Genomic DNA, 140,142 nt, shown 5'->3' with positions numbered 1-140,142 from the left:
AATAGATCCATATTTTCAAGTAGAAACTGGCCTATATGTAACCTCAAATTAAATTATTTTACTAATTCAGTGATCCAATGCTGATATGCCATTGAGCTGGTAACAGGTAAAACGGGCAATATGTGTAAGTCGCCAATCAGCTGATTTCACAACGCTGGCTTGATGTGTGAACGCACACATCATGTGTGATCTGCCTCTGTCTGGCATTCGTGATTTACCAAGGAGAAACAGCACTGGGTTAAAGAGGTCGTTGTTTTTTTCACCACAATCGAACACCTGTTAACCTTACCGCTGTTTTGGACCACAGACACGCATGAAAAAAACAGCTTTAACCTTACAGTGAAAGTTAAAACGCCGACTTTGTCTGTCTGCGATTTGGGCTGGACACCAGCCATATTTTGCTAAAATAAGTTGAATACACAAACTTTGCAGAACAGAAAAAACAGAAAGATGGTAGTAAAAAAAATAAAAATAAAAAAAAGCAATTCAAACTTACTTGTTGGTCCAGTCTTTGCATGTCCTCGGTCATTTCTTTTTTGTCCTTTTTCTTACGGAAAATCTCTTCCAACTAAGACAGAAAACATGTATCAAGGACGATGGAACAGATCAAATGCATTTAGTTATATCTGATAATCAAGACGAGGTTCATACCACCAAGAACTCCCTTTTGTCCACCATTTCGTTCCCATCCGCATCAAACATGTTGAAAGCAATCTGAAAGCCTGCTTGGGGCTCTGAAATCCAACATAAAATGGTCGCTTTAGAAAAGTGTCTTTTAAACATCAAAGTATTTGGAAGATAGTTCAGTTTAATTTAGTTGAAATGTATGCTAACTTGTTAAAATGCAGAGCAGGAAGAGGTATTCTGTGTAACTGATGACACCTGGAACAAAGAAAAAAAAGTCAAGGCAAGAAACAAAAACCAAAATGTTCCCGTTCACACTCAAAATGGCATCAAATAGCATTAACCCGTTAGCTCAGGGTGTTTACAGATGTTCAAAGTCGTGCTGTCGAGATGAATAAGCCGTCCAAAGGAACAGGGCACACCTCCAGACGTAAGTAATCTTCTCGTGCTCACTGATAACATCTTAAAAGGTGCCTTTTTACTTCATGCTTGGTGTTCCCCTCACACAAACACAAGCTTTACAACCGAGCTGACCTATCTGGACACAAACCCAAACAAATTTAAGGCCTATGGCTTCTGATCGTGCTTGGGTAACAAGGTGTAATACATTCTCAAGTGATCTGTCACTGTTTTGAGAATGGCCGATTCAGGTTTTGTGTGGCGTCCTTCAGCTCCCTTTGTTGTGTGACACAGAGAAGGGAAGAGTAAGTGTCAGGAGACATCTCAGCGACTCAGGAGGCTTCTCCCTCCTGCCTCTGAAAGCATTCCCAAGCTTTTGTTTGCTCGGGAAGATAGAGAATCGAGCACAGATAGTTCTGGGTGACTGCTCTGGGTGTTATGGGAAAAGAACTCAGGTACAGGGTTTGCTGCAGGGAGATATTTCCAGAGAGAAGAACACCCAAGGGAGGAAACAAGACTTTTAACTCTGTTTTTCTCGAGAAGTTTGAGTTATGCTGCTAGTACGGTGGTACGTGGTAGCGGAGTACATGTGCAAACTTTGGTGTGAAGATAATTAGAGGTGCATGCCATGCAGCGAAGTTCATCTAAAACTTTTCCATGACAGACAGCTCCATCGTCTCTCAGCTTGGCATGTACGGCCCTATAATGACAAAAGATCTTTACCTTCAAAGCCTTTAAAGCCTAAATGGTTTGAAGAGAGAAAAAAATCTTTTAAGATTCCTGCCATGTCTCACCAATACCACACACCTTCACTCCTGGAGGGAGCTCCCCTCCTCCTCCCTGCAGCTCAGCCTCTGAGCTCAAGTAGATGTTGTTAGACAATACAAAGAATTCCACAGAAACACTTCATACAGAGTGGCAGTCCCGGAGATGTAATCCAATGCTATTCTCTGGCTTCATAATGTCCGTGGTGATCAGGGGGGTGGCCAGTGGGACATGTCTCGACATAGCAGGGTTCAAACAGCTCCCTCATTCTCTAAAGCAACGCTTTGTTCGCAGATCAATCCAGTTCTTTTTTTCCCTGACAAAGCTGCAGCGTTTAACAGCAGGATTAAAAGCCCCATATCCCAGCATTGGCACTTAACTAAAGCAACAGAGGAGAGAGCAGAACAGTGAGACCTGATGCTCCGATGGCTCGTCTGACCCACTGAGCAGGGGGCACACTGAAGCGTTTCACTCATACTCACAACCATGAGCAGAACTCTGCCGTAAACTCACGAACAAAACCAGATTCTCTCCTTTGAGACGCATCTGTGCCCAGCTTAATAACTTAGCTCAAGATCAAGCTCGAGGAGTTGTCATGGTGAATGCTGCTAAACACAGACAGCAGGATGGGAAGTCCAGAAGTCCTGTTGATTCCCCACCACAGCAGAGAGGCTTCAACTGAGCGTTAAAACTTTCAGATCAGATGATCGGTTTATTTGGAAAAAAATTTGGAAAAAAATACAGCATTAACTTTCAAAAGTGGCCAAAAATCAAGCATTCAATCCATTTGTTTCAAGAAAAACTCTCAATTTACTTTGCGTATGCTATGGAAAAGTGTTTCAGGACAAGATTGGGAAGGGCTTTAAAGCAATGTCCAAAGGTTTTTCTCAAGACGTGAAAAAAAAAAAATAAAATAAACTCTGTTATGTGTTCATGGAATGTCAGCTGATTGTGCAACTGTAGACTAGAGAGGGCTTGAAAGGGATTATTGCAATTCTTTGTATGTGGGTATACATCAGTCGGTAGAAAACACAACCACTCGTCTTATAACAGAAGCAAGAAAGAGTGATCATGGCCTTTCTTCGCTGGCTGCCTCTTAGTTACAGGACTGATGTTAAGATTTGACTGCTGGTTTTGAAGGCTCTTAATGGTCTGACCCCAGCTTATCTAGAGGAACTTTTGCATCATCCACCCAGAACAGTGAGGTTGACCAGCCCAATTATTTTAGGAGTTTAAAAATCTAAATACAAAAACATTTTTTTTTTACTCTTCATGTTGAGTTTTTTGTGGATTTATTTTTTTTAAACTACTTTCATGTAATGTGTTTTACTGTTATTTTTTTTTGGATGTTATTTTATTGCTCTAGGTTTGTTCAATTTTTGCTGTCCAGCACTTCGGTGCAGTATCTGTTCATTTAACACTGATAAAATTTCTGGTAATCCATTCCCGAGTGCGACTGTTTTCTCTTTATTTAGACAAAATTTATTATTTATCCCATCGCCAGGTCAAAAAATTATCAATACATTTTTTTGGGGGTAAGTTAATTTGCTTAATTAATACTTACCGGGAAAGAAAATAATTCATCTAACCTGGCAAAAAGAACCCAAATCTAACTTGAATAAAACATGCTGGATAAACTTATCTCGAGAAATGGTCTTTTTGACTCTCTGGGCTTCCCTGAAGGGCTTACAGTAAACATTCCAAATGTAAATGAATGACTCATCATTTGTTTATTGGGATTCTAAATGATCATATCTTTTCAGGACAGTTTTAACTAAAAATAAGTTGCTATGAACCTGAAAGTTCAAGGATTTTTTTCTGTTTGTTTGTTTCTTTAAATCAGAGAGAAAAAGCGAAAGATGTTCTCTAGAAATAAAATAAACCAATCTTTCCTGCAGAGGTTACCTTGGAAAAAAAATCTGCAACATGTTACCAGACTGACTGATTGATAAGATAGCATTTACAGGCCACACCCTCTGCTATGGATCAGGCGTACCACACGCACAACAGAGTACGCTCAGAATGAAACATGGGGCGGACTTACTATGACAGCTTTGTTTAAAAAAAACGTGCAGGGAAAGGGAATCACGACCACTCAAGGGGTTTGTGTGCAAGGAATAAAGCCGGGTCTTTACCTCGTTCTCGAAGATTTCTAAACAAATTAGATGATCCTTTCCAAGCAGGTGGGGTATCAGACAGCATCTTGTCTAATTCCTGGCAAAATAGAAGAAAATCCCAAATCACAAAGTCCTGAGTAATCCAAACATAATGCAGTGTTTACAGGCATTACAGTAATTACTGCGGTTACACAGCCGAGGAGGAGATTCTGCAAAACGGCAACAAGCGCTTCAGAGAAAACTCACCTTTTTTGTGAGGGACTTCCATCCCCTCTTGCCTGAAAGAAACAAGGCTAAAAGTTAAGAGTTTGACTAAAACATTATGTTGTCATGATGGATTCTGTGTCAGAGCAACAGAGCTGGGAAGCAAAAGTGAAAACAGGTGTTTATGAGGACAGAAACATAAGCTGTGAATTCCCATGGACACATTCCGATGGCCTATAAAGCAGAAGATAAGAGGGACGTGTCGTAAAAAAAAAGAACCTGGGTGGGAAATCACATTGATAACAGTGACAACAACCCTCCGCTGACACATTTTAAAGCCTGTGTCTGGGTTCTGATTGCCATGTGATGGTTCACTTTCCACTTAGGAGAGGGAAATTACCATCAGTGCGGGCATGCATGTGATGCTTTCATTGAAAGACCTGCACATCTAATGGATTATTTATGAATATGAATAATTTAGGTGCTTCGATGTTTCACTTCTGAGTGGCCATCACGCCACCAGTCCCTTCCCCTTACAATATATCTGACAATAAAGTATAACTGGATGATTGGCCTCCAAAGAAACTCTCAGGAACATCATAACACATCTCCTTTTATAACCACAATATAACCATAAAAACACCATAAGGACCATTTTGCAACAAATTAGTAATTACAAACTAGAGGATAATGAGAGTCAATGTGTTAATGTGTCTTGTTGAGGCCACATCCAACACATTTCAGCTGCCTATGCACCTCACATCACAATCAAGACGTTCTTATCGTGACATTTACGGCACCCACCAAAGTAATTCGGTGTCTGTGGGTCCCTGTAAGTTTGTTGCAACATAAATGAGCCATAAAAGTAGGGTTGCTGGTAAAGATGTCTATCTTTATGCAGGTGTTATGACTGAAGCACTTCAAGCCGTGACTTATTGTTGGATGACACTTCACAGGCCCGGAGCAACAAAAATATTCCAGGAAGCAACACCAGGACTGTTTTTTTTTTTCCTAAACTGTTATTAAACTGTTGCGTAACTGAGTAATTTGAGGATGAAGGAGTGGAGATTTATCTGATGACTTGACGGACATGTAATTAATCTAATGGCAGCTGATAAAAGTGGAGAATTCATGCAAAAGTGGAGCAAGGTCAGTCTAGCATCTGCAGTGCAGCAATGTTTTTGGTTTGAACTAAGGAGACGGCGAGCCAATTCCTCCTCAACTGATGAAAAATATGTTTAATACATCTACATTCGGGTTGTTGTAGGTTTTCAGTATTGATTTCTCAGTCACAGGCGTCATCATCCACTGAGAAATTACAGCTCTTGACACAACAAGGCAAAGGTTTGTATTTTTGAGAGGGTTTTTTTTTTGTGTGGATGTGATGGATGCGACTTGTGAGGGAGAATCTCCTTTTTTTTCCTAAATAACCATGCTTGTGTGTATTAGGCCTTGGACTTTCCATGTCAACCATTCCTGGTTGAGTTTTTGCTTGTTGCTCCAACAGACACCCAGAGTTCCTGGAACTATACGGTCAAAAAAGGGCAAAGACAGACATCAGTCGGGAATGTAAGTGATGAAAGTTTGCATTATGACTTATTACACTGGTCATTTTGAGGTTTCATAAAAAAAAAAACTCAAAGGGAAACAAATGTGATTAATGGTCCCTGTGGGGTCATTTTTGAATAACATGTCAGTGCAGGAAACACAGGAAACAAGCATATCAAAACATTTTAGATGTTTGACTATTAAATAAAGATGTGGATTTTTGGCAGTGAACTAGTTCTTGGCTTGTTCCTGATACCCCAAAAATCACTGACGGTTTCTTCCTCTAATCTTTAATAAAGTGTGGATGAGCTGAGCGTTAGAGGCCAACTCACTCCTGGGTTCATTCAGAGTGACGGACTCGATGAAGTTCATTGGAGTCATGTAGAGCTGGCCCTCGCACTCCAGTGAGCTGAACAGCCGGAATCTGTTTTCATAGGACGACATGTACACGTCCCCGTCGTCCAGACCATAGCCCCTCTTCTGGAAGCACACACAAAAACACGCAGAAACACCAAATCATCAGTGATAAATGCCATTTTTATGAAATCCGCTGAAGCCTTTTCTTGTCACGAAAAGCCTCGCTCACATGGCACGACAAAGAGGCCCATGCTTTAATTCAGTAATGGGGTACATGTTATGTCAGTCCTATTTTTCATCCCACGCACAGCAGATAATGTCCCTACAACTGCTCAAACCCAGCCAGATCAGAAGGCTGGATTGGTGAGGACAGAGTGGATCTCTCTGTCAGGTGGCACACTGCCAGGTTTACTGGGCACACAGCAAACACCCAGGGAATGTCTTCCCCTCCTCTGCTTAACCATTAAACCCCCTCTAACCACCCCCTCCCCTCATCAAATATCAGCTCCTCCGCCAAGCCCCAAGTGTCCAGTTTCCTGTGTCCCTGGATAGCTCAGGTGTGGAGGACACCAGTCAAGCTTATCTCCCAGATATCAAACAAGACATATTTCCTTGGAGGGTAATTAAGTGTACGCACCAGTCGTTCCCCGGTCTGTGTACATCGTCCTTGGATTGACAACATGTGTCTGAGCTACTCAGGACTGCTTCTTTGGTACAAGAGGGCAACGTGGAAGGGGCAAACTAGCATTAACACCTAAAACAGTGGAAACAGTTCCAACGTTGCTGCTGAATCCTTTGTGAAGCTTATAAAAACAGCTGAAACAATTAGCTATCAAATAAAACATTTGACCATCAATCTGCCTTTTTTAATGAACAGCTAGTTTTTAAAACATTGTTGCATTGCTAACGTTACTTTTTTGAACGTGTAACTAGTTTTGCAACAGGTTAGATGAATTCTGACTACTTCGACCGTGTCTATGCTTGGGAAACACTGATTTGAAAGCCCTACTTTGTTTTCAACGGCCAAAAGCCCAGAACCACCACAAAGTTTTAAGTAAGAGAAAATGAGCAAATCCTCACATTCAAGCAGCTGTAAATGCAGAAAGTATAGCTTTTTTTTTTTTTTTAAATAACTACCAATTTGTCTGTAAACCAACTAACTGATTCAACTGTTGTTTTACGTTCATCTTCGAGGATTCCTTGCTGCCTGCTTCTTCTTTATCTATTTTAGATCAATTAAAGACAAATATATTTGAGTTTGGGACATTTATCCAATACGAAAAATAAATTTAAAATGTCTTTTTGTCCACTGGTACAAAGTAAAATCAGTTGGACCAAACACTTTTTAGACCGATTGAAATTTTAACCAGTCACCCTAACAGACATGGAAGTCACCCCTTGCTGCAGCTCCACTTATTATAGGTTTGTTTCAGCATTTTATAAAATGAAATTAAGTCGTCCTTGTAGCAACACTTTGTTCACCACTGTATATATCTAAAGTATACAGAGAAGAAGAGATATTCAAAATTATTTTATTATAACCATTTAAGACCGGAGTCATTTCAGTAAAAAGACATAACGTGGCAAACGAAATATAGGTCAATGCGACCACCACTTTTGAGTCAGCAGAGTATCGGGTTACATTTGGTGGTCATATATTTTCACTCTCCAAAATAATATAAATACAGCAAGGAATACTGAAAACATAAGCAGCGTTCAGTCAACTGGTCGTCACACATGCATCGAAAGCAAACAACTCTGTTATGGCCGCTCTTTAGTCATGTGACCCAAGACGCCTTTAACCATTTTGCCATTTCAGCACCAAAGGTCGCGGATAGCTCCCAATAGTAACGCAATAAAGGCTATTTATAACTGTAACTTCACGCGCGTTAACGGTATAATCAGCCTGTTTCTTGAAACTGTCCGAAGTCGCTCGTGTACCGTTTTTGACGACTGCGGCCGTCTCACTCTCACCGTTTTATGAGCTGACCGTTTTCACTAAAGCCCCGCGGCTTGACGAATGTCGCACTGTACCTGGTCGGTGGCAGAGACTGACGGCAGCGCCAGATGCACGAGCCGAGCCTCAACATGGCTCTTCAGTCCGGGTCGCCGACCCGCAAACGAGCAGCAGTAATAAGCGGCACCGGCCGCGGCGGTGACGCACGCTCCAGCTGCGAGCACCTTCAGCGTTTTTGTCGCTTTCGAGGATGTTTGCCGCCTCCCTGCCACGAACGTTCCCGTTTTGGAGGTATTGGTGAGCGAAGGGATAAGCCTGCGCAGTGCGGCCATGGCTGTTTACACTTGTGTCGTAACCGATAACAGCACGAGCCGCCTGCTGCACCGAGCTCGCGAGAAATGCCGTGGGTATATATTCAAGTCGCTGTGGGATTAGATGGCGTCAAATAAGTCAAAGTTAAGAAAAGCTTTTCAAAAATGAACGTACATGTCGGAGTTATAAATCACCACAGAGCCAATCTCATCTCTCATGAGCAGTCAGGTTGCTACATGGATTTATAAGCCTAAATATTTTTACAGGCTTTATTTAAATTTCAAGAAATTGCTCTATATAAGCCCCATCAACTTATATTATTTGCCTCAGGTCAAAGAAAAAAACAATCCCTGCCAGGGCACGTCTCAACTGTGACAGCCCCGCCCATTACTAGTCCTGTGGTTTTGCACCTGCCTCACCACCCCTGCCACTTTTGGCTCAAAGCTTCAGAAGCTGCTTCACCTGCACTGCAGCGTTTACGGATCCCTTACTACGGCTGAATCCCCCTTCTTCAGCGCCTGCACCTCCGCTCCGCTGAAGCATCCCCGCTCGCTGTGAACAGGTATGCAGCATGAGTGCCGTGTAGGCAGAAGCTGCGGCACACCTCCAACTGATGAAGAGGAAGCGGTGAACGGGCAGAAATCGGTGCACCCAAGCTGCTCGGATTTGGCCAAAGTTTCGTGCCAGGGAGAGAGAAACCTGCGCGTTCGCGTGTCCTTGCACCACGGGGACATGTGTTAAGTGGGAGGACGGGGACGTAAGCATGCAATAAGTGACAGCGGCAACCAGGTAGCCAACTACGCAAGAGCGCTCCCACCGGACCTCCTTACTGAACTTTACCCGCTGAGCTTTGACGCGATGGCTGCTGCTGCTGCTACTACTCTTGGGGAAGTTGGAAGCGTCCTGCACGGCATCGACGGTGTTGCTCACGTCGGGTCCCATTTCTTCCTCAGCCCTCCGGGGGACGGTCCGACTCTGCTGGGGGAGCCCTTCGTACCTGGGGACAGGCTCTGGAGCACCACGGCGGATTTAACGCACCTAAAGGGGATTCTGAGGAGGAGGCAGTTGTACTGCAGAACTGGATTTCATCTAGAAATACTTCCGGATGGCACGGTGCAGGGGACGAGGAAGGACCACAGTCGTTTTGGTAAATACTCAGATTCTAAAACATGAAGCATGATGAAGTGAAAACAGAGCAGATAGGAAGAATGAGGAAATGTTTATGAAAAACTACTTTCTGCTGACATGGTCGACTGTGAGCTTCTTTGATTTTGCTCTTTCATCTTTGTCGAGGTCTGCCCAGAACAACTGTGTTATTCTTCTGCAGGTATTTTGGAATTCATAAGCCTTGCTGTTGGATTGATAAGCATTCGAGGGGTGGACAGTGGACTTTACCTGGGGATGAATGACAAAGGAGAGTTGTATGGCTCTGTAAGTATCACATTTTCTCATGCATGTTGTCCAATTCTTCATTTTAGCCCCTGTAACATATATGAAAGATGACATTACTTTGAAAATTAAACTGACAGGGGGGGGGGGGGGAAGCATGTATTTTTTCCACATGCTAAGCTAAGACTTGTGCTTTGCTTTTTTTTTGTTTTTTAGAAAAAGCTCACAGCTGAATGTGTCTTCAGGGAGCAGTTTGAGGAGAACTGGTACAACACATACTCGTCCAACCTCTACAAACACGGGGACAAAGGGACGCGTTACTTTGTGGCGTTAAATAAAGATGGGACACCAAGGGACGGGACTAAATCAAGGAGGCACCAGAAATTCACGCACTTCTTGCCAAGGCCCGTGGACCCAGACCGTGTGCCGGAGCTGTACAGGGACATCCTGGGACACAGCTGAGACGCGGAGGGCCTGGCGGTCCAGATCAGGAATAGCTGCTTAACGCCCTGGCAGGCAGGGAGCAGAAAGAGAGAAGAGGGACCCACGCGGGCAGGGATGAGGCCGGTGCAGGCTGGTGGACGGCAGCCCGACCGGCAGGGATAAAGGTACCGGGGGCCTCTTGCAGGAATGCACGGGGGGCCATCTCTCAGCAGCAAAGAAGACAGGCTAGAATGTCTCGGCATGAGGGGCTCGTTTGTTCCAGGGGCCGAGCGACCCTACGAGTATCTGAGTGGAATAGGAGACAAATCGGAAACGGAGCTGCGCGGTGGTGGAACATCTCCTCTGTTGTCTGCTGGACAGAGACGTCAGCCGGCTGTGAAGTCTGTGGGAATCTGTAATATCACCAGACTTTACTTGGGTGCTGTGTCAAAGAGCTGTAGTTTGTTCAGAAGGACTTTGAAGGAATTCTTTTTTTTTTTTTTTCGTTCCTCTTACCTGTGTTTGAAAAGAGCAAAGTGTAAAAGTTTATTTATTCATTTTAGATACACATATTTATGCTATATATTTATTTATTTGGGAATATATTTTTACAGGTAGAATCATGCAATATAGGCAAACCCCTAGAGACTGTATCAACTATATAATGACTTAAACACTGTACTATTATGCCCTTTATACTGAAAAGCCAGTGATTTAGTGTAATGTGACCTAAAATCTAAGATATATTGGCAAATATTTGAAAAGATTTCCACATCCGATGTGCTCTATCGCAATGTGGCAACTGTGAATCACACTGTAATTCTTTCTGATACGACAATTCTGACCAAACTACTGTTACATGTCTTCTGAAAAAAATAATCTGAAGTCAACAAACTGGCAAAAACAAACAATAAATTTATTTAAATTTCATCAAAATGCCTTTTTCTTTTGGACGCTCCATAGGATCAGAGATGAAGGTTTTTTTTTTTTGTTAATCTCTCACCGGTGATGCAAATTCCTGTCAGCAGAGCAAACTTTTAACTTTTAACAGACTCGGAAAAAGATGTGTACTTTGGTGGTTGACTTTGCCTTTCAGAGTTTAAACATATAAACCCGCTTACGAGATTGGTGTTGTCTTTTTTTATGGACGCCATTACACGGACAGGCGAACCGTTGACTTGATGCACGCATAAAACTTCAAAGCCTCCCTCCTTAGCTCTGCGAGCGAAGAGGCCAAGCAACAACACGATCAGGGCCAAATAAAATCTGACCTTTAGCTGAGGCCCCGCGACTGTGGCAGATGTATAAAACTGGAGGTCAGAGTGATAAGGTTTAAGTAACCCCTGCAGACAATTTGAGGACAGTTGTTGACATGTCCCATTAAACAATGGAAGTCAAGGCAGTCAAGACGGGGGTCAAGTAGGCCTCGTTTGCCTTTTTATGCTAATATATAAAGATCATTTTTCTTTAATTCTCCTCGGTTTTTTTAGTAATAAAAGAAGAAATAGTAAAAATCGCTTTATTGCAATTAGGTGCAAAAATATTTTGATTTATCTTTTAGAAGCCACTATCTAATGTCTCTGCACAGTTTCCTCCACGGATGGGAGCAGATCTATGTTGAAGCATGGAAGCTCAGTGTGTGTTCTGAGCGTGTCTGCGTGCGTGTGTGTGTGTGTGTGTGTGTGTGTGTGTGTGTGTGTGTGTGTGTGTGTGCGTGCGTGTGTGTGTGTGAGGGTGTGTGTGTGAGGGTGTGCCAGTGGGGGTGTCTCGATATGGATAGTCGACCCTGCTGCCAACTCTCTCCTGTGAGCAGCACGACACTGTGGGACTTTCCCACCTGCACACCTTGAACATCAACGCGCTCCTGCCGTCGATTAATGACAGCATCCCAGAGTGTTTTATAACCTGCGCACACGTGGACACCCCCCCCCACCACCACCACCCCCCCTCCCAGTCCACCGAGTAAACAGGCCTATTGCAGCATGTAAAAGGCTTCTGGGGCTCGTTTCTGGAAAGATGCCGTCACCGCTTGCCTGCGTTTAGCTTCTTGGAAAAGGAGCAGAAAAGGTCTTGCATTGCCTTAATGCCAACTTTTTTTTTTTCCTACTTCTTCTTCTTCTTGCGCTAAACTTTCAGTGGTAGCCATGAAAAGCAGACTTTCTCCAAGTTCTTCTAGATTTTGAGGGTCACCTCTCTGGACATGCTGGAAATCCTGACTTGTGATACCTGATGCCCAGAAGTGCTCATTGGGCATCTGTTTAAATGATATTTTAGGAGTAGTTCCTGGCCCTGAGACAGATGTTCCGGCCACCCCTGCTCCTGCAGGTGGTCTGCGGCTTCTCACTGAAAACACTTAAATCCCCTCAACCGCGCCCACTCTGGAGGGTCGTCTCACGGGCTTAATGGACGCTCTCTAACTTTCAGCACCTCCTCAGCAGCGGTCTTAGAGGCCTCTGGAGGAAACCACATCAAGTGTGTTGTATATACAGAGGTATATATATTCATACATATATATAGTGATGTGTGTGTGTGTGTGTGTGTGTGTGTGTGTATGGCATGGGTCCAGGGGCAGGTGTGGAGGCCAGAGATCTTCCTTGTCTATCTTCACAGTCTGGTCAGACAGCGCAGGTGTTCTCTCAGCACTCAAGATCTCACACTCTGATCTCAGCCCTGCTGTTTGTCAGCTGGGGATATAACTTGGCAGTAGAGGGTGGAGGAGGAGGGTGGAAATATAGCTGGCTTTGTAGTCTGCCCCCAATTATCAGAGAGCATAATTTCTATATTTAGAAGACTGTGCTGGGAAAGACAGGGGAGGTGCCGCGAAGCTCACCTGTTGCTTTAAAGCTGTGGCCACTTCTAAGAGTGTGTTTGCGCAGGGATGGTGTCTGCAGCTTTGTGTCACTGCGATCCTGCAACTATTGATTTCAGGCTCCTTGTTGTTTGTTTATTCCTTAGTAAATTGCTGTGCGCACAAATTATTAGCTGCATGCGTGTTTATGGGGATTACAGCAGAAGTGTAAGTATAGCGTTATCCACTTGATACTTTTGGGATTTTATCCGAGTCCAGAGAGAAGCGTCCCGGACAAGTCGACAACCGGCGCCGCCAAATAGCATCTGTTTTTTTTCCAAACCTTTACATTTTATGGGCCGAACTAAATCTCTCGCACCTCCTGCATCGCACTTGGCTGGAGTTCAATCACTTTCAGCGTCATAGCTAAGAGGATTTTGTGGTCTGCCGTTCGCAAGCGGCAATCAGACCAACACACCTGATTTACTGACACTCCACGTCACAAGCTGTCAGCTCCAGTGGAAAATATGCTCCTCTGTTTGCATCTCCATGGAGACCTTACTAGAAAACAGTGATGTCTAGGTGTTCAGAACAAAAAAGAAGAAGATGCAGAGGCAGTGTCATTAATGCAGACACTAGACTCTCAGTGAACAAGACACCCACAGTGAACGAGGCTGGGCTGCGTTTGCAGTCGCTGCTATTGACAGACAGTGTTTTGTTTAACTGAAGGGATCCGAGCAAACTGTACCTGGAGGAAGCTGAAGACTATGAGCAGGCATAACAAACACCGAGCTGCCTGTGGAAACTAATGCAGCACACGCTTAAAAAGATGGGAGGTAAATGAGATATAGCTGTAGTCATACGACGTACACACATATGATTTACTATAACAGCCAATTACCCTGCGATTACAGGGTTTTGAGAGGGTGTTGTTTAACTAACGAGATTTGAACACCGGTCAGGTTGATTTAATGTTAAACACTTTCTCATTCTGTTTCTGTAATATCAGATTTAACATGATATTCACCCCAGGAAGACTGTAGCAGATACTAAACGCCAAATTTTAAACAGGGTTGCAAAATTCTGGCAATTTTCAAAGTGGGAAACTTTCCATGGGAATTTATAGGAATCAACAGGAATAAACTGGAACTTTTCAAAAGTGAAGGTTGGGAATTTAAATATTGTTGGTAAAAAAAAAAAAAAGTTTAAAAATGTTGCGTAATCTTGGCTAAAACAATTGGATTTGATGCAAATACCGTTGAGTATCTGTGCTATTCCTCCATCACAGGCACAGATGATCTCTAGAATTCTGAAATACCAAACCTACTCTTTTGAGCCCACAGCACAGATACAGACTGTTGAAGCCAAGCATGAGTAGCCTATGTTTTGATGATAATATGACGTACATATATTTGATCTTTAGTGTTTATGTTTAACAACTAATTATCAAAATTAAACCAAAATGTATTTCTACAGTAGCTAGCTTACTGGTAAAACAGATATGCTAAACATAAGCTAGCTAGCACCATTTCATTCTTATCATGGTGTTAGCTAGCTCAAATATGATGCTGTGTCTTAGAAATATTAGAAAGTTAGAAGATGGCTCATGCAGTGCAGTGATTAAAAGTTAGGACAGTCACGTGTCTTCTACCTACAAACTTTCATGCAGTGCTTTGCTTCTACTGCATTTTAAATGGAATTTAATCTGTTGGTAATGCACAATATTGGTAAATAGCCTACAATGTTAACCCATTACGTTTTTATATCCCAAGACTTTTAACATGATTTACACTTAAAGTAGACATATTATGCACTATTTTCACAAGCTAACATAATTTCCTACAATCTAAAGGAACACCATGAATTTACACCACTATTCAAACGTACCTGTTTTTAGGGAGAGGACCACCACCACCATTTCCCTCCACAAGGTCTGCATCTTCTGAGATTGGTAGTACTCAACAACCCTGGAAACATATAATATGGCAGAGCAAACAAAAAAAGCCTGAGAACTAATAATGGCAAAAAACAACAAACCTAGGTCAGACTGCCACCCGTAAAACTGATAGAGAGCAGTTTTATTCTCAAATACTCACATTTCCCTTATCAGTTCGTACTGACAGGCGCACTCTGTGTCATCCGATATGTTGAACTGGTCCAGGTTATGAAAACACCATACAGCAAAACCTAACGGCCAACCAGAAAGTTTATACTCCATTCAAAACTCACACTATAATTCCTGCGTGACATATCTGCTCCAATAAACCCAGGGCTACAATACAGGCCCATACCTCTGGGTTCTGTTTGTATTTTTGGGGACAAACGTTAAGACGATAAACAAGTAGCCTAGCGGAGGACGCTGATGGTGCATTACGTTAAGTGAACTACATAGCTGCTGATAAGAGTTTGCTGTTAACAGCAAAGCAAAAAGCAAGAACAAAAGACTTTCACACATCACTTCCAAGGTACAAGTGATGTAGTATGTGTTGAACTTGAAGTTAGCAGGAGCAAGATGTTTCCACTCTAAGCTAGAAATGTGGTGAAGAAATCCACTGAAAATCTAATATATATATATATATATATATATATATATATATATATACATATATGCGTGTGTATCAGTGTGTATCAGCCTACCAGCCTATTGCTCTGACCCCATCCAACACATCTGCTGACCAAACCAATATTTGAGCCCCTCTGGAGCCAGCATGTCACCCCGTCCTCTGGCCTATGTGTCCAGAGGACAGAGTCACAAATTAGGTCTTGACATTTAGAAGTGATAATTGCCCCCCAAAAAGCATCAGGCATCAATTAGGTTCTCAGCCCAATAAAAGGTCATCCCTACAGGACATAATCATCATACCGGACAGCTCAGCTGAACGGTCCCACCAGGGCACACTCGAGCACACAGACTCTCAACTATACACAGATTACTTAAACATTTTGGTTTCAGTCATTCTCAATGAGATTAACAGATATTCTTTAAATGATAGCTGCGTGACAAAGACTTGTGTGAAATCCAGGTTTTGGGGGAGTGGCAGTCTGAGGGTGCCGCTGCACTAAATGCTAGCATAGATCCCTTTTATTTCCTGACTCTGGTGCTGCCTGAAAGTTTTTACTCCCACAGGGTGTGGAGATCTTAAGGGTCAGATTAAAGGTCAATTGGTTCATTTCCATAGCTTCCAGTTTTGGCATTCTTTTAGACTTTGGAAGCAACTCAATCAGCAGTGAAAACACAGGCAAGCAGTTCGGAATGAGCAGCAGTTGGTAAAAATGCAGCAAAGTCAAAAACAAGACGGATAAATCCCACAAAGAAGAAATAAAGCATAAACTATGAGCAGCTCTGACTAATTTTCAGATAAGTATTTTTTTAGTAATGAAATGAATAGAGAAAAAATGATATACTGGCTTTAAAAGATTACATATAGTCACATTAATCAATCTGCTGAAACAAATGTTTATGAGTGATCTGATTAAATATTTAACCTAATCTTACATTTTATTCATCTTTTAAGTCGATGCAAAAAAAAATGTTCTTAAGGGGGTCCCCACAAAGACACAAACTCACATATACTGTAGTAGTCACATACTAATTTAGATTAGATCATGCAATTGATGCCCTGAGGAAAAAAACAAGCGTCTGCAGCCAGAAGCTCCACGGGGTTGTATTATATTCACATACTCGCTGTTTACAATGACAGTGTTACCACAATCACTGTAAGATTTATCAGCATCAACCTTGAAAGCTTGGCAAAATTTCTGACAATTCAAGGCACCAAAGAGAAACACCAGGAGTAGTCTTAAAATTCTGATGCAAGAAAAACAAGCCTTCCCCTCTTCATCAACAGATGACCTTACTGTGTGAAGTAAGGTTTTCACATAAGCATGTTTGTCTTGATACAGCACACCAAGTGTAATTGTCTATTTGGACCGTATGAGCGCCAAAAGCCAAAGTAAAGAGCCCTGCTATGTGAAAAACGCTCCCTGCCTGGTTAAAGTGCATTTAAGAGGGAGACTGTACTCTCGCGCAGCCTACCAGCAAAAGTGGAAATGTGCTTTGTTGCCCCTCAGTCAGGCGGAAAATTGCAAACCCATTTGTCATTGTATGCCAAGATGCAGAGGTCAGTCAATGGATTCCTTCATGACAAGCTTACGGAATCAAATGTTTTTCCACGGCCTCACCCTTTCACACCTGCACCTCCAGGTAAAATAACAAAACAAGGGGAGAAGCAGAGAAAAGAGGGCTTAGAGGAGCGACTTAAAGACAGGGGAGAGAAAAACGATACGCAACAAGAATTCACCATGAAACCCTGCACTTCTATTGGCCATTTCCGTTAATTTGAACCCTGTATACATTTAGCGCACAGTGGCAGATGAAATGCCAGTTTTTTGGACAAAGTCCAAATCTGGAGAATACCACTAATTATTGCTGCGTGTGACCGCAGAACCTTCTTACAGGCTCAAAAAGATGATGTTTTCCTCACCCTGAAAACAGCCACTGCTTGATCTGAGATAATAACAGCAACACTTGAAACTTTTTCCACTGCTTGTTTGACTGCTTACTCCTACAAAGACTCAGAGCTGCCGCAGTTTCCCACAGCACTTCTTTTAGCAATTTGATTATGTCTAAGTGCATGCAGCAAACAAAGACCGATGGCCTGCCCTTTGCAAGCAATATTCAGCCAACATTTCTTGGCTTCTGGTGGAGCCAGCTGAAATCCTGATACATGATATCTGATCAGGCTTTCTGTTCAGTACACTGGTCACTGTTTGAATGCACATAGATTTTTGGAAAATGACCTAAAGCTGAATTGTCATCAGATGATTGTCAGTGGTTCGGAGACAGAGTTTTGGTCAAAGCATTCTGCCTCTTTTGCTCTTCACACTGCATGCAACCAAAGTGAATTCAAACTGGATTTATCAGTACTACTCAGACCACGGAAAGAAACCAGAAATCTTGAACCTTGCAATATACAATATACAGATATTTATGGCAGGTATGATAAACTGATGATGTGTTTTTTGTAGTGTCCTTGCATGAGACAAAGATAAATGGATAGTCAGATCATGTTAAACTTAAACAGTTTCACCCAGGTCTCACCAGAAATGTGTCCACATATCCAATACATAGTAGTTTCACAATCCAGGATTCAAAATTGTAAGATGATGACGATGTTAGATCATTTAGAAACAAAGAAACTTTCTTCTAAAAGGCTCAAACTCCAGTTGCAACGTATAAACGTACAATGTATGCATGCGTGAGGGGAAAAAACGTAGCAGTGCAAAATGTAGCAGGAGTTTTTAAATTCTTCACTACGATAAAAAACAAAACAATGTTTGTAGAAAGTTATTTGATTATTACTTTAGTTTTTATCATTCAGTGTAGTTTTAGCTCAGTTATAGGTATTTTCTTACATGGACGCAATGTGCTAACGCTCAATAGTTGGTGGGCTTTTGACATCAAGCAGACAGATACAGTAAATAACATCACAGTTAACATGAATCATAGACGTAGCCTTCTAGTCAAGCCAATCGCCACCGCCAGTGTTAGCTGATAACTTAGCACTTCCGCCTCTTCTGGCTCAAAATGGTGACACCCAAATGAAAAAAAAAAAAAAAAAAAAAAACAGGATTTCAAAGAACCTGTCAATTAGCCAATGGGTGAAATCATAGTGGCTACAGCCATTTTGTTGATTAACATGCTAACATGTTCATAAATGCGACAAGCTTATGTTAAGCAGGTACCATTAGTTTAGTGTGTATCACATTATTTTTGCCAATTAGTACTGAATAAACTACACATTCAAACAATCATACAAGTGACACCTGAAGCCAAGACAAATTAGTTTTCAGGTGTACTTAACCAAAGCGTTTGGTACTATGGTTGAGCTTGGATCCCCAACGAAGAGGCAGTAGGAATATTGGGAGGGCAATATAATTTGTTTCTACACGACATGGCCGCAGGAACCACTCTAGCACCTCTCTACCCAGCTCTCAGACTATAGGGCAGACAGAGACTGCAGACAGAAGGCTTGTCAACAACTGATTGTGTAAGCCATAATTTACTAAATTAGGCCCTATTGGAAAAAAAACTTTAAACTAGTGATTTAGACGACTCGAAAAATATACTTTGAATAAACTCGGAAATATTTACTGAGATGAGAAGGGAAGACTTCTACACTTTTTAGTTAATTTTGCATCCAGAAGAGATGCCCCCTACTGGTCATTAGATAGAAGGCCAGTTTAAGACACCTCCACATTAGCTCACTCATAGTCAGACTAAATATATCTTTAAGATACAGTCTATGATTTTCATCAATTTTGGCTGAATATTTCTGTAATTCTCAGAAAGAAATGCGCTCTGTGCATGACATCTGCAGATCAAACTACCCAAATGGCAGGGTCTGCTGAAGAGCCAAATAAACCTAATATATAATAATATATTGCTCCTACATTGTATGAATCGTATGGGGATAAACATGAACAAGCCCAAGCGAGTCACGAGACTCTGAAAGTGCGCCTTGAGTCCCTGTGTTGTTGGAGAATAGAGAGAACTCTGAACCAGAAGGAATCAAAGTGAATTAAAAGACTTCTTCTAATCTTTTGCACAACAAAATGCTACATTCAGTGCTTTACTATGTCCCGTATGCATAGTGCATGTATGTGTAATATCAAAGCTCAGTGAAAGTGGATTAAAACAGTTTGCTGAACTGTCGGGATGATTGTAGCCTCCGATCAAATTAAGTGTTTGACACTTGAAAACGGAAGATACCCTGACTGTTTGGTGTGTGAGCTCACTGCTGCTTTGGCTGCTCTCCCTGTGATCTCTGGGAGTGCAAAATGTGATGGGGAACTTCAAACAGGCGTTGCAGCAGAGCTCAGATCCTCCTCCACAGTAATAACTTTAAGTGCTTCTGGAAGAAGGAAATCCCCTGGCCAAGAAAGACACATCACTCCACTACAGAGGCAACTAGCCGGGTGGTTTAACACAGCCAACCAGAAGACCCCACCTTTAAACCTCAACTCACAAGACTAGTGAACCGTATTAAATCACTGTTGCAATGACAAAATCAGTGCAAACTCACATAGATTTCTTCACAATCAAATATCACTAAATGTCAAACTGAAGTGCATTTCATTGAAGGAAAACAGCAGCCAATCTTAGCTTTGAATTGTGTTTAAAGGATGAGAAAGCACTGCCTTATAATCAGGTTTGTAAATGAAGTAGATTTTGCTTTAAACTGTTTAGAAATCTAAAGTATGTCACAGCATGCAACAGCAATGTCAGATATGTCCTAACACCTCAATGTAGATTAGGAAAGCCAATAATAGAGAGGAAAAAGTAAAAGGCAAAAGAACTGGAAGAATGATTTATACATAATAAGACAACATGAACAAGTAAAGATAGATAACATATCATTAAAATGAATAAAAGAGGTAAAAAAAATAAAGAATAGCATGTTTGTTTCCCAAATTTCATGTCTAACAGAAACTCAAAACTGAATGAAAGATTTGAATCCACCCCAGCACACTGCTTATGATTGCTGATTTCTCTAGCTGATCACAGATTCAGAGGTCAATCAGCAGAGCCCCGAGTAAGCCTTTATTTTTCCCAAGTCTGCGTTTCCTCCAGAATCAAAGGAACCATGAAACATCAGAGTAAGAAGCTGTGGGAACTGTGAGAGTTGTTGCAGCTGTGACATTTTTCATAAGATATTTTTATAAAGACTTAACCACTGTCTTTCAGCAAATATAAAGCACACAATTAAAAACATAAACCAGACGAAGAGTTAGCTATGAAGCTCTAAAACTGGAGGCACAGTGAGGTTTTGATCTGGATGCCAAGTCAACCTTCGTACTATATCATAATGTTAACATGCGTTTGTGCATAAGCACTAAATGTCATCAATGTCATGAGGAAAAATGCATGCATCCATTTACTATAACTGCTCAATCCAGTTCAGTGTCGCAGACAAACTACCAAGCACGCTCATACTCACTCCCAGGGTCAATTCAGAGACACCGATTAACCTAACATGCCTGTTTCTGGATGGTGGGAGGAAGCCGGAGTACCTGGAGAGAACCACACATACAGAGCAAGACTGGACAATCATCCTCAATAAAACATTACGACGTCACCAAAGTTTAGTCTAAGCCTGCCCACAGAATTTCCAGATCTACAGAAATAAATGTGAAGGATAAACAAATTCAAATAATCAGAATATCTTAATGAAATATCCAAATTCATTGAACAACACAAGCAAAAAATGGTTTTATTTAAGCATGTGGAAGCTACTTGCACATGTCTGATGGCAATTTAAGTCACTCTTGCATTTCTCTGTTCAAGCTCTGAAGTCCTTTCAATAATAGCGGCTCCCAACGGGATTATATACGATTTTAGTCAGGTCTCATGTTGTAGAACACAACATCTTTTCCTTTTCATCCATTCCTATGTGCTGTTGGATGTGTGCTGGAGAACTGTCCTCTTGAAACACCCAACACCTTCACCTTAAACCTAGTTTTCTGACACTGGACAATCTTCTGATTTCAGAAATGATATGACACTTTCAGTGCATCCAGTCCCATGCACGTTTTTGCAAACATTATTCTTGTCTTTTGCTGCCATTCATTCAATAGTAATGTTCTCCTTGGGGATCCCCAGTGGTGCCCTTTGTTCTGTGCATATTGTACGAACTGAAACCACCACTCCAGATTTCTCCAACTCAAGGTCTTTGGCTTTGGGATGGTTGTGTCTTTGCCAATGTAAAAGAGGAACTAAAAACAATTAGCCTCTCCTCTATGCAGTAAAACCATCGTTCTTTGGTTGGGTTAGGTCATATGAACACTGATTATTAAGCACAGGTGTATATATATGCTTTATCTTTGTTTATAGAACTCATTTGAATGAATCAAAGTGGGCCAAAAACTGTGTCAAGTACACACTTGCATACATACATACCTATTCGATTAAAAAACTTTTTAAGTTGTTTTTGATAGCTTCTGAAATTTTACTGATAAATCATGATTCCAGGATATTGTGACTATATAACTTTGTTGACTTGCATGTATTTCTTAAAACATTCTGTGCTTATAATCCTTAGCCTACAGTACTGACCAAGACTATGTTACAATATGTCCACAAATTTAACACCTGAACCCACTTTTATGTCAATCCATCCAATAAACCACAATTGTCAAGCAGATATATTAAGGTTTAATGCAGAGTGAGAGTAAAGCATCCCTGCTGAGAGCCTTTCACAGCTCAGTGACTTGTATAACAAGAACACGTAGATTAGCAGTTGTTGGACACAGAGGGGTTTTGATGAGGCCTTGGCCTCTTCCTCCTTTTCCTCCTGCTCATACGGCATGCATACCTCTTCACGTCCCAGTAACTAATCATCATACAGATCTGGCCTAGAAGAGAGTTGCTGAACACACAGGAAATATCATATGCAAGCTTTCTGGAGCTTCATTTGTGCTTCTCGAGATCATTTCCCGGGACTTGACCAAGAAGATATGAGCATAGCCATCTGCAGTTGGCAGAAATTAGACTTTAAAAGCTTTGAGTCACTAATGTCACTAGTAGGGAGAGATCTTCAAATGTTCCGGTGTTAATGTTCAACTTATTTTTGCACCTTTTCTTATACTGTTTTATTGCGTTTGCAGGAACGGATTGATGTAGCTTACTTTATTCTGTTTGGTAGGTACTGGTCCTTTACGAACCCAGGTGTGCTCTTATTGGATTCAGGCTTATCAGAGAGGTGATCAGAAACCTGTTGCCAATAAGGCGGGTGCACCTCTATGTGTTATCTGTCTGATTGTGAAAGGAGGCAAAAAGCCACCTGGTGCTTATGAGGCTGAATTCAGACAGAAAATTAGTATCAAACGTCCCAGTTTTAGTCTCAGTCCTGGTTTAAGGAAAGTGAAAAATTAACTGAATTTACCATTAAGAGAAATGAGCCACGAAGGGCTGTAACCCGTCTCTCAGATAGTTGACACCCACCTGCTCGGAAGGATCAAAGAGCTTCTCCTTTGCACATTAGGAAAATACAGGGGACTCGTTTCAAGCGCTCAAAGTGCCACACAGATGCTTAGCCACACATTCCCGCTGTCAAAGGCAAACAAAGACAGTTTTCTGTAAGGAGGAAGGCATGCCGTTAGCCTAACATGCCCCACCTGTGGTGACCAATCACATCAGCAGTTACAATCCTGGGCCCTGAAGGAAGATAGGTGAGGGTTTATGTTGTCACTGGTGGATGTTTTACAATCGGGTGTAATACATTGCGCAGTTAATGTTTATTTTCACAGGGACTACCTTGTTCCTTTGGTCTGACCCAGATATATGCCGAGTGTAATCATAACAGCTTTGACAGGGGCACGTTTAAATGTCTGTAGAGCGGCAGCCATCACACAGTCATTCAGCTTCTTCTGAAAAGCAATGCAAAGAGCATGATGTCACTGTGTGAATTGGAATTATTACCAGTATATTGACTTTTAGCAACACACATACAATGAACACAAACAGTAGTGGATAGCATTGTTTTTAGGATAATACAACATAAACTTATGCAGGAAGCGAGTGCGTGGTTGCAGTATTGAACTAATTGTGTTGCCTTATTTTACCAATCTTGGTCATGGTTAGGACACATAAACAGACCAGTGTTGGCATCTGTCCAGGCCAGTGGGTCAGTATGACATTACTTCACAAAAGTAAAACAAAGTGTACACAAAAAGGGTCCATTACAAGGTAATGTTCTCTGTTTTTATATACAGTATTGTCATTCAATAAAGCTGTGTTAACCTATTTTTTGACCACTTGCAGGCAGCAAAACAAGCTAAAGTAAAAGTACAGTCACTTCACTTTAAATATTCTGCTGTTGCCAATGTGTTATCAAACAGTTAGTGAGCAAATCTAGCAAGGAGTCAAATCCCCAAATGGTTGATTTCCAATACTGATTCTCTTTGGTATTATGGTCTGCTGTACAGCAGCTCCTGCTGTTTGGTTTTATACAATTTGTGATCAGTGAGTTGGATCGAAACAGCTGACTTCTCTAAAACCGAACTGAGGAGCTGGAATACAAAATCCTGACTTGTCAAAAACCTATGCGTTGTATTAAATGTCATTTAAATGTTTGAGTTCTCAGAACTGTACCATGTTGCAGTGTGGCATTAGTCATAAGTTGAACAGTCTCTCATTTGCTCTTATAAACCCCACACACAGCAGTAGCTTTATTGTTCTGTTTGCCCACTGTGTAGTTTATGAAGGATGGACGCTGCAGCTCTGACTGCCATGTTATGTTCCCTGTTTCTTTGTTTCCTCTTTGTTCATCTTGTCCTCTGGATCTTCGTGTTCTGCGTTCTGGTCTTCTTCACTACTTGTTTTTTAAACTGGTTTCCTTCTGCTCAGTTGCTAACTTTTGCTACGATCTTCTGGGTCTGCTCAGTGGGACTTCTTCTTTTGTGTGTTCTTTGTTTTTGTAGAGCTCCCGCTTCTGTGTTTTTATCTTCTTGCCATGTTGTATTTTCCATCTTTTTTGCCTTATTCCCTGTTTTATTTCGTTAGAGTTTGTTGCCTTGTGGTTCTGTTTAGTTGTACCTTCTATCTGTTACTCACCTGGTCGTAGATTACTGATTTCCATACATTTACCTTGAATTTGTCATTAGTTTCCTCAGTAATAATTCCCCTTGGTTTCCCTTGGATTCCCTGCCAGTGCAGAGTTCTCTGTTTGTTTTACAAGTTTGATAAAATACTTTTTTGTTCATCACCCCACCTCCTCTGTTCTGCATTTGAATCCTCAACCAGCCTTTACACCTGATGATTACTGCTGCAACTGTGTTTCACTCATTTTTCAGTTCTTTTCATGAAGGGGTATACTTGGTCATCAAACGTATCAAAGTGACATTCTCATGAATGGCAGGACCCAAGGCTTCCCAACAGAACATTGGCTAAAGCATCACACTGCCCTCGCCAGCATGTATTCCTCCCATAGTGCATCCTGGTTCCATGTCTGTCCCAGCTAAGCGACACACATATACTCTATCATCCACAACATGTAAAGGGAAACAGGATTCATCAGACAGGGACACCTTCTTCAACTGCTCTCTAGTTCAGTTCTGATGCCCATTGCAGACACTTTCTGCAGCAGACACAGTCAGCATGGGCACCTTTACCCGTGAGCTTCTTTGCAGACCATATGCCACAAACAGCGATAGAAGTATTCTGACACCTTTCTATTGGAAACAGCATAAACAGTAACAGCAGTTTGTGATACAGCTGTTCCTCTAGACTGGGCAGTTCCCTCCGGCCTTTGCTCCCTAGGTGCGTCAGTGAGATTTGGAGACCAGGGACCCTGTTGCCAGATCACAAGTTTTCCTTCCTTGAACCACTACTGGTACATCCTGACCACAGCAGACCGAGATCATCCTACAATAGCTGAGGTAAAATGTAAATTGTGCGCAGTACAGGGCAGTGATTTCTACCAAAACCTCATTACAGTGAAGGTAAATTTATTTAATCTGTGGTGCTTACAACAACTTGGTCTTTTCATTTAAAAAAGTTTCTGAAAAAGTAGTACTTAGAGGCTTATACAAATAAAACCAATACATATTTGCACAGGTAGATAGCAATGAGGGTAAGTGGCAAAATGTTTATGGAAACTTAAGACTTGTAATTTAGCTTAAGACAAAATGCATTCATTCAAAGGGAAAGGGATACTGAGAGGTATTATTGTGGAAAGAGCTACATGATTGTGAAAAAAAAAACATGAAACGGACCCTTTAGTCTGTCAGGGAACCATCATTGTTTTCAGCAGATAAAGTAAGATTAGCCGTCTTTGAAGAAATGCTGTTTTGAGGCCAAAAAAGGAGAGTGCAAATTAGCCAGCTGCAGTCATGGCACCACTGTTCGACTTCTCTACAACTCACAACTTGACTTTTGAACACTGGAACTTTTGAATCCATAATACAATTTTGCTGTTTACCTGATGTTTTTTTACATTGTCAGGAGAGCTGACAAATGCTGAAGAATAAACGCATTGGTATATGTTTATGCCACAGAAGAGCCAGCGATAACTGCGCAAGCAGACTTTTTCTCCCTTCATGCTTATTTAAAGCCATCATAATTTCCCTCTGAAAAGAAGTAACATGCAAAACTATTGTCTCTTCACCCTTCTGTGATGTTGTAGGACAGAGAAAAGAAGAAGAAAAAAGCTGATGACAGGGTACTTTCATGTTGCTTATCATGATGTCCTATCAGAGCGATCTAGATGGGCTAGACAAAGTACCACCAGGTCCCGTAGCTCTGAGGAGAATTTCATCTGTTTCATCATATCTCTTTGTCTTTACTCTTCAGGGGAGATGAGAGGTTGGTGGTCTACGAATTTAGACCACAGTGAAAAAGCAGAGGTAGCCTAAATGACAGATAAGCCTTGTCTTATTCAAGTGGAGGCATCTGTGTATTATGAAGAACTTTGAAATAAGAAGCGGGATGAAGACAGAGAAAGAAAAGCTCTGATAAACTCCACACACATCGTCTCACGCAACACTTCTCAGAGAGAGATAGCGTGCTCATCTCTGAGGCGTCCCTCGAGGTTTGAGAGAGTGCACGTGAGGATGCAGACAACAGGCCTAAAGAAGTGCACGTCACTACCAAAAATAAACACAGAGATAGAAAAATTAATGCTTGGCTGACTTATCAGTGTCAGTGTATGTCTGATTGTGACGTAGAGCAAACGCGACCGCTTTCATCTCAGAAAGCACAGATTTGCTCGCAGCACACTGTGTCTTCTCTGTTAGCCCTGCAGCATGTGCTCTGATGGTGTTCCAAGATGTCACCAGATGTGTATCACCCACATTTAGAGACTGTGGCTTAAAGTAAGGTTGTTGTAATGCACAGAAGAGAGTAACTTTTTTTTTTTTCTAATTTTCAAATCTGACCCCAAGGAAATTTAATCAAAAGTCTAAACTTTGGGCAAAAATTTCCATGGGAAAACCATTTAAAAAAAGAGCCACGCTGGCACCTCTGTGAGACTGCATTTAGTAGTGCTTTGTGCTAAATGCTAATGTTAACCAGCTAATATACTTACTAAAATGATGCTTGTATGCTAGTTTGTTAACAATGTTAGCTTAATATATTTCCAAACTGCTGCACAGCTCATTCACTCCGGTAAGGATGTCCATCGTACTCAAAGTCGTCGTCCACATCATCAAAATCTGATAAATATCCTTGCCATGTTGCACAAAACTAGCAGTAGCAAACTCCGTGTGAAGTTAGCCGACTGTCACAGAGCACGGAGTAAATAAGCTGTGCTGCAGGTTTTTTTAGATATTCTTCACATAGTAATCCAGAACTGTCATTGGAGAGCTCTTCGAACTGATTTGTTTCCACGTTTGTTGCTTCAACTACTCTGCCCTAAGTGTGCAAAATGCTAAGCTGCAGTTATGATTCATGCACCAACTATGAAGACTGTGACACTTTTTGCTCAGATAGAGAATGATCATGGAGGTTTGTTCATAGTTTCCACAGTGAGACTGTCCTACAAAAAAACAAGAAGGGTCATTTGCTCAAGCTAATATTATCAACGATAGCTCTGGTGTGAAGACGTGCACGTACTGTAAAATCTCTGCCTGTTGCAATGTGATGTTAATGTTTTTAAGACCAAACCATGATACTTTCCTAAGCCTAACCATTGATTTTGATTCCTGAGCCTAACCAAGTAGTTTTAGCACCTAAACCTTAACTGAAAAGTATGTTCAATAAGCTTTGCCAAGTAGATGTGATGGATAACTCTGAGAAAATAGTAAGTGAAACTGTGAGTTAAGACAAAAGAAAAGAGTTAATAGTTCCTTCTGAAATGAACAAAGTGAAAAACAGCTGTTTTATTGTGCTCTCAAATGCACGTTTCCTCCCCTTCAGCCCCCTTGCTAAGATCTTGTTACTTGTTTATCAGTAAAATGCTTTACAATAATTTACATGTTGATGTGTAGCATAATGTGTTTTAAAAGCTCAAATTATATTTCAGGGTACATACAACCAACCTTCATGGACGTTATAGGTTGGACTTGTGGTATGTGGGATGGTCTGCTTCCTGAAGGGGCGCTAAATAAGAAGACATTCCTTTCCGTCTTATTTAGTGGTATGAACTACAGAGCTATAAGGTCATATGGGTTGGAGAATTTGTTGTCTCCAACTGTTGCAGCAATCTTTCTCCACAAGTTCTGTGCCATGTGAGGTGGTATGTGTTATCAGTGGCATGTAGATTCATCTGGAGAATAACTTGCTCATAGACTCATGAGTATATATCTCCCCCAGATTGCTTTGCAGTGGGTTATAAAATTTGAGAGGTGTGTCATTGAATAAAATGAGAACAAAGGACACTGGATGCCAGCGGTCGTGTGATGTCACTTTTAAAACACAAAGGAGGCAACACCATTGACACTATAGGCCGGATCACTGAAGTGCATCATACTCACACATGAAGTTATTTATTCCAGGAATCAAAAGACTGAGGTAGTCGCTGCTCACCTTCACCTTGCATGTTAAGAGATCTCCCACTCACGCTCTGTAGCTGCATATTGAAGTTTTTAATACCAAACACACGGATCTGTTCAATCTTTTAGCAAACTTTAAAACCGTATCAAAACATTTCTGATCACTTTGACTCCACCAAACCCCTCACAGTGCTGCTAATTACAGCCACCAGTGCAGTTAATGGTGGAGGTATTTGGCACTCAAGGTGTGTCATTTCCTCTTTTTCATTGCTGGAGTACTTGTTCCTGCATGGGGGCTGCAGTGGGAATCCCCAGATCCCCAACACATAGCACCCTCTGCTCACCTGCAGCAGTACTGCCAGGTGTCTACTGGTAAAAATCAAATCAAATCAAAAGGAAATCTTTTTTTTTTATCCTGTTGTTGCATGTAGCTCTATGAATAGATTGAATGTTGTTTTGATTGCTTTGCATTCTCTCAGTTTATACTCTGTTTTTAGATAATAACTGTTTCATATTTATAGATTTGTCCTGGGGTGGTAAATTTGGAACACTTTGAACTAAACTCATCTTTTATCACATGCTCTTTATATCATTTTTGCTGTTTGCTGTTGAAAATAGAACAGCAATTGCATATTGCACCATAAAAAGCTGCACATAAATGAGGCTAATTATAGACTTTTCTCAAAATATATATATATATATCTTGTTTTTTATTGTTCAAAGAAGTAGTTTCATACACCATCATCTCCAGCAGTAGAGGTGGGTTTTTGTTTTGTCATTTCATCGAGGAGATAAGGATAGACTCCTTTATTTGTTAGTTCATGGGGCCCCCGAAGGTCCCAGAGAATCTGATGTCCACACACTCTTACTCCTGCACTCTGACATTTTCTCAGCAGTATGCGGTTACATACAAGGGAAAAGCCATCTACATCATCGAGGATGAGGCAAAACTGCCTCTCTCCTCTGTCTGGTGACATCAAAAGAAAAAGTCAAAAGTTCCCGAGTTGTTGCCTGCAAAACAAAGTATACTCTAAATGAGAATAGACAGGAGCCACTATTTTTAGGTGACCTATATGTATCATTGGCTATTTTTGTCAGCAGTTTCAGTTTGGTACGCTGACCTGTGACCTGTTAGGTTCTTGCAGAATTTTAGAAAGGGGCAAAGAGCACAAAGTGTACTGAAGTACATCCCTGGAATTACAAGCCTTCCAGGGTGAGAGTTTGTAACCTGCAGTGGCTGCAGGCAAGCTGGGTCACAGCCCACCCATGGGGGAGAGAAGGCAGGGTCACAAAGGCTGAGGAGGATCCAGGATCCCAGACGGACATGCAGAGCTCAAGCACGAATCACAGGCAGACAGCGGGAAGGCTTAGTTCTTGATACTTTTATGCAAAAAATCCCAGGCAAGGAATATTTCCTTCACTGAGTGAAAATATGGTATTAATGTGGTGAAACCAAAACATACCCAGTTTCAGATTAGATCAAGATGAAAATTCATTGAGTTTCGCAGCTGAAGATGCATATCACAATTTGAAAAACCCAGGCAACACAAATGACAATCATTCTGACATACTTGATTGCAGTGGGGTCCCTCAGGAAGAAGAGGTTATAGGATCTCTGAAAAGATGCCCATTGTTCGTCATCTCCAGCAACATGACTTTGTAAAATTGAGAGGAAGCAAAGCAAACCGCTGGACCAATGTGATAGCAGCTGCTGAAAGTGGAGAGCAGTGATGCATGAGTGAAAAGCGCCTTATGTCAAATATAATTGCCCTGCTCTGAAAAACAAGCTAGCAATGTCTGATTTGATTCCCTCCTGTTTGGCTCAAGTTACTTCCTGTCTGCTTTAAGCATGTTTGCCATGACAATGAAGCTCCAAGACAAATAATGGGATGTTCGGGATTTACTCACCAGAGAGCTCAATGTAATCAATTATCTCTTATTTCCTTTCTTTTTAAAGTTTAATTTCTAATTTTAAGCCTTTAGAAACACAACTCCAAATCTTAAAGAACTCTTCCCACAATTTGGAAAATATACTTTCTCCACTTTCTCCTCAAGAGTTGAGAAATCAATACTACTCCAATAAGACCCAGTCAGCCGTGAGTTAGCTTAGCTTATCATAAAGATGGGAAACAACAGTAAACAGCTAGCTTAGCTCTAGCCAAAAGTAGGCTGACTCTATGGGTTTCACATGTTGCTTTTAGCCTTCCAGTAGCTGTATATCTATCTATCTATATATATATATATATATATATATATATATATCACATGCTGGAAATACCAAGTTTTACCAAACTCTACTGAGTTTCCTGTGCATACTGTTATTTCTTCACCGTGCTCTCCATCATGCTATTGGATGTTTTTCTTAATGTTTCTATTCCAGCTTTGCCGGATTATTGGCTAAATTACAATAAGATTGAGTTATTAAAGGTGGGGTAGGGGTTCTTTTTCTGGAGCATTTTTTTACATATTGCTTGAAATACTCTTCACACCCCCATTGCAACCAATTAATTAAAAGTTTTGACACAAAAATGAAAAGTTTTAGTGGCCTCTAGAACAAACAATCCAGGAAAAACACTATCCAATCATACTGAACGGACTGTTAACGATGATTGGATTCTGATGCGTCTATCAAACTGCAATCTGCTCCTCCCTCCCCCTCCTTCCCCCTGTGCGCGTACCCTGCTCCGTGAACGAATTACGCGTGCCATAGACACATAAATGTAACTTGAAATGATAATCATATTCGTTAGTTAGGTTCATTATGATGTTGAAAGGTATTTTCTTACCTGTGAATCCGCCATGAGAAAAAGTTAGCCAAACCAATCGATGCTTGCTGTCAGAACAGTGCTCGTGCACCTTCGTGCTCGTGAACAAGCATTGCGCGTTCATGTACTCTAGAGGCGTGCCTTCGGGGGAAAGTGAAGAAAAGGGTTGGGACTTTTGACCTGTGTATTTTCAAAATGCAGCTTCACTGGACTCAAAATCCAGGATCTCCTACCCTACCTTTAAGTGCATGTAGACACCTTAATCAGACAAGAAATTGGATCGGGTCGGATTACTCGCGATCGGATTAAGACCCCGAGATAACTCGGTATAAAGTCAAATTAAACGTGCATGTAGACGGTGAAGCACGTGGTGAATTAGACTTTGCGTTCTGCGCGTGCTCGAGATTTTTTCCCGGGCTCGGGAACCGGAAGTCGGAAGAGACGATATTACTGTTGTTGTCGCCGCCGTCGGAAAGAAACAAACACCGCGATGGAGAATGCGCCGTTGTGCATCACGTTTGTGCAATAAGCAGCTCATCACAAACGAAATGTAGAGGGACGTAGCTTCATCTTGCTCTCCGTTCGCCATTTTTTTCAAATACCTGAGTTTGTTGTTGTTGTTGTTGGTGGTGAAGCGGTCAACCGGATGAGGCTCTATTAGTAACAGTTGAAATGGGTACAGCGCCACCTATCGTATCGGAGTATGACATGCTTTGTGCCTATGATTCGATTCATTCACCGCCATATATCCAAGGATAATTACCCTTGCTCAAATAAGGAGCAACTCAGTTTTATTGTAATTTTGCCAATAATCCGATCCTTTCAGTGCCATCTAACTCCACTGAGTGACGCTTTTCGCTGAAGGCTCACTCGCAGCTCTTACCCAACCAACTGCTCCAGAATATCAAACTTGCTAGATATTCACTCGGAGACGAGGACGACTCGGCAAGTCCCGCCTTGAGGAGTTCACACATGGCGATTGCCAATCGCTGAGGAATAAGAATAAATTTCTCGACATAAAAAACAATAGCCTACATATCTTTTATAGGAATAAATTGAAAATTAGAAAATGAAAATATAAACACATGAACAGCTAAATGGGAAAATAAATGGAAATATTCTTAATTGTTGTTTATGTATTTTCATTTCTTGAAAATACTTTTTTTTTCAGTTTATGCATGGTTTCAATCTTCTTTTTTTGGGGGGGGGGCTTTATATTTCAACATAATTCAGGTACTGCAAGGGAGGCACCCAGCAGTTTTTGTTTTTTGTTGTGTCGTTTTAGCAAAAAAGTTTAAAAAAAATTCAAATAGACCATTTTTAGGGACACTTGAGTTTTCAGGGGATTAATAACTGTTGGAGTGGCACTTTAATGCAGTTATTTTTAATTAATCTCCAGCAGTTGCTAATCCCCTAAAAACCTACAAAATTGTACATTTCCAAGTTTTGCCATGCTCTCATCACCTTAAATTGGCATACCTCTATCTTTTTCCTCATTCAGTGAATGGAAATTTATGGGCGTTTTAATCTCACTTTCACCAGCAGTGGATAGTACCTGCTTGCTCAGTCAGGACTGGTGGCTGCTAGACCCCAGCTAACTTTTCCTTGCAACTTGAAAAAGCTCCTCATTCCACATGCAAATTAGCTCTATTGACACATCTCTCGTGTCAGGATGGTTTCCTCCAGTCTTTTACACGTAACGTACAGGATGTCTAACCTCGGCTTTCTGAGATGGTGGGTGGTGCTCTGCAGATTCAAAGCAGAATGCTCCAACCATAGAATTGATGGCTGGTTTTGCTCATGATGTGTCTTGCAGCGCATAAAAAGACAACTCATGGACATAAATTTGGGGAATAATTACGTTAAAATCATACAATAGCGATCAAAATCTAAGCTAATATGCTTCATTTACACTTCAAGAATGTGATTTCGTAAAATTTGATTAAAAGTTATCTGAAAATACTAACAAGCAATCCTAAATCCTAGCTGTGGAATCAACTTTAAATTAAGATGGAGGTGGTAGATGTCTTTCTGGAACACATGTCATGCTGCGTCCTGCTTTGGTCTGCTGTCCTGAGTTATGGCTCCATGCTGAGATGTCTGCAGTGGCCCTTCGAATAGCCTTTCTTTTGCCCATTGCTGCTGGCCTGGAAGCATGTCCAGCTGTCCCATCATTCTGTCAGCGCTGCTGTCTCCCTCAGCCCCAGATTAAAAACGCCAAAGGGGCCGCCAGGAAAAGTGGCTCGCCCTCGTCTCTCAGGACTAATGTCAAAAATGTTTCAGTCCTCAGGTAATTTGCTACAGTCTGGGATCCTTTCACTATTTACTTCAAAGAACCTTGCAAAAAGGGGGAAAGAGAGAGAAATGAAAGGGAGGAAAAATTATATTTAGTTGTGGGTAGTGACAGATCTACATTCTTGCGTATTGACATGTGATCTGAGTGAGGAGTCCTCCTCCACAAGGGATGCTGACTGAGTCTGCAGCAGTCCTTAAATCGGACTGATAAAAAGCAGTGGGTCCATGGGCAGTCTTCCAAAATAGAGCTTAGTCAAACAAATTGACTCAACTCCAAAAGAATGCATGGTTACTCCTGCACAAATAGACAGCCTAATAGATAGCACACTAGACAGTTAGAGTTCAAGGTTTGGAAAACCACTAACAGATATGCTACAGTACGCCTGTCAATACTTTTTGTTTCTTCAACTTTTGTAAGAGTAAGAAAACGACTGAGAAAATCTCAAGAGAAATAAAGATCAAACAGGCTAATCGAAAAATTAAATATAAAGAGAAATAAATATAAGAAGACATTATTGAGGAAATAGTTATAACAAATTTTTATAACAAATTTTGTGATTTATTTCTGTATACTTCTAAATATTTTTTGAATACATGTCTTTATTTATCTAATGTAAATACTTTGATTTCATTCATTTGTTTTCATGTGATCCACCCCTTGCACAGAGACTTTGTTGACTGCCCTAATCGCTAAAACCCATCCACAGCTGCCAGTATAGGACTGGTCCAAACTTTTACTTTTCAGCCAGAAACCGATAGCTTTAATGGCAAGAGGTATTTTCTGTTGATAGTGATCTCTCAAATTTCAGAAGAGAGCCATGTGCTGATTTAGCATCCAAGGATCTGCTTCCCCCAAATTTCTAATTTCAACAGAGCTGATGTGGAATGTCAGGTGTTGTCTGCTCAGACTCGGTACAGCTGACCAATGAGAGCAGAATAGGCTTGGGTTTTTTTTAGCAAATATAGGTCTCTGTAGAATGTATGTGGGGAGATGTCAATAAAACTGGGTGTTTTTCAATCACGACAGGATGTCATGATACTTTCATGTGCTGCTAGCATGTTTGTAGCTAGATACCGAGACCCCCTCAACAATTTTTTTACAAAGTTCCAACAGGCGAAAAAATCAAAGGTTTTTTAGAACAAAACTTAAGCTACTTCACAGAGAAGAAAGTCACAAATATTACCTGACGAGGGAACTAGTGGTCTGCTATGTGAGCGCCCAGTGGTCAAATGAGTGAGAGCTGGCAAGCAGTCTTGCTCCCCCAGCCACAAAAAGAAAAAAGAGAAAAAGAGACAGTCCCCCACTTCTATCTGTCTCTCTCATTGATAATTTCACATGTAAATATTGCAAAAATCACAGCACATACCTGGTTTTTAACTTAAGTGAATGGTGGTTTTTATAAATTTGGCATCCTGTTAGAGCTGTGCAGCAGTCTTGAAATGCATTCATATGTCTTAGCCGGGCAATGTTCTGCATGAGTTTCAGACCATTCTCCTAATCTAACAACAATAACAGAAAAATATGTGAACGTAAGCAGTTTTGGAGGATTCGGCCGTATTGAGATGCAGTATATTCGAACATGGAGTCTGAGAGAGACAAAAGTGCTAGCTCGAAGCAGAATGCAAATGCTAAGTGATGACATAACGAATAAGCTGATAAGTGGATTACATCCTTTGGCAACATTTAGCTACTTTTTTTTTTTTTTTAGCAAACATCAGCTACATTTAATTGAAAATAGTTGGCAACATTGCACAACTGTTGTGCTGTGCTACAGCTAGCTTACTTGAGATGCTAACTGGCTGTGTCCCTATTTGTCAAAAAAAAAAAAAAAGAAATTTGAATTACACCTACAGGTAAATTTACATCCATGGTATAAAAGTTTCTTCTTTTCCTGTGAGAACCAGTTCTTTCCGAGTTGAAAAAAAAAAGGATTCTAGCCAACCACAGATTGTGATTGAAGAATGTTTATTGACTGAAAAATGTCTACATCTATTTACTCTTAAATAGTACTGTGCTGGCCATTTCATGCTAGCTTCAACACTCACCGGACCTGGTGAATCATGTTGCAGCTAAACAATCATTTGTTAGCTTTCTGTTGATAGCATGATGCTTGTGGTAGCTAACTTATTCCTGTGAAGTAGCATGAGGCTGGATACATATTCCTCAGACTGTATGCCTTATGTTATCACCCAACTGACATCTGTAACAGTGCACTTATCCCCCATTTTGTTCTACTGCTGGACCTTTTTAGGGAAAAGAGAAGATGAAGACAGCTCTTGGACCATGTGGCTAATAACTGAAGAACCTTGGTTTGTTTTATTCGTAACTTTATCAAAGCTGCTTCAAATCTGTTCATCACATTCTTTACATTTGTATCTCAAATGTTACAGATGTTCATTTCATACATGATACTAAAATAATGAAAGATACTCATTGACAATTGTTTGGTTTCTACGGAAGAGTATTAGGGCCAGGCATAAGAAAAAATAATAATATTAGGTTTCTGATTCACTGTTGTGGAAATGATTTTAAAGTAAAGAGGTTTGTGTAACTTATCAATGTTATACGCAGCTTTACTTGAAGGTACAGAAAAAGAGTATCTAACAAAGAATGATTTAGTGAATACTCAGTGGGATGGGCAAATGATCTTAAGCTAACAATATAATGCAGGACTACTTGGTAACAACTCGGTGCTATGTATAATGAATGAACATATTAAAAAATACTTTATTCATCCCAAAGGGAAATTATATTTAAAAAAATGGTTAGAATATTACTTAAACTGGTGTTTAAGTAGGTCTAATTAGTTATGAGTGAGTTGTTCCTAATTTTGTGCTGTTAACTGACTGTTTCAGAGCTAATCCAGAACTCAGATGAAGAGACAGGTCAAGTATGATAAATTTGAATATATTCATTAACTAATTATTGCATCATGATTCATTAATATAGAGTCTTCGAGTATATTATTTGGTAACTCCTAAATATCTACTTAAAGCCATAATGTGTAATATTTCACGTTGTCTATTAACGGCTGTGGCTCAGTGGTTAGAGTCGGTCGTCCAATAACCGGAAGGTTGGTGGTTCGATTCCCACTCTCGCCACTCGGAAAAAAGATTGGTGGAACTGATAGCTGGAGGGGTGTCAGTCCACCTCCTTGTCACGGCTGAGGTGCCCTTGAGCAAGGCACTGTACCCCCATACTCCCCGGGCGCCTTCTGGCTGCTTCATGTCTGCCCACCGCTCCAGGTTGGCATCTGTCTCCAATTGTGTGACCCTGTGCATGTGTGTCAAACAGGTGCCAACCTGGATGAGTTAAAAGCGGAGGACAAATTTCGTGTGTACATATGTACGCATGATAATAAATCAAGAAAAAAAAAAAAAAAAGAAAGAAAAAAAACAAATTTGAGTCTTATCATTCACAAGTATTACCTCAATCGTTATTAATTACCTCCATCACAAAAGTGCAGTGTTCTTAAATTCTTTATATTCAGCATACGAATGTACATAAGAGTGTTACACTCCAATGAATGTCTCCATGTTGCTCCGCCATTTGCTCCACATTGGAAACGGAAAATGCGAAACTGATGACATGTCCTTCTACAAATCCCGTAGTTTTAAAATGGCGGAGCGACATGGAGACACTCTCGCCACTCGGAAAAAAGATTGGTGGAACTGATAGCTGGAGGGGTGTCAGTCCACCTCCTTGTCACGGCTGAGGTGCCCTTGAGCAAGGCACTGTACCCCCATACTCCCCGGGCGCCTTCTGGCTGCTTCATGTCTGCCCACCGCTCCAGGTTGGCATCTGTCTCCAATTGTGTGACCCTGTGCATGTGTGTCAAACAGGTGCCAACCTGGATGAGTTAAAAGCGGAGGACAAATTTCGTGTGTACATATGTACGCATGATAATAAATCAAGAAAAAAAAAAAAAAAAGAAAGAAAAAAAACAAATTTGAGTCTTATCATTCACAAGTATTACCTCAATCGTTATTAATTACCTCCATCACAAAAGTGCAGTGTTCTTAAATTCTTTATATTCAGCATACGAATGTACATAAGAGTGTTACACTCCAATGAATGTCTCCATGTTGCTCCGCCATTTGCTCCACATTGGAAACGGAAAATGCGAAACTGATGACATGTCCTTCTACAAATCCCGTAGTTTTAAAATGGCGGAGCGACATGGAGACATTCATTGTCCGTGAAATATTACACATTATAGCTTTAAGGATGTAATTAATAATGATTAAAAATTATCTACTGGTCCTTGATTAGTTTATTCTTTTTGTTTGTTTCTTTGTTTGTTTTTAAGTAACTGACCTTCGTCAAATCATTAGTTTTCTAATTAATTATTCATTAACTACTGCTTAACTAATAGCCAAATTGCAGAACCATATCAACGTCCTTACGGATACACACAGATCGGTGTCATAAAGTTTTATGTCATTGTTGTCGGTAGAGGTGTCAATTCCAATTTGTTCAAAAACGTGTTTTGTCTATCACCTCAGATTTGGCGTGCAACATTTGGAAACTCTGAAGACAGTCTTAAACATCAAATTTAATTTTGTTTTGCTTTTTTTTTTTTTTTTGCTTTGTATCAGATAGGCAAACAGAATGACAACCACTCACAGGAGAGTGGCCCTCTGGCTGATCCAATCCATCACTGACAGAATTATGATTATGGCTTGAGTAATGACGATAATGTCAGATGCAACTCGTTCTTAATGAGGCATCACAACTCAAAATGCGGTCCCCTAAAAGGTTGAGAAAGTCGTGTAAATCTGCTCAAGCTGTCATGAAAATAACTGCTGAACCAGACCAAATCAGTGATATTTGTCACACTTGGTCCTGAAAAGCTTAAAGTCATGGGATAGTTATGATGAGCACCTGTGCTACTGGGCGAGAGGCCGGTAAAGGACAGCATACATGCTGTTTACTATATATATACCTTCAAGATGTACATGTACACACACGTGTGAAGAAAAGTAGCTGACACCAGCCCTGTCTCAGCATTTGGATTTTTGAAATGCACCAACATGCAGGAATTCACAGACTCTCAGTAGGCCATGACAAACCCTTGACATCCTCACAGCCTGACATCTTTAAATCAGGAATGCACGCTGGCAAACAAAAAACAGTGATTAAAGAGGGTAACAGGATCAGCTCTAATCAGCTTGTCCTGAGAAAATGCCAGGGAGTTTTCAACCACTGTCAGGTCACTCCAAGACGTGATTTCTTTCCCCATTAATTATGTGCCGCAGCCGCAGAAATTGTCCTCTCCGGCGTGAACGACCTTCTCTGCTTTCATGAGCCTGTGCAGAATGATCAAAACATGCAGCAGAGAGTCGGTGTGGAGAATCAAGCTCCCCTGTGATGTGCCAACCCCATTATTTCTCTGACAAAGAACAATGGCCACCTCAGAACTAATGGCACTCGCACAGAGAAAGTTTCTCCAGTGCAAAGAGGAGCAAAGACAGGAGAAGGAAAAAAAAAAAAAAAACGATTATCCAAAGACATGTTCTATCATGTGATAAATTCTGTTTTCTCAGGCCAAATCCTTTGGTGCCTGCCTGCTGGAAATATTCAGAGCTCGTAATGGAGATTTAATCAGCAGATAAAGAGTGAGCTGAGCACTGAGAGACAAAAGGAGAGAGGAATGATGATCACGCATCTCGGGCTTATCGCTGATGGAAAAGCTCAATGACATCCTCTATTTAGCCCATATCACAGCCCCCTTTTTATTACACCCCTTGTGATCAGGGAGGAATCGAGATCCCCTGCTCTGCCACAGAGCTGTATGCTGTGTCAATGCTGCCCTCTGTTGACCACATGTTGAACTTCTTCCAGTCCTCGAGATTGTGTTGGATTTTTTCAAATCCCACACTTGGCCGGATATCGAAATGGGATTCCTCCAAAACCACTGCCTCATTTTGCAGGTTAACCATATCTATCAAGTCCTGCTTTTGGTTGGAAACTTTTTCAGAACTTTCATATTTTGAGTCGTTGTGTAAGGCTGCTGCCACAGTGGCTCCACCTATTATCCTCGACACTTGTTCACATCGAAAGGAACCTTTGCTGCATTTTGTCACTTTTTTTACGTTTCTTTTTACAAGACGCATCTTCTGAATTCCGTCTGTCGCGCCTTATCGGATTAGTTGTCTTTTTATTTGTGCAAGATTACTGAGAAATGTTATAATATGGAGGATCTGGTGAAATGAACCTGTGCCTGAGCCAGTGAATGAAAATGATGGAAGTGATTTAGATTCCTGAAATAGTTATTTGGCTGACTAAATGTTCTTGTGGGTGTCACATGGTTCACATTTCTACATCAATGTGACCTAAATCAAATTCTCACACAGTCTTGAAAGTACATCAAGAGAACCAAGCTAAAGAAACAAGACAAAATTATACAATTTGTTCTTTATTAATTGCAGTAGATTATCCAAAGTCACCTATATACAAGCTCAAAAAATGTGTGAACATTTGCTTTCAGTATCTTGCATGATTTTGTTTTTCAGCTAAATTCACAACTAAATGTTTGCAGTAACTTCTGATCAGTCCTGCGCGTCATCTTGGAGGAATTTGAACCCATTTGGCCCATATACAGAACCTCCTCCATATCAGTCAAATCAATTCAACTCAGTTTAGTTTGATCTATATAGCGTCAGACCACAACATGCGGATGTGCTTCCACACGTCATCTGCTTATTTTAGGTTTTGTCACAGTGTTTCTATTTGGTAAATGGTAGGACTTTCACTTGGCTGCTCTAAAACATTTACTTTATACTCCTTTAACCTTTCCTTGCTGTAAGATCCATGGGATTGTTTTTTTTTTTTTGAGCAGGTGTCCTGACATTTCCCTTTAGAACTCACAGATATGCTCCATGTTGGTGAGCCATCCTGGCCAAGATTGAGCAAAAGACTTAACCAAACCCTAATATAACCACCAACGTGTTTCAGAATGGATTAGGTTCTCATGCTCAAATGCCTACCTGATCCCATGACAGAGAGTGGGATGGATTCACTGAGTCATGGGGCAAAACTTCAGTTTCACAAGAAGGGCTCAAAGATTTTACAATTACTGTGTTCTCCTTACTCTCTTCCCCACAGTCAATCTGCACATCAACTTCCAACCTCTCCCTAAACGTTCCTCTGATGTGATGATGCCCCTGTTTACATCTTGCTTACATTGTTGCTCAGTGTTCTCCTCATAATAGGCTTGTGAAGATTGACATTAGCAAAAGTTGAAGAGGTCTTCAAACTATTCCACACCATGATCATGGCGTGATCTTAGTCGGGCAACCATGCCTGGAAAGGGTGATGGTGGTTTAGATTTAGATGTATTTGTTGAGTTCAAATTCTTCAGAGCCGGTTTTGTTGCTTTTTTGCATCCCAGTGATTGAAAAACACCCGACTCTATTTGTAGTTTGTAAAGAATTCAGATGCTAAAAAAAAAAAAAGCCATCAAGGTGATATCTCTTATTAAAGTTCAAAAGTACACCTAAAGCCTGCTCATGGAGAATGTACAACAAGACAAGAGATATATGTAGAAACAGAGGGTTTATTAGCTTCAAGTTCATGATTTATTTATTAACAAGAATAATACAAAATATGGTTAATATTAATCATATATACACTGTACATTCTGGACATTCTGGACATCCCTCCCTGCAGTTCCAGTTGAATCCCACTAGTTGGCTCCGCCGTCACTTTGTCAGTCTTTGCTTCACATCAAAGCCAGGGTCTCCACGTGGTTGAGGAAGAGCTCGCTGCTGACTCCTCCCTGTGTGCTGGGTGCGGTGGGGGTCTTACTGACGTGAGAGGTGGGACGTGAAGGCTAAGAGGGCTGGTGTGAGGAAGTGTTGGTGAGAAACTAAAGAAGGAGGTGTTGGTAGATGGAGGTGACAGGCTTGGGGGGTAGGAGAAGTGACAAGCAAAGGACGGGAAAGGTGGAGAAAACCAGGGGGAGGATGGAGGGGATAGATAGTCGTGGCACGGTGAGGAGCAAGAGAGGGGCTGGAAGGGAGAGTGAGATGGAAAAAGAAACCAGGGAGACCCTTCACTGCTGTCTGATGTGCAAATGGCATCCACAGACGCTGCATCAGGCGTCTCAGCGATGCTCTGGGTGAAGTCCGGTTTCGGCTGCCAGCTCTCTGCGTGATGCTTTAGGCCTTCGATCAGGCTCGCCCTCTGTGCCGGTGTTATCTTGTGCATGTAGCTTGTGAGCTGAGCCACACACTGCTGGAACCCTGCAGTCTCAGTGATGAGGTGAGGATGAGCACTGGCTTCCGTGGGACCAAGCTGTACCAAAGGTGTAGGAATCCTCATTTGACGAGTCAAGTCTGCAAAGAGTAGAAACAAATGTGAGTGAGGGACAAAAAAAAAGAAAGAAAAAAGTGGGTGAAATGTTCCTTTTGTGTGTGTGCTTTATGTTTAGATTTAGAAACTTGAAGACAATAAACTCTTATGCTTGACTGACCATCGCTCAAGTTCTTCCTATCTGTCCACTTCTTAAGATATTCCACAGCAAAGTCCAGAATCTCAGCTTTCTCTATTTTAGGATTCTGCAGACGCTTTTGACGATAACAGTTGGAAGGGGAAGAAATACGTTTCATCATGGTGAAAATGACTTGTTGGGAAATGTTCCATGCAAAAGGTGTTCATATGGGATGGCTTTGACTTGACTCACTGCGTCTGAGGTAGAACTCAACAGCAAACTTCTCAGCTCTGCGAGACTTTGATTTATCCGATCCCTTCGCTTCTTCTCCACAACCGGCTTTAGAATCTAAAGAAGTAAATTAGCATGAAACTTATTCAATGTAATAAAAATGCAATATATTCTACATTAATTCCCATCATTGAAATAATTTATCTCAACAAAGGTTTGGGGATTCCAGGTTGTTCAAATAAAATTTAGGAAAAAAAACTATTATCAGCCATTAAACTTGAAATTGAAATTAAAACTCTCTAATAAACCATCAAGCTTACAGTAAATGTTAATCATAAATTGGTTTTGGTTCCTTGAAGATCACAGGTCTGATGGTCCTTTGAACAAATCTGCATGATGACTTCAACTTGACAACCCAAGAGCAGGCTTAAAAGTGACCTGGTAGAGCATTGCAATTATCTCTTGAAGTAAACAAGAAAATAAACAAGAAAACAGGCATAAAGTCTGGCTCCTTACAGAGTGGTCCCTTGTTATTCGGTCAAAAACAGAGGTTCTTACCCTTTTTCTACTCTTGCCATCATCAAGAGTTTGGCTTTGTAGTTTCCTGGTCATGTTGACGTGTTTTTGGTCCAAACTTCTCCGCAGAAGTTGAAAAGCCACCCCGCCGCCTCTCGGATCTTATAAGCAGCTCGGGCGCCCGCCTCTGATTGGCTGGCAGGTGTCAGTGACGACATGGAGGGGACAACGGGTTTATGATGGCAGCCCAGTTTCAAGAGAAAACTTATAAAAAAAACAGCATACATTTTGTTCACATTACCAAAAAGTGGCAGTCTCACAATAATGAAAGTTTTTTATGGCATTGTTTTTTTTTGTTTTTTTTTTACGGAGATGCCTTCAGGCGACGTGATACAAATCTGTAACATTAAAAATGTTCAAATAGCCAAAGTAAGCCTAACCATATCATACCTCACCCAAATGACCACGAACTGGAAATCGAACGTGACTGTCTCGTGCACACATTGTGTGTGTAATGTGACAGTTTAACTTTGGCTGATTCAGAACATGCCGCAATTAGCAAAGGAAATGAAGGCATGATACATTTAATATAGATAGATAGATAGATAGATAGATAGATAGATAGATAGATAGATAGATAGATAGATAGATAGATAGGCTACTTGTAAGCTAGGTCTGTTAGGCTAAAGCAGTTTTAGCCCACATAAAGTTGCTAAAGTCGAAGTTTATTATAAGTTACAGACTTGGGTCAGTGGCTACATCACTTATTTGAGCAGTCATGGCAGAACCTTCTGGTTTCTTTTAGCACTTGTGGTGGAGGATGCGGTGGTGAAGTGAGACCATGGGAAAAGCTCGTGGGAACAGAAATCAAGTGAGAAAGTGAGCAGCTCGGGGCACATTTTATGATGTGTGAGACATCAGCACTTTGCATTATGTGAATTTAGGGAAAGGGAAAAAAAAATAAGTTTTTTTTAGCGTGTTCAATGGGAGCTCAAAGGGCCTTAGCAAGTCAAGCAAAAATATTTCATGTTGAAGACAAAAAATAAAAATAAAACAAACAACAAGGTGGTTTCATGATAACAGGGATGCGGAGCAAATGGGAGAAGCTTCTTTTATGAATGGGATGAAGTGTGAGGGTGACTTGCACCTGAGTGTTAAGTGTGCGCTGACTTCAGGTCAGCCTGATGCCTCTTGTTCGGACGACCTCACACGCGCTTCCTTTAAACATAAAAAAAAAAACAGTTGTCGAGGTCACCACACGTTCCCAAAGCTGCCAGCTCCTGCTAGTGTGAGTCTCGCTTGAAACTATCTTTGTGTCAGTGTTGCTGACACGCACGAGCAGTCGCGATATTGGAAGTAAACGGTCCATCTCTCTGCGGACAAAGAACGCATTTTCTTTTAGCCAATTAGCCCATTTCCTTCTCAGGTTCGAGCTCGCGCATAACAAAAGCTTATTTGCGGGGCGGGTCCGCTTGTCTTAAAACACTTACGCTCGCGCCACAACCTACACGCAAACGCACGCGAACGAGCTGATTTCAGTTATGAATTATCATGACAAATTGAATATGCTTTCCGGTTACATTTCAGCAACATCGTCACGATGACATGCATCGCCTTTTGATAAAAGGGGTTTCCCTCCCCGCTGCCATGGCGACCAGCAGTGATCTCTGGGCCTTCACTAATCGCCCCCTCTTTAATTTCAAACGGAAGTATCATTGCCTGTGAAAAGCCACTTAATCTCCACGGGGTGTCCATGATCCGATCATCCCGGTGTTATCCCCACACTTTAGCCTATTATAGGGATCAGGGCGGCCATAAATGCAGTGCACAGAGCGCCCCTCAACCCAAAGCCCACTCACTCTTCAGCCTCTGAAATGATACATAGACCAGATACAGAAATAGTCATCCCTGCACAGAGTCCAGAGTCTTGAGGTGGTTACCCACCCACTAGAGATACATGTAACTTATTCACACAACACAAAAGCATTTAGGCGTCAATGAGACCATTTGGCGCAATATAGCACAGAAAGTGGCCCATTCTTGGAGGTATTTTTAGTTTCTATATTTTTTTTTTTATATAAATTAACCTTTTTTAAGCAATTGTACAAACTGTACAAACTGTACAAACTTTAAATGAGTTGAAATCTATTGCAGATGATATGAATATTAATCAATTCAGGTTTGTCTAGTCTTCAGGCCGCGCGCTGGTGAGTGAGTGACCGGAGGTGCATCCTGCACTGGGAGGGGGGCGTGGCCCTACTCTGGGACTTCAACAACTTGCAAAGAGTGCACAAACATTCTGCAGCCGAGCCACGAGTCAGAGCAGAGGACACGATGAAGGGTCTATCTTCACCTGAGTCCCCCAGAAAGAAGACAGTGAGAAGGGTAAGCTGCGTTCCCCAAGAAAAGAAAGTGGTTTCATGTCTTGGTAAAATATGTCAGCAAAGCGTGGTTACATTTTTTTTTTTTTTTTGTCCAACTTCAAGGTGTCCAAGCCTTTGATGGAGAAACGCAGGCGCGAGCGTATCAACCACAGTTTGGAGACGTTGCGACTTCTCATGTTGGAAAACACGCACAGTGAGGTATGTGTCATATATATGTCATATATATATGTATCATATATGATATCATATATATGATATGAATATTAATCAATATATATATGTGTGTGTGTGTGTGTGTGTGTGTGTCATGTTGTGTTGTCTGTGGTCATGGTTGACTAATCTCAGTTTTATTGGGTTTTTTGGTTGTTTTTTTCAGTTGGTTGGTTGGTCAGTTTCTGGGCCATATTTTTTCTGACATTAGCATGTTTGGCATGCTAACATTTAGTTAGTTACTTCTTTTTTATTTACATTTCCGGAATAAATTGGCGAAACTGAGAGTAACCATGTCGTCTTGTTTTAAAGTTTTACGTGTGAGCTACGTATCTGCTTTTGAATAATCCACTTTGGAATTATTTGAACCTGGTTTAGCACCACAAGCGAATACACTTATAATGGCAAATCCTTTTTAGGGATGCGATGCATTGCTGTCAGTATCAAGTTACTATTTCTGCTTTTTACACTGTTATTAAGTGATTTGCTTTCACATATTCTCAACATAGAAATTAAAGAATCCAAAGGTGGAGAAAGCCGAGATCCTGGAGAGCGTGGTGGAATTCCTTAAGACGGAAAAGGAGACAGAGATGGGTCATCAGGCCGTGAGGCCGGGCTGCCCACGCCAGCACAACTACCGTGAAGGCATGAGGTCCTGTCTGCTGAGGGTGAGCCAGTTCATAGCCAACAAGAGCCAGGAGTTAGAGGACCCCAGCGGCGATGCAGTCCAGGCCTCCTTTGCGCTAACTGAGCCTCAGATGCTACCCGCCTCCCCTGGGAGCGTCCACAAGTCGCCGGTGCCCGCTCCTGTTGGTGACCCGGCGGCTCTATCTCCTCAGCATCACCTCAGGCAGCGCGATGACCTGCACAGTGACACCAGGAAGATGCTTTCTTTCTCAGCAGACCCAACGCACCTCACTGATCCCGTATGGAGACCCTGGCCTCAGTGACAGGGATTATTGGAAATGAGCAGCGTGTTGGCAACTCTGCATACCAACCAACTGTAAATGTGTATTTCTAATTGTACAGCCAGAATTTATTTGTACAGTGAAGACATTTCATGACACCCCTCACACGGAAGATGATGTTTTTCCACTTCAGTGAGACTCTTGCAAATTTTTCTGTTTTTCCGGGAATGACTATGGGACGTTTTCAGGCGAGTGTGTCTGCACATAGCAGTTTTTTTTTTGTGTTAATGTTTATCTGGTGTTGCTGAAGACCATGTTATAAAATGCTTCCTCTACTTTGAATACCACAGGAGCGTATTTTTTCTTTGCTCTGATATGTACACAACCATGGCTTGCTGCTGAAAACTTTCTTTTCTTGTTTTTTTTAGGGGTTTTTTTGTGTTAATGTTTATCTGGTGTTGCTGAAGACCATGTTATAAAATGCTTCCTCTACTTTGAATACCACAGGAGCGCATTTTTTCTTTGCTCTGATATGTACACAATCATGGCTTGCTGCTGAAAACTTTCTTTTCTTGTTTTTTTTTGGGTTTTTTTGGTATTTGCTCCCTGAATTCTGTCCCCATTTTCAATAAAAGCACAATTTCCTGACCTTTCTGCCCGGAGTGGCCTTTTTGCTGCACGAATAGCATGTACTTGGATGACTTGCAGCTCCACTGGCTGAGAAAGGAGAACCATCTGTGGGACACTTAGCACATACTCCATCCAGGCTGGACAGCAGTTATGACACCTATTGAAATGTTGATAGGAGAGCTGTTGCTTCTATGATGTTCAGAGCAGTTTTTCACATGTAGAACAGTTAATGATTGTCGTCATTCGCACTTGTCCAGACTCCAGACTGCTTCAGGTGAGGCTGCATCCAATCTACAAAATGTGCCCTACAAGGCTAGATAAAGAATTAGTTTAAGCTAGCCTGAACTGGAAATCCGTGTGGTTAAAACATACCCATCTCTTACAATTGGTCAAATTTACTTTCATTTCAATATGCATATAAATTAGCAAGGATAAGGAGTAAAGGTCCCGTGGAACTGGGGCATTGGGATTTTTTCATGGAACATCTTGCTTCTAACTATAGCCAAAACTGTGAAGCCTGACCTAAGAAATATTATTTAACTTTATTTCAGTCATTTACTGTATTACTGCTACATGTGCAATGTTGTTGATATTCCTTTCTATTTTATTTTTATTTTATATATTACTTATTGTATTTCATTTTATTGGACAGGAACTACCTAAGCCTTTGAAAATGTGTCCTTGTAATGATGACCCATCTGTCTATTTTCTGTATGATGTACCACTGAAAGATGTTACTGAGCATGTTTCAATAAAAATTTGAATTCCAAAAAAAAAAAAAAAAATGCATATAAATTACATATGCACTGGAGACTCTTTGGTGCGTTTGTTGTAGATGATTTCTATCATGTTGCACAGAGTAGCCCTGTACGTAATATTAAGGGACTTTAATTCAAGTACTGAATGTGAGTTCATAATTTGGGCAACTGCACCCCAATTTTTTCATGATGGCACTTCACAGCATTTCTGTGCAAAAATACTGCACGTTTTACTTCTTTACAAACTGAGTTATATGGCGAAATGTATGAAGTAAGAAGATATTAAACTAATGTGCCACAGATTGAACTGTAACAAGTGGAGTGACCTAAGAATGGATCTAAGATGACTTGTTTTGGCAATTGTTTAAATGTTGTTTTATGCAACATAGATATATATAAATCAGATTCCATTTTTTCCTAATATGCAAAAGAGCTTATTTTATTTTTTATTTTATTTTTAGCTGTCATAAATGTTTTCCACCTGTGAATAATCTTTCTCACTGTAGAATGATGACATCCAATTAGTTTGAAAATGACCAGATAATCCATCCCATCTTGATGGACAGCAACAGTTAGATCTATAAGATCCTGGCTGATGTCTTTCCTCCTTGGCGTTGTGTTAACACACACCCGAATGCTCCAGACCAGCAAACTGACAAAACGTCTGCTTTAATAGAGGTGCTGTTACGGGGTAACAATAAAGTGTCCTGGAGTGAGGAAATAAAACAAGGAGAACTGATGTTTGATGTTAAAGAGTTACTTATTTGAAAGGAAAAGTGACACTTTTCAAACAAAACCTAAAAGAAAATCACGATCCTAACGGAACCTGTTGAGGAAAAACAAGAGCCTAAATGATGAACAGAACAACCCAAACCAAATTCAAACATTCACCCTCCTTCCGCTGAAAGAGTTACGCTGTCTCTCAACACCCTGCACGAGCTACTGAAGACACCACCAACAAAAGCTGACCCCACTGGCACTCAGCGTCTTCCACCTTCTTTTAAAAGTAGCCCTGCTGACCAACACACACACACACACACACACACAATATACTATTCAACCCTCGGGTCGTAAAAGGTGCTCACACTGTTTATTTGATCAGCAGCGTTAGTTGCTACGTACCCCTCTTATTCTTATTAAAGCAGTGTGTGGACTTTTTGTTTTTATACACTGCTTTTGCATTTTGACTCACTTTTTGTGAAACAGTAATTAAATACATTGTTTGTTGTTGTTAATCTGGAGTTGCATTCACCTAGTAATTACAATCTACCTAAGGATTATGTACCAGAGATTCCACAGTGTAACATTTGTGAACATACACATTTGAAAAGGTTATACTTTCTTTTTCACTGTATTCAGTACACAGTCCTGGTCACGGTGAATGTGATAGACTGTTCATGAATTTGTTACCCTGGACAATTAGTCTATCTAGCTTTTAAACACTTTCATACGTGATGATTTATTTTGATATAACTTTAGCTAAAGTGTCTGAAATACTGGGCTCCAGTTGGGGCATGCTGCAGATAGCCGTAAATGATCCAGAAATGCTCATTCAAAACTGAGGACGCAGACATATAAATGCTCTGCCTTGTTAAGCTAAAATGCACCTGCGACCGCAGATCACACTGAAAATTCCCGATGCTCATTGGTCATCTTGATGCCCTTTGGTTGGTCTTCTAGAACACATGAAAGTGGTTTGAAAACGTCTTGTATCAAAGGAGGTGTTATTCCCGCTGGGCTGACCCCTGGACAGGATGCTCCTTTGTGCGCCTTTAAGCTTTAACCCCACCAAGAAAAAGCCCACACAGGACTAAGCAAATCAATTAAAGCTGGAATCAGATTAGAGCAGCATCTGGCTAAATGCTAAAAAAAAAAAAAAAGGTCCAGTGGGAGCTTTGTCTTAAGTGTGAAATGGATACAGAACAGAGGATTAATCTCGAATGCGGATGTTTTTTTCTTTTCTTAGCTCGTTTACCCAAGACATGCAAATGGAAACAAACAACGAAAACATACGCAAATATGTCCGGGATCAAGGAGCAAATATCCTAACGTGCAGACGAACTCGTGCACACGCTGTTGAACATTTAAATCAGCAGCTGGCGATGCAAACGTGTTGGCTGTTCCCACGTCGGCACGAGCAAAAATAAAGGCAAAGTGATGAAACGCCTTTTGGCCTCATCAATAAACCATGTATGCGGTTCCCACCAAGAATCCTCATCTATTTCCACTCGAGTATATGTGTCACAATACCGTTAACAACTACAGAAGCCAAACTTTAGTTATTTCATAGTCTGTCTTGAGAAGAAGAGTTTAAAAGTGTCGTTTTTTTCTGAGCTGTAAGTGGGCTGTAGACCAGTAACAAAGTGTCGCGCTCCTATAAATCAGTTTCTAAACTAACGTACCAAACACGCTAAGCTACGGAACCCACTTCCACGAGACAACAGGTCTTCGCCAGTAACTGTAACACGTGCGGACCAAAAGGTTCAACCAATGGCCACGTGTCGACCGGCTTTACAACCCTACACTGGATGGTTTAATAACATCGCACCTCAGGGTGTTGATGGGTCTGCTGCTGCCACACGTGCGCCAAAAAGCAACGTCTGCGGCCTGTTGTGTGCCGGTGAGGCCTACGTTTCATCAAGAGTCAACATTATGCGGTAACCAACAACGGCCCTTTAATGTTTGGTGCGGTTTACGTGTCGTTTTTGGTATCTAGAACCTGGAAGACTTAAGTTTTTTTGGTTGTTCGTGCAGTTACCGGCCGCCACTGCTGTGTAGAGGGCAGCTCCTTTATGTGAACAAAGCTTCACCGCTGTGCCTTTTTTTTTTTTTTTTTTAACCCTGTGAGGTGTCAGAGACTGGACAACATCTGCTCCAGTAGCAAACCCCAGCAATTAAAGCAAATGTTCTTCCCCTCAAAAATAAAAGCAAAACAAAACTGAGTATTCATGAAAAACATGTTTATTAGTAACAAGGCAAAAGTCACAGTATGAACACTGTAAATTAATGACAGGATACAAGCAGAATTTACTCAGCCCCGTGTAGCAGGTTTACATCATATCATCAGCTTCCACTGTGTGTAAGGATGTGTTGCAGGCGATCAGGTCACTGGATCGGAGTTTTCAGCGAGCGAGGCCCTGAGCTTTCTGAAACTCCTGCTGTAAACTGGACAGGACCTCTCGATGCTTGTCAGATTTCTTCTCCATGTCTTTCAGGAGGGTATCGTATCGCTGACTGCAAAAGGACAAAAAATGAAGAATAAAGACGAGTACAACACAATCGCTCCTGTCTATACACAGGGTAGGAGAGGGAGCAAATTTAAACTCTGGTGATTTTTTTGTTTCGTTCGGATCCCCGGTTCCCAACTTTTAAAGCAATTACAAACATATGAGAATTGCAGTCTCAAGCCAACTATGTTGGACGGTGTCGCTGTTGTCTCAGAAACATGGAAAATGCAGTTTATTCAGAGAGTGTGCATCAGATTCACGTCCTACTGTAGAAATGGTCCTGGGCCTCAGACAGACGCACTTAATTCTGTCATCACTGAATGATTCTCATCACTTCAGTGGTGTGTGGGAGTCACTGTGAGCTTACTGTCGTGCCAGAGTAAATAATCATTTGTTCACCTGAAACATTTTGCCGCACCTCAAAATTGTAATTATTTTTCTCTCTGATGTTTTCCGCTCCACTCCAGCCATTCTCTTTTTGGGACTTCTATTCATTTGTACTTTGTAGCCTCTGTCCTTCGTGGTATATTTCCCGCTGTCTTCTGACATTTTCATGGACAGAACCACTTAAAGGAGTGGGAAGAGGTGACGGCTACACTTCCCGCACCAACACCACAAGACTGGTAGGGCTTAGTCAATACGGGGGTCCTATAACCCGACACGTAGGTGGACTATTCCTACATGAAGTGAGCCACAAGCCCTTTGGTCAAAGGTTTCTCACCCCCTCATTTGTCACCACACTTCTGGTGACCTTTCAACACAGGTGATGAGCTGGCCCATCTTGCATTTACAAGAAATGCCAGAATATCAACTCGTCTTAATGTACACATAGTTGAATAATGAGAAATTGGCACCAATACCACACAGCACTCACTAATACAGAACCCCCATCTTTAATGTGGATTTTCTGCTGCTACTTCTGAAGCCCCAAACATGTACACACTGTCGGTGCCTCTAAAATACACGTCTACATGTTAGTGTTTTGCTACCACAGACTCATTAATATGTGGAAAGATCTAAGGTGCTGTTTACACATACCCGGGTATTTTGAAAAACGAAGACCTTTCCCTTCGTTTGTGCCTTTCGTTTTTACACAAACGGAGTTTTTTCCTCCGAAAACGAAGCTAAAAAAAAACTCCGGCAAAAGTGGAGATTTTTTAAAAACTCCGTTTAGCGTTTGTGTGTAAACTGGTTGAAAGAGACGAAAACGGAGTTTTCAGAATGGAATGCGGAGTTGTCGTCATAGTACAGAGCCCCGCCCCTATCCGCCATATTGGCAGGATGCTAGCGTGATAACGCCATTCATTGTTTATCTGGCAAGCATGGAGGTACTAGCAGCATTTCTGTTGTTGAGAGCTATACCAGAGAGTCTGTAAAAGGGCTGTGGCTATACTCGCTTGTGTGATTTTGAAAATTACAGAAAAGGATCCGGAAGTTCTTCCTGTCAGCGGAATTATCTATTAGGCTTCTGATTGGCTTGTGTGGAATTCTCATTGTTCTAACACTGCCACCGTCAGGCTTGGCGTAATTTAACAGCTCTTGATAGCGTATTTATGCGGATCAATGAAGACGTGTTTTTTTTTTAAACGGGGCTGTGTGCACCAAGTTTTTTTTGAAAACGAAGGTTAGAAAATATGCGTTTATCAAAATACCCGGGTATGTGTAAACAGCACCTAAGCTGTGTGCTGCTCTTAGTTGTGTGTTAGTGCTTTTGTTAGTCCTTTAGCTTGGCTCTGTTGTGGAAAAGACAGAAGTCTAAGTGGACAAAGATTTGCTTTGTGTTGGACTGAAACTAAGTGTTAATTTCTCAGAATTGTCATCCTCTATGTTGTGAAATCACTTGTTATCATTCTTTAGTTAGCTCTAGCCAGCTCGGCTAACTTTCAACCCATAGCATGTGTGTTGTTAACTTTATGGAGGACAGCATGTCTGCCTGTCTGCGTTAAAAAAGTGGCAGTCTGCAGGGGATGAGAGCGCTGCATACAGATATCTCTGTTACGGTATAAACGTGACCTTATTCAGTATTCTGTCAACTTAAAATAGGCATTTGGCCCGCCGTTGAGAAACTGTTTGGTTAGTCTAGAAACTTGGGTGTCATGATTGATGACCGACTGACCTTTAAAGATAATGTCGCCTCCATTGCTTGATTTAGCCGCTTAGCAGTGTTAAACATAAGAAAGATCAGGCCGTAACTAACCCAACACACCACCCAGCTCCTGGTGCAGTCTATGGTCATCTCCCGCCTTGACTACTGCAACGCCCTCCTAACTGGTCTCCCAGCCTGTGCTGTAAATCCTCTGCAGATGGTCCAGAAGGTGACTGGTCTTCGTGTCTGGTCTTCAATTTAGTCTAAAAGAGCACACATCACCCCTCTGTTCTGTGAGCTCCACTGGCTACCGTTAGCCGCCCGCATCAAATTCAAATCACTGATGTTAGCCTACAAAGTGCTGAATGGAACGGCTCCCATCTACTTGAATGCTCTCGCAAAGGCTTACGACTTGGGCTACGGCTACACGAAAACGTTTTTCACTGTAAACGATACTTTTTCTTATCGTTTGGCTGTCGCGGCCACACGGAGCCGGCGTTCCCACTACCCCAAAACGATAGTTTTTGAGAACGGGTTCCAGAGTGGGAAGATTTGAAAACGGTGTCGTTTCGTTTCCATTGTTACAGCGAAAACGGATTTGTTTCTGCGTCATAGCCACATGGCTAACGCTAGTGACGTATACACATACGTCAGTGACCAGAAAAAAAAGCGGCTTCTATTCAAAATCCGGAAGAAGAAGACGACAACACAACAAGGACAGACAGCGATCATCATGGACCCCACAACATTGATAGCAGCACTGCTGCAGACACTGCTAACTACAGCGGCATTGTTGAAGGAACAACGTGAACTTCGCGCTGGTAGAAGTAGGGGCGTACACGCATGCGCATTGCTTCTTCTATTGTTCTGGTGTAACCGGTGGGGGTGGCTTACAGCGCACCTAGAGGTGTTTCGTGTGTACTGCATCGTTTTCAGCAAGCGTCGCGCTGTCATGTGGACAGAGAAGCCCCCCTGTGGGGTCGAAATCGTTTTCGTACCCGTTTTCAAAAAAACCCTCGTTTCGTTTTCGTGTAGCCGTATCCTTAGTCACTCCGGTCGTCACAGGATCGTCATCTAGCAGCGCCTACACCACGCTTAAGACAATCCAGACTCTTTTCATGTGTCGTTCCACGATGGTGGAGTGACCTGCCGAGCGCTACCAGAACAGGGGTGTCCCCTGTCTATCTTCAAGAAACTCTTGAAGACCCAGCTCTTCAGAGAGCATCTCCTATCCAAGCACTTCCCCTGTACTTCCCTACCCCCTCTACTGCATTTTCTCTTTCTGTACTTCCCTCTATTGGCGCATTTCCACTAGCTCGGCATGGCTTGATACGGCTCGGTTTGGTTGTGTTTCCATTTACAACTGAGTATCACTTCGTGCCTCCTCGACGTGGGCGGGGTCGTCGTAACACGGCTGCGCGACCAGAACAACAACAACAACATATGAGGAGGATAGCATGGAGGTCATCGAGGCGCTCGTGTTGCTGCTCACCCTGTGGCAAGAGAAGAGAGCCAGAGAAGACTCCTGGCCGCCAGACAAAACAGTATTTTAAAAGTGACGACACTCATCGGCCAATCAGTCGAAGGCAGTCGGCTGACGACACGTTTTAGTAACGCTTCGGCCCGCTTGGAACCAGGGCTGAGGTGATACGGAAAATCTACCCGGTTGCAGGTACTGCGTGCCGTGCCGAACCGAAGCGAGCCAGTGGAAAAGCGCCATATGTCTGCACTCTATCTCTACACTGTCACCGCTGTCACCTCTGACAGAGCCTGACTAGTGGTTTTCCTTCTATGTAGCTTATTGTTAGCTTTGACGTTAGCTGTAATGTTATATCTTTATTTGTAAGTCGCTTTGGATGAAAGCGTCAGATTTATGCCAAATGCAAAAACATAAACATTGTCCCTTCAGGGATGCCGTACGAATAAAGTTAGTGCAAAACAGTGGAGGGGCAAGGCGGGTTATCCATAGTCTCTTTGGACATTGTTTGCTTGTTTAAGGTAGAGAAAATACAAGTAAACTTATTTTCACGTGTTTCTACACTAAGGAATATTTCAATACTGAAAATCTGGTGGCAGACCTGTAAATGTTGCACACTTCCACTTTAATAAGACCACTCTAATTTAAATGTTAAAATTGTACATCCAGACTAAAAAGTCCAAATTAATTAATTTCACACATCCCTGTTGTGAAGTTTGTCAGGGAAGGTATAGATCGTACCTGTTATGCTGTCTGTATGGTGGGATTTTGCATTTTATTATTCTTAAAGATGCTTTAAACCAAATTTTCCTTCCATTGTAGAAAATAAAGCTCGATTGATCTCCACTCTGTACATGGAAAACTTTCTGCCTCTGCTCCAATGCCTCCATGACACTTTCTTAACATGCAGGGTGTCATGCAAAACCAATAAAACTGACTCTCTACTGACCCATACTGGAAGAGATTAGTGCTCTCAGATGCTCTAAATAGGCAGTAATGCGTCTTGTGTAAAGCTTGGGGCTTCATTTAGATTAAAAAAAGCAATAATTTAGTGTGAGTTAGGCAGAAAACTACATCTTAGCAGTTATGGATGACATTTTACCTTTAAGTGAATATAATTTTCAAGCCAAGTTAAGACTTGATTTGAGTGGATTTCCAGTAGGTCATTTAAAGACACTGTTACACATGTGCATCTGAGCTTTAAGTGAATTGTGTGATGTATCAATTTTAAAGAGAAGTGTTTTCTGTTGAAAGCAGGATGTATTGTATTATCAGCCGTTTGTCAGTCTAGAAAAAAAAAGTAAATATGTCAGTGCCTTTTGTTAAAGGGTTAACCATTTCTTTTTAGAAAAGAAGTGAATTTAGGCTCTATCTGTCAATATTCAAGAGACAGATTTCTACTCTGATCATGGAGACTATTTTGATGAAGTTGCTTCTCTCCTCTGGTCCACAGGTGATCTCTGATTTGTTTCTGCATCATATGAGGGTAAATCACAAGACACGACACATTGGGTTAATCTCACCTGATCGTAGACACTGAAGTTACAAATGGGATTCCTAAAACCCATTTAGGCACTTGTTTCCCCTAATGCTCAGCAGGTTTTACGACTCAAACATTAAACAAACCGTCTGGAACAATTGTCAGACATCTTTTCTTGTAAAGATAATGCAAAAGCTGGTTGGATCCACTTAGTACATCACCTATGCAGATGGAGGGACTACAGGAATGAGCACTGTGCAGTGAAGAGAAGTTTGTCTTACATTTCTCCGTTGATATACTCCAGTCTTTTTGCGACCGTGGCTTTGGCCTCATCCATGTCTTGCTTCACTAATACAGGACCAATAAGCTTATAAACGATGTTAGGGCTGTCCAGCATATCGAGCTCCTGGAAACAGAATTAATGCCTGTAATAACACAACACTACACACCCTGATATCAGGTTAGGACATGTGCTCACGTGACAGAAAAGATGATCGGAGTTACCTCTTTTACGATGTTGTTTTCTGTCAGCTGCGTCTCCAGCTTCTGCCTGGCTGACATGCTCTTGCTAACATCTGAACAACAAAGTCATTACCCGGTGAGTAAAGATGTTTCTGATATTGATATTTTCTCTCTCATCAATATAGTGACATAATTGTTGCGATAAAACACACAGATTTACATTAAAACCAAATTAATTAAAAGACCATTTAATGTGTAGCGTATTCTCCCAATATGGTAAGTTAGCTCGATACAACATGGCACATGAAGAGAACCCCTGCCAAGCTAATAGGAACCCACCTTTCTGCATCTGTGTGTACTTCTCTAATTCAGCTTTCAATTTCTTTTGCATGGCCTCTGCCATATTTGTGTTTTTTTTTTTTCAAAAACACTGTAAGCTGACTTATGTATCAAGGAATTGAAGAGCTAACTGTACAACATGAGAGCTCCGTTTTAGCTAACAGGAAGAGGGAGCAAAGAAACGGAAGTTATGCTAGATTCTATGGACACAACAAAACTCGGAATTTCTAGTTTTCTATCAGATAATGTTGAAGGAAAGGCCACTATAGACTGGATATTCAACTCGACCAGTCATGTAAAGTTTCTGAACCCAGACTTAAATATTTTAAGTCATGCTCTTGCGTAGTACGTGTAAAATCCATTGTTATTCTTGATCCATTAAAACATTTAACTTCTGTTGATACTGTACAAGACCGTTCGGTTTTCAAAGGAAAGCCACGGCGTTATCAAAGACGTACATTTCAAGAAAAAATAAAAAAAATCGAGTTGACCCGAGTTTCCAAGGAAACCCGAACGCAACATTAGCCCATCCTTTCAAAGTTACAGCTCTTTATTAGCGTCCTATGTTCGTGAAAATTAAAGTGCACGGGAAGGCAAATAAAGTAATTTAGCTCGCATTTAAGTTTCTAAATTGATATGTAATTGATTAAAACATATTCTAGTAACTTGTATTCAGTTGGTGTTAAATTTTGACGCAGTCGTAGTTGCGGCAGTTTACGACATTGTGTTGCGACACTGCACACAGCTCATCTGCGCTCTGGCTCGAAATGGCTTCGTCGTTTTGGAAAGGTGTTGTCGGTATTGGACTTTTTGCCTTAGCCCATGCAGCTTTCTCGGCGGCACAACGTGAGTTTCGGTGCAAAGAGTGAAGACACACGTCTCAATATCTAAACTGAATCCAGACAGTCTGTGTTTTCGCCGGGCAGGCCGATAAAACAGCAGGTCGGGCCTCTCGGTCCAGCAGCGAGCTAACAGGGTGCTAGAGCAGTTAGCTCCGCTATGAGTTAGTCTCCGGGGCGAAAGATAAATCTTCATTAATAACAGCGATATGTAACGTTTAGTGTCACTAATACAGTGGGGTATTTGAAAAACAGCCTGTTGGTAATGGAATACATCTCATTAAATTGATATTAGCTGGTAGCTTACAGTGTCGTGGTGTTTCTTGCTGTCACTAAATTTAAATTCTCCCATCAGATCGGTCATACATGCGGCTCACAGAGAAGGAGCACGAGACGCTACCGATTGACGTGAGTAACTTCCACTCTGATGCTAATTTCTGCTTTGATTTTATTATTATTATTTTATTTTTTTTTGTACAACACCCATCACCACCGTTTCCCGTCTGTTACAGATTGTATTGCAGACCTTATTATCGTTTGTGATGACCTGCTATGGAATTGTCCACATTGCTGGAGAGTTCAAAGACATGGACGCTTCTTCAGAGCTGAAAAACAAGTGAGTGTTTTCACCATCCCTGCACATCCCTCCCTTGATACTGTAGCATTTATAACTTCACTGTGGATCTGTTCCCACTGAGGCTGGATTTCCACAGGGTGATGTTATTTGTGGCCATTAAGATGGTGAACTCCTTCTCCGTTTTGTGCCTTTTGCACAGCTACAATCTAAAGATAAAAAAATATATATATATTTTTAAAAGGGTAACATTGAAAACACGCGCGTTTAATGAATAGACGACAACTTATTTAACTAAGGCAAAATAATATATTTTGTGATTTATATACTGGGGGAAATGATCCAGTGCAGCATATCTGTATGTGGTAAAAGTATATAAATTTGGGGCGGTCGGTGGCATAGTGGGTTAAGCAGCCGTTAAGCAGTCCACTTCTGGTCCTCGAGGGCCGCTGTCCTACATGTTTTAGATGTTTCCCTGCTTCAACACACCTGATTCACCATCATAAGCAGGCTTGTGCAGAACTTAACAATCTTTTGAAGAGATCCATTTCATCTGAATCAGGGGTGTTAAAGCAGGAAAACATCTAAAACCTGCAGGACAGCGGCCCTCGAGGGCCGACTTTGGACATCCCTGCTTTATGTCCTTCCCCCGCATATCCACATATGGATTAAGATTAGGATCAAGAATCTGTTTCTATCTCACGATTCTGCTATTTAGAACATCAACTTTATTGTTCTTTGCGCTTTCATCAGTAGAATGACTTGCTCTCCGAGGGCCTTTTTGTCCTGCTGCACGGCCAGCTGTCTCTTGATATTCAGATATGTCTTGACCGTATTCTCTAGTATTCACTGGTTGTAACACTTTGACAGCAAGCCGTAGTGGCCAAAGATGCAGCACAACAGGCCCACACCATGATACTACCACTACCATGTTTCACAGATAGGATATGGTTCTCATGCTGGACGGGCAGCAGTGTCTTTATCCTTTAGAGAGAAGGATTCAATTTCTTTATCTATATATTTATCTTTATCTACATTTTAAAGATTCATGCTCATTGTTTTCCATAGATGTTAAACAGTTTTACACACCAGGCATCACTTTTTCTCTTAAAGCAGATGTAAGGGCTCTTCGTGCACACCCCACAGTAAGAGTTAATCAGGACTTGCGTGCAACCTTCATGCCTAATTCATCTGCGAGACGGGTCCAGTCCCAGTGCTTTTCGTAACTATGACCCTTTTCCCCTCCACAGAACATTCGACACACTGAGGAACCACCCGTCCTTTTACCTTTTCAATCACCGAGGTCGAGTGCTGTTCCGCACGCCGGAGGAGGAGCCCTCCTCTGTACGCAACCAGCAGGCTCTTCCCAATCCCATACGGCTACGCAAGCTGGAGCATTTGCACTGAGACTGGCCTTTCCTGCCTGTAACATCGTCATCAGTCAGATAGGTTTTGTTTTTGTTAGACAGAGGACGGAAACTGAGAATTCATCTTCCTCCACTTTGATTTTTATTTGTAAATAAACTAATAAGCTGTCCAGACATGCATCTCTGTCCATAAAGTGGTTCCCACCATATTCAACATTGACTGTGCCAACCCTTCATTCTTTTTTTTCAAGCAGATTTGTTTGTACATACGGTCTGTAATCGCTTTGGAGTCTTCAAATATTGAGACGTGTGCCCCCTTCTGTCCCTTCTGAACTGCGTTTGGGATATTGCTGTCCTTTGTATATCTTTTGTATGAGGGGGTATAACAAAACCTGTTTTGTTAACGTTTCATTTCAACCGTACATCACAGTCTCCAGCAGGCAAAAGGGTAACCGATGAGTTTTATCGTACGAAACCGAGGACTCTTTATTTTGGCCGATGACGTCCTGGAGGCAGAAAGACTCTGCACTTCCTGTATGAAAGAAAATGGTTGGGTTTCATGCCACAGGAAGTCAGCTCAAGTTGAGAAGTGAGAGCAGGACACATTAGACCACCATTCTAATGATGCTGTGAACACTAAACTGAAAGGAATGGTACATTTATCTGGGTGACTTTAGTTTTTCCTCCATTTTTCCATTTTGTTAAGATTCAACAGATTGTTTTTAATTTAATAAAAGTCATACTGATTTTACTGTTGTGTGTGTGTGTGTATATCTTTTCTCCTGCGTTGCAGCTCAGAGGCAGGCCTAATTATTGCTTCTTCTGCCAAAAGTATTTAAGCTGAAAGGTTCATTGATGGGTCATTCTCTTTAGGAAGAAATAAACTGCAGATGCCCGTCTTGTGAACGATTACCTGAATCAGTGTCACGGTGAGATGTGCTGTGACCTTGATGCAGGATTGCTGCATCCAAACTAGCAACTGATGAAATCACCTGCAGGTGGTTATGTTGGACACTAGGTGGCAGTGCAGGCTGAGAAAGCAGGTTAGGTACGTTTTAGCTTAAAGTGCTTCCTTTTGCAAGTGAGAGTAATAAATAAAAGCACTAACACACAAAGCTGCAGATACCAGTCTACCTGTGGGATATTTTTGTGTTTTATTTTAAAAAAATGTGCATAAAACTTTCCACTTTGTATATGTATAACAGTTTACAAAAAAAAAATGGCTTTGAACATTTCTTCCAAAATATTTCTTATACTCTGACGTAAATTCACAAAAATAATCTATTTGCCTATGAACATTTAAAAAGTAGTGTACATCTGCTGTAAAAGCAAGGAAAACAGAGCAGGAGCGCCGATGTAAAAAGCCGCGGAGGACACGTCACCGACTGTTCAACAAGGCGCCGACTGTCAGCCAAGCCTGGACAGAGGCAAACCCTGCTGGGAGTTACGTTGTAATGCCGAGGTTCAATGGAGTGTTTCTGGTGGAGCTGCTGTGTGTGTGTTGTGAAGTTGAAGTAAACCGTCATGACCTATTGCTGTACTAAGAGATAAAAGGAGGATGATCCTTAGTCATTAAACCAGTGTCTGTGTGAGATATTTAAGGACTGAAAGTCTGTTTCCAGCTCCCAAAATACTGATGCATATACATACTGGCAGATATTAAAATCAGCTTTAAAACTCGATGAGGTTGTCTGCAAAATATGTCCAATTAGTAACGAAGTTGACCTGAATTTAGACATTTAGAAGCCATATAATCAAGTTAACATGTTAAATTGAACCTTTTCTCAGTGAAAAAAAAAGAAAAGGCGCATTGGGTAATACGTCAATATGTGCTATGAGATATTTCAGATTTTGCTGTACCACTTATTCTGTATTATGTATTGCCGCTGCAAAATAAAGTTACTCGTATGCTCATAGACTTCAGCCATATTGCACGCTCCAATGCCGTTTCATGTCAACATCAACCTCTGAAATGAGGCAGATGTATTCGGGCTTCACCAGATTCCTCCTGCCAGCCGCAAATTTACATTTATGTGCAACCTTTTGTTTCCATAAAAGAAAAGAGAAAAAGTTGCAGCGGTTCAAACGCTCCTCAGACCAGCTGAAGAAAGGTCTGTTTTTAAAGAACAGCAGAGGAAAATGTTTACCTTTTGCTCATGTAAGGATCTGCCAGCTTATCATGTATTTATCTAATGGAGCAAGTGTGTGTGTTTGTGTGTGAACAACTTGTTCATACAGACAAAAGCCACATGGATGTTTAAGGCATCTGTCAAAAGGAGGAGGATTATTTTCAAAGTCTCTTTACCCTGTCCTGAAGGGCTCTCCTTCTGTTAAACCCTCTGCCTCTGACCCCGTGTGATGTAACAGTACGAGCTTCGACCGTCAGAGCATTTGTCCCTCCATGTCTGGTCCTTCAGTTTGTGTCGGTGAGGTCGGTCAAGAAAAATGAGACCCAGCAGTCAAGAACATATGCTTCAGAGGAAAGGAGCCCCGCTCCCCTCTCCGGTAACTACCTGCCGTGATCGTTGGGAAGCTGTGAGCATGTTTCTTTCTTCTCCTCCAACTCGGCGAGGGCGGTCTCCAGCTGTTGGATCAGCACCCGCTTTTTGAACCTGCCAAAAGAGGCAACATTCATTTAAAAGAAGCAGGAAACTAAGTGGGGGAAATGGCAATCATGACAGTTTAGCCACTTTAGATGCCGTGCTTCATATCTATCTTGCAGCACTGTCAGAGTTGGAGCCAGCCAGTCCAAAAAGAAAATCACTCAAGTGCACGACACAGAAGAGCTTTGGTATGATCTCCAAGATTCCTGGAACATTTAAAACCTTTTCATAGTGCTGTGGATGAACTTAATTTTCAAATGCAATCAAAATAATTGCTGTGCGGTCATGAGTCATTGCTGCGTAAGCTGCAGTGCTTCAAGGACACACAATCTACTATGTGATGGGACTGCAATCACACACGGTTGGAATAACTGACACGCTGCCAAGCAGGCATGTTTGGAGATTACTGTGATGCCTTAAAGAGATTAGTGAGTCTTCCTCTTGACTGAATAAACTAAAAAATGGCTCATTGTTTCTTACCTGGCAGCCTCTTTGATAGCATGCTGGATGAAGTATCTCTGTACATCTACCGGCCCTTTCACCTGCTGCAGCAGACCGAGTATTTCCTTGGAGTCTGAGACAAAGCACACAAACACAGACTGAGACCCACATCACATTTTCCCCGTATGAAGACTCTAATCAGATTAGAAAAAAAACCAAGTGTCATGACGGATTGGCTTGTACTCACTTCGTCCGGGTTTGCGGACCTCCTTGATCACTCGGCTCCGCAGCTCTGCTTGGCAGCCATCCAGCGGGGCGATGATGATGGTCTCAAGCACAGCGGCGTCAGTTTCAGCATCGTCCAGCTCGCTCTGTGGACTTAGAGGCTCACAGTTGTGTTTCTCCTCGAGCATCTCCTCTTCCAGATGATCAACCACCAGCCTGTCCTCCACCGTACTGATGTCCTCGACCTGAATCGCTGCTTCCCCCACGACCTTCTCCTCTAAGCTCAGAGCAGATGGACTCCCCGTCTTTGTGTCCATCTCAGCTGGCCAGATCTCCCCAGAGTCAAGCCCGAGAACACTTTCGCCGTTGCTCTCACTGACAGCCATGCTGCTGCTATCCGCTTCTGATTGGTTAAAAATGAGTAACCTACGATTTTACTATCAGTTCCACATAGATCTATTCTCATTTGATCAGGACACAAATCCGGTGCTTTAAGTGACCCTTAATCTCACCTTTTGGCTGTGGAGGGGGTTTCTGCTGGCTCTGAACCCCTGCCTGACTCTTTCCAATCACATGGTTGGCGTTCCCCGGTGGAGTCCCCGGTGGCCGACGCAGCAATGGTGACACACTGCGCCTTCGTTTCACAGTACCGCTCAAGTTGGAATCACTGGAATTTCCCCTTTTCTTATTTTGTGGGCCTGCTACAAACTCGTCTGCCTCATCGATCATCATCCCCTGGGAAAGACATTTGAGAGAGCAAAACATTGCAGAATGAAAGGACTAAACACAGAAAGAAGACATTCGCCATGACAACACTATGTAGTGTTTAACAATACCGATCAGTTGTGCGGGTTGATAAGTCTTTACCTTTTTATCTTGCTTGAAAGGATTCCCAAATGTGTGCAGCCGTTTAGGTTGATCGGGATCAATCTCTCTCAAAGGAGATGGCATCATTTTGAGGTACTCCTGATAGTTTCCCATCTGTGCCACTGGAATACTGTGCAGGTAGTCTAGAAAACAATTCAAACTTGCATTGCTGGATTTGTTTGGTATTTCAGATACATATCCTGTAAGCGGTGAGACTGGGAATAATCGTCACAATAATCGTCAGAGAGCACTGGGAATAATCGTCAGTCAAGAAACCACAATTGATCTCTCCGTTACACATTATCCACAAGAATATATACCTTCGTCTTGCCCTCGGATCAGTTTTAAAGACGTCCGCAGCAAATTGGAGCGCATTCGGGTGAGCTGATCCAGAAGGTTCCGTCTTGGAATGTCATAGGCATTCCGGTAGGCTTGAGGTTTTAGATCCTGCGAGCGCATTTTCAGAGAAAGTGAGTGGAAACCAACCAAAACCTGTACGTGTGATCTTTTGTTTGACACGGAACAGAAAGTATGTCACACACTGTGAAATGTCCTCGCTGTGTTAACTGTACCTTGTTGAGCAGGGCGATCTGGAAGCCGGCAAACTCTTTGAAGTTCATGTCCACCAGGCGAAGGGGCCCCTCCCCGGTGATTCCCTGCAGGAGCTGCTTAAAGTCTTGTCGATAGGCCAGAGAGGGTGAGTTGGAGTGGTTCTTTACTTTTATGCCAGTTTCTTGAGGAGCCTTCTTCCCAACTGACACAATGAGACGTTCTGACTCCATTTTTGCCTTAAAAGCAACAGAAAAAAAAAAGACAATTTCATATCTGTATAGATTATATATTTAGGGACTAAAATAAAAATTGTGTGTGTTTTTATATCATCATGTGGACCAAATCCTGACAGAACACCTCATGTAAATGTGGGGACCTTATTGTTCTCCTCTAAAGTCAAAAGTGTTTTTGAGGGTTTCAGGATGAAAGAGAGTTGAGGACCACAGCCAACACCTGCCCAATTGTTCCTCTAGTAGCTTTGTAAACGTTTACAGGAAGCAGCTGGGATTAACTGAAACCTCAATGCACCTCTGAGACACGACTGAGTCTCACCCTTCCCCGCTTGGTGTGCTTAGACTGCTCCAACATCTTGGCTGAATTCTCAGCAGGACATACCCACCATGAGAATTTAAGTTACGACTTAGTCACAGCTTCAATGTCACAGAAATATTGAAAGTCTGAGTAAAGCAGAAAGAAATCTGCATTCGGAGTTTGTCACATTACAGAAAAACTTGTTTCTCACCACTCAGCCAAACATGAACAGACAGATCTTATGTCAGCTCAAATTAACCACACCGATAATCCAACTGAGCTCGTTTTAAGCTCAGCAAATTGCTTAGAAATGAAATCACAAACGTTCAGTGCAGACATTAAACATTTCTATCACCTATCATCAACGTTGTTAAACTGTGGAAGTTACACTTTCATGGCAGCTTGCTGTAATGAGGGAAGAAAGGTTAGCAGTCCATAACGCTTCAGAGGTGAGGCCGCTTTTGTTTGCCATATATACAATCCCACTGCGTCATGGACTCATGATTTTAGACCTTCCCTAAAAATATTGAACAGAAAATCAATGAAACACTGTTTAACAGTCCAACTCCACAATTCAGTAAAGAACACAGTTTTTTCTGCCCTTTAACACGTTAGACTGCTTGCTTCTTTCTTAACAAACTGCTCTGTTTGCCCCGTAGAGCAGCTGATTTGTGCTGATCTGAGATCTGCAGGTCGCAGCGCACGGGATCAATGAGCCCGATTTTACTTACTCTGTGATTGTTTTAAGCGTCCATGCTTGGCTGGGTGGTTAATGACTCATTTTTATGTTATGTGCACAGATAAAGGCACAAAGATTTACTTCTGCTTTACTTCACTTACTGCCTAAATCTTTCTTGACCACTTCTATTGCATACATACATAATGCATGCTCGTGTCTGACTTCTTGAGTTCAATCTAGGACAGCATGACAAACGAGTAGTTAGAACTCAACTCACGTCTTACTTTAAATTTGAACTTTGTCCCGTATCTCAATAATGAAGAACTTTAGACCCGTCATTCCATTAGATTTGGAAATATACCCTCAAATCACAGATTATACAGGCCCTAAGGATACTTAGACAACTGATAAATACACTATATTTTTGTATTCCACCTTGTGTTTTCTCCTCCAACTACTATAACTGTCACAGTTTATCAAAATGATGTAAAAAGAACTTATGTACAAGCAGTATTTACCTGCTGGCTGAGCTTCTTCAGGTAGGAAATGACACTGTAACTCAGACCGCAGTCCATGGTGTCTGCAATGAGGTTAGGGGCTCCCATCATCCTCAATGCCTTTTTTAAGGGCTGTTAGAGCATAGCAAAAGAAAATGTATTAAATATGTTAGTTGGAAAGAAAAACACCAATAAACACCCTTACTGAAGGCAGCTTAAGTACAGGCGCATTTGTTTACCAGGAGGTAGTATGGAGGCATCGTCTTCAGGTACATCTCAAAGGCCTGCCGCCACTTGAGGTTCGCTTTTAGCTTGTGCACTTTAAATAAATCGTCTGAAAGGAGAAAATGGGTTTTGGAGAAGTTTTAGCTTTCTGGATCAGTGACCAGCAGTCAGCCATGAAGCTTGATACTGACTCAACAAGAAGCATTCAGACATACACTACTTCAATTCCCCAAAATAGAAAAACGTTTGTCGAAACTATTAAAGATGAACTTCAAGTTGCATTTGCTATTCTTTAGAGCTAAATGCCACTCAAGGAAAAACAAAAAAAGACTGGAAATGAAGAGATGCCCCAGAAAAAGAAGGATTTTTCTATTTAGTATCAGCACTGATCTACTGACCCAGAAGTTCTGAGGCCACGTTAAAGATAAGTTTACGTTTTAAGAGTCTTACCGAGGAGCGGGAGAAGGACTTGGTAGTTGTAAGGCATGACAAACAGGTTGACACAGGTGAGAGTGGTGCTTGCTTTAAGGTACCCAAATGGCTGTCCGAGGTCATTTTGCTTCCCACTGCTGTTGACAAACACCTGAGGACCAGAAGGGAAACGATCTAATATTTGACATTAACATTAAAATTCTACTTTACAGCAGAATATATTACCAACTCACAGCCGGTGACCGTGAGAGCATTTTGCCTACCTGCCAGCACATGTGAGGAGACTTCCTTTCCAGAATGTACTGGGTGAGTGGAGAAGGCTCCAGTTCATACTTGTCAAAGGGAAGCTTGTCAATTATCATGGGCTCACATTCCCCGCAAGAGAAACGCACCACAGGATGAGCAGAGCGAGGTGGCTGGGAGGAACAGATGATGGAGGTCAGTGTTGGATACATCCAGCAATGACAGCAATGTACAACAAAGCATAAAAGATTAACAGGTGACCAAAATGATCAGGATCCAACACCTGATTGCACTATGGTGCACATGGCAGATTTTTTAGATGGGCATAAGGTTGTCAAGTAAAAGTGGAGAAGACAGAAAGAAAGTGAAATTAATGGAGCAGAAGAGTAAGATGATGAGAAAGACGTGGAAAATCTGCATCGCAGAAGACAAAATGGCAACTCAAATTTAAGCATTAATCCAGCTACTCTGTAAGCTTCTCTGCTCACCAGCGTTGGAGAATTCTGGTCCGGCCAGAAGGACTCTGGTATGGGCCAATGGCCCACTGGCACCCCGGTCTTTGGGTTTGGTCGCACGTAGATTAGTTTGTGGCAGCTGTGCCAGGGCTGTGGGCTGAAAGATGACACAGGACGACTGGACTCCACAGAGTTATCTGCAAAACATACAGGATAATGTGAATCAAATGCCAGCAAATACAAATGATAAACAGAATGACAATAACAGGCTTATCTATAATTCCCCTGAATATTTTTGGTTTTCCTAAGTACTTTACTTAGAAGGTTAAAACTCCTGAAATGGTATACAAACAACTCGTAAACTCTTCTTTTACCAATGGAACCAGGTGCAAGTTAAATCAAACTACTTTGTTTCTTATACGGCTGTATATTTGCACTCAGCTCTCTTTTTAGTGTAAAACGAAACGGTGTTGATTCCAAATCGGAAGAATCTCCTCTGAATTCTCTGGTTTTGAGTGTCCAGAATATCTTTGTTCAAACTAACTCAAGGAAATGTGATTAGAAAAATGTGTTTAGTGTGAAACTCTGCTTCTCAGTGTGCTGGTTTCAGGGAGAACTCACTCTTCTGTGAGCTGAACCAAGAACAGGCAGTGTGTGGAAGGGCTGTCGCCCTGTGGTCTACTAGGGGTGCAACGGATCGAAAAACTCACGGTTCGGATCGTTCCTCGGATCGGATCATTTTTCGGATCAGCAAAAAAAAAAAAAAAAATAGACAAGACAAATAAACATGTTTTGTCTTTTTGTTTATTAACACTTTTAAATTATCAACGTGGCTCGAGCACGTTCACCATGTGTTTAAAGCCCTTGTTTTGCACAACTGAATATGGCCTCATGTCTGCACCTATAAACACACCGATAGCGTTTGTGATCGCTTTAACCCGGTCGGATTGTGAAGGAAGGGGCTGCTTAAATGCCGCGGTGATGAGCGGTTGTTGAGCCGCTTTCCGTTTCACTTCTGTCAGTGAAACACCGGGGTGATGTCGCGTCAAATGCGTGGCCATGCTCGATGTGTTTCGACTGTTGTGTGGCTTTCTTGTGCCACAGTGCCTACACACCGTCACGGTTTTATCCACCAACCTCTTTCCTTTGACAGGGAAGCCAAAATGCTCCCAAACAGGGGATTTAAATGACGTGGGGCGTTCAAGCTCTTCTGTTCCTCCGCTCGCCATGACCACGCTGTGTTGCAGGTTAGGGGTTTTCTTTATGTTAGCTATCGCTATGTCAGCTACGTGTTATGTCTGTGTGGAAACCTAGGCGAGAGGTTGGTGTGGCAGCGCGAGTATATGGAAACAGACAGACAGAGGCAGCAGTTATCGTTACAGTAGTCACCGAAATCTAGCCTACTTTAATTTTCCATGCCCACTGTTCTACATGTTGTACGCTGAGGACAATAAATCACAAACGAGCCATAGGACTGTTTGCTTATTGAAGCGGGAACTGTTGCAGACTTTTACCCAGAGCGTGGAAAGTAGCTCTGTCCCTGGAACTAGCAGGAATGGTAACGGCTGTGTGAGGACTGAACATGCGCACAATTTTTTTTTTTTCATAAATCAATCCGCGGATCATGTGTGTGCCGAACCGAAATAATTGATCCGAACGGATCACGGATCAATGATGATCCGTTGCACCACTATGGTCTACCAGTGCGCCCCGCCCAAAAGCTCACCTTCGCCTACGAGAGGCGGATCAGGCCCGGTCTTTTCAAAGTTGATGACTACGCCACTTTGAACCTTTTGGACCAGAGACTCCAGACACTGGTTTAACATCCTCTGTGTTCGCACACAGTACGATCGCCCTGAGAGGATCAAAACGTAAGGAAATGAGTCCCTGTGTTACAGACACATAACGAATGGACCAAAGAGGAAGAAAATGCCAAACCTCCAGTGACTTCACACATCTGGGTGATTGAAGACTCATCTGTGGGGACGCTACCGAGTTGCTCGTTGTCCGGGGTAGCTGCTCCCGGCAGCCTCAGTACCAGCGCGAACAGACGCTGGTCCCAGCGAAAAGGCTCTTTGGTCAGCTCGCTGCCAGCCAAAGGAGAGTTCAGAGGCAGGTGCAGCTACACAGAGGTTAATATGAGGAACCGGCATTATTTTCATGGTACAGACACATGTGGCCATTTTACAAAAGTGGCGACGCTACCGCACAATAAATACAAACAATAGCTGATTGCACCCTGTGATGGACTGGTGACCTGTCCAGGATGCCCAATGACCCCGACTTTGGATTAAGTGGGTACAGAAAATGGATGGATGGATGGATGGTTGCACTGTGGCATTTGCTTGTGCTCTCACCTCATCTGGCACCCCCGAGCTGTGTGTAAGCTTGTTCCCATCAGTGATAGTGATGATCACAGATGGCTCGAGGAAGAACGGGTTACGACCCTGGGGGGGGGGGGACAGAAACATTCACCAGTTAAACTGAAGCTCAAGAAAACAGTGAGGCTATTTATTCTCACTAGTCTGTCTTGCTTTCTTTACATTCCAAAACACTGCCCTGGGATCTGTGCCTGAGAAATATTCCCATCTTCTAAAGCACTAGATATATACTCATCTCAAGTGCTTAAACATGATGACAAAATTCTTGCATGCTGGTTTAAAAGAGATTACAAAAATTTGCATGGAATTACCATCACACCTCTGCGAACCCACTGGCCAACTGTGTGCTGCAGGTGCTTATCTTTGCTTTGTGTCAGAATGCCTGTGTAAGCTGCAGAATGTCCTTGTGTTACTCATTCAGGGCTGTGCCGTAGAGGTCGGCCTTGTCTAATTCAAACACATAGGGAATGCCTAAGTAGATTTACACGCTCCTGATGCACAGAACTTGTCTCACTGAAGTAATCCTTTACTGCCTTTGAGCAGGGTTTTAGAGAAACGACCCAAGGAGAAAATTACGCCGTCATCTAGGTTGAGTAGATTAAACTTTGGTCAAAAGTCAATATTCTCCATGTTGTCGTCAGGTAGAGAAGAGACGGAATGGTGACAGAAATATTGGGAAAAGTCACTTTCCTATTAGGATATTAAAACTATTACAGATGTGTGCAGTCACATTCAGTTTAACGCATTGTAATAATCGACTGCTTTCAAACCTGTCCGTAGTTGTCGATTCCAGAGACGAGACGGTTGAGGTTAAGCAGGTCAAAGGCCGTGCGTAGAGCGTGGCCTAACGTGGTCAGCCCAGATGCCTGCAGGTTCTTAAGCTCGCACATGAAGGTGGCGTGGTTCTCCTTCCAGCCTGCCTGAAAAACAGTGGAACGCGTGGACAATGTGAGGAACGCTCTGCACAGCCAACAGCCACACAACAGGCAGCAGAGTTGCAGCGCAGCGCAGAGTGAGCAGCCACAAAACCAAAATAGATGCACACCCACACACATACCGTGTTATTACAAAGAAAAAACAGGGAGACTTTTGTTCACGGACAACTCAAACCGATTAATTGAAGTCGACAACTGTGCCTGATAGCATGAGGGGTTAAAAGTCTTTGCAGTCCTTTGATTCTGAGCAACAGGATGTGACACAAACTGCAATCTTAGGTCGGCTTTTGTGAGGCTCAAGAAATGTAATAATGTTGAAATCCAGAATCTCATTTCAAACAGGACGAGAAGACACACTTTCCACTGCTGCATATCCTCTGCGGGAGACGTATACACCCACAGGAGAGGAGACGAGCCTGCAGCTGCTCCTGCGCTTTTCTCCAGCGGGGTCAAGCACTTTAGCACTGCGGCTCGATGCTTAATCTACACATGACCTGCAAGCTTACATCTTCCTTTGCAGGGAGAGCGCCGGGAAGAGGCTACATATACAGAGAAGAAAGAGTCTCCAGCTGCCTGTATCAATGTGTACAATATGAATCAGGCTATAACAAGACTATAAATCTCAGTGAGCTGCTGAAAGCTGAAGGAGGAAACAAACTCACAGTGGTACTGTGGCAGCAAAGTAACCAACTTTTACTGCAGAAATGTACGGCGCACTCAATAATTCACATTGCAGTTTTCTTCCCGCCTGAGCTCCCCTTTCTCTCCCTCTGCATCAACAATTTATTGCTTCAGACTGTAAGATCAAAGTAGCCCTCATCAGTACAACCTTGTCTTTTCATCATAAACAACAGGGGGGAGGGGCACAATAAGGACAATGACAGGGAAAGGAGTTGAGGGCAGACTTTACAAGAAGGGAAGAAGCACATCAGACAGCACCTGGATGAGTACACGAGAGGGAGGAGAATCCCACCTATGATCATTCGGGCTGAGGCGTGATCCAAAAGTCTGTCTCCGTGTGCCACATTTACAGACTGTGAATATTGTGAATATGAAACTTCTGTGTAATCTATCCCGACAATAGCGACAACTTCATCTGCCCGTTGATGTTCATTTACAAGCCTTTATTGATCAGGTGACATTCTGATGTCGCTGCTGCTCATTAATTGTTACACATCACTGGCAAAAGTTAGGGAATCCCCATTTGAGGGACGTTTGTTGAGGTGTTTCACTTTGTAGAAAAACAAAAAAACTCAAAGCACAGATGTGACAGAAAACTGCTTTATTTAGCAGCTGGACATTTTGGCCTCGTAAAACAAACTAAAATAAGTAAATAAATAATCAATAAAACGGTTGTGATTTGAGCGTGTTTGACTGTTGTTTGCCAGCCATTCCACTGAGTCGATCGATACCTCTTTCCTGAAAGAAGAGCTCTTTGCTCAGTGACTACATGCATTATAGCGAGGGGGTTTCATTGCTGGATATAACTCCTTTTACTACCCTTTTCAAGGAGTTTTATAAACCTTTCCATAGTCTCAGCTGTCAGCTGTATATATTTTTATTCTACAAAAAAAGGGCAGCTGAATGAACATCCTCCTCAGTGGTGATTCCATCTTTTTTCTAAGGGTTGTAATAATGCAATATGGCTATTCAAAGACTGGAAGACTGGCAGGGAGCACTAAACCTACTGATTTATTAACAACAGGAAGTCAAAAGTACAATCCGAGTACGTAAATCATAATGAAATAGATATTCAAACTGAAAACATGAAAGACAAGTTGGCTAGAAATTAATTTGAAGCTTTTAATAAACCCAGTCTTGCTGGCTCTGGTTTGTCCTACCATGTCCGATATTCTCATTTGAAGGACATGTGCACAATCGAGGCATTTCCAAACTTCCCCCCCATTCCCCCGTTTGATAATTCTCACATGCACGCAAAAACTATTTCATAGTTTGCATTCAGCCATCTTGTGATGGACAACAAGATCTTCATGAAAAGCATGCAGCTGCCTGAATGGCTCACCAAAGCGAGGCATGGAAATAATGTGTCATTACAGGTACGTTTTGGCAAGCTCTCTGCTTAATAACGTATGCGCCTTTTTTTCTCCTTCCATTTTCTTTCAGTTCCAGCACTTTGTTATTTGGTCATCAGAAATGAAAAATACACTCAGGGAAGAATGAAATTCTTCTTTGATGAAATGAGTGGGGTTAATGGCATGTTGGCACACTGCGTTAAGAGTAGCAGGCTACACTGTTGTGTGACAGGAGTTGGCCAGCCAATACAAATCTACAACACAGAGCAGCTACTGATGCTGCTCAGAGACTTTGGAGGTTTGTGTGGGTACTTAGGATTATGTTTTATTGGGCATGAAAGACTCAGGGAAATTATGTTCCAGGTCATAAAACAAGTCAATAGATTAGTGGTGAGGATATCTTTGATGACATGAATCCCATGACATTATTGCAATGATTCACAGGCTGCATGTATGCTCATTCCTCTGTGTGCTTGAAAATTCTGTGTTTCTACGTTGGGCCGTTATGCTCATAATATCAGCATGAAACATAATTATCATATGCATATTGATAATCCTGTTGTAGCGTACTCGTACAAACATAAAATAACAAAATCTCACGATGAGAGGGTTTATCAACGTCCATCCAAGACTGGCCAATTGTTATGCGTGGCTGATAAATGGGGCGGGGTGGAGAATGATTGACGGTCTCTTTGACCAATCTAAATATTGGAGTTTTAAAAAAAAGATGGGTGACGTCACGCATGATAATAAATCTCCCCGCCTCCATCTCGACGCCCGAGACTTTTCTCAACACAAAAGCAAAATGTCCGCTGGATGTTCGGAGGCAGTGCGGCTCCGGGTCTGCGGGTTTTTGGAGCAATAATTTGCCGTTTTCGCCACCGGGAAGCCGCCCAGCACCGACTACGAACCAGAGGGACAATAAAGTCTCACTCACAGAGAAACACGTTCGACGTGTCAAATGTAAAAGTTGTATCATTTGCTAATTACCTTCACTCCGTATGGTGGCTCATCGAATGTAACTAGCATGTACCTGTCGCCTCTACTAGCCGGGTCTCGGGCACGCAGCTGTCAAAAAAAAAGAAAACCAAAACACCATTTATCAATTTCGTCGGAGCTTGCCCAAGGAACCCTAAGCTTATCAAAGGTGCATCCTTGCTGAAAAAATCGGGGTAAAATAATTCTTTACCTTCATAAAGACCTCAACCGCGCCTTTAGCAACGTCCAGATACGTCGTACCCAAATAAGTGCGCTGATTCATAGAGGCGGACGTGTCTAACAGGAAAAGTAAAATAGGCATTTTAAATATAAAGCCGCGGTGATATGATTTTCTAAAATAACTGTAACCCACATATGAACTATCGTGCGGCCAAACAATTCACACGTGTGTGTATATATATTTGTTATAAGCCCCCCCCTCCAGAAGAGGGCCGTTGCCTCTGCCCTCTCTGAGTCTGCCTTTCCAAAGCTGTGTCTGCTCGCGCTGTTCAACTTCTGCTCCTAACCGAATGGAACGCCCATTTCCCTCCACTACGACGCCATTGGTCGAACCCCAGCCCATTGACCACGCCCCTGACATATATAATAACATAAAGAGGTCGAGATGGCTCACGAACGTTGTTACTTTTAGTGTATTTTCGATGTGAGGGTGGATATTCAAAGAAAGATTTATAACGCTGATATGTATCTTTGATCCAACCAAGCCGCCTCACTTGAAACGAGAGCTGGTGATTGTATTTGGAAGGAGATCATAGTCAGAACTGATACTTCTTGTGAATTCCTTCTTATCCCTCTTCTCACAAACTCCTAACTCCTGCCCCTCTTGCTGCGTTCAAGGACCATGAAATTGTCCGTTAAATCTTCTTGACTGTGAAACACAACAACAACACGTGCAGTTACATGACACGAGCTACCAAAAGGAAGAAAAAGAAAGTCTGTTTCTTGAGTCTTCAAAAACAGTTTGGAAGTTCGGTAAATGTTAATTCCGGAATGAGTGATCAAGTTTACAAAAGCTTTTCACTTTAATGAGTCTGTACAAGGGGAAGTGTACATTCTTTTCGATAAAACATGGTAAAACTAATACTGTACAAAAAATCATCATATATCATGATTTCAGTACAGTTGAGAACTCAAGGTATTCAGCAATATATCAGTGTGTTCTGCTCGGAATGCTTAATAGTATACATTACATGGGATACTATATTTCCATGCTGTCCAGAACAATGTTAAATCTTTATAAACATGTTAATGCGTAAGCTTGGGGAACATATGACGTCCTCACGTAGTCTGGTGCCCTCGCCTTCCCAGCATGCACAGCGACGCCTGCAGTATGATTATTCACAAAGAAAAGAGGCTGAGGAGAAACAACAGGGTGGGATCAGGCGCAGAGACCCTCTTTTAGTTGTTGCGTTTCTTGAACCCGCATGCTGACTGCAAGGTAAATTCTCGCTCCCACCTTTTCTTGAAATAAAACAAATCCGTGCTTGCCCCTTAGTAACGACACTTCTTGTAGACAACATTAAGTGGCTCTCAGCTACTATCTTGGGTATTCCTAGCCGGCTAACGCTAGCCACCACTGGCATTGCTCTTTAAAGATGTGTTATTAACGTGGCAGTGGACGCAAATACAGTTAGAACTGGTAAATAGTGGGTACGTTACAGGGCTTCTAAATGCCATTATTATATTTATGATGAAGGCTTCAATAAAAACGTAAATTATTGTGTATATTCACATTTTGTCCACAATTACACCGTCTTAACAATTAAATAAACGCAGTTAGATACATTGATTGGAACAGTACAGTTAAACGCCCCATATATTGAGAGGCTTAACCAAATATCTGCCGCTAATATCGTGCGGTAACATGACAAAGAGTGTTGCGACACAACGAGTGTCGCTCCTCGAGCTCGAACCATGTAGCCATGTAAACATAGCGGCACGTGACCGGCCCCACGGTCCTCGCTGGTGTTGATGAACGCATTCGAACCTGACATAGTTTCAGAAAATAAATAGCCTCACAATCTTCTGTCCTCCCTTAATGCGAGACACAGCGTGTACAGACGGAAGCCTTGTTCCTTCTTCTTCTTCCAAACAGACGTATCGGTTGTTGTGCCTTAATGAGGTGTCTTCTTTCAGACTAGTAGGTCAAAATTGAAAAATTGAGGCATCTATTTGACTTCACTTTCTACAAGTGAATTACGCAAATAACCCAATATGCCCATTTAAACACACCATGTCAGAAAAGTTATTGAAAACTGTATCAATGTCGGTTTTGTTGTCTCAAAGCCGTTTTTTGCTCCACCAAACCTTCCAGTTTTTAACCTTTTTCTAAAATAAATAAATACATGTGTTTAATCATGACTTGTTCATTTGGTATCTATAGCAAGATGAACATGTTTTTTTCCCCTTTATCTTGTAATTATTATTATTTAAACATCCGCATTGGTTTTTCCCTGAAAATCTAACCAGAATTTTGAGCCCCGCTTGATCCGATATTTGGATTTTTCCTCCTGATGTCGACCAGTATTGGCACACATTTACAGTCGCTCGATGAGATCTGAATTGCACGTTTGAAAATAAACTAAAACAAAACAGGACTGTCTGAATGTTAGAAACTAGCATAGAATTATTGTAACGTTACTGATTTGCTTGCATGGATTTTTATTGTGCATAATAAGTATATAAAAAGGAAGTGTGTATGCCTCTTTCACGAGTATGTGTCTCTTTACAGTATCATGTCCTCGCCCTAAGGAGCTGAGAGTGGAGCCTTTCCATCCGGAAGGAGTTTACTCAGCTTGATAGTTGGTTGAGTGGAGTTGGTGGTAGGGGGGGCCCAAGGCAGACAGTGGACGGCGAGGAGTCGGAGCTCAGCTGGAGCCAATGCAGCAGCAGCAGCATCGACAGCCTGAGCTAGTGGAAGGAAGCCTTCCGGTGTTCGTGTTCCCCACTGAGCTCGTCTTCTATGCAGATGAGCAGACGTCTCACAAGCAGGTGCTCACCCTCTACAATCCCTATGAGTTTGCCCTCAAGTTTAAAGGTCAGTAAATGGAGGGAAATTCAATCGATGATTGTTTTCGCATCGTGTTTAATAATCCAGCTGCAGATCATTGAGATATTTAGCCTAATTTCTTCTTGTTTCTCAGTGCTGTGCACAGCGCCAAACAAGTACACTGTGGTCGATTCCACGGGGGCCGTCAAGCCGCAGTGTTGCGTTGACATGTAAGTGCATTTTCTGTCACGCCTCTTTTTTTACATTCAGTGCTTGTTTGAGGGGGCATCTATTCTGCTACCGAGGTCGTTTTGTCTCTGTCAGCTTCTGTCCACGTCTTCACTGTTTGTAGCTCATTTTCAGATTTGTTTTCGACAGCTTTGATCCTATTTCGTAAAGCACAACTTTTCCCAAAGTTGGTCAAACTCTCCGTGTCCACACAGAGTAATCAGACACAGAGATGTGCGGGCATGCCATTACGGTGTATACGACAAGTTCAGACTGCAGGTGTCGGAGCAGAGTCAACGGAAGGCTCTGGGTCGCAAAGAGGTCACGGCCACGCTCCGTCCCTCAGCCTCGCAGGAGCCGCCCAGCCCCCGGCCCCAAGACGAGGAGCGCAGAATCAAAGAGCAGTTTGCGGACAGCGAGTTCTTTGAGCAGACTTCCTCTCAGACAGGTAGGATGAAGTGCTGTGATGCTACCACTAGATGGAGCCAAATGTTCAATACATTTAATCTGGTACCAGTAGAGGGTCATGGGTTAGTTGCAGAGTTTTTATCTGTAGCGCCTACAACTCCTTGGTATGGGAAAAGCAATATTTAGAGGTTAAACACACATGACAATCTATGGCTTAAATCCTTTATGGACAGAATGAAAGAAGTACTGCAGTGGCCAAATAGCTTAAAGCAAAGCAATCAGAACTTTGAAGTTAAGCAGTGCTTGCCTAGTTTTAATCTCTCTTTATAATCTCCTATAAGCTTTTTGTTTAGCTTGATTGCAGTAGGTGAAATAGGTTGAATATAATTGTATTTACACAAGCTTTATATTAACTTTGTGTACAGTAGTAGCAATAGTTTCTGTTAAAAAAAAGGGGGAACAAATGGATGTTGAGTCATAGTATTGAGAAAGCTTTGACATTTGCATTCAGAGCCAGAGCCCTAACAAGCTAACAACAACCTGTGCTGAGACTTTACTTTTCAGTGAGGGTAGTTAGTTAAATCACTAGTTTTCCTTCTACGTTATTGGATCAGCTGGGTTGCACACACACAAACAAACATGTGCGTTTGTTATTAGCAGAAAGCCGACCCGCTGCCGGAGGGCCCAGCCTGCTCACAGTGCTGCTCGGACTCGTTTGTATGGCTGCACTGATGCTCCCCACGCTGGGGGAGCATGAATCCACTGTGCCTGTCTACCTCCACTTAAGTGTTAACAAGAAACTCGTAGCTGCTTATGTTCTAGGTAAGTTCAACCAACTTTAAAAAAAAAACAAGTTACATTGTGTGTTTAAAAAAAAAAACTGCTGCAGTTTACAATATCCAGCGGCTCCCGTTTGGTTTCTCATTATATTTCAGGTCTTCTTACTATGGTCATCTTACGCACATGAAGTGCAGGGAGCTGGAGGAGGAGGGGGAGGGCGAGGGCATTCTCACACCAGAGGTGCTGCCACGCTTCGACGAGTAGAGCTGACAGCAGGTGGACGGGGCCCTCGCCTCATCCTCCGAGAATTCCATTTTAGCACACCGGCTTTCAAATACACACATCTGTGTTAATGCTCATGTTGACACGGATCTGATGCAAACGGGATGGAGACCTGCTGAGGCCGTGCGGTCCCTGAGCTGGGCCCCCGTGAAGCAACATGAGGCCGCTCGGTGTCACCTGGCCCCGCGCTCTATTTTCATTACCGTCATGTGATGGAACACGGTGAACTCGAGTGTGAAGGAATCCTCATGTATATAAAGCCATTAAAACTTTCTGGTATTCACCTGTAACCGACATTATATTGATGGGTTTTTTTAAGCATTAATAGTGTAGACTGATGACTAAGTGCAGTTATTTGCATGTGTGGACTGGCTTTTTTTTTTTTTTTTTTAAACAGTAAGATACTTTTAAATGTCACCAAAGGAAAGATCTTGACAACGGCTTGCTAGCCGTACTACGTCAATGCTCCATTGTGTTTAATAAAGTCTCGATCCAGCTGTATTGTATGACATCTGGAAATAAGAGTGGTCATTTTTCCGGAGCAAACCCAATGACAATAAGGCCTCTTTTAGGGGCCAAAATGCTATGACGTTTATCCAAAAACATGGTTCACAAACACTTCGTTTTGTTCCAGAGGTGCAAATGTGATTTAAAAAAAAAAGAAAAGACCATCTTTAACATTCAGAACGACTACACAAAACTAATAATGAAATGATTTATTCAGTCCTGTCTGCGATCACAAAATGAGACAAGCGGATTGGAGGTGTCAGCCAGCTTGGTTACAGCCATTCAACCACAGGCATTAGTGCAGCATATCCTCATTTGATAAATCCAGGCCCCAAACGCTTGTTAAGATAAACGAGGCCGATCCGACTGCATCTGCCGTGTCCTTATCCGAATAGAGAAAGACATTCGGCATTCAACCATACTTTTCTTTAAACTCAATAGGGAACATTTTCACAAAATGGTTTACAATCACCTCCTTTTGTGCGCTACTAAAATCATTAAAAGGCCAGAGCCAGCAATGGGTTTCAGAAGCATATAGTTACAGATGGATGTGGACACTGTGGCCGTGGCAACTGATGACAGACTTAGGTGCAAGTATCGCAGCCTTAAACTCCATTTTGGATTCATCGTTTTTGTTTAAGAAAACATCCAAGTTTTACTCGAGACTAAAACACAGGATGAAAGAGTACAAGATTAAGCATCCTGTGCAACAAGCTTTTAATAAATGGAACCACAGCAGGCTTATTTACTCACAATGTGACGGTGCCTTTTTTATTATTTTTATAAAATCACCCTCTTCTTCTTCTTCTCATTTTGGCTGAATGCTCCAGTGGTCAGTTAATTTGGTGTAAATGACAAAAAACTGTTCACCTCCACACCCCCATCCAATTATATAAAACATTTTTTCCATAAATAAGAAAACTCTGCCAGAAGGGAAAAAAAAAAACAAAGTCATTTTTTTTCTTATACATTCCATATCTACAAAAATCATCCTGACAAAAACACAGGATATAGAGGAACCTTTAGTGTTGAGAGACTACCGAGGAATGACCATCTCATTTCATTCATGATTTACCGCCAGGTGCATTGACTGCTCATTGTGGAGCCGTCAGTTGCAGCAAATCATTTGGAAGTTGGGCTTAAGAGCCAAACTTGGGGGGGGGGGGGGGGGGGGGGGCACCACAGTTCACAGCCTACATCATAAAAATATCCTCAACATCCTCTCAAAAACAGAACTCCTTACAGTATGCACAGCAAAGTTGTACTCCAGAAGTAGTTTTATAAAGAAAACTCTCGCTTTCGAAGACGTGTTCCTACATTCTCCTCACAGCCAAATGTAAAACTAAACATGACATCAGACAAAGGTTTATAATGTACATAATTACAAACAAAGCAGGAGAGCAATAAATTAAATATTTCTTCTTACAAAAATCTGTAGAATGTGCACATAGGAAGGCCTGTGGGGAAAAAAAAAAAAAAAGCTTTCCAGCACAAAAACAGGGAAAATGCACATGTCCAAAAAGTCTCTTTTTTAACCGTCCAGTGTTCAGCTTCCGTCTCTGCGGCGAGGGGGACAGATGGGCTGGAGAACCGGTTCCACGCAACATTATCACCAAGCCAGGCACCATCACCACATAGCAGCCGGTGCTCACAGTGTCTCAGTCAGTTTCACTGGACCTTCCTCTGACAAACTCATCCTGGACTTTAAATTCCTTAACATACCTAGACCCCCCCCGAGACATTAAGCCATAAAAGCAGCGGTTCAGAGGCGAACGTGGGACACTGCGCAGAAATCAGATGCAGGCGCTGGGAGAGGTGAGCGGGTCTGAAACAGGAAACTGGTTCCCTTTGAGAGCGGACAGAGGCCTTTTCACTTTCTCGAGCAATTAAAAAGCTCACTTTGGGGACAGATCCTGAAGGGAAGTAAAGGGCGAGTTGCTGGACGACGACGGCGACACTCCCTCCATTTTACCGGGGGAGTCGGTGGAGGAGCCCACGCTGCTCAGGCTGCCATCCAGTAAATCTGGAGAGTGACTGAAAGGGAGAAAGATGAAAAAGAAATCATGAAGGTGGGAGCTACAGAGCACCTCACATCAAGTCTTCACTTCGGTTTCAACACTTTTCTGACTCACCCGACTAAAAATACATAAAAACAACTCATCGTCTAAAGTTCCTCGCTAAATATGATGCAAGAAATAAATAGTGATCGATATAAATCTAATCAGACCTACCTACAGCCGGGTCGCCTGCCTGCTTGAGCAAAATCAGAATCTAAACAGTGCGATTTCTGTTCCTTACCAGGAACTGAGCTCTGACAGGTTGGAGACATCCGAGGACAGCATGGAGGTGGTGCCCTGGAAAAGCCTTTTGGGTTGACTCTCTGTCTCCATCTCGCCTGCCGAGGGGAAAAAAGATGTACATTTACAAAAATTCTCAAGAAGAGTCTGGGACATGAATGTCTTCCTCCGTAACCGGGGACAACAGGGGCCGCAGATGGCTCGAAAAACAAAACAAGAAAGAAACTATAGTCTGTTTTCCCAACAATGAGTAGCTTAAAGTGTCCTGCGGATATGTTCACCTCGATCACAAGGATACAACATCACCAACCCATCAACTCTCAACAGATCGTGACATAAATAGTTCAGACAGTCGGGAATCATCGCACCTTTGCGTTTCATCGGACCGAGAATGCTGGCTCTGATGCAGTTGATTGGGCTCTGACTCCGTCGGCTGAAGAAAATGAGAAAGCAAACAATGTTAAGACAATTATTTAAAAAAAAAAAAAAAAAAAAAGTAAAAAAAACAAACAACGCAGCAACAACTGGTGGCCGTGTGCTCGGTGACACGTACCGACAGGTTTCTGTGCAACGTCAGAGGTGCGCGCAACTAGAGGCCCGGTTTGTTCGGCCAAGTCAAGATGACGAAACAATAGACGACAGGGCAGCAAACTTTACCGGTCGCCTGAGAAGCCAGGTGGAAATTGTTCACAATTTTCCACAGCCCGCTGCCAAGAGCAGAAGACGACCGGGAATCCAATCACTGATAAGATGCAATTACTGACTGAAATATCGCAGCGAGCTGAGTGGCTGGAGCTCGTTACATCGTTAGCTTGGACCGCACCGTTTATATGAAGAAATTCGTCATGACGGACTGTTTCAAACATTTCCAACACTTTGTACAGCGACAATGAGGGACTCCAGAATCAAATGGACTGAGAATTTGAGATCTGAATGAGGGTTTGAAGTGTCTCGTATAGTTGGTTTAATTGCAAATGACCTTGCATGTGAAACCAACGTTACCGCCGTCCTGCTGATACTGTCAACTAAAATTAAAACGCCGAAGTAAATGTTCCGACAGTCATTTCATTACAGAGTCAACACGTATTTACAAAATGATGATTTTATTGAGTCAAGAGTAGTTAATCTGGTATGTTGGAGTACTTTTAACTGGTGTTACCAAAAGAAACTGATACCGACCTGAACCTCCGCGTCGGGCTGGGTATCGGGCTGGGCGTCAGACCGTTGCTGCTCACAAGTATTTGTAGTGAAGGAGAGAAACACTGCTGCTTGTTAGAAAGGGAAAAAAAAAAAAACAAGGAGGTGAGGTGAAAGACACATCATCTCTAAGGTCAAAGCATGGAGAGGATCTCTGCTGGAGTCTCATGGAGTTTCACGGTAATTCATGTTTGCAACTTTCACAAAATAAGTAAGGAAGGCCGACAAATTCGAAAGTTGTCGGCCCTGGCATGCGGACATGAATCGGTGGCAGCAGTTCCTCTGTGTCACAAGCTACAATCGTCTCCATAAATAGTCGGATCTGATCCGAGTTTGCCTTTCTCCCCTTGTAAAAACCCGACAACACGCATGCAAATAAAACAGGCGCATAAAAAGAGCCGATGGAGCAGAGACACGAAGAAGCAAAGCATAAACAAAAAAAGGTTGTTTTATAACGACAACCAGGGCCGGTCGGCTGCAGGGACAAGCGCTGGTGCATGCCGTCCGTCACCTTTGAAAATGAGGCCCGGGTTGAGAAATAATGTAACTGGTTCAAATTTGGTGAAGCGAGACTAAAGTGTGCATCTCAGCAGTGTAGAGGGCAGGTGTACCTTTTTTCCTATTCCTCTGGTCGGGGACGGGGCAGGCGACACGGGCACAAAGTCGATCCGCTTCGGAGACGAAGACGCCGACTTCTCAAAATCATTGTCGCTCTGAGGACACGATGGCACCCCACACACACAATGAAAGCAACTTCAACACTCGGCATAGATCTCAGTACCATTTAGTTTCAAAATTTTTTAAAAAGAAAGATTGTGGGAGTTTTATACTACCACTCAGTCTGTACTTGAAAGACTGGCGGCCCTGTTAACTCCCAGTGTTTTGGTGTTAATCTAGCATGTTTGTACTTGTCCTCTCTCTACAGTCCTAGAAAGAGGCCAAAAATGGCACTGGGCCAAAAACATGCAAAACACTGAAAATATCAACAACAACAAAAGGGGTCATAAAAAAAAAAAAAAAAAAAAAAAGATTGTTTTGTTTTTTTACCAGACTGAGGCTTTCTTCCCATGACTGGCTCATCTGCATGGCAGCTTGAACTTCCCTGTGTGCACAACAGTAGAAAAACAATGAGTAGGCGTTCAGCATTTCAACTACCACATATTCCACTTCTTCCTCCAAAAACCGTGTGAACGAATGCTCAGCTTACCGCTCATGTGCAGTTTCTCTGTTCATCACATCTACTCCCTCTTCCTGCAAAAAAAAAATATATACACAAGAGCTAATAGTCACGGAGTCCCATTGGCAACTTTTAACCCACACAAACGTTTGAGTTGAGACGACAAACGTCTCTGCTGTCAGAGCAAATCCAGACTCCAAACGACAAACCCCAAGCAAACAAAAGACAACAAATCCAGAATGTGCGACATTGAGTTCCTTTTGTTGGAGTCTGATACTACCAGTTGATCACCTCTGTAAAAATCAACGGTCCTGTGAACTCCCAGTTTGTTTGTTTTTTTCCTCTCGCATGTTTTTTTTCTTTAAAAGACACCGTCACTCCCTATACGTGAGAGGGAAAGGTGGTCTGACATGCTCGCTCTTCCACAACGCGTCTGTTCCTTACTTGTTTGATCTGATGAAGCCTGGTGCTGGGGATGCGGACAGGCGATGAAGGGACCTGTAGAGGAGGATGTGTGTGGACAGGTGAGCGGTCAGTGCGGTGCGATTCGGACACAAACTGCGCTCAACATTCAGCATAAAGTACAGCACCGTACCATGTTCGGCCTGTTGACAACCGTGGTGCTATTTCTGCGACTACGTAGGACCTCTCTCTGGAACACTTGGGCGTTATCACTGCCAAGACAAATTCACAACTATATGTCCCGCATCTCGTACCCAATCATGGCAGAGCAATGCTTTTACTTCAGTATGTGCAAAGATGGCAAATTAATTCAGAGAGAGCTTTTGCTGGAAATTCATTGAACTGTTGCAGAACCTCAAGCCATTTATCATGGGTGCGCTGTTTGATCTCCTCAGGTGTCCATCGCTCTGGACTAACGAAGATGGGATTTCCAGATCCAGCTCCATCTTCTCTTGTGGCATGACTCCGGAGTTGTTCATTGTGCTAAATAACGTCACCGACTCATCAACTTCGATCCAAGTCCCGTAATGTTACATTACTGTTCTCGAATCCTCGCAACTTTTACATGTTTAGAAGAAATATTACCAATGAAAGGCAACTGAGCTGAGGTGAAACAAACCAACTACCACAACGTAGACAACCCTCAACTATCTGCAGGGCCCTTTCGTCAGTGTAGTCCAAGTGCAGAAACGATCGAACAATGTCTTTCAACCATAACGTTACCTCTACACCTCATATACAGCTATATGATTAGCTCAAACTACCCTGCAATAACGTTGCCTGAAACGTTAGGACCAGTCACCAACTTTCCTGATGGATGGTTAGCATGCCATGGCTACATACCACACAATGCCCAGTAGCTGTTAGCTACTGACCCGTTAGTGTGCTGGTGCAGGGCAGCAGTGGGTGACTGATGAACCAAGCTACAGCTGCATGTTAGCGCGTTAAATGAGCTCGCGTTGACCAAATTAACCAGCAAGTTGCCTTAACTACAAAATGAATGTTCACGTTAAGTGTAATTCAGGCAACGTTAAAGTGACGACGCTATTAAAAGACTGCCATACCTTCACGCTAACACAGCACTGCTAATGTTGTACTTGTCGCTAGCCCGGTGGCTCAGCTACAACCATCGGCTCTGCTACCAAGCCTAGCTTGATAAGCTAACTAGCTACGCTAGCACTGTCGCCAATGGCCACAATGCCATTTCCACAGAGGCCGGTCACCATTTCACTGAACGTTTTTGTCCATCAGCACGATCACCTCTCCAGCTCAAAGAGATAACTAAACTGTATCTACTGAAAATGTTGCCTTTGGACTCTACAGTTTAATTTTCCCGTTTTTTGCTGAGTGCCGCCAAGAATGAACCAGAATGCCAGATGATCACACGAGAGCTAAGTGTTAGCACAAACTTCACGCCCCTTTTTAACGTTAGCAGACCTGTCCAATGAAACCGCCTCATCTGCCGGTGTGTAACAGCAAATTCTGTGACCCTATAGGATTTTGTGGCCTATTTCTGGAAGAAGCATTTCAGACAAAATCCTAACTAATAGCTTCTTTGTGCCATTATAAGATAAACTTATAATACATGTGTCTCATATAGTCCCAATTTACTATAAGTTTGTCAGCTGATTTATGTTTTTTATTTAGTTATATTTACCTAATTAATTTAAACTGCAATAATAGTTCTAGGATTTCCCTTCAGGCAAGATTCAGCATCATTCAGTTCAATTACGTTTATTATGCTTCTGGAAATGCCACTACAGCATTTCAATATGGTCACAAATGTCAAAAGCTATTGACAAATTAAAAAAAAAAAATCACATTTGACAAATTTGTGAGCCTTTCTTATATAGTTACGGTACAATTAAATAAATGGCTAATCTAACAACAACATGGTTCAAGATTAAAACAGACATTTCCTACCCTTTGGACTTCTTATCTCTCACAAAAAAAGCAGCAAATAGTCGTGGCCACATTTCAGTGAGTTGTTGTCCACCAAAAAAGACTCTTTTTTCCCCTCTAAACTTCTCATGTGGTTTTATTTTTATATATTTGTTAAAACTATGCAGTATCTCATCCAAATTAAAGGTTTTCAGTCCACATGAAGGACTTTGCTCTTGTAACACAAAAGGAGAACAAACTCAAAATGTCTGGCCTTATCCGTTAACTAAAATAAGAGTCCATATGAGTAGAAACAAAGCCACGTTTAGAGTTTGCAGCAATTTTCAAGAATCAAAAGCATACGAAATAGTTTCAAAATTCAAAATGTCACCAGTTTAGAGATGGACACAAAATGTAATGAAGAAACCCCCCAAACAACATAACCACAATGTGATTACATTGTTTTCAGATGTAATCTGAGAACAAAGCATTTATTTTTTCAGTCTGATTATGTAATCTAGATAAAATGTCTCCCTTTTAACTCTGCCAATTTTACTGTAATCATTATCAAGTTCTACACTCATGAGCTAATGAGTTTTAATGGGCTAAAAAGATTAATCTGACCTAAGATAATTTAACTGCTGCAACTTAAGAGGAAAAGTTACAGTTCATGTTTGTACCTGGATCCCAAACATCTTTGCCTTCGAGATGCCCGACACAAACAGGAGATTCTAAGTCTTCGTTTATCCACAGCAGCCATTCAGTTGATCGTTCCTCGTTTTTCCTTATTGTCAGTTTTGTTTTGGTTATCTTGAAAGTCCTTTTATTTTCCTCCTCCAAAGCAACTGAGCTGACAGAATGTAAGAAGTCCCCCCCCCCCCTCATATTGATTAGGGTGAGGCTGGGGTCGGGTTAACGTGATCAATCGGGGTTATTATCAAGGTTAGCTTTAAGTTCAGATAAGACAGACCAGGACACAGACGTCCATTTTACCAAGAATCCGGTCGAGACTGGGATCAATCCATGCGTTTTGTACAATTTAAGACCCAAAACTTAAAGCTTTCTTCTGAGTGGTCGGCCAGTATATGTTTACATGATAATAATAAAAGATAAACAAAATCAAAGGTTTGATATCAGTTCAACCGATGGAGTTGTCATAACAACTTTTTCTAAAAACCATAAATAAAGGTTCTTCTTTATCTCTTCTGTTATAAGCAGCATTTTGGGTGTTTTTGTTATGAAGTGACAGAAAGCTTCGCAGTAACACCGACTCGTCACAGAATAGGGGAGTAACCATTTAATAGCTGATGTTGCAAACTTCAGGATTACAGAAAAGGGAATGACGGCATCTTACTTTTAACGGAAAACCAGGCAGTTGATGCTGAATGATGCCTCTGATTCAGTCACAAACAGGTACAGATGATGGATCTTTTTAAAACATATTAGTGAACAACCTTTAACCTTCTTTCAGTATCAGTCCTGTAATCTGAACATGTCTTCTAGCAATTCAAGGAATTGGGGTCTGTTGCTTTATACAAACATATTGGATACATCTAAAGCTTTGTGTGGAAAAAGATTCAACGCATTAACACTCATAAATATAAGGATATCATATCTTTAAACATACTCGTGTGTGATAGTCAGGGACAATGGCCAACGGCCATGTTGCCTTATAAGGTAACGTATTTCTTAAAGGTTTTTCTCATACCAGACAGTACCACAGGAGAACGAGTTGTTTCCCAAAATATGCAGATAACATAACAGATGTTAAGAAAGTATAACATCCTCTTGAAGAGTGCAGATAAAACAGCCACTGGAGAATCCAGATAAAAGAATTACAATAAAAGTTGGAAATGCACAACAGGTATGATTTTGTACTTTGTACTAGCAGCATTTCTTTGAATAAATTACTCCATTCCGACACACAAATAGAAAAAAAAGAAAAGAAATCAGCGTGGGGCCATGAAAGCATCGTACTAATTTAAAGCAACGCTGGGCTCCATGCTCTTCAGCCCAGATTGGGTTCTTTCTGAGGCAGTCTCTTTTCCCGTGGGTGTGTGTGGTGGGTAAAAAAACAGAAAGGCGGTACCGTCACCTCAGGCACCCGGAGCACAGGCTGAGGATTTTGTTTAGACACAATGTGAAGAAATCAAATGTAAAATGAAAGACGAGAGGAAAAAAGATACAACCAATCATCAAAAACTGGCCACGGGTTCCTCATGCCTTGTACTTCTCCTTCCCCGTTTCACTAATGACGCAGATATGCTGAAACAGAAGAGGGATCAATGAGGACTGCAGCACGACACTGAGTTACACCATCTTGCCCTCACCAGACCCAACAGCACCAAGTGCACAAACTCCTAAAAGCGGGAAACACGAGAATACTTACATTTAGATCTCTAAAGTACTCATTGTAGTCTAGTGCATATCCCACCACAAATTTATCGGGGACCTCGAATCCTACGACTGGGACAGAAAAAAAAAAACAGGAGCTTGTTAATAGGACTGACACAGAACTGCACAACCTCATTCAAGACAACACTTGTTCGTTTGAAACTTACAGTCCGGTCGGTAGCCGACGCTTCGCGGCGTTCTCTTCACCAGCAAACTGTGGGCGGAGAGACCAACCTGATTATCAAAATACTGACGGCTGCTTACAGATGGCAGCACCAGCTGCCACGCGCGGTTCAGTCGTCTGTACACGGAAAAAAGGGCTTTGAAGCCACCGCCTTACCTTGCTACTTTAACCATTTTAGGATTGTACTGTTTGAGGAGCTGCAACAGCGTCTTCATCGTCTTCCCTGTGTCGATAATGTCCTTGGAACACAGCATGAGAGAGGCTCGTGTCAGCGGTCTTGGATTTAAGAGTCGCATACTTTATAATGGAAGCGGAAAAAAAGTCAGCACATACCTCCACAATCAAGACGTTCTGTGGAAAAAGAAAAAAAGGGAAAAAAGACAAAAAACTGTTCATTTCCAAGAGAAACTCTGTTATAATGTGATACGACACGGCTGTGGTCTCTACATCAGACAGGCATGAGTGCATCTATGAAAATGCCCATTGGTAAATTTCAGCCACTTAACAGGCTTCACAAAAACCAGCCAAACTGAAAGCTAACAAACTGTTTGGCATCTGCGCTTCCTAAAGCGATTCACATTCATTTTTCAGGTCACTTCAAATATCTAGTGACAACATGAATGAGGATACAAACCGAGGGCGGTGACATAAGCCTCTCGCATAATAATGCTGATCATGCTGTCTTACCTTGCCTGTCAGAGTAGACAGATCATCGCCACCAATCACTTTGATTTCACCCGTCGATTGGTCGTTCTGGAGAGACAAGAGTGTGTCAAGTGCAGGAATACCACCAAGAAAACACAGCAAGGCAAAAACATGATGGTCAACAAAGAAAAAAAATAATCATCGTTTCCCATTTTCTCAAAGTATACATGCTGGTTTGTATGTGCATTTAGTTCCAAAATACCTTCTGCACGCCATTAAAACTCTGCAATTTCCCCGACTACATTTTGCTTCGCATAGAAAACCAGAAACTTTTATCCTAAACAGAATACATGCTGGGCCTTAATAGGTGTTGTAATATTTTAATTTGTAATAATCAGTCCAATAATACTCCAACCAGCGAACAGAAAATGGCTGCAACTAAATCCAAAGGGGCAACTGTCTACGTCCAAACTGTAACTGATGGGATCAGATTGTTCTGGGTGTCTGACAACAGTATGGACAGTGTTGTGCAAGTTCAACCTTCACAAGAACAGGTTCAAAGTTCAGTTCACTGAGATTAAAACTGAACGGGTTCATAGTTCACCGTCTGAAACGATGAACGAAGTCGCAAAGTGAGCGAGTTCAAGTTCATTTATCCCTTTTTTATAACTCCTTAGAATTCTGCTGATATGGATAATAATAATAATAATTATGGATCATGGGCCCCACGACCAGCTGGATAAATGCATGCACGCCTCTGTGCGTGACCTACTTTATTTGATTTTTGTTGCAAACCTGTGAAGGAATATGAGCCAGCAGAGGAACAGTGACAAATGCTTCAGTGCACTATTAGAGTCTGAACATGCAGCTGTCTGCACCAAGGCCAAAACAAAAGTTCAACCTGCATTATAGGTGCTCTCCTCTGACTTTCTGCTGTGCAGTCATCTATTAAATCATCCGGATACATCTGGCCTATAAACCCATCTTTTCACACCTTTAAAGGAGTCTTCTGAAACCTCTACGCCACTTTTTTTTCTTTCTTTTCTTGACAGTTTCTGTTCTGCTGTTTGCCAAGGAAATGTCCCTGTGTAGTTCAACACAAGTCAATCACTAAACATGCCTACAGTTATTTATACAGTAGTTATGCCTTTGACTGGTGCTGAAACCATCTCAAGGACTGAGGCTTCCGCTAGAGCACGCGCCCGCAGACTGAGAGCAGGCGCAAGCTAGCATGAAATGTTCCCCGTCAAGAAGTGTGCTTCAATGCGACGAGTTCTGCTCACTCTGTGATTATGTCTAATTTGTGTGGAAGTCTAAAATATAACATAAGGCTCTGAAATCTTGTGGGAGGTGAGATGCTGTCCATGTCCATTACAAACAGGATCTGTGACAAAGGGCAGCCCTGGCCGACTCCAACATGCACTGTGAATAAGTTCGACTTTGTGCCATGGATGCAGACGGAGCTCTTGCTTTGCTTATACAGGAATCCAGTAGCATGCAACAGCAACACCGGTATCCTATGAGCCCGTACATGTGGTGGCTCAATAAAGTAGCTCCTCAAAGTGCTTATCCCACTGCTTGAGATAGCCATTCTGTACCTGTCAGTTGCTTCAGGCGACCCCTGAGAAAACTAAGCCCCAAAGGCCTCAAGCTTCATGGACAGGATCTCAAGGCATGATCAGAAAGAAGAAGGCGTTCGGCTCGGAAAAACCTGCGTTTCATCTCTGCCTGTTAACATACGATGTAGTTCTGTTAGCTTCTTCAAGCCATGATCTTCAATGCACTGGAGCGGTTCAAGTGTGAAGCACTTTTTTTTGAGGCCACGATTTTCGACCTGAAACGGGGGGAAGTGATCCCTACAGGGGTGGATCTTTTGTTCCAGCTTAGGAGTTTGAGGATCTCTAGATCTTGTTCGTGAATGATGAACAACATTGAGCAAAAGACGGACAGACGGATTTGGGCTTCATCTGCAGTAATGTTGCCCCAGTGGAACTGAGCTGAAAGGTAAAGATTTCGTTTTACTGGTCCATCTTCATAATAACCCTGAACTACGGTGACTAGATTTTCAACAGTGACCGAAAGAACGAGACCGCGTTGTGAAAAGAGTTTTCTTTGGAGGGTCTTAGCTTCAACCTAAGAGACAGAGCGCAGAGCTCATGCTTCCAGGTGGAGTGCCGCTTTTCACATCAATAGCAGTCAGCTGAGATGGTTAGAGCATCTGAGAAAGGATACCTTCTGGCTGCCTCCTTTAGGAGGTTTTATGGGCACATCCAACTGGGAGGAGAACAATCCGGAAGGATTACATATCTCTTCTGGCCTGAGAATGTCTCGGGATCGCCAGGAGGAGCTGGAGCGATGCTACTTGCCCGCAGCCTTTTCGCAAACTGAGTAGCAAGCAGAACTAATGTGTGCATCTCATCATAGGGGCTGCCATTTTCAGAACAGAAGGTCTAAGAGATAAAGACGGAATAATACTGTGAGCGTTAAAGCGTTTTCTTTTCTGTCTTTACAGGACCGTTCTTGTGCTTTTTGGCACCAACAACTGATGATCAACGAAAAAGGGTAAACGTATACAGCATTATGTGAACACGCCACATGTGTCTGTGTACAGGATGCACCCAAAACAAGCGAACCTTCAAGCAATCAAAGCTGCATTCTTTTCATTGTAAATACTTAAATACAACCTGCGAAATCTTTTTTTTTAATTAATAAAAAAAAAAAAAAAAAGAGAGAGAAGAAACTGATAGATTACACAGTAGCTCTTGAGGCGAATGAAGTCCACTGTCATGGGGATGGAGCGGTCACTGTTCCTGTTCAGGGCTTTGATGTAGTCCAGCAGGTCTGCAAAAAACTTGTAACCCCCTTTGAGGACACAGAGGGCCACAATGTGGTGTCCCCCCATTTCCTTCATGATCTCTCTGGCCAGCCTCTCTGTCCTGAGGTCACGTGGGACAGAGAGAGAGAGAGAGAGAGAGAGAGAGAGAGAGAGAGAGAGAGAGAGAGAGAATAATAAGCTCAGTTTTCTGCTTCAGTCAGCAGAACTTCTCATTTCTTTACGGTTTGTGTCAGCAGGAAAAGCTATCATTTCTCACAGCATCCCCAAGTAGAACAGCCACTGACATCTGTTTGACAGTAATTAGAGGGTTAATCCTTTAAGCACAATAACCAAAATCTACAGATGGTTAAAAGAAAAAGCGAGAACTAAGTATTTTGAGTATTTCAACCCCCCAAAAAAGTGCAAAGGAAATTATTTTCAGTCTCTTCACTCACAACTTTATTGTTTTTAATGCCAGTAACGCACTGAAAAAGCTTGGAGGGACAGAAAAGTTTATGGACGAAACAAGTCTCAGAATTTTAGAAGACTCTACAATCAGTTGGTGACGGGTGAGGGTGTCAGGATTGGGTATAAAAATGGAGCATTCGCCAAAAGCTCAGCCTTTCCAAGCAAGGATGTGTCATGGCTGCTCATGTCCTTAACATCCACACTGAATAAAGCCACCATGATGCAGCTGCAGTTCAGATCTACTACTGAAAATGTATGGAGCATCGTGACGGAGAGCCAGAACAACAGACCGTTGAGCTGCAAATGTTTTAATTTTTTTTTTATGTGAAGCTGGTCTGTGAACACACTGAAAATCGTTTCCTTTGTGTCTGCGTCGGTTGAATGAACAGTTTCAAACAGATTATCTTATCATTTTGTACATTGTCATAAAGTGTCTGAAAATGTTCGAGTCTTCTTTGTGGCATAGCAGCGCACGTGTTACAGAGTTACAAACTAACCCACCTTTAAACCCCACAGCCCATCACATTTTCACAAAACTTGTTGCAAGCTGCGATAGTTGTGACCACCCACCTGTCCAGGATGAGTCCATGAGGGATATAGACCCTCTCCAGGTCAGCAGCATAGTGCTTTGGTATGCAGAAAAGATCCAGGTCATAGCCCTGCTCCTCATCGCTTATCTGAAACAAAACACGGCACAGAGGGGTTAAACAAACCTCAAGGGGTGTTACCTAACGGGGGCATTCATCTGACACGGGGCAGTAAAAGTTGGACTTGTACGTGTATTTTACTGCTTCGACAGTCTATCTGTCACAAACAAGAGGACAATGCCTGTCCTGTGCAGATAAACAAGCAATCAAGACCTCCACCCAGCGCCAGACGGAGGCAGCTGTCGATGGTGGGATTCTTAGAAAGAGGATCCTTTCCATTTTAAACCTCTGTGTATCCCTCTGCTGTCACTGCTGCACATTCCCTCCAAGTTAACATTTTGTCCCGACAGAAAGATGTTGACGATTCTCAGGTTTCTCCAAAATTTCCAGATTACGTCCAATCCTCCCAAACAGCCAGTATTTTCTAATATTTTGGAAAATCGAATTTCCTGCTCTGGGTCAAACGGCGTGCCACGAGAAAGCAGACAACATAACTGGAATCATGTGACAGCTGGGAAGCTGGTGCGGGGCCCCCGGAGCTGTGGGAACGATGTGAGACCAGAAGCAGACTCACAGCGCTGGAACTGTGCACCATGTGAATCTTCTCAGATCAACTAAATCTGTAATAAATGCTGATTATAGACCCTCATGTTCCAGGTGGTAAAACGGGAATAAAGCCTTATTTTCCTTTTAGTCTGCTCAAACGAAAAGAAACGAGCATCTGTTTGGGATAAACCATTTTAGTTCAAAATAATGACTGATAGCAAGCAGATGTTCTTACAGTCACGTGGTCAAAAAGATTATTTCCCAATGTTACTCAAAGGTTTGCAGCCAAATATTTGGGGATATAGTCAATGTAGCAAACGGATCTGAGGTCAGTGAGAAGTTCACTTTAAACTTTATGCTCACAGTGTTTTGCAGCTTTGTGCAATGCACCAAACATCACATGAAATGGGATCTATGGGGACAGGAGGGGCCACTGTTTTGGAATATTTTGAACAAAATGGTTTTTCAACTTTTTTTTTTTTTTTTTTTAAATCCGTGCCAAGCAAACGTTTCCAACAGTCTGCTTACCAGAAATGATCCCGACTTGAACTGGAGTTGCACTTCTGGCCACTTCTTGGAAAAATAGAGCCCTGGTTATTTATTTACTTACTGGAGTATAGCGGTTTCTGCAGCCAAGCACTGTAGATCAAATATTACAAAACGTTCACGTCGCACATGACAGGACCTTGGGCTGACTTCAACTACAAAGAAGACAGTTACTTAAACATCTTGGCAAGGGTGTCAAGCCGAGCAGCAGATCTCTTTTTACTTTAAACATCAGCAACTTTTACAGAAAGTTCAACAAAGACTACAGACAAGCAGCCAATACTTCCACAACCCTAATTTACATTGCTGCTCATGACACTCACACAACCTGTAATTTAATCTTTTCAAATTGATGACTTCACCAAATCCGGATTATACAGATTGGATAATCATTTGATTTTCTCTACTAGGAAGCAACCCCTGCACACAAACAAACTACCTCATTTTCCACCCATTCCTGCTTATAACCAAGGCATAGAGGATGTGTGTGTTTGGTTTGATTTCCTTGCCCTTTGGATGGAAATGCAAACACTTCCTGTCAACCATGTTGTTTTAAGAAAATCTGAATATCGTAACTGCGGGCAACAGCTTTTTAAGTAGTGTTTGGAACATGCCACAAACCGTCACCAATTGTAACCACTTAATAACTCAGCACTAAAACACGCCCCTTTGTCAGTGACTTGAACCCCGCTGACTATCTGACTCAAATTGTAATTTCAATTTATGCAAGCTAAGACGCCGACTGACGCAGAAAAACATACATTTTGCTTCGTGTGTGTACCCTAACAACTCTTGCGTCACCTATGCTAAACGTGGGGAGCGCGTGCCTGTGTCCAACCGCAGGCCACGCTTCAAAACGCCTTAACCTCCAGCAAAACGTCTCGCCAAGGTGAGCAAAAATGGACCAAACAGATAATTAACAGGTAACAAATAACAGGTAATTAACGACTACAGGGCACCTTCAGCATGCTCAGTTTGTCCAATTACGGCATGTTATTCCACTGAACACACAGTGTATCCTCCGACTACCTACCAGCTCTTATTTCACTAAAGAGGAACTTACCACAACACAGGGACTAGATGTCGCCATGCCGGTGACGCTCCCGGGAGAGTAATATTATAAATCTATAGATATATTCTACCGTGGTATTTCGGTAGAGAAGACGAGACGCTCGGGCCAGTCTCTCAGTCTCTTCAGCCTTATGGGAGGGCACTCGTGAAGGCGGAAAGCTCCGTAGCTCACCGTACTCCACTCTTTCCGGGCTGCGGATTTACTGTAGCTCTGCCGCCCGATGTGCGCATGAGCGCGGATAGCAAATCGAGTGAGTGGAATAGGTTAGCCCCGCCCCACCATGAAGAGGGTGTGGCGGGTGTCTCGAGCTGAGGAGCGCGAGCTACTGCCAAATTTCCCGCTTTGTCCTGTCAGCAAGAAACGTTGTACAGCACACGGATTTTGAGTGGAAAAGCACAGTAATTATCACAACTCCGTGTTCTGGCTCAGATTTGGTGATGAAGACACGGTGTTAATGATCCTTGGGGGGGCTTCATTTTGAATTTCCATTAAAAACTATTTGTTTTCATTAAAAAAAAGTGCAGATACATGTGTCTCCCCTTAAACTGAGATGGCATATTAATCGGGGGTTATGTTATTTTCAAACAAAATGTCATTCATGACATAAGAAAGACTTTAAAACCATTATTTCCACATTAATTTGGACACATTCTTACATAAACTATAGTTAAATAGATAAAAATCTATCAAATGAAAGACAAAGTTTGGTATGTTATTTTGTGAATGGGGATTTTCTGATATTTTTATGGAAATTCTGACTTCATGTTGTGTATAATTTTGGATAAAAGTCTACCTTCACGACTCAGGGTCATTTCCAATGATAAAAGTCAACACGACAATCAAATTGCTAGATTACATTCCCCTCATGTGAGTTCAGTTATTGTCAGAATAATTCTGGATATTTCTTGTTCTGTGATTCACTGTGGCGAGCTGGCGCCCAATGACACCCGGGATAAGCTCCAGTCCCCCCGTGACCCTGAGTTGGGAAAAAATGGATGGATGTTATTCACTGGCCTTTCAGAGGCTCCCGAGCTTCTATAACCCTCCAGAAACAGACATCTCAAACTAGCAGCTGTCCATCAAGAATATAATCAACTCTGAACTGAAAGTATTGTAAAAAATTCGATGACAGTATTTCTAAATGATCCAAAATTAACTATTTCGGTTGACTTGTTATTGTTGAAGTTTATTTAACAGCGATGCTAGAAAGAAAAAAAAATCTGCTGATGTTCTTTAGCATACACTGTTAGGTTAAGAAATATTTGGACTCTGACTATTTATATTTTATGTTCACATTATGCTTATGTAATGAATATTGGCTTCAAGTGCAGGCTCGCGACTTCACTGCGAGAGATTTCACATTCAGATATGAGTAACTGTAAGGAATTTTTTTGCAGCCAACGACTGCCTGAAGGCTGGAGCCCATGATAGTCAAAGCACAAGATTCCTCTTGTGTGGTGCTTTGCCAAGCCTTTCCTGCAGCTGGCTTGGTCATTTGTTCATGGACCTCCGTGGCTTTATTTTCTTCTCCCCCTGCAAGTGAAATGCAGCTGAATGGAGTAGCGGTAGATTATTCCACCCGTTTCCTCCTCGACAGTGTTCTTCACTGGCCTGAGAAAGAGTTTTTCTGAAGCTGCCGCCATCGTGTTGCAGGTACACGGAAACAGCTTCCGAATGCAAATTTCACACATGGAATCCACCCCAGGCCTTGTGCCTGTTTAACTGATGAATAATAAATGAAGGAACATCCCACATCTGTCATAAAATCATATTTTTTCACCAAGATCCCGTAATGATGCCTGACCACCATGCCATGCCTTCTACAGCAGATTGCAAAGATTTTCAATGGAGCTGAAGTCTGGACTCTGTGGGGGCCAGTCCATGTGTGACAATGATGTCTCGTGCTTCCTGAAACACCCTTTCAAAATTTGAGCCCGGTGAATCCTGGCATTGCCATCTTGGAATATGCTTGTGCTATAATGAAAGGGGGGGGGGGGGGAAACAAACTCTTGATAGGAAATCCTGATCATTCAGTTCATTCAGGGAGTCAGCTGATCTCATTTTTTGGGCATATAACTTTGCTGAATTTAGACCTGATCAACCGAAGCAACCCCAGAGCACAACACTGCCCCCACAGGCCAGTCACTGTAGGTACAAGGCATGATGGGAGCAGCACTTCATCTGCCGCTCTTCTTACACCGATGTGCCCATCTCTCTAGTCTAGAACTTGGTCTCTCTGGACTCCTCAGACCACGTGACTCTTCTCCATTGCTTCCGAGCCTAATCTTGTAGTCACCTCCCCCTCTAGCCTTACTGATAACTTGTTTTCTTAAGGCTACACAGCTGCTTAGTCCCAAAGCATTAAGTCGACATGATTGCACCTCACGTTTAGGCACATCTCCGATATTGTACCACATTTCTTTCTCAAAGAATATGGTTCACCATTGGGTTCAACATAACAACTGCAGTACTTTTCCAATGGGAGGCTCTGACCCGTTTGCTTAGTTTAATCCAGCTGGTGAAGTTTTCTTTTGGTAGACATCCAGTCTCCAGAAACTAGGACTGTTACCATTATGAAAATTTGGTAGGCGATTATTTGTCATATAGAAAATAATAGTGATTATTGATTAGGTTTTTAAAAATATATATATATATATATATATATATATATATATACCACATTTATAATCACCATTATAAGCAAGCTAATAATTTTATAATTCACCTTACAAAGAAAATTGACAATTTATTGGAAAAGAATACAGAAACATTTTTAATTGTTTCTCCTTAAGGCTCTAAACACCATCTGCACATATAGATATATATTTCCACAGAAGAGAGCAAAAGGTGCAGCGAGGTGATGTCATAAAAGGGTGTCTCCACCAATTTGTCAGTTGACTTCATGAAACGGTGGGAAACCATGCTAATTTCTTTTGGTTTTTTCGCAGTTTCACACCAGTTTTTATGCAGTTGAGTAAAGTTAAATGACACAACCACAATCTTGTAAAAAAATTCCCAGACTCTATCCACGACCACATAATTAAGAACCGCTGTTATCATAACTGTACAACTACGGAGAGCTTTTTGTCTGTACATTCATACTTGAAAGCCCCCCATTTACAGAGCCCTACCTTTGTTCCTAGGGCTTTACTTTGCTGACTTTAAACATTCTTCATCACAAAAGTATTACAAAATCTAACGATTGTCTAAAAAAACAAAAGAGAGCATGACAATTGCGCTGTAAATGAATTTGATGTTCACTTGTATTAATGAATGAGCGTACAGCTACAGCAGGCTAATGTAGCACAGACGTACGCTCTGACCTTATGACAGTGGGAGATTCCTCGCTCTAAACCTCTCAAGAAATACTCAACCTCAACACCCAGAAACCGGAAACCGCCTCGAGTAAAGACTACAGCGAACAGGCACTTTCAGAAGAAACACTCAATTCACACAGTGATGTGTAAAATAAAATAATTTCTATTCCAATCATTCATGGTTACATTTGTTGAGATACAGGTCACAGTACATCAAACAAAGTCAAGCCAACTCCTCTAAAGGGCTCTACTTTACCCTTCAGCAGCCAAAAACACCTTTAACAGTGGGAGAATCCAAGTGCATGCTGGCAAAACTTGTGACTGTCTGAAATCCAGATATTCAAAAGTACTCATGATGATAATACAGTAGCAAAATATCACATATCAAGAAAGAAAGGCTAACATGAAAAGAGTATTCTTAAGACATGATTACTGAAACAAGGTAATCAAACTGCACAACTTCATAGAGACTAGTAACAAATAAGACCCCTCTTAAAAGTGAGTCCTTTAGAGGCCTAAGGGAGGGGAGGGGGGGGCGAGAATGTTTCAACTTTCAGCAAATGTGGTTCGTGTAATCTGCAGGGACACAGGCAGTGAGTGACAATCAAAGGATTCGGTCCATCGGCTCTTATTCGTGGCAACAATCCGTGCCCCTGTACTAAATCTTGGGAAAGATTAGCCGTGGCTTTCCATGATGCTGCAGCAGTCCAGCGCAACAGAGTAACACCAGTCTGTGAAAAGCTCAACCAGTCGACTCATAACAGGTTTTTTTTTTCCTTCTTTTTTTTTTTTTCATAAAGACGCCATCTGGTGCACATAGGAACATTATGTCCAGTTACTGGAAGAAACCATGTGAAAGACTCGCGGGAGCTCCCCAGGCCACAACTTTGTGAGTAGGCTAAGTTTTAGTATAAAAAAATATCTCTCCCGTGTCTTTTGAGTTCTTCGGTTTTTCTTCACGTACAACTTGTTGGGCCAAAACCTGTGAGAACAAAACCAAAAAGAAAAATTACAAGACATTTTTAGTTCACTGCCCCTCTGCAGATGCTGAAGGTAAAACTCTGAACCTTTAGATTTTTTTTTCTTTTTAAACAGGAAAGATGGAAATCCAGTAAGTTTATTAGTTATTTGTGTGAGTGTGTGTGTGCGCTCGCTCAATCATACCTAGTTGCCATTCACTTGCATTGAAGGTGTTCCTCCGTGGTCGATCGCTGCCCTCTCTCTGCTGCGGTTCTCTCGCTCCTCGTCCTCCTCATCCCGCTCCTCGTTGCCGCTGTGGTTCTTGCAGTATAGTCTAAAAACAAAAAAGATTTTAGAGATTTGGTGTAATGAGTAAACAACATAGCATGTACCTTTTTTTTTTTTACATAAGTCATTTCCAGCAATTCTTTTTTTGCGTTTGCTTGACGGTGAATGCAGATAATCGCTTGTCACCATTTTGCTGTGCCAGTTATCTCTGTGTGAGGGTCTGTGTACCTTTTCACAGACAAGCCACAGGTGGTAGCATTTACATGTCGCTCACACTCAGTAGAAGCGACTGTGTTCACAGTTGGCTCGAATCACTGGCTACGAATATTCTACCAATTGCTTACAAAGAGAAATTAAAGCAACACTTATGGAGCGTTACGATCTCCGCATACGCCATTAGTACTCTTTAAGAGTTTTGCTCGTGGTTGTAACAAAATGTAACAATGTTAGCTCAGTTCAGAGATGTCACTGGAAACTATTTTTAAGATCAATAAGAGAAACTAGTTGGTAAAAAAAAAAGAAAAAGAAAAAAAGAAATATATATATATATAAAAATTAGGGCTGGGCGATAAAACAATAACGATAGCTTTCGAGGTATAACTTTTTCTCGATAGCGACATGAAACATGATCGATATACTTTGATAGATTACATTCGTCCATCTTTTGACAGACAATACGAATAGCCAATGACAACGAGTTGCGCTGGGCTGAACCAATCACGTGGCTGGAATAGAGCCATACCAGGAGCTAGTCGTAGCGCGTTTGTTTGTTTGTGCTGTGGCAATCGTATAAAAAAATAAACGGAAGACACAGCCCAAGGCATAAGAGATGACATTGTTGATAAGAAGGTATTTTGGTTTTTTGAAGTCCGACACGAAGCAGAGTAGTGTTTTATGTCGAGCACATGTTTCGACAAAGACGGGGAATACCGCTAATCTTTTTCATCACCTGAAGCAGCGCCACCCGTTTGAGCACAGAGAATGCAAACTTTTGATTAGTTGATGTTTAAGAGTGCGATGTCTGTCACTAAAGACAATCTTTACAAGCACATGCGTCGTACTTGTGTTCCCGGTCAATGTTTAATAAAGAGAGCGGCACCTCCTCACTGAAGCTAGCGAGTGCAGTGCACCAAGTTCAGAGCAACATGTTTCCTTTGTGTTTCTTATACAAGTAACTGAGTGAGTTTACTACGTTTGTGAGGAGTGTCAACATCAGCTGAGAGGTCGAGAGAGAGCTCCCGAACAGCAAGAGAGACAACCGCTGCAAGAGAGCAACAGTTGACTGTTCAGATATAGGATTTTAATTTAAAATACCTGTTCTGTATTATCTGAAACAGTTGTATAGTGTCACATGTCATGTTCAACTTTGACAGAAAATTAATATTTAATTAAAAATCAACCTTCTGATATCTTCAAATCTCAATTAAGAGTAACAGGGAACATTTAAAATTCACAAAATAGTGATTTGTTTTATATCTTGATATATATCGATATCGACTGATATAAAAAAAATATATCGTGACTTTTCCTATATTGCCCAGCCCATCTTTTCCAGAGAACAAGCCTTCTGTGTCTACTTTTTCCTCATCTATCAATCAAAAAATATCCCTTGGATGAGTCATAAATGGTTGCTAGTGCAGCAGAACACTGGACTGACTCGTTTGAAACAACTTGGCCACAAACGTGTAGTTTCTGAGGCTGGATGGATTCAACCCAACAAGCTCCTCATTTTCCCAAACCTCAAAAACCGAGGTGAGAGGAGCAAAATAAGTACGATCACAGAGCCACAAAAGCCCCATCTATGAGAAATGCCCAACAAGGTTGAAGCAAACAGGAATCTTTTACCGTAAACTTAATGCCCATGTCAAGCGATATGAAAGGTAATGAGAAAACGAGCAAGCTCAGTAACTCTTTAATCTCATATTACCGAAATGAGGCGAGAAGAAAGGGATTAAGATTGTCTGTCCGTTAACTTTTTATGTAGTCATTACTGTAATCCAGCAACCATTTAAATATTAAAGGAAAAACTGCATCTCTTATATGAACAAAACAAAAAAAAACTAAAATTAAAACCAAAAGAGCAAATGTGTTTATTTATGAAGTGCTTTAAAAATCTGAATAGGTAAAAGATGAGCTCACTTATAAATGCCACGGGCCATGTTTTCGATGTACTTGGCTTTATCCTGCAGGCCGCAGTGATAGTGGTAGGTCTTCACACATGCCTTGATTTCACACCCAATGGTAGCGCCCAACTGGGTGCACAGCGTGCATTTCTGAAGGGGAAAAAAAAAAAAAAAAAAGGACGCAAACACCAAGTTTAACTCGTCAGAAAATGAGAATTCAGACTTGACTGACTTAATGAAACAGCTGTTGCATTAGGCTTCCCACCATTCTTTTGCCCCTCTTGATTTCCTGGATGACTGTTTTTACGTCGAAGTTTCCAAATTCAGCCCGTGATGTTGTGGTCAGCTGTACTGTTCCCGATGAAAAAAGCTGAAAAGGACGGAAGGAACGATGAGAAGTGCCGTCGGTACAGCCTCGAAGCACATTTGCTGCGGAAACAAGCCTACCATGCACTTGTAGTGTGCAGCCACTTTCTTGGAGTTATCCGTATGCAGCATGCCCCTCGTTTCGTTCTCTTCCTCGCCAGCGTGGCAGAAGCCGCAGCGCTGGCCGCCGTCTGCTGGGCTGCTCCGGAGAGGGGACCTGTCCCGCTAAAACACAGGATGCCAGTTAGACCATATTACCAAGGTCCACATACCGAAAACAGACCCTTTGAATGAATGCGTTTACATGGGAGGAGCTCTCCTCGTCCGCTGCCTGCGAGGAGGTGGAGCGAGTTTCTTCTGACTGTCCTCGAGATCCAACCTTGGCTCGGCCCTTCTCAAACCGTCCCCTGCCCCTACTTTGTGGAGGTGATGAGTCTGAATCATTGGCCACACCTTCCTCTTCATCTAAGGACAAGACAACAGTCGTACTCAAGACAGAACTTTCTGATTTGATTATCTTTCTGTCATACATTTTACTTTTGTAGCTGAAAGGCAAACAGAAGCAGATACAATAGCCCATGTAGGCTGGAGGTATAAAATGCATGCTTTACCTTGAATGTCATCCTTACAAGCATCCCGATGTTTGCGACAGTAAACACTGTAATTAGGAGGAGAATTGCAGTTAAAATAGACATGATGCTGTGGTTTTCACCGCAGCCCGTTCACCCAGCGACTCTACACCGACCCCAACATGAACATGAGAGGGAACCGCCGGCTGTTCTGACCACGTGTCAGGGATGTGAAATGCCTATTGTGGACCCAGCCTCCCCCTCCCCCCCCAACATCAACTGTACACTGACGTGAGTCCAAAGCTGAAGTGACTTACAGGTAAATCCCTTGTGAGGGATTCTCTTTGATTTGGGCTTTGTCCTTCACGGCGCAGTAGTAATGATACGTCCTTCGGCACGTCTTGACATCGCAGCCGATGGTCGCGCCTGGTCGGTGACACGAAGAACACGTCTGACAAGGGAGAGAACAGAGATGCAACCATTCAAAATATGGAGTCACACGAGTGAAAATGGTCAGTAATGCGAAGCCCCAAAGTAAAATTTGTTGCCCCATGACTACTCGAGGCGGGGCTTGAAATTGAAGATTTGATGCAATTACTTTTTTGGTTTTTATTTATCTTGGCAACTTTTAACAATTTAGCATCACATAAATATATCGAATTGATTGAGCTGGCTTGTGTGTCACCACACTTGCATTGAAAATGCTTGCTTTTTTTTTTGTTAAGCACCTTGAGATGACATGGGTTGCAAAGATAATCATAAAGGTTCGTTTATGACTTGTAAGGCTGCTGTCGAAGACAAAAATGATCTGCTGCACTGTTCCTTATTGCAGGGGAGCTGAAGAACCCTCTGACTGAAGTCATTCTGTAGTGTGCAGTGTGGTCCATTACGTTTTCGAAGCTTGTGCAACATTCAAAGCCGTCCCCAGCACAGAGCCAGCCTTCATCACCATATGCCACCATCCAGAATTATTTCTACCTTCTTTAGTAATCAGTGGCAAAGGCATAAAGGCTGAGTTATACTTCTTTTAACTGCCCTTGCGCCTTGTGCGTATGTTAATGGATCGAGACGTTTATACTTCATTTTGCTTTGTCGGCGGTTGTGTCTGCTGCGTGGCGATTCACCGCCAGGACAGTAGGTGGAGTAGCGGGTTTTTTCAATGACAAGCCTACTACGATGAAAGGAAATTCACCGCCAGGAGCTCTTTGGCAAGTCTCTCTTCCATAGATTCATGCTTCTTCTTGTAAATAGCCGGTATTTTGTCAGGTTTTCAACACCTTGGGGGTCTAGACGACTACTTTCTCGCCTGAAAATGTTTCAAATGTTGTTAAAGTTATATATTTACAGAGTTTAGCCTATAGCTTAAGGGAAATCAGCTTTTCAGGCCGGCTGATTTCGGCTCGGGCAGGAGTGAAGTGCACTGTGTGTAAACGCTCTGCATACTGTCAGATCGATCAAGTAGTAGGCGGTTTCGACCACAGCCAGTGGCTTGCGCTTGCGTTAAGTTTAGAAAATTGAGGTGACACACGCAAGCACGCAAGGGGGGGCTTGCAACCGCGCAAGGGCTTGCGTTGCGGCTTGCGTCTTGCGTTACCGACTATAAACCAGGCTTAAGTGCCTTGACTGTTTACAAGCCACTTGTGTCCACAAGGATCTTCGACCTCTTCTCTTTTACAACAATCAATGGGCCAGACAACCTCATCAAAGTAAATGGTATCAGGAGAAAAAAAGAGGAACATGTCCGCCATCATTATGAGAGAAATAAAAAACAGAATAAAGAATAGCTCAAATCTAATGGTCCATGGAAAAATGTGGTCTTGGGTACCACTGGAACGTCAGAGTGAGCCCTTGTCTTGTTGAAGAATCATCCAATACAATTGGCAACAGCGGCCAAGAAATTCCTAACGGGAAGCAACATCAACATTATAAAGGCCCAGAAAGTCCAGACCCAAGTCCCATCCAGAGTGGACTGAACTAAAGACCAGAGTAAGGACGAGCCAATCCTCTAACTTCAAACACCCGCACATTGTTGCAGGAGAGTGGTGCAAAATCCCAGTGGAGACACGCAAAAATCTTCTCAGCAATGACAAGAGCCATCCGAGTGCTCTTAGGGCAAATAAGGCCTTTGTCACTCATACTCATAAAGGGTGTCAATTATTTCAAGCATACCTTTTATTCAAACAAGTTTGTGCTTTTCATTAACATGTTTAATCCTTATCTTTACACTCTGTGGGGTAGGAGTGTTACAAATGTTAAAAGGGGTCAATCTATATGACAAAATTAGGATATTTTAGCAATGAAAATAATAATTGGCTCATCAATATAGATTTCCATAAGAAAAAAATAAAGCTATGACAACGTTTATGAACTTGTTAGCAAGATGTCGTATAAACAGTATAGCTGTAAATGTAACACTATTCGCAAAGTGTGATGGAAATTTCATGTTCGATAATCCATGGAAAATCATTAAAAATATGTGCATTTATCACAGTGAAACTGATTCAGAGCCATGCGAACACGGTGCAAATCAGAATAGAGGTGTTGCTGATTAGAAGTGTCTGACTGACATTCAAATACATGAAATCATTCAGGCGCACCACACATCTTGGCAGCGTTAGCGGGAAGGCGTCGAGGAGAAACCATCTTCTTATTCAACGTTTTGTCGTCTTGATGGACGAACACCAACCTGTTAAGTTCTGGATCTTTCACTGGATGAGAAAGCTGATATTGCTCGCTAACACGCAAGAGGGATCTGATGCAATGCTGCCAGCTGGTATCAGTATCACTCTCTGCGACAGACACATCATGTCATAACTGGGAAACCTCCGAGCCAAAATGTGCCTCTTCATCATTAGTGACTATTACTTAAAGACAACTTTTGCGCAGCCTCGGTTTATTTAGAAAAAAAAAAAAAAAAGGGACAAACATCAGAGGGGAACACTGGACTTTAACAATGCAGCCACTTTGTCAATAATGCTCACTTGAGAAGTGTGTACTCACCAGTTTATTTCCCCTCTTAATCTCTTTTTTCACATCTTCAACGGAAAATCCTCCAATGTTTTCACTGTCCGAGTGTGACGTGACCAGGGCCGAGGAGAAAAGCTGCAGAAAACATTACAAAAAGGTGATTGTCACCATTTCCACAAGACATTTGGGTCGCTTAGATCATTTGTAAGACATGTATAACACACAGTTTAATGACTAAATTGAAGAAAAAAAAAAATTCTTTACACAACATAAACTTTCTGTGTCATTCACAAATACAAAGGTTTTGGGGCTGTGCCGTTCACTGCTCAGCATACAGGAGAGAAGCTGCGAATAAGAATTGTGCATTAGGGATGACGGGCAGAGCGGTTGGGAGCAATGTTCTCTCCTCACCATGCACTTATGGTGGGCTGCCACCTTCTGGCTGTCAGACACCAGCAGCTGGCCGCACTCCTTGTCCCGGTTGGTTCTGCAGAAGGCACATTTGAGCAGCCGAGCTGCGGCTCCTTTTCTCTGTCCCGACATGGCCAAAGGCTTTTCTGTGCGCCGAGAGCCTAATTAGAAAACAAACAAACAAAAAAAAAAACTACAATGGCCACGAAAAATTGAGAACAACGAAATAATCTTCATTCACAAGAGGAACAGCCCCCTTCGAACAAAAGGTAAAAAAAAATTTTTCCACATTGTTAAAGCTGCTTTTCATTTTGTCCGTCATCTAGCTCATAAACACAGCAACTCGTAAGGGAGCCGAGCTGGATGCAGTCCAACTAACAGTGCTCAGATTCTTTGGCAACATAGGTTAAAAAAAATGTTTGTTTTGTTTTGTTGTTTTTTTTAAAGTGAAATGACGTCTCTAGATATAAGCAGCCAAGCCATTAAGTTGTTGATGTGATCATCACATGTGCAATGAACAGTCAGTCTACTGTCCAGTCTGGAGTCCAAACACCCATCAGTTACTCAGGACGAAAACATTTCTTCCCTCCTGACCAAACTGAAAGACCAAAGAGTTATGAAAAACCGAATAAAGGACATTTGGAAGGAGCCACTCAAAACTCTTTTCCAGAAGCAGCTGAAAGCTAAACTTTGACTGAACTCTACTCGAAGCGACTTAAAACTTGTGCACAGGAAGTCACAATGGAGCAGCTCTACGTGCAACTCAGCTAAGCCCCCGATGGGCCAAAACATTCACCGTTCAACACTTTTGACGTCAGATGGACGCCGATTCAAGCCGGTTGAAGCGTGGATACTTTCAATTGCCTCGAGTAAAATATATATATATATATATATACGTACAGAAGAGTATTGCATTTGTATCTTTAAACAGTGCCAGAGTTGTGCGAGATGTTGATTTTGTGTAAGATGGCAGGCAAAAAAATATCTCCCATGTGCCATAGTTCTGGCCCTGATCACTGGCTGTTAAGAACTTCTGATGCAGCTCACGTTTCTTTTCATTAATGTGTCCTACAAAACTGACAACACCCCCCCACCCCATGAGTAGCGTTTCTGCTAATGATGCAACATGTTTCCTATTTTGCATGTGCAGTCTGCACCGTAGTTCTTCCATAGCTCATCTGCTTCATCTTGCAGCCAGCTAGTCCCGTAAAATATGCATTTTCTGTGGAGAAGGAGCAGTTTTACACATGCTTTTCTTTTAGCATGTAAGGGGTGAAAACATACACGTTAGGATGAGGTGGGTTGATTTAAATAGTAATATTGCCTCTATCATTTCCTAATGGATTTTCATTAAATCTCTTAGACGTGGATTATTCACAGTTTTCTTTAAATTCCTGCGAAATTCGGCTGCAAAACCTTTCCTGAATCCTTTGGATTAATACAGAAGATCAAACCACCAAATATATGCTGACATTTGCAGAGATACAGCCGTCCAGAATTCCCACAGGCCCCCCACGGAAACATTTAATGGGTGGATTTGAAAAAAACATATATATTCAGTCATTAGTAGATCACAAATGCAAGTGGGTGTTTAAAAAAAAACACACAATAGCAGTGTGCTGCGACGCCTTGATTGAGAGCCATTACAGCCATGATAGCAGGGCCAGGATTTCACTGCGGCGGCCACAGCAGCGGGGCTCGGCGAGAGAACACACGATGCTGCCCGTGTAAACAACACTAAATACAATTTATTTCAACCCTTTCTCCTCTCTGAAAAGCTCTCATGTGGCAGTCTTTCGCTACCCGGCGATGCTGTGGTGGATTTGTGACAAGAACGCCCGTAGCCTAAAAAGTGCTCCGACTGTCTCCTCCAAAGTTTTGAATTAAAGGGGGGTGTGTGTCTCTTTCTTTGCCAAACTACCCGCAACTGAAAACTATTTCCACGGCGAACATCTCAACGCCCCGAAAATGTTCTCCCAAGGCCTTTTCATGTTGGGAAAAATAAGGGACGGCCGTGTGAAAATATGACTCCTCGACATGTTCCAAGTGGGACCCGAAAAACTGTGATTATTTCCCTTTAAATGTGGAAATTATCATGACAGGCGCGGGTCTTTGCAAACCGTTTCGAAGTAAAGAGCGCCATACGTGTTGTATCCCTGTGAGAAGAGATCAGCTCGGCTTGTACGCCAGCAATACGGCCTGAACCGCCACCAGGCCATGAAACGCAGTGGGTATCACCCAACCACGGACACACAGCTCACTTCTTACCTGCTAATAATATCTTATGGCTCTGGAAAAATACGAATGGAGTAAAACTGTTCCGGCACGACAACCGTGTTTCTTCCCGTCCTTCAGAAGTGATTGTGTGCTTTTCGCACGAGCGCTAAGCTTGCTGCACCGCGGAACAACAGGACATCCGGGTGTGGCTTTCAGAATAAAAGTCGGGTCCGTGAAGGTCTTATGTAATGTTTCAAAAGGAGCTGTCACGATACCGTGTTTCCACAACACTGTTACTGTGGCCAAAATATTCCAAGATAGCATTGTTCATTTACTGAGAGTCTCAAAAGAAAAATACAATAGGTCACATTTATCTTTAACTTCTCTTATTGGGTTGTTTCTCTCTTTTTTTTTTTTTGCCAACAAATTACAGGGAAGTGAAGAAAGTCACAACTGTGCAGAAGTGCACAATTGTACTGCGTGAATTGTGTAAACGAATGCACAAAAGATCCACAAAACGTAACATCGATGACATCGCATGAAAATGATTTTTTAAAAGCATTGTTATGTCATGAAGGTTTAGATTAGATTTAGCAAATTTTAGTGTGGAATTTTAATTAAAAAAACACTTGTTGCAATTCAATTTTGATCGATTTGCCATGTCTTAAGTGCACTTTTTCTCTTCTTTTTTTTTTTTTTTTTTTAAATCCTTTAAAAAAGTAGACAGCTAATTCTAAGATTTGACCAAAGCTGGATCACCAGGCCCAGACAGACCCTTGAGTAGGATGCGGCTTGTTATTTCTTTTTTCTTCTTTAATTTAGCCCGTGGGGTGTACATTCCATCAAAAATTTTAAAGATAACACTTTGAATGTGGTCCGGTTTATAGTCTTATGTGTACTTTCTACACAGAGGCTACAGTGTACATGGGGTGTCACGTTCACCTGGGGCTAAATGTTAAACAATGGCGCTTATCAGATTACTCCTGCCATAGACTTGACAATTGATAGCTCAAAAAAACAAACAAAGAACAAATGACCATTTGGAAAATACAATCAATGTATTCTGTATTTCTAAGGGATTTTACAAGCGACTTGAGACCAGTTCCAACGACAGTTTGACTTTTACTAGAAAGCTATTGATTGGAGCGGCTGTGAGCGCACTGCTTAAATCCAGCAGAGAGCCAATTTCATAAAATGTAGTGACAGAGAAGAAAAAGCCTTCCGCAAAACTACAAAATGTACCACACCACGGTGCTTTTTACGCTTAACCCTTTCAATTCAGGAAATGAGCTGATGCTTCAATCCAAAACAACTTCCAATTGAGGAATATCAAGCTTCACTGAAATCCGTCTGAACTGTGGATAAAATGCTAAATCTGTTTAAATTGGCCTGTTTAAAGTGTAAAGCAACATTACCGAGACACAAATTCAGCATAGTCGAAGAAAGACAACTGCTCATCAGTCATGACACCCAAGTCTCTCGCAACCTTTGTTGCGGAGACGGTTGAAAAGGCAATTTTCTTGTTTTGACCAATAGCTCAGGCTTATAGAGGTTGAGCTGAAGGTGGTGTTCCTTCATCCATGTGGATATAACTGAAACAATTTGAGATTTGTGCTGAAACTGCTCATCTGGCATGCATGATAGTTACAATCAGGTGTCATCTGCATGGCAATTATATGAGAAGCCATAGACTGTGTCTCAGGAGGAGGTGTACATTACAAAGAAAAGGGGTCCCAGTACAGAGCCTTGGGGTCCTCCTGATAGACAGGCGATGGGACGTAAATGTGTGTGACACTTTAATGCCTGAGATGCCCATCTCACAGTAAACAGAGATAGTACGACGAAACGATTTAACACGTCAAAAGCTGCAGAGATATCCGGCAAGATGAGTATTCAGCACGGTCAGACAATATTGCTGTCTCTGTGGACTTTTTTTTTTACCAAATGAGCCTAGCAGATCATCCATATCGGCAGGGGTTATTACGGGATGTGACACGAAGGTTTGTCAGACGACATTTTTCAGCTTCTCCCATTACCTTATTCCCAGCTAACCAAACTATCAGTAGAAACTGCTAAACTGTGGACAAGTGAAGCTGCAGCAGCTCTACGGAAATGTACTGACACAGCACCAGTGATGCTGCAAAAGGCGAAGTGTCAGAGCCCGAAGGAGAATAAAAGGCAATCACCACCCCATTGACAGCTGGTTCATCCTGCTGCTGTCTGGCAGGAGATGCAGAAGTATCAGCTGCGGTGCAAATGCTGAAGTCTCTTTCCTCAGGCTGGAACACCACTGAAGACTTGTCTGTATCCTCATTTCCATGCAACACCTTTTCTGAGCAGCATGAAGGAACTGAGTCTCTAATTTCTGCTAGTACAGTTGTCAAAACTTTTAATCTTGTGTGTGTCAAGTTCAATTTGTAGTAAAAGTGTTGTTGTTGGTTATTGAAATTCCCCTTGACCTCTTTGAACTAACAACCATGTTGTTGTTTTTTCATCACAACAAAAAAAAGTATGTTGGTGAGCGGTAACACAGAGGCATTTTCCTGTTGTTTTATTCTTATGCAGAAGACACATACTACCTCTACAAACGGCATTTCTGAAACAGCGTTTCATCTTTTCTCGAGAATTTAGATGCGCTTCATTTCCTTGGCAGAGTAGTCCGTTAGGGCTTCCCTTTAAGTCTTTAGTCTCATCGCCCCCACACGAAATATGCGAGCTGTGAAACATACGCACACTTACCAGAGAGGGAGTTTCCAGAGCTTGGCTCTCGTCAAAACGATAGGCCGAAGTGGGTGACAGTCATTTTGTACAGCACCACCAGAGCACAACACACCCGCCCAGTGTCCCGGGGATGAGAAGAGGACGGGTGTTTCTATAGAACAGAACAGGGAAATGAAGTTGTCAGACAGGCTAGCCCAGCAACTCTCTCTGCTCTAATAGGCAACTCGCAAGCTCGGCGACGGCGGCGACGGCAGAGAAGGTTACAGGAAATATAATAGCTATGACTGTCGTCAGTTAGTGTATGTCAGACAGCCACAGGTCTTAGATAACGTTACATACTTTTCAGAGTAACGTTACACTGGATAAAGAAAGTGGAGACAACTCGCTATCCTGCTAACTAACCTCTAGCGACCGAGCGTCTTTCGGCTTCAAAACTCGACTTCTTTCGGTGAGTTGGTGGTCTGAAGTGATGATTTCAGGTGGTTGCTGTGTGTGTTTTCTACGGCCCTCAACCTCAAACTAGGACCTGTCATTAGTTTGCCCGTTTCTCGATACTGCTAACTAGGTCACAAGCTAACTCAACTTTGCTGATGGGCATGCTGTAACGTTGACATTTTCACGTCATGTTCGCCGCCACCTATCATGGTGTCGGTTTAAAAGGCAGCTTTTCTATCATTTGGCTGGGCAAACCAAATGTTTCAGTAAACATATCGCAGCGGTATTACTTTCTCAAAAACGTGCCTGCGTTTCCTTTAAAAAACAAACAAAAAAAAAAAACCCAAAACGGCTGAACTTGATGTTACCAAGGTTAGAAATGATAGCTGCGTTTCTCTGTTGTTGTGATATCTACGGTTTTTTCGGCCGTCAATTTTTTTTTTTAGCCAGACTCCACAAATGAACGTCGTTGTAGTCAGGGACGGAATGTGAAACGACTGTTCCTATGGGCACAGATGTGTTTAAAAAAAAAAAAAAAAAAAATGAAAAGCGCCCCCCTCCTGCCAAGGACTACGACACTTTGACTAAAGCTGACTAACATTTTTTTCAGTTTTATGTCTTTATGTAAACTAGCCTATGTATGTTGGAGATTTTCTTTCTTCTTTTTTTTTTTTTTTTTTTTTACATCACTAGTATTCGGCCCATTTCTGTTCAGTTTACACGTTGGTCATTAACATCTGTTTGTGTGGCCCAGTTGTGGTTGTTTTGCATCTCTGCTCGTTTTTTTTTTTTACCGTCTCTAACTTTCATTTTGATTTTTGTTCTTCAAATGATAATTCTATTCATTTATTTTTTATGTTTAAGATAATAATGACAACAATGATAATTTTTCAGCCATTTTACATGCGAATTAGGTCATTTTATGCTTTTGAAATGCGTATAAACGATAGCCCCTTTGGCTGTGACCGTTAAGTAATCTACCCGTGATATTATCTTTTCAAGTGAGAGCTTTTGTAACCATTTCCTGATACAGAAAGTTGCAGGAAATTGAACTGCTGCAATTTCACATAGTTTTTTTTTTTTTTTCTTACTGTCGTCTTTCCTGCAGTGATTTGGGCTTGGATTACCTGTCTTCAGTCATGCCTTTTCCTTTTGGGAAGTCTCAGAAGAGTCCAGCTGAAATAGTGAGGAATTTAAAGGAGCATGTTGCATACATGGAAAAGTTGGATGCTGGAGACAGCAAGAAGTGTGAAAAGGTCAGGAATGTTTCTTTTCTTCCTCTAATTCTGAATCATTTTAATTTAGCATTCTAGATGAGTTTGAAATCAGCTGATTTTCAATCTTGTCCATTTTTTCTTTTTTTTCTTTTTATTGCCAAGGTTGCAGAGGAGGTGTCCAAAAACCTTGCCTCTCTGAAGGAAGTGCTTTGTGGGACTGGTGACAAGGAACCCCAAACTGAAGCTGTGGCTCAGCTTGCTCAGGAGCTATACAACACCAACCTTCTCATTGCACTGATTGCAAACCTGCAGAAGATTGACTTTGAGGTGGGGCGAATGCACTCTGTTCTGTAACAGTGCAAAAACAAAAAAAGTATTGACTCCTTTGTACAGACATCAAATGATCAGTGGGAGAGTGAATGCCTGATATGCAGCATCTGTGCCTTAAGCAAAAAAAAAAAAAATAAATCTTTGCATATCAGCACCCAGTCAGCCATTCGTCTCACTCAGTGGTTGTTGTTTTACAGGGCAAGAAGGATGTGGTCCATTTGTTCAGCAATATCGTGAGACGTCAGATTGGCACTCGCACACCCACAGTAGAATACATCTGCACACACCCACAGATCCTCTTCATGCTTCTGAAAGGGTAAGTTAGTCGTTGCAGTCTACAGGAATATGTTATTTGATAGTTTGGTCTTCAGTGTGAGTGCTCTAGTTGTCCAGTTACACAACTTAATATCAAGTCCATTCTTACAGGCAAACAAGAGTTGTAAAACCGTCAGTGTAGAGTTGGAAGTGTGTCTGTACTTTACTTTCCTCCAGACATGCCTGATGTTTCTCTGCCTCACACAGTATGCGTTTCGACAGCTCCCCGAGCAGCAAGCAGGAACTTGTTGTTTTCGCATGTCGATGGATAAAGAGATAGTAGAGTGCTGGTTTTACAGCTCTAAAAATCCCCAGCCGTGCTGCTCACGCAGGGAGCGACCCCGTGTTCTGGCTGCACTACGTTAGGATCAACAAAGGCTGCTGCCTGTCGATCAAATGCTGTCCGGTTCTGTGATGGATTTCTGCTGCAGTTTTTTGTTTGTTTGTTTTTTGCCTAAATTCCAAAATGTCACAACTACAAACGGGACTTTTAAGTTTGATTGTCAGCGGGGAACATGAAAACCTGATATTTAACGTTGATGTAGTAGAAAGTTCCGCCTCCAGCATGTCCCTGCAGCATGAGGTGAATTGAGCCTAAACACATTACCTCACCGTGGAAGACCTTCCATCACTCCAAATCCAAATTTAACATTAAACAGATTAGTTTCTGTTTCTGGGTTTGTTTGTTTTTTTTCTTCCTTTTTCTTTTTTGATAATGGGTGTGTGATGAATTTTGCTCATTCGTGTAATTCACTTCAACCTGACATGTATTAACCTGTACAGATATGAGAGTGCTGAAGCGGCTCTTAACTGTGGCATGATGCTGCGGGAATGTCTGCGTCACGAGCCTTTGGCGAGGACGGTGCTCTTCTCTGAAGAATTCTTCGGCTTCTTCCGTTTTGTGGAGCTCTCGACCTTTGACATCGCCTCAGATGCCTTTGCATCATTCAAGGTAAAACGATTTTCTCTGATTGCTTTTTTTTTTGTTGTTGTTGTTTTGTTTTGAGACACACACACACACACACACACAGACAGACCTGTCTATAGGAAAGTATGATGATATAGTTGGTCACTTTAAAGTACCGAAGGCTCCTGAAACCGTGTGAGTTTGAGTAATTGTGCAGTGCTAAGGTGGGCAACAAAGTGTCCAGCTTAAGCAGCAGATGAAAAAATGGATCAGCAATGACAGCATTTTTTTTTTCCCCCTTTCTTTCACCCACCTGTGAAATAAGTAACACTCGTCTCGCAAATACAGCAGAGCCCATTATTTAAGGTTTTGTGAATTTGATATCTCTCTCGTTCTTCTTCATCCCTGTGGCTGGTTGGTACGTAAAAAATGATTTTATATTTCTTATCCAAAGGTTCCTGAACCTTCCATCACCTTACCCTGTGCACACTCTGCAGTACTGACATTGATATTAGTATCATATCATTAAATATGAAGAATTGCTCTCATGGGTTAAAATGGTCCAACTCCGTTAATATAAAAGGGAAAACCAAATTTAAACTGGTGGGGGAAAAACCAGAAGTACAGTGGATTACGTAGAGTACACGGCTTTAATGAATAAACTGACATGTGTGAAAATGGCGTGGATCACATGCTGTGACCCTCAGCAAACCTCAGCCCAACACCTGTGGCCGATTTTTGGTCTGAGAGTGCCAAGTGTGGCGATGGCCTCCACTGTCACAAAATTCCTGAATGAGGGAAGAAAAATGCTTGAGTTGGTGCACTTGTTCAAGCACCAAAAAAAAACCCCAAAAAGTTCTATTGTCATAAAAGTCTTTGATTGGATGTCAGTTAGGAGTTTCAGAGTAAAATTTTGTATAAAGCTGCTGTATGCGAGTCATTTTGAATCCAGGAGTATTCTCAGGCAGAGATTACTTTTCTCCAAAGGGTCATCATTAAAATCAGTATTTAATGGATTCATCTCCTTGTTTTTGTCCCATAGTGGTACTTTCCTCAAGCTTGGAAGATCTATAATATATGTAATTTACATTATATTACAGAAGCAAGATGGGTTACCTGCTGTTACCGTATCTATGGTTGATATATATTTAATCTTAATGTGTACACTTTCCTTCATTTGTGCCATGTTAAATGCAAGAAATACCTCTCAATTGGAATTCATTAAAGTGCTGTTTTATTTATAGCACTAATTTACAGCACAAAAATTCATCCGGGGCTTGATCTGGAGAGGGAGAGGGAATGAGATGGTGAATGGGCTGTACTTGTATCAAGCTTTCTAGTCTACGACTCACGCTTTCACACTACAAGCCACATTTACCTATTTAAGGCTCGTGTATACTTCGCAGCAGTGTGTCGCAGTGAGCTTGTCGCAGACACGACGCAGTTATTTTTTATTCATGCCTTGAAGCGCTGTCTGCGCTATGTTAATCCCACGCCACAACGCAAGAGGGACAATCACGAACAAGCTAGGATTGTGGGTGTTACGGAGGTCATTCAACAACAATGGCGACTGGACGAATGCGCACTTTGATTAAGATGCAGCTGATCGATCTAGAAATAGAAGAAATATTGCTACTACTGGAGCTGGCAGAGAGGGAAAGAATCGTCACGGTTAGCAAACCGGAAATACGCATAGTGTAGAGCGGATGTAGAGTTGACCAATCAGAGGCCTCCTTTCTCTCCTCCCTGCGGCGATGTCTGCGGTGAGTTACTATTTTGAGGAGGTGCACCAGAGTGTCTGCGTAGTGTCTGCGTAGTGTCTGCGTAGGGGGGGGGCATGTCTGCATTAACTGCGACACACGCGCAGACGACCTGGTTTCCGAGTATAAATCAGGCTTTACTCACACTCACACAGCACATAGGTTAGACTGTGCTCAGAGCAGTGAGGAAACGGGGAGTGAATCTCTGTCCTGATGTTAGAACTGCAGCCGCTCCCAGTCTGTCAGCCAGTCGCTGGAGCTGTTGAGCGGTGCTGGTCCTCACTGCTGGACTCAGTTGACTTGGGGAGGACAAAAAAACAAAGACTCTCACATTGTTTGATTCGACTACCTTGGCTTATGGCCGCTGCTACGCTTCATTCATAGATTTTGGTTCTGTGTTATGGCTTCTTTACCACAGTCCTGTGTTGAGCAGAACTTCATGTAATTTGACCATCAGAACGTCTGGGTGGTGCTGGACCAGGGCGCGGACGCAACGCAGCCCTTCCACCTTCTTCTTCCTGTATTGACATGATACTCTTATCAAACGGGGCTCCTCTTTGAGACATCAACAGACACTGGCTCAGATGTTTACAGATCATTTCCAACTTAGTTTTTTTTTCTGGCCCAAAGGAATGGGAACGGGGCAGATTGAGTACGTAGCCTACAGGTGCTTTAAGAAAGAAATGCATTAACCGTGTAAAGTCTTACCAGTCGTCTGAGGCCAGAAGCAGCGTCTGCAGCTTCTCCTGATCTTTAATTGCTGCTGTCTTGAGCGTTAAAGGAGAATTCCGGCATTTTTACAAACATATCCCATCTGTTGGAGACCAAGGAAAGTTGGCCAAAGGGAAAAACGCGAGAAATTTTCATGCCCGCTGCGCAAAGTTGTCCGATTGCGCTGATTTCCATGAAAGCGGGCTCTATCGGGCAAGCTTTTAACCTTTCCTGAGGCTCTTAACGTGTATCAAAATACTTTTTACCAAATTGGCCGTGGTGTCAGTAGCAATACAATTCAACCCAGGGGCTAACCATACCATTAGCTAGCACAGACATTATACATTTTGAGATTTCAAAAACAGCACACCTACCTCTCTCAGCTTCCGTGTTCCACAGGCGTGCGCACAAATTAATCGATCGCCGAAGTCATACACTATAGTATTCCAAAGTACTGTCTTCCTCTGTGGTCAGTGCAATACAATGTCCACATCTGCACCACCATGTCTCCCCAATGCGTGACCTAGCAGCAGCTCCCGTTTCTGGATCATCGGTTTGAGCCATCCTCGCTGCATCTTGTGCCAACAACTCTTCATCAGTCAGTGTATTCTGGTTCAAAAAGATAACCCCGACCATCAAGCTCGTCAAACTCTTTCATTCCAACATACACGTTAAGAGCCTCAGGAAAGGTTAAAAGCTTGCCCGATAGAGCCCGCTTTCATGGAAATCAGCGCAATTGGACAACTTTGTGCAGCAGGCATGAAAATTTCTCGCACTTTTCCCTTTGGCCAACTTTCCTTGGTCTCCAACAGATGGGATATGTTTGTAAAAATGCCGGAATTCTCCTTTAAGACCCTTTTCATCCTCCTTATTGTGGTCTTTCTTGGCTGCACTGTTGTAGGTGGGCTGGGTTTTAAAGGTGGAGCTGGACTCTTTTTTTGGGGCCTCAGGACGTTGTGGCAAAGGGGCAACTGAATTGCGCTTTAGGTGCTTCAGTCTCTTCTCGATCGCCTCCATTTGAAATTTCAGAGCTTTCAGGGAAGTAACATGGTCATTGTCATATGAACTTTCACTTAAGCTCTATGCTAATATGTAGTTTTAAATATAACTACACTCTTGTATGTTTCTACTCAGGTATTCTGCAAGCCTGTATTTCAGCTTGTAATGAAGTGAAAGGCTTTATCTCCGACACGCGGAGTAGGCTGATTGAAGCTCAGCAGTAAACATTGAGTTTAGTCAGTTTTACCGTTTTGGACTCATGAGTTTGTCTACAGAAGAACTTACCATCTCCAGTGGGTTTCACAGGGATTCTGGATGCTCTTCTTTTGGGCGGTGGTGGCCGCGGTGATGGAACGAAGGGTGAGGGAATGAGTGGCAACTTATCAGGACTAGAGATAAGTGGGATTGCCCGTAGCTCATTCAGAGTTTCAGCATCCACAGAGCTGAGGCTGTATGATGAGCTGACAGAATGTGACGAGCTGACGCTCTAGTTTCTGGGAATTTCAAGCTCGTCACATTCTGTCTTCGGTTTCCCGTGTCAAAGCTGGTACGACTGAAAGTGGTTTGAGCCTCCGTCCGCAGGCGGCTGATCCAAGCCTTTGCTTATGGACAGCTGGGGGATGAGGACTTGGATGGGTTCTCTCTGGGTGGAGAGTCCCAGTCTGTTTAAAACAGCGACTTTGCGTGCTTCCCCCGATGAGCACAGCGTGTCTGTTTGACGAACGATGGCTTCCATGCGAGCCCTCTGTGTGTCCAGAGCCACGAAGTGACCGCTGAGACTCTGCATGTTCTGTAATAAAGAAGAAAATAATTCAGCATTTCATGAAACTTCTGTTTGTTAGACTGACTGAATTCTTACAGTCACACCAACACTCTCCTCAAAGCACCACACAGTTCACATACTTATCAGAGGACACAACTCGTCATTAATTCAGAGCTAGTTAAGTTGGAGTATGAAGTTTCAAAGCATTTCTTCATACTTAATCACCTTTGGATAGAAGCAGACAACCTTATATCTAAATGCCCAAGTATATTCGAGTTCTAATGATACAGATTTAAATACGGAACTTTGAATTATTAAATGCCAGGTTATAAGTTCTCTAAATGAACATTATATTTTGAGATGCAACAGTTGCAGCTTTCTCAGGACAACTGTAATTTACTTTAACTGGGCCGACGGTTGTCCATTACTGCAGTGATATATTTCTGTGGCTTATCTGTCATCAATGCTGACCCAAAAGAATTTTAAGACCCAAAGAGCTCATTTACAGCATCGAACAGTTGGTTGTACGCACATCATCGTCATCGTCACTGAAGGGCATCATCTTGATTCAAAACTGAGAGATGCAATGGATGTCTGCAAGTTGTATGTTAACAATGTTGAAGTGGCTTTCACAAACTACTGAAACACACGTGTTACTCTGTACCGGTCTGGTAAGGATCTGATATATTACAACTCAGAACATTCTGGGGTTCTAATTCTGCACTCAGAGAAAGGATCATGGAGTAAAGGGATTTTTAAATCCAAACAAACATTTCTGTCCAGACTTCTCATGTGGGAAGCTGAAAAACTGGTTTACTTGTACACACTCGTTCAGGTTTACAGTTCACACCAGTGAGCAGTTAATAACTACATGATGACAGCATTATATGGTATAATATTATATATTCTATATACTCTATATTCTCACCATTATCTGTTGGAAAACCCATAATAAAAGTGCCGGTTCTTTTGACTCCAGGGATACATTTGATGTTGATACAAAAGCTTCTGATAATCTCCAGAGAACAAGAAAAGGGGGACATGGGGGGTGAAAACAATTGGGCGTAAATATTTCAGAAGTTCGGAAAAAAAAACTCCCCACGTGACTGTTTTAAGACGACGCGATCACAATGATGGCGGGAGTCTTTAATTACTCTGCAAAAATCAGGGGAATAAACATAAAATGTCTGTCAGATATCTGTTTGACACATTAAGACGCAGATGTGAAGCAGCTGACGAGGGCTGGAAACGAATGCCAATCATCGTTAAGTTGAACAAGCCTTGGAAATGAAAAGATTGACTTTTATTGTGAGAGATTTGAATTGAAAAGGGCCTCCGGCTTCATCCTCAGGGTAGTTGATGGAGGATAATGTTATCATTATCCCACACACCACACATGCCCAGCCCCATCTTTAGAGTGTGTGTGGATGTCTCGTAAATGATCAGTTCGACAGAAAAGAACGAAGGAAACAAAATAAGCAAATCATCTGTCTGTTATCCTCACAGTTCCTCACTAATCAGTCTCCTCTCTCCTCTTTCAGGATCTTCTCACGAGGCACAAGATTATGTGTGCCGATTTCCTGGAGAACAACTACGACAGGGTGGGTTTTCTGGTGTAGATTTTCATCTTTAATCGCAAGACTGCTCATTCTGTGCTTAACGTGCTTTTTCAAATGTCCGCCAGGTGTTCACGGAGTACGAAAAGCTTCTCCATTCTGAAAACTACGTCACCAAACGGCAGTCTCTGAAGGTGCTCGCAGCCGCTCACTCACATCTCGGATTGCTCTGGTTGTCCGTGCATCGATTGATTTACCCTGTTTGTTTGTTTTTTTTTGTTTGTTTTTTCTCCCAGCTCCTTGGAGAACTTCTCCTGGACCGACACAACTTCACCGTCATGACAAAGTACATCAGTCGGGCAGAGAACTTGAAACTGATGATGAACTTGCTTCGAGACAACAGCCGAAACATCCAGTTTGAAGCGTTCCACGTCTTCAAGGTTTGCATCTCAATGTTTGATGTTCAACGACGGGGTCAGCATTTATAACGTATGACACGAATGTTTATTGTGTCATTGGCATATTTAAAAAGTGAAACTGGGCCGCCCAACCTTTGTGGGACAAAGCTGTAAAATACTGATCTCTGAAATATTAGCTCCTCTTGAATTTTATGGCGTTAGCACGGCTCAAAAACGTTGGGGAAAGGGCCACGTGTCCCATCGTGTAGCATCCCCTCTTCTTTTAACGGCAGTCTGTAAACACCTCGGAACTGAGGGGAGCCGTTCCTGGACCCTAGTTTTTGCCATTGTAAAACGATGAGATTTTGGCCACCTGATTTTCTGGGAAGCTTCTAATCAACTCGTCTCTCTGCTCTTAAAGGTATTTGTTGCAAACCCCAACAAGACTCAGCCCGTGCTGGACATACTGCTGAAGAACCAGGCCAAGCTCGTGGACTTCCTGAGCCACTTCCAGACGGACCGATCGGAGGACGAGCAGTTCTGTGACGAGAAAAACTATCTGATCAAGCAGATCCGGGACCTGAAGAGAGCCACGGCGTCCGAGGAAGCTTAAGGCCGCTTTGTCAGGTGGTTGAATATGCAGGTGGTGGCTGGAGCTGCAGAGGGTTGAATGAGTACAAAAAAAAAAACACACACTTCAAGATTTATTATAGAGTATAAGATAAAGGAAAGCAAGTTAGATTACTCCCTTCACTTTGTGGTTTTTCGTGTGGATGTGGCGGTGATTCATCCATCAAACTGAGTGGGCCAAGAACTGTTATTGAAACCACAGTGCTTCTTATTTAGTGATAATGAAATGCCTTTGCTCCGTTGTTGTAATATCGGACCTTAAACTGTTACCACATTGTTGCAGGCAGAGACGTTAGAATGGTGGAAATCTCTCATCGTTCACGGCAAACACGAGCGCCGAGGTGTTCTTCAAAGTCCTTTTTCCAGAACTCGTGGATGTTTTAGAGATGGAAATATTGAGAAGCAAATATATTATTTTTCTAATGTATCTTCCTGGTGAACAGCTTATTCTAACTAAACGCTTAGGTTTGTTGTATTCGCTTTATTGTAAGAGGTTTTTTTTTTTCTTTTTTTTTTTTTCTTTCTTTGGTGCGTGTTTAAAACAGGGACTTTAATGATATTTAGAGATGTGGCTTTGGCAGAGTGACGTTGGGATCATATCGGCCAGGTCGGCACATAGCGGCGATGCTTTGCTCAGTGCTCAACCTGCCGTTGCGTTGGGTGGTCACAGGAAGCGTGAATCAAAACCGTTGAGGAATCAATAAATTGTGTTGTGATTTTCTTTTTTTTTTTCCTAGGCTGTGCCCAGCAACGCTTACATGACTGAAATAGTAACAAAGCATCGGATAATGCTGCAGGGTCCCAGCCATCTATTCAGGGCTCACATGTACAGCCATCCAAATTGATCTCACAGAGAAACGCTGCAGTTCTTCTTCACGTACAAAATGGCAGCAGTTTAACTAAACATCAGCTCTGCATAAGGGTGAAAAGATTTGCCACAAACACACTGTCCTCTAGAAAGGACAAGTGGTGGGGTGGAACATCTTTTCTGATGTGGTTGTAATGATACACGGTGATGCGTCACACTGTGGCTGGGTCAGATGTCACCACGGTGCCAGAACTAGAGGGGCGGTCAGACGGTGCATCCTTCACCAAGAGAGAATTTGGCCTGGTGGTTATTGCGTAATCTTTGGGACAGACACACACAGCAGATGTAATCGCACGCTCTTAAATGTGAGTTTGGTTTGCACGATGCGCGCCGGATTTGTTCTTCACACGCAACGCCGATGGCTTCAAAGTGACTGGGTTGGAATATTTGCCCTTTGCCATTGTCTTAGAAAGAAAATGGCAGAAACGAGGGATTTCAAGATGCGTTGTTGGTGCACGGTCTCAAAGTATATACCTCATGGGACTTGAGTTTGAAAATGCTGTGTCCTCTTCCTTACCTTACTTTCCTTGACAAGGTGTTTTATTAGATATTTTAGAAATGCACAGCAGTGGCTTTGTATGCATGTCTGAATATGATACGTATGTTCGGACTTGAACAAGAGCGGCAGCCTCATTTTCACAATGGAAAACCCCATTTTTAGACATAAACGTTACCCTGGCTGGTGCGACACATATGTTAATTCATAATGAATTGCAGTGTGGTACCGTGTAATGAGCATTGCCTTATTTAAAGACTTATTTTAATGAATCGTGATGATCGTGTAAAATGCTAGACTTGTTAATTTGTTTTTAAAACCAAAGTCGAGATGGAAAAGATGAAAATGTACACTTTAGGTCCCAAATGCATTAATAGGCTGTTTTTTTGTTTTGTTTTTTTCTTCGCTCCTTTTTGCTTTACGCTCCTGATGGGATCCTGTGAGTGTAAATGTGATTCAGGAGAGATCGGTAGACTTCAGTCTGAGTAGTTTTAGTTCTTTCCAACCACTGGTTACCATTTGGTAGACTGACCCAAATAGTAACAAGGTCAGTGTCAGGCTATTTAGGAGCAATAGAATAATTCAATAACTCTGCTGTGAATGCGATACATAATGACTGGACTGAAGTTCTGTTCACAGTACACTATCATGTCATTAGTTTAATTTAAGAAAGAAAGTGTCTTAGCGTTTCTTAAAAGATACTGACACTGATCAAATGTTCAGGTCCTTTTAAAGTCTGTAATGTGAAATCGACGCACTGGACGTATACCCCTCTGCAAAGTAAGATGTAATGCCCCCATGAGAATAAAATAAAATAATAAGTACATTAAAGACAGCTTATAGTCATTCCCAAGAGTGTTTGAGAGATATTTTATTCAAATAGGCAGATTGGATATGTAAATATGTAGGCCAACTCTCCTGACATTAAAGTCCAGTCATGACATGCACTTTGAGAAGGACGTGTTGTTCACAGCCATTCCACCAGAGGGAGCTGTTGACTACTGCTGGCACACTGTAGTAGTTGTAAACACAAAGCATTTCATGTTTCTCTAACCCTACCTCCTGTTATGAGAATATTAGTCACTGGCATGACTATGTAGACACAAATTCAAATTCCTTCTGATCAGTGCTATATATATCTCATGATTTCTTTTTTTCTCTTCCTGTTTTTGTTCTTTTTTTTTTTTTTTTACTCCGTTGCCTTCTCTTTTCCCTTTACTCCACACTGGATATTTTATTTGCCATGGGAACGAATTCTATGTACATAACTTTATAAAGGATAATTGAAGTGTGAAGCATTCATGAAATTAAAAGGTTATGACAATTCGTGTGTGGATTTGTGTATGCTTCTTGATCTCCTTGTGTGGGCAGATTTGGGCTGTGGACACTCCAGCGTTCCTGGATACGGCCAGTTCTACGTCAGAGTCTACTTAAAGCTTGCAATACAAATTTTTATTTTCTAATAACGCAGGGGCAACAAAGCTTCAACAAGTTCAGTTAAAACTAGGGCTGGGCGAGTTAACTCGTTATTATCGCATTAACTCATTAATTATTTAACGCCAATAAATATTTTATCGCGCATTAACACAGGTTTTATTATTAATTTAATTATTGTAAAAGTCTGTTGCTCACAGGCTTTTATTTTGCAAAAGTCTGTTACTGTCTGTTGTGGAACCGGAAAAGAAAGTAATCGGCGGATCCACCAAACATGGAGAAGGGTATGGAACTTTTACTCGGCCATTTTCATTTTAAAGTTCTTCCAGACGGCGGAGTCGACAGAACCAAAGTCATCTGTAAACACTGCCAAGTTGAATTGTCTTCTCAGCGTAGTAGTTCCAGTTTAAAATATCACTTAAAGGCAAAACACACAATTGATACCAGCAAGTCATTCAAGGAAACAGACATAAAAACTACATAAAAATGCTGATGTTAAAAGTGTGTTATGGCACTTTCATTCATATGGCAGTACATTTAAAATAAAACTAAATGCTAAAAGCTATACACTACTTTTGAATTCATTTTTGGATTTTGCGTACAAATGCGATTAATTGTGATTAATCAGGGAAATCATGTGATTAATTAGATTAAAAATTTTAATCGTTGCCCAGCCCTAGTTAAAACCATTCTAAGCAGTTGATAGGATGAACTTAAGTTTCTTATACAGACATTCTAGAGTGATATATCATCTATTTAAAGTCTTGTTAAAGGATGTTCTTGATATTATTATTATTATTTTATGTTTCTACAAACTCTTATTCTAGTAGCAGCCAGTTTCAGTAGCTCTGGACATTTCTCTCCATATCTTCAGTTTTTCTCATGGGCAGAAACAGAAACACATTTTCTCCGCTGGGATGGAGTTTATGCCACACAAGTGTCCGGCTTAAGCAGCAAAAGAAGAAATGGATCAGAAATGACATTATTATTATTATTATTATTTTACTTGCTTTCACCCACAAATAAGGGGCCGGAGAATATGAGTAGTCACGTTAACAAATAAAGAAATTTAGAAAACATACTAAAGGAGTCAATATTTTCTATTTTGTAAATGCAGAACAACAAATGCACATAAATCCAAACATAGACAACTACTGTACTAACTTTTGTCCACTTTGAACATAAATCTGATACCTTATCAGTATCGGTCAGCCATATCGCAGATATTTAAGATTGCACTCACTTAAGTGACAGGCAATTTCAAATTTATCTCCACCAACAAAAATAACACCAAAGTGCATAGTATGGTACAGAAAAGAATTAGAACAACATAACAGTGCATGGTGCTTTATCAAGACAAAACATTTCAAACTGCTTTCAACAATAATCACCTCACCCATCTTAGCCCCGCTAACATGAGAAAAAGAAATCCCTGTAACAGTCCCTCAGCTGACCTTTCTTTACATTCTGTTTTTTTCTTATCTGCCTATATTGAAACTGCATCAGACACCTCAGTATTCAGTATATTCAGTTGAGCCATATCATATCAACAAAAGCATAAAGTACACAATATGAGGTGAATAACATGTTAATTGCATCGTACTGTTCAAAAATCATTCCTCATTACTTGCCTGACTAGCAACCTTGCATGTAGTTTGCTATCATTTGCCATCTAATGAGAGAAATGGCATTTTTTTGACTTAGCAAGAGCAGTGAAGTCAGGTGTATATGTTGTCAGGGCAACGTGCAAGCAGGTTTGCACATGCTGGTCAGTGAGGGATATACAATAGTGAGTTTTAATGGCATTCATGTGCGAGACTGATGACTCACAAGCGTATGTTGAGCCAAACATTGTCAGAAGAAAAAGTGCAAGACCCCTTGAGTGTGGAAATTTCTCTCCGCTGACTATACGGGTCCAGAATTTTTCAAAACCTGCCTGCTTGCAATGACTGTCGCAAGTCATCTGACGACTGAATGTCAATGAGTTCCAGTTGTAAAAAAAAAACCCTCGTCCAACGATGGTACTAGCTGCTTTCCTTTCAATGCAAAGTCCGCCTCAACATTCACACAGAAAGGGTCCTCAACAAATCTCATCACTTCACTGGAGACGCTGAAATCATCAAACCTGTTGGCAAAGTTGATTTTTTATCACTGTAAAACCCGACGAGTTAGTTGAACTCAAACTGATATAAATAATTTAAGTTTATTAACTGAAACGTTCAAAGTGGAACTTATTATTTTTCCTGAGTTAAAGCAACCTCCATTATTCAAGTTATAACTACTTAAATGGAGAGTTAAGAATACTTGATTATAATGATTGCATTACTCTTTTCATATGAATTGTCTTTTTGCAAAAATTAATACAGCTGAGTTTAGCTCACTTTTTTTAGATTAATCTTAACATTCTAGTTGTGACAACTCTTGCAGTGTTCAGTCAGTTCATTTAAGGAAACTGATTGCCTTAAACAGTTTAAGTTGAACAAACACAAATTAAACAGTATTTTACACAACTTTAACCATTTATTTTAAGAAACTACAAACATTCATTGCTGAACATTTCATTTTCCATGTGCAAAATGTACAACAATCCTGTAAACGTTTTCAAGTCAGTCCTCCAGATAAATCTAACTTTAGTTTTTGACATTTAACTGATATATAGATTCATTAACAGTACTGAATTTATGATCAAAGCCAACAAAACAAAGAGGGACTCTATCAACAAAGAGTGGATTTATGAACAGTCCATATTCAATGTTATCAGCCAGCTTACTTTGTGAAAATGTTTGGAAATGGCAGGGTCGGCTTTAAGGAAACAAGAGCCCAAAAATAAATCTGAGATTTATGTCTAATTGTCTAATGGGTATTGTTAACATTACAAGGCACTTGCAAAATGGTGTATAAAAAAGTGACATTACAAAATAAAGTGCTAAGCTGATCCTTACATCTTCAACACAAAACCAAACAATTTAGTGATTTGACTTTTTTTTGTAAACTGTTTTCATCGTGACCTTGTAAAGATTTCTCAACTTGAATTACAATATAACGTTATTCTATTTTGTAATTTAACTACAAAATGTAATAATGCTGTCAAAAACAGACTTCTAAGACCTCTAGAAGTTGTTAATGGTCCCTGCATCAAACTGGTTAGAGTTTTAGATACTAATACTGAAAAAGGGAGAAATCTACTGGGAAAATAATATGGCAGAATACAAAATGGAGGATAATTTCACATGGTATAGAGAACAGAAAATACAACAAACGAAAAATTCCAGCCTTCCTTGCTTTGTAGAGCTGTTGAGGTGTACTAAATTGTATTGTATTTCTCCACTTCTTTACTGTATTCAGCCTTTTTGTTTTTGCATTTTGTTTCTCATAGCTTTTAGTCTGGAATATTTTCTACCTTTTTAGTGACATAAACCTGTATACTTTCATTTCTTTATGGTTTCGTGCAATTTAGACACCCAAATTTCCCTATTGTGGAGCAATAAAGGTTTTCTATTCTAATCAATTGAGAGAAGTAATGAACCATGACTTCTAAGATCACGCATAACCAAGTTACGTTTTGAAAATGTAATATACATTATACTTTCAAAGAAGAATAAACACTTCTGATTTGGAAAATTAACTTTATGTTAACAATAGAACATTCTGATATCCAAAAATGAAAATGCCTTTTTTCACACTGCTATATGGTCACAAACACAGGAAAAAGAAGTGACTTGATGATAATTGGAAATTAATCTATGGTTTGTATATAACAGGTATACAAACTTCCTTTTGTAAAAACTTCATTTTTGTGAGATGTAGTAGAAAAAGCATCTCAAACTAAAATGTTTCCATAAATCAGAGGTAAAATATGGCATACTTTGCCATCTAAGAATTTGTCACAAAAAACATCAAAACGGAACCTATTTATGTTCAGTAATATTAAACCATGGCAAAAACTATTTGCCTTTGATCAGGGCTTCTAAAAACTTCTCCCTGAAATGTGTTCATTCACAATATTCAATCTGCTGTGTAGAACGCTACATGTGGTTGTATTTTTTTCTTTTCCGACACGGTCTTCACTACATTTGCCAGGTCATCATAAAGCTCCCACACACACGGAGCTCTACGGCAGTATGCAAGTGTAATGTCCCAGACCATCTTTGGTCAAGCTTCCCTTGAAGCGATGACTCCTCTCAAAGTGAATGTCTTTCCTTGGAGAGCCACAATGGAGGGAAATTCACTCAAAGGAAATTGAGTTGTTTTTGCAAGGTCAGTGTCAATCCATGCTATTTCTCCAATGCTGTAGCTGTGAGTTCCAGTTCCTGCGCAGAGCATTTTCCCCGACGTGCTGTCTCCTGTTTTGAATTCAACTGGACATTGTGATTCATTCTGTAGTGGGCGAAGGCAGGGAGACTCTGGGGGGCACCAGACCTCAACTGGATTTTTTTCAAACATTGCACTAAGCAGCTCTGCCCTCTGAATATATCTTTGGCGTCACACCATCTATAGCAATGGCTTTCAAAAGCTGCAAGATGGGGTTGTCACTGTCCTTCCTGACAACATTTTGAAATGCTGAGCATAAGCACTGACAAAAAGCATCAAATGCACATGTTTTCAGCACAGACATTGTTGATTTCCCAACTCTAATAGGTTGCAGGTTTCCATTTTTTAATAGTCCCACTTTCACTCTTTTTGCCCCAAAAGATGGATCTGCATGGAGCCATTCAGTGCAGGAAGTGAGATAAGAAGTCCTCTTCCTTTTTTTGGGTGGCAGAATTAGTCCTCTCCAGTTTTCAACCACGTCTTCATCTGTTGGAGGAATGTTTGGTTTAATCGGATTCTGCAGAATGGTGAGAATCCATTCTTCTATTGGCTTCAGCACTGTGGGTGGTCATGGATTCAGAGTTTGTTTCTGTAACTTTTGCTAATCCAGATGTTTTCTCATAATTTTTTTGCTTTTGCAGAACAAATCCGCACATTTCCTTCAATGAAGGAAAGATGACGAGAAATAAAGCCATCGAGTCGAATGGGCAAGTTCTCATGTTTAAAAAGGCCATGTTTTAAAGTCTTATTATGTGTGGAACAATCTCAGGGAGGAAATGGGTGTTATCCCTATCCCCATTGGCTGCAGCGAGTGACCTGCTCTTCTCGCATATGTTTGATATCCAGTCTCGTAGGTCAGTCTGGATCTCACCAAAAGAATCCACTTGATGCACGTCCTTCGTGTCCTCGGCTGGAATGATGATGGAGTCTTCTGTGATCTGGGTTTTTAGAAATTTTTTGCACCTCTCTGATTCAAGAGGGACTCCAGAGCTATCATCACCCACTGCCTCAATGAGGGCCAAAACAGTGATGGCATGTATCAGCTGTTTTGCATGGTCCAAGCACTGTGATTGAAGAAGCTTTGCTATTGCTCTGACATAAATCGTTGACACGGTGTGACCTGTTTTTCAGGCAGTCCCATTTGCAGATCATCTTTATGCAGTGTGCCACATCAACCCTGATAAAACAAGGAGGAAGTTTTGCAGTCTGGTTTCCAACTAGCACACGGAAGCATTTGTATGCCTTCAGATTGGGGTAAGGAGTGAAGCACCGAGAATAGCCAGGGAGAAGTCACTCATGGCTTCCTTTGGTACAGCAGCACCTGTACGAAGCCATTCTGTCAGCCATGTTGCAATTGCATTAATGTCGTGTCTCTCTGACAGCATTTGCACAACTGGGACTGAGCAGTTGTCCCCTGTCAGAACACCTTGATATAAGAAGATGTGGCCAGATGTACCATTTGGTCTCACCAGTCTTCTCACAACTGAGCCAGTTGCATTAAAGCAAACTACTGAGGGACATTTTTTGGACAATGCGTTATATACATGTAGCTGAATGACCTGTTGCCATCTCACTCAAAGAATGCAATACATGCTCATACTGGTTCAGCACAGAACGTATGGCTCTTATCCGAACTGTCCATTGTGTGGGACAAAGAGGTGCTGTGGCCCCTCCTCTGCTTTTGCGATTCCCTGGAAGACATCCTTAAGCTTGCCTGACTGACCAAAAAAACCTCCCAACTCATGAACCCATTCCATGGAGTTACGAATCACAGCTGAGGCATTACAGGCTTGCTGGGTGATAAGGTCCACACAATGTGCACCGCAGTGCACATATGGAGCAAGTGGTTGCTCTCTCTGAATGATGGCCTGTGCTCCTGAATATTTACCAGCCATGTTCGCTGCTCCATTATAAGCTTGGCCTCGTAAGCCAGTGATGGGCAAACTGAGGCGTAGCAACACATCCATCACCACCTTTGCCAGATTTTCTCCAGTGGTCAGTGAAACCTCATACAGGCCAATGAATTCTTCATGCACAACCAAATCATGTTCAACATACCTCAAACATAATGCCTGCTGTTCTTTTCCAGACTGATCTCTTGTGCCATCCATCATTATGGAGAACTACAAGTGTGGAACTGATCGAATCTTGTCCGATATCTCCCTGACAATGAAGGTGCTCATCAAGTTGAGGAACTCATTTTGAATAGTTCCTGATGTGTAAACATCCTTTTTTGAGTTGGACTCCAATAGTGGCGGAAGAACTTGTCCAGACCAATGTCTCTTATACTACCACTGTGAGGAGTCCTATATTTTAATAACTGCAAAGACAAAATAGGATCTTTGTCGTCTACTTCCAAATTTCTTCTCTCCTGCTTGGCTTTTCGTAGGCTTTTCGTAAATTTGGAAGGTGACTTGCCTCAGGATCTCCAATATCCATCAAATCTGATGCCTTCGCTGACCTCCATACAGCCGGCTCCATCCTGCCCTCACACAGCTCTTTTGAAATCTGTGCACGAAGGTTTCCAGACATGAACCTCTTGGACTGCCCAGTGTGCAGGGAGATATCAGTGTCTTCGATGGAACACTGGAGCACTGGGCTGTTGACTGTTGGCTCTCTGTCACATGTCATTTTAACATGTCCTTGACACTCTTTACAGAAGCCTTTGATATCTATGTAGTTGTTAGCGACAGTTGGATACACCTTCGCTCTCTGGAATACAAATGTACATGTGCTTTTGATCTTTTTCTAAATCAGATGGTTAATTACATGACTCCAAGTACCAGGCTTCAAAATCATATATTCCCCTTTGCCAGAAGGTGAAAACTTGTCATTATATCCCACTTTTTCAGGTACAAATTTGATCCATTCCTCAAAAGGAACTTCAAGCTGAAAATCTGAGCAGTCGTCTTGTTCAGGAGAAATGGAGTCAAACTGTGTCCACACTGCTCTCAGGATCACTTTCCTGCTCATTGATCTCCAAACATGACCAGATGTTGTGCCTGTTTGACTTTACAAAAGTGTCTTTTGGAGACATCTTGTTTTCCAGCTGCTGACTTAATTCTGTCCAAACAGTGGCTATTTTGTCATTTAGAAGGATAGCCTCTTTTGAAGTGCGGAGAACTGCAAAAAGGGAATCCCTGTCCATTAGTGGCTGTCGAGTCATCTAGTTAAAGAATAAAAAGGCTTTGATTAGCATTAACAAAAATATTATTCTGGCCAATATAATCTAACAAGCCAAAATACAATATTCCAGCATTCTTTCACAACTCAAAACTTGTGTTTAAATTCGTCTTTTCGCTGAAATCTGTGTGCCATTTATGCTGGATTGCAATTATCGTATGTTTTTTCTTTTCAATATTGCATTTTTTATTATTTCAATTTCAATTGAAGTATCTGTTCTAAAAATGTCCCTTACCCCTGTGGGGTCTACTGATGTGCCTAAACATCCACGACTGAATATGAATGTAAAAGCTGCAAGATGAAGTCTTGCAGAATCTTTGTTTCGACATGTTCAAAAAGTCTGGACTTAAAATGTAAATGTGAATTGTGGATATACAGAAATACATATGCAAGGCACACAACCATGCATCCCTCTCTGCTAATCGGTGTCTGGATTGCAGTGGCAGCAGTGAGTCAGTGTTTTATCTAAAACCTCACCATTAATTAGTTTACTTACCTTGTACAAAAATCTAATTTGACAGAGGGTTGGAACAATTCTAAGGATGTAAATTTTTCACAAAAACACTACTCGATGTTTTAAAAGCTACTTTTCTGTGGAAAACTTTGAACGGGAAAGAATTTCTCTTTTTCTACCGCCAAAAAAGGTCACCGGCTCACTGTGGTGGGGGTCATCACGTGGGTGGAACCAATCCTTATGACATTATGTGAGAACTTCAAATATCAAAGTTGCAAAATGCTCTTTTAAAAATTCTTACATTCATTGTCAGACATTAGAACCTAAAGCTCGCTGCATTTCAAATTGTTTAAACAAAAGTAAATTATTTGGTTAAAGGCGGGGTAGGGGATCTTTTTCTGGAACATTTTTTTACATATTGCTTGAAATACTCTTCACACCCCCATTGCAACCAATTAATTAAAAGTTTTGACACAAATATGAAAAGTTTTAGTGGCCTCTAGAACGTACAATCTAGGAAAAACAGTATCCAATCATTGTGAACGGTCCGTTCACAATGATTGGATTCTGATGCCGTCTATCAAACTGCAATCTGCTCCTCCCTCCCCCTCCTTCTCCCTGTGCGCGTACCCTGCTCCGTGAACGTCCAGAAGCTTGGCAGGAAGCTAAACTAGAGCCAGCTTGGCTAGCACCTAGCATTATTAAACGTATAGTTAGCATAAACTAAATACTAAATACTAAATACGGCAACGATCGATGCTTGCTGTCAGAACAGCGCTCGTGCACCTTCGTGCTCGTTCATGTACTCTAGAGGCGTGCCTTCGGGGAAAAAGTGAAGAAAAGGGTTGGGACTTTTTACCTGTGTATTTTCAAAATGCAGCTTCGCTGGACTCAAAATCCAGGATCTCCTACCCTACCTTTAAATGAACTTTTAGCCAATGACCTACATCCTGTGCACTTCCGTTTTTGTCCAGCTTATCAACCATGGCTATTTCTTTTTTTCACCTTTTTGTTGCAGAATCTGCCAAAAATAAAAGTCAACGATGTGAATAGGATTATTAAGAAGTCTTTGCTGAAAACTGAAAATACCTTTTAAATGTATAGTCCAGCGTATCCAAGACAGTGTTTGTCCTCCAGGTCAGCAATAACACTGGCCAGCTGCTGGATGAGATTGCTCTGTTACTCTGACACTGCAATGAAATGTTTAGTTATGAGAATTAGATGGCCTGAAACTTTATAGGCAAACAAAGGTAAGTGTAAGGCCCTTACTTTCATAATCTGTTAGCTTATAGTATCGCAGATGCTCAACATACCAGGTCGCATAGCTAGAAATGTACAGGCAAGGTAAAGTTGAAACTGTCAACAAACTACCGTTAGCTCCGTGTTCTAAGTGTTCTGTTGCAAATAATTAATTGATGCTGGTTAGCTAGTTATTTCACGTTATTGATATAGATATTGATTATTGAATGCAATTCATTATGGTCACTCTGTTTTCAGTTAGCAATTGGTGCTTGCCGTTCTTTTAGCCATCAGAAGTCGTCAGCCAAGTATTAGCCAAGTTTACTTAATAGGCCTACTGCATTTCAGGACGTTTATTTAGCATCTGTTATGTAGCCTACGTTATGCTTGTGTAATGAGTTGATGATTGAAAAAACGTCTCCTGGTAACATAAACTCTGAGAAAGCTTGCAACTGAATGAGATGTGTTAAGCCAAATTAGACGGGCGTTCATCAACTTTATTAGTTGTAAGATGCCGACATTTTCGAGAGGTTCATAGGCCAAGGGCGACATCTGCAGGTGAAACTACAATTTGAAAGAAAGAAATCTTAGTTATGTAGATCCCCCTCACTTCACATTCATAGTTTTCAAATTATGTAGATTTTTTTTAAATATTGTGAGCCATCAGTCATTGTCTTTAAAGGTAAAATAGTTGTAAATGTTGTCATGCACCAGTGATTTACACATAGGCTTACATAGACCTACAATTAATATGTAATTATTTTTTAATCAAGTTGCAAAACTGTATTTCAGTGTACAATCCTTGAGCATTTTTTCTTGTATTTCTGAATGCAGGGTCAATGCTTAGGTATGTGCAAGGAGCTCCTCAAGACCTAGATGATCAACTATCCACCAGCAGTTCAAGCACACACTATCAATCACCAATCTCTGCAGACTCTGCAACAGCACCCAGCCCTGACCAACCATCAACCTTGAGTTTAGGTACACATGCTGCAACACAGCCCACAACCACCACTTCTGGCAGAGTGAGTCCTGTCACTGAAAGGCGGTCAGCAAGTGACATTGTAGAGACTTATGTGCCTCCTCCAACTGATCCTGCTCTATGGCCAGCACACATTTCAGATACTGATCGGGTTGAAATTGTGCGCAGAGGGCCTTTAAAAGTCAGCCCTGATTTTAGTTTTCCAAAGGGACCCGATGGAAGAGCATTTCATTCCAGCCTCCAGTTCAAAACCTTACCAAATGGAGAGAAGGTTAACAGAAGCTGGGTAGTGTACTCTCCACAGAACAATGCTGTGATCTGCTTTGCATGCAAACTTTTCAGTGTGAAGGACATAAAGCTGACTGCAGAGGGCCACAGTGATTGGTCAAACATCAACACCAGTTTGAGAGGTCATGAGTGTAGCCCAAACCATACACAGTGCATGGTTAAATGGAGAGAATTGGACTTAAAAAAGGGCATGGCAATAGACCAAGCGGAGTTGACATTACTAGAGGCAGAAAGGAAAAAGTGGCGAGATATTCTGAAACGCCTGCTCTCAATCTATCTCTCGCTGGCTTCAAGAAATTTGTCTTTTAGAGGCTCTTCTGAGCGTCCTTATGAGCCAGACAATGGCAACTTTTTGAAGGAAGTGGAGCTTATGGCAACATATGACCCTGTAATGGAGATTCACCTGGCTAAAATAAAAGATGAACGTTCTCACACACACTACCTCAGTCATGAGACACAGAACGAACTCATTCAGATCATCTCTTCAGAAACATTACGCACTATAGTGAGACATATCCAGTCAGCAAAATATTTTTCTATCATTCTTGACAGTACCCCAGATTTGAGTCACAAGGAACAGATGTCAGTCATAGTGCGCATTGTCCATCTCCAACTACAACCAGACATTAAAGAATACTTCCTGGGATATATTGATGTGGAGGAAACTACTGGCCTTAGCCTGTCAAATGTTATCCTAGAAAAGTTGAAGGAGCTTGGTATTCCATTCGAAAATTGTCGAGGACAGGCCTATGACAATGGAGCCATCATGAAGGGGAAGAAGCAAGGTGTTCAGGCTAGACTTCTACAATTAAACACAAGAGCATTGTTTGTTCCTTGTGGAGCTCACACCATGAATCTCGTCATAGCTGATGCTGCCAAGTCCTCCCAAGATGCCACTGGCTACTTTGGCTATTTGCAAAAGTTATTCAATTTCTTTTCAGGGGCCACCCAGCGATGGGCCATTTTGACAAAGCATGTTCAACTGACACTGAAATCTTGGAGTGATGTTAAGCTGGGCATACACTGTGCGATTTTTGGCCTGATGTCGACAAGATTTTCACTCGTGCGACTATTTTGGAGATCGGGCCGAGTTTTGGCTCAATCGTGCGTCTCGCATCGTGTAGTATACATGGGGTAACGACAAACGATTAAGCCCTCCCGACCACCTCCCGATCGATCGGATGAAAATCAAACTTGTTTGAAATCCTGGTCGCCCCTCGTGAGGCTCTCGCACAGTTGAAGCAGTTGCACGAGCCGATTTACCTCATCCTGTCACACTACGCATGCGCGAACATAGGTACGGAAGAGAAAATTGTCAACAGAAGAAGAAGAAGACAACAGAACAGCATGGCAGCAACCGGCGACCGAGTCCGACGTGTCGTGTAGTGTGAGCAGCCAGATCGCATCAGACCATCGGGTCGTACAGTGTGAGAACAGGAATTGTGAGCTGTGACGTTTTAACCCTTGCGATTCACTCGTACAGTATAAGCAGCAGCTGAATACCGCGATTGAAAAAAAAAAAAAAAAAAAAAAAAAAAAAAAAAAAAAAAAAAAAAAATCGCACAGTGTATGCCCAGCTTTAGATGGGAGAGCAGGCTAAGAGTGTAACAGCTGTCCGGAATTAAACAAAAGAAGTGTGCTCTCCTGGAGGCTAGGGAGGCTGTAAAGGATCCAGTGGCAAAAGTGGAGGCTCAAGCTCTTGCTGAGGAAGTAGCCTCATTTCGATTTTTGATTTGCTCTATTGTGTGGTGTGAACTTCTTACCATCACTAACCAGGTGAACAAGCTACTTCAATCAGCTTCCATGCAGCTTGATATTGCTGTTAGGCTCATTGACAGTGCCAAAAGTAACCTCACTAAATACAGACAGCCTGGGTTTGATGAGGCTGTGTCAACTGCTAAGGAACTCTGTGAGGCCATGAATATAGAACCAGAGCTCAAGCAGAAAAGGCTCAGGAGCACAAAAAGGCAGTTTGCGTATGAAACTGTTGATGAGCCCTTCACTGATGCCATTAAAAAGCTTGAGGTCACATTTTTCAACAGTGTTGTGGACTCTTCTTTAATGTCACTGCAGGAGAGGTTTGAGACTATGAATCAAGTCAAAGAAAAATATGGAGTGCTGCTTGATTTCAGCAAAGTTAATGGAATGTCCAAGGAGGACTTGAAAAAACACTGCAATGAAGTACACAAGACACTTACGGAAAAGGGAACAGCTGACATTGATGGACCTGAGATGATGCAGAAAATCCTCAACCTTCCTCAGCTACCACCAAAGACATCTGCCTTGGAAATGCTGACATTTCTTCATGCAATCAGCTCCAAGAGGTGTATCCCAATCTGTGGATTGCTTTGCGAATTGCACTGACTCTCCCTGTCACAGTTGCTTCTGCTGAGCGAAGCTTTTCAAAACTCAAGCTCATTAAAACATACCTGCGTTCATCAATGGGGCAGGAGCGTTTAAGTGGACTGGCTGTCATCAGCATCAATTGAGACATGGCTCAGAAACTGTCATATGATGACCTGATTGCTGATTCTGTATGCACTGCAATCCTATTGTGCAGCTATGTGCACTTGTGAATGGTTACTAACTGAAGATTATTATTTAAAGGTCTGTTGTGTAAATTCTATTGGGCAGTTATTTGTATTTTTATTTGTAGTTGTACTGTTATTTATGGTTATTTACTGAAGAAATTTGCACTTTTAATTTCTTATTTTAAGTTCTGTTGTGTAAATTCTATTGGGCAGTTATTTGTATTTTATTTGTATTTGTACTGTTATTTGTGGTTATTACTTGCATCATCACTTTAATACTTCGTACTGTGTTTACAATGTTCAGTTCTTCTACAGTCAATGCACATATCAGAATTTTATTGTATTTAGTTTAATGTTTAGTGCTCTTGTTAATGCAAAGTTAGTTTGGAAATAAAGAGAAACGTACAGACAATTACTAAATTGATGTCCATTTTCGGGGGGGGGGGGGGGGGGGCACCACAATGTATTTGTGCTTAGGGCACCCAAATGGCTAGCGCCGGCCCTGTTTTCCTCTGTGACAAACACTTGTCTGGCTGTCCTGATGACGGTTAAGCCTGAGACTAAACATTTCATCCTCTTAAATTCATGCAAATCAAAACACATTGCTAGCAAAAAAATATGTCACACAGGTTAAGGAAACTACTGAAGTTATTTAATTGATCTTTTCATTATAATTGGAAGCCATGGTTAAATTGGCTACGGTTAACGTTACCTAGCGCTAGCAAGCTAATCACCTATTTTACTATAGCAAACAAATATCTGTAAAACTAAGGCAATTAGTTTTAAAGTGTGTTCTGTGTTCTAGACTTTTCTTCTAACCTAGCCTTAAAAGTGAAAAAGATTTTTTTTTCTTACCGAACATAAAATCTTGACGTCTGGTCTTCGGCTGGCTGGCTTCGATGAGGGTGAAAAAAAAAAAAGCCGAGTTCAATTGGACGCTGCTGATGAGGTTGCGTGAGGGTGGACTGAGCAGGTGCAAACCGGTGGAAACCGGTGCAAACCTTCAAACTCCGTTAAAGCTGCAGTCGGCAGGTTTTCAAAATTGCAAGGCTAAGTCGGAAAATTCGAACTTATACAACTTTCAGGTCCCTCCCCCAACCTCTAACAAGCTCCGAATCGCCCCCCAAACCCCTCCCCCTCTGTGGACGAGGTTGTGCACGTGAGTTCACACCAGTGTGAGCGCTCAGCGCACACAAGCTGGGGCAGACTCACGCTCAGCAGCGTGTGCACAAGCTGTGATTGACAGGTAGGATTCCTCCACCCTAACTTGATTGGTTAAAAACAGCCGGGAGCGCTCGATTTTTGCAAGCATGATTACAGGCTTCAGAGGGAGCTACAGAATTCGTTATTTTTCCTAAACAGCCTATTTAATATTCTACTTCCAGAATCCCATGACAGTTCAAGCTAATATGACTAAAAAAAAAAGTTGCCGGCCGCAGCTTTAAGGATACCAAAATCAACTCAGTGTAAAAGAGTTAATCTAATCTAATTTGTATCATCTGTACTTGAAATGCTCTATAACTTTAAGTACACTTAAAATGGTTGCGTTATTACAACAGAAGGTATTTTTTTTAGGAAGATTAAATTTATTTTAATTAATTAACAGTAATTATCTGCCCTGCAACTCCATGTTCAGTTGGTTCAAATGATGGAAAACGTCACTCAAACAGCAAACAGTGGCATTAAACTCATCATTTCCCATCAGACACGGAAACTTGCCAGATTTTTTTCAGTTTTGAAGAGTGGATAAACACCAGTCTCTCCTCTTTTAGTTCACAAAAACATTTCAATGTGTTTCCTTTGCTAAGCTAATGTCATTGTGAATGAGCAAATCTTTATATTCAGCAGACATGTCAGTCAACAGTTAGTGGGAAAGGCGGTGTTGTAAACAGAGACCATGGTCTCTTAACTCACGACTGAGTTTTGCACACAGGAGGCTTCGGTGGATGAGGCAATGTAGGTATCTCATCTGTGGAGCCACGGCTGCAATCCTCGCAGCAAGCCCCTGATCCCTGCCCACCATGGAGGGCGCGCCATCCGTCACCAGCATGTTGACGCGCGCCAAATCCAAAGAATGAAGCAATTTTGTTGACTAAAATCTCACCGGTGGTGTGCTTGATCGAATCAATTACACTTTTTTGAGTTTTCTCATCTGTTAGTTACCACCTTATCAATGGATGCCGGTGTTCTGTCGATTTCTCCTACTTCGTCGAAAAATGCTACCGCCGCAAAAACCGATAGGCGTGTCTATCGGTTTTTGCTACCCTATCAAAAAATGCTACTTTATGGTTTTCTACCTCTGTATATCAAATAAAGTCATAAAGTAAGCGTTTTTGTCTGTCATGTGTGTAATTATAAAAAGTGTAATGAAATTGATTTATTTAAGAGGGTAGCAAATTTTGATAGTCCAATATCACCCTGTCAAATAATGCTACCCCTTCTCAATTCATTCTTGTAAGACAACTTATCACCTCACTGCCACTGTAGGATGAATGGCAGCATGTTCATAACATTATCTAATCAATATTTAAGAGGGTAGCAAATTTTTATTATAGGAAATAAGGGGCCGTCCAATGTGGGATCCCAAACTCAGGCCACTGCACTGCCGGAAGCCCCGCAAACACATTTTGGGGGGCACATGTATTTTGTGCCACAGTGTTTGTTATAATGGGCACATTGAAAATGTGCCCACCGACTGCAGGGATCGCACTGCACCTACAAAAAAAAAATAAAAAAAAAATCATAATATATGTAAATGGAAAAATCAATACAAAGCACTATGGCTGGGCAATTAATAGAAAAATGATCAAAACTGACATTTATAAACTCCAAGTGACTTAATCTTGCTCATGTCAATTATTTGTTGTTTTCACTGTTGCCATGACAGTAAAGGTTGCATATCTGTTTAACCCAACCCATGATCTTTTCATGGCGATAATCAAGTGGGTTTTGTGCCCTACAAAGCATAAATTTCATGAACTTTACCATTTCGATCATGCTGGTATCAGCATCAGTTTCCAGATAGGAGCACACCACACAATAATCATCTGCTTTCCCTGTAACCCATGGATTTTGTAAGATTTAGAACTGAACGTACATAGTAATAAAATACAGTCAACTTAAATCAGTGTTCGATACCACTGACCTTTTGACTGAAGCAGTGCACAAGCTACATCAAACCGTGCTTGTGCAACAGCTTGTGGCAATGTCTCCGTCACGGCAACATTCCCATGCTCCACGTATTCTTGAGCAAACTGCAAAATGATATTCAAAAAGATTGTGTCACTTTGGATGTTAAGAACTTTGTTTTTTAGCAAAACATCAAAATCAAAGCAAAAGAATGACAGATTACAGTTCATATGCTAGTGGTCAAGAAATTTCATGTTGTTTGTGATGTTTATTAAGTCTACACTAAAAA

At 41.8% G+C, this 140,142-nt stretch overlaps 12 protein-coding genes, 1 long non-coding RNA gene and 1 other non-coding gene across 18 annotated transcripts in view; 5 read left to right on the top strand and 9 right to left on the bottom strand.

Annotated features, from left to right (window-relative positions):
- The window catches only part of micu3b (mitochondrial calcium uptake family, member 3b), an 18,732-nt gene extending 10,374 nt beyond the window's left edge, over positions 1-8,358 (bottom strand). Inside the window, exons 1-7 of one of the 2 annotated variants that reach the window (XM_075480953.1) lie at positions 8,049-8,358; positions 5,990-6,137; positions 4,152-4,183; positions 3,924-4,002; positions 835-882; positions 652-734; positions 497-568 (exon numbers count right to left, since the gene is read on the bottom strand). In XM_075480953.1, coding sequence (XP_075337068.1) covers positions 497-568; positions 652-734; positions 835-882; positions 3,924-4,002; positions 4,152-4,183; positions 5,990-6,137; positions 8,049-8,303 — 717 coding nt within the window. In that variant the 5' untranslated portion in view covers positions 8,304-8,358. The remainder of the gene's footprint in view (positions 1-496; positions 569-651; positions 735-834; positions 883-3,923; positions 4,003-4,151; positions 4,184-5,989; positions 6,138-8,048) is intronic. The other variant, XM_075480954.1, reaches the window with a different exon arrangement.
- On the top strand, positions 8,265-11,031 carry fgf20b (fibroblast growth factor 20b). The gene is made up of 3 exons (XM_075480955.1): positions 8,265-9,430; positions 9,611-9,714; positions 9,889-11,031. Exons 1-3 carry the CDS (start codon positions 9,142-9,144, stop codon positions 10,132-10,134), a joined length of 639 nt encoding a protein of 212 aa, XP_075337070.1. The 5' UTR covers positions 8,265-9,141; the 3' UTR covers positions 10,135-11,031.
- A 30,130-nt stretch (positions 11,032-41,161) lies between these two features.
- On the bottom strand, positions 41,162-42,710 carry her11 (hairy-related 11). The gene is made up of 4 exons (XM_075480480.1): positions 42,657-42,710; positions 42,120-42,215; positions 41,910-42,003; positions 41,162-41,772 (listed from the first exon to the last, which is right to left on the bottom strand). The coding sequence occupies exons 1-4, from the start codon at positions 42,708-42,710 to the stop codon at positions 41,162-41,164; spliced, it is 855 nt and encodes a 284-aa protein (XP_075336595.1).
- Positions 42,711-44,948: 2,238 nt separating this feature from the next.
- her5 (hairy-related 5) lies at positions 44,949-46,158 on the top strand. Its single transcript, XM_075480552.1, has 3 exons — positions 44,949-44,999; positions 45,101-45,196; positions 45,718-46,158. The coding sequence occupies exons 1-3, from the start codon at positions 44,949-44,951 to the stop codon at positions 46,156-46,158; spliced, it is 588 nt and encodes a 195-aa protein (XP_075336667.1).
- A 4,291-nt stretch (positions 46,159-50,449) lies between these two features.
- pfdn6 (prefoldin subunit 6) lies at positions 50,450-56,756 on the bottom strand. Its single transcript, XM_075480551.1, has 4 exons — positions 56,576-56,756; positions 56,279-56,349; positions 56,056-56,180; positions 50,450-50,738 (listed from the first exon to the last, which is right to left on the bottom strand). Exons 1-4 carry the CDS (start codon positions 56,637-56,639, stop codon positions 50,627-50,629), a joined length of 372 nt encoding a protein of 123 aa, XP_075336666.1. The 5' UTR covers positions 56,640-56,756; the 3' UTR covers positions 50,450-50,626.
- Positions 56,757-57,135: 379 nt separating this feature from the next.
- mmgt1 (membrane magnesium transporter 1) lies at positions 57,136-60,106 on the top strand. The gene is made up of 4 exons (XM_075480952.1): positions 57,136-57,421; positions 57,770-57,822; positions 57,927-58,030; positions 59,239-60,106. The coding sequence occupies exons 1-4, from the start codon at positions 57,343-57,345 to the stop codon at positions 59,393-59,395; spliced, it is 393 nt and encodes a 130-aa protein (XP_075337067.1). The 5' UTR covers positions 57,136-57,342; the 3' UTR covers positions 59,396-60,106.
- ints6l (integrator complex subunit 6 like) lies at positions 59,770-73,920 on the bottom strand. The gene is made up of 18 exons (XM_075480951.1): positions 73,644-73,920; positions 73,445-73,522; positions 70,257-70,406; positions 69,463-69,552; positions 69,044-69,227; positions 68,832-68,960; positions 67,139-67,302; positions 66,671-66,823; positions 66,426-66,558; positions 65,990-66,084; positions 65,772-65,882; positions 64,064-64,279; positions 63,812-63,938; positions 63,492-63,634; positions 63,137-63,359; positions 62,647-63,027; positions 62,439-62,532; positions 59,770-61,967 (listed from the first exon to the last, which is right to left on the bottom strand). Exons 1-18 carry the CDS (start codon positions 73,752-73,754, stop codon positions 61,865-61,867), a joined length of 2,685 nt encoding a protein of 894 aa, XP_075337066.1. The 5' UTR covers positions 73,755-73,920; the 3' UTR covers positions 59,770-61,864.
- Positions 73,921-74,773: 853 nt separating this feature from the next.
- Positions 74,774-78,662, top strand: mospd1 (motile sperm domain containing 1). Of its 2 annotated transcripts, none has more exons than XM_075480950.1 (6): positions 74,774-74,891; positions 76,185-76,490; positions 76,597-76,672; positions 76,886-77,118; positions 77,739-77,900; positions 78,014-78,662. In XM_075480950.1, the coding sequence occupies exons 2-6, from the start codon at positions 76,334-76,336 to the stop codon at positions 78,043-78,045; spliced, it is 660 nt and encodes a 219-aa protein (XP_075337065.1). In that variant the 5' UTR covers positions 74,774-74,891; positions 76,185-76,333; the 3' UTR covers positions 78,046-78,662. The 2 variants fall into 2 exon arrangements, with proteins under 2 accessions (XP_075337065.1, XP_075337064.1); XM_075480949.1 differs by having other exon boundaries at positions 77,736-77,900.
- Positions 78,663-79,812: 1,150 nt separating this feature from the next.
- Positions 79,813-85,186, bottom strand: pabir2 (PABIR family member 2). The gene is made up of 10 exons (XM_075480948.1): positions 84,135-85,186; positions 83,914-83,992; positions 83,763-83,816; positions 83,349-83,392; positions 83,189-83,243; positions 82,753-82,854; positions 82,124-82,209; positions 81,313-81,377; positions 80,946-81,042; positions 79,813-80,681 (listed from the first exon to the last, which is right to left on the bottom strand). Exons 1-10 carry the CDS (start codon positions 84,257-84,259, stop codon positions 80,543-80,545), a joined length of 846 nt encoding a protein of 281 aa, XP_075337063.1. The 5' UTR covers positions 84,260-85,186; the 3' UTR covers positions 79,813-80,542.
- Positions 82,953-83,110, bottom strand: LOC142398140 (small nucleolar RNA U109). Its single transcript, XR_012772756.1, has one exon. It is a non-coding gene; the product is annotated as a small nucleolar RNA U109 (small nucleolar RNA).
- A 1,759-nt stretch (positions 85,187-86,945) lies between the features above and the next one.
- On the bottom strand, positions 86,946-95,187 carry hprt1 (hypoxanthine phosphoribosyltransferase 1). The gene is made up of 9 exons (XM_075480946.1): positions 94,970-95,187; positions 92,738-92,844; positions 91,637-91,820; positions 88,927-88,992; positions 88,573-88,590; positions 88,396-88,478; positions 88,223-88,269; positions 88,051-88,127; positions 86,946-87,926 (listed from the first exon to the last, which is right to left on the bottom strand). Exons 1-9 carry the CDS (start codon positions 94,994-94,996, stop codon positions 87,879-87,881), a joined length of 657 nt encoding a protein of 218 aa, XP_075337061.1. The 5' UTR covers positions 94,997-95,187; the 3' UTR covers positions 86,946-87,878.
- A 3,253-nt stretch (positions 95,188-98,440) lies between these two features.
- Positions 98,441-111,469, bottom strand: phf6 (PHD finger protein 6). Of its 2 annotated transcripts, none has more exons than XM_075480943.1 (11): positions 110,936-111,469; positions 105,980-106,140; positions 105,602-105,703; positions 102,919-103,052; positions 102,644-102,690; positions 102,337-102,497; positions 102,114-102,257; positions 101,932-102,036; positions 101,683-101,816; positions 99,460-99,589; positions 98,441-99,277 (listed from the first exon to the last, which is right to left on the bottom strand). In XM_075480943.1, exons 2-10 carry the CDS (start codon positions 106,109-106,111, stop codon positions 99,460-99,462), a joined length of 1,089 nt encoding a protein of 362 aa, XP_075337058.1. In that variant the 5' UTR covers positions 106,112-106,140; positions 110,936-111,469; the 3' UTR covers positions 98,441-99,277. The 2 variants fall into 2 exon arrangements, with proteins under 2 accessions (XP_075337058.1, XP_075337057.1); XM_075480942.1 differs by lacking the exon at positions 110,936-111,469 and adding an exon at positions 108,248-108,386.
- On the top strand, positions 110,995-122,979 carry cab39l1 (calcium binding protein 39, like 1). 2 transcript variants are annotated; one of them, XM_075480945.1, is made up of 10 exons: positions 110,995-111,365; positions 112,461-112,608; positions 112,732-112,896; positions 113,097-113,215; positions 113,998-114,166; positions 119,896-119,955; positions 120,039-120,104; positions 120,207-120,350; positions 120,730-120,935; positions 121,676-122,979. In XM_075480945.1, exons 2-9 carry the CDS (start codon positions 112,492-112,494, stop codon positions 120,919-120,921), a joined length of 1,032 nt encoding a protein of 343 aa, XP_075337060.1. In that variant the 5' UTR covers positions 110,995-111,365; positions 112,461-112,491; the 3' UTR covers positions 120,922-120,935; positions 121,676-122,979. The 2 variants fall into 2 exon arrangements, with proteins under 2 accessions (XP_075337060.1, XP_075337059.1); XM_075480944.1 differs by having other exon boundaries at positions 110,996-111,365; positions 120,730-122,979.
- A 16,315-nt stretch (positions 122,980-139,294) lies between these two features.
- LOC142397206 (uncharacterized) lies at positions 139,295-139,908 on the bottom strand. The gene is made up of 3 exons (XR_012772681.1): positions 139,870-139,908; positions 139,710-139,780; positions 139,295-139,439 (listed from the first exon to the last, which is right to left on the bottom strand). It is a non-coding gene; the product is annotated as an uncharacterized LOC142397206 (long non-coding RNA).
- Between the last annotated feature and the right edge of the window lie 234 nt (positions 139,909-140,142).

This window comes from Odontesthes bonariensis, chromosome 13 (genome assembly GCF_027942865.1).
Source record: "Odontesthes bonariensis isolate fOdoBon6 chromosome 13, fOdoBon6.hap1, whole genome shotgun sequence".
Classification (NCBI taxonomy): Eukaryota; Metazoa; Chordata; class Actinopteri; order Atheriniformes; family Atherinopsidae; genus Odontesthes; species Odontesthes bonariensis.
Note: the sequence above shows the minus strand (reverse complement) of the source record. Positions and strands in the feature narration are given on the sequence as shown.

Bases quoted from the DNA above. Each gene is read 5' to 3' on its own strand.
- fgf20b (XM_075480955.1), top strand. From the start codon at position 9,142: ATGGCTGCTGCTGCTGCTACTACTCTTGGGGAAGTTGGAAGCGTCCTG. The intron at 9,431-9,610 runs GTAAATACTCAG...ATTCTTCTGCAG, and splicing joins GAAGGACCACAGTCGTTTTG to GTATTTTGGAATTCATAAGC. The intron at 9,715-9,888 runs GTAAGTATCACA...TTTGTTTTTTAG, and splicing joins AAGGAGAGTTGTATGGCTCT to AAAAAGCTCACAGCTGAATG.
- her11 (XM_075480480.1), bottom strand. From the start codon at position 42,710: ATGACCAGGAAACTACAAAGCCAAACTCTTGATGATGGCAAGAGTAGA. The intron at 42,216-42,656 runs GTAAGAACCTCT...TTACTTCTTTAG, and splicing joins ATGGCAAGAGTAGAAAAAGG to ATTCTAAAGCCGGTTGTGGA. The intron at 41,773-41,909 runs GTCAGTCAAGCA...TACTCTTTGCAG, and splicing joins TAGGAAGAACTTGAGCGATG to ACTTGACTCGTCAAATGAGG.
- her5 (XM_075480552.1), top strand. From the start codon at position 44,949: ATGAAGGGTCTATCTTCACCTGAGTCCCCCAGAAAGAAGACAGTGAGA. The intron at 45,000-45,100 runs GTAAGCTGCGTT...TCCAACTTCAAG, and splicing joins GAAAGAAGACAGTGAGAAGG to GTGTCCAAGCCTTTGATGGA. The intron at 45,197-45,717 runs GTATGTGTCATA...TTCTCAACATAG, and splicing joins TGGAAAACACGCACAGTGAG to AAATTAAAGAATCCAAAGGT.
- pfdn6 (XM_075480551.1), bottom strand. From the start codon at position 56,639: ATGGCAGAGGCCATGCAAAAGAAATTGAAAGCTGAATTAGAGAAGTAC. The intron at 56,181-56,278 runs GTAACTCCGATC...TTCTGTTTCCAG, and splicing joins AAAACAACATCGTAAAAGAG to GAGCTCGATATGCTGGACAG. The intron at 50,739-56,055 runs GTAAGACAAACT...GTCCTTTTGCAG, and splicing joins GAGTATATCAACGGAGAAAT to TCAGCGATACGATACCCTCC.
- mmgt1 (XM_075480952.1), top strand. From the start codon at position 57,343: ATGGCTTCGTCGTTTTGGAAAGGTGTTGTCGGTATTGGACTTTTTGCC. The intron at 57,823-57,926 runs GTGAGTAACTTC...CGTCTGTTACAG, and splicing joins ACGAGACGCTACCGATTGAC to ATTGTATTGCAGACCTTATT. The intron at 58,031-59,238 runs GTGAGTGTTTTC...TCCCCTCCACAG, and splicing joins TCTTCAGAGCTGAAAAACAA to AACATTCGACACACTGAGGA.
- ints6l (XM_075480951.1), bottom strand. From the start codon at position 73,754: ATGCCTATTTTACTTTTCCTGTTAGACACGTCCGCCTCTATGAATCAG. The intron at 67,303-68,831 runs GTGAGCTTTTGG...TATGTTTTGCAG, and splicing joins TCCGCCTCTCGTAGGCGAAG to ATAACTCTGTGGAGTCCAGT. The intron at 66,085-66,425 runs GTAAGACTCTTA...TTCTCCTTTCAG, and splicing joins AGTCCTTCTCCCGCTCCTCG to ACGATTTATTTAAAGTGCAC.
- mospd1 (XM_075480949.1), top strand. From the start codon at position 76,334: ATGCAGCAGCAGCAGCATCGACAGCCTGAGCTAGTGGAAGGAAGCCTT. The intron at 76,491-76,596 runs GTCAGTAAATGG...CTTGTTTCTCAG, and splicing joins GTTTGCCCTCAAGTTTAAAG to TGCTGTGCACAGCGCCAAAC. The intron at 76,673-76,885 runs GTAAGTGCATTT...GTGTCCACACAG, and splicing joins CCGCAGTGTTGCGTTGACAT to AGTAATCAGACACAGAGATG.
- pabir2 (XM_075480948.1), bottom strand. From the start codon at position 84,259: ATGAACAACTCCGGAGTCATGCCACAAGAGAAGATGGAGCTGGATCTG. The intron at 83,244-83,348 runs GTAAGCTGAGCA...TTGTGCACACAG, and splicing joins AGAGAAACTGCACATGAGCG to GGAAGTTCAAGCTGCCATGC. The intron at 81,043-81,312 runs GTGCGATGATTC...TCCCCTCGGCAG, and splicing joins CGGTCCGATGAAACGCAAAG to GCGAGATGGAGACAGAGAGT.
- hprt1 (XM_075480946.1), bottom strand. From the start codon at position 94,996: ATGGCGACATCTAGTCCCTGTGTTGTG. The intron at 88,993-91,636 runs GTAATCTATCAG...TTGTCTCTCCAG, and splicing joins TTCGCCTCAAGAGCTACTGT to AACGACCAATCGACGGGTGA. The intron at 88,270-88,395 runs GTAAGGCGGTGG...CTCCGCCCACAG, and splicing joins AAAATGGTTAAAGTAGCAAG to TTTGCTGGTGAAGAGAACGC.
- phf6 (XM_075480943.1), bottom strand. From the start codon at position 106,111: ATGTCGGGACAGAGAAAAGGAGCCGCAGCTCGGCTGCTCAAATGTGCC. The intron at 102,691-102,918 runs GTAAGTCACTTC...TCCTAATTACAG, and splicing joins CCCTCACAAGGGATTTACCT to TGTTTACTGTCGCAAACATC. The intron at 99,590-101,682 runs GTGAGCTCATCT...TTTTGTTTTTAG, and splicing joins ATGGCCCGTGGCATTTATAA to ACTATACTGCAAGAACCACA.
- cab39l1 (XM_075480945.1), top strand. From the start codon at position 112,492: ATGCCTTTTCCTTTTGGGAAGTCTCAGAAGAGTCCAGCTGAAATAGTG. The intron at 112,609-112,731 runs GTCAGGAATGTT...TTTATTGCCAAG, and splicing joins ACAGCAAGAAGTGTGAAAAG to GTTGCAGAGGAGGTGTCCAA. The intron at 119,956-120,038 runs GTGGGTTTTCTG...AATGTCCGCCAG, and splicing joins TGGAGAACAACTACGACAGG to GTGTTCACGGAGTACGAAAA.